General features: G+C 35.3%; 14 protein-coding genes and 2 pseudogenes across 21 annotated transcripts in view; 10 read left to right on the top strand and 6 right to left on the bottom strand.

Annotated features, from left to right (window-relative positions):
* Window positions 1–10,986: 10,986 nt before the first annotated feature.
* On the bottom strand, window positions 10,987–14,203 carry LOC142556206 (fatty acyl-CoA reductase 2, chloroplastic-like). Its single transcript, XM_075667537.1, has 9 exons — window positions 13,858–14,203; window positions 13,561–13,661; window positions 13,277–13,476; window positions 13,097–13,197; window positions 12,762–12,987; window positions 12,224–12,385; window positions 12,016–12,097; window positions 11,429–11,820; window positions 10,987–11,313 (listed from the first exon to the last, which is right to left on the bottom strand). The coding sequence occupies exons 1-9, from the start codon at window positions 14,129–14,131 to the stop codon at window positions 11,148–11,150; spliced, it is 1,704 nt and encodes a 567-aa protein (XP_075523652.1). The 5' UTR covers window positions 14,132–14,203; the 3' UTR covers window positions 10,987–11,147.
* Window positions 14,204–19,225: 5,022 nt separating this feature from the next.
* LOC142556205 (6,7-dimethyl-8-ribityllumazine synthase, chloroplastic-like) lies at window positions 19,226–23,125 on the top strand. 3 transcript variants are annotated; one of them, XM_075667534.1, is made up of 8 exons: window positions 19,226–19,430; window positions 19,681–19,793; window positions 19,897–19,992; window positions 20,902–20,997; window positions 21,190–21,268; window positions 22,243–22,289; window positions 22,395–22,454; window positions 22,827–23,125. In XM_075667534.1, exons 1-8 carry the CDS (start codon window positions 19,280–19,282, stop codon window positions 22,866–22,868), a joined length of 684 nt encoding a protein of 227 aa, XP_075523649.1. In that variant the 5' UTR covers window positions 19,226–19,279; the 3' UTR covers window positions 22,869–23,125. The 3 variants fall into 3 exon arrangements, with proteins under 3 accessions (XP_075523649.1, XP_075523650.1, XP_075523651.1); XM_075667535.1 differs by having other exon boundaries at window positions 22,395–22,470; XM_075667536.1 differs by lacking the exon at window positions 19,897–19,992.
* A 621-nt stretch (window positions 23,126–23,746) lies between these two features.
* Window positions 23,747–26,259, top strand: LOC142556204 (desiccation-related protein At2g46140-like). 3 transcript variants are annotated; one of them, XM_075667532.1, is made up of 3 exons: window positions 23,747–23,903; window positions 24,528–25,462; window positions 26,101–26,259. In XM_075667532.1, the coding sequence occupies exons 2-3, from the start codon at window positions 24,530–24,532 to the stop codon at window positions 26,104–26,106; spliced, it is 939 nt and encodes a 312-aa protein (XP_075523647.1). In that variant the 5' UTR covers window positions 23,747–23,903; window positions 24,528–24,529; the 3' UTR covers window positions 26,107–26,259. The 3 variants fall into 3 exon arrangements, with proteins under 3 accessions (XP_075523647.1, XP_075523644.1, XP_075523648.1); XM_075667529.1 differs by having other exon boundaries at window positions 23,751–23,903; window positions 24,516–25,462; XM_075667533.1 differs by having other exon boundaries at window positions 23,751–23,903; window positions 24,516–25,493.
* Window positions 26,260–26,994: 735 nt separating this feature from the next.
* Window positions 26,995–31,785, bottom strand: LOC142556203 (ankyrin repeat protein SKIP35-like). Of its 2 annotated transcripts, none has more exons than XM_075667527.1 (4): window positions 31,698–31,785; window positions 30,516–31,544; window positions 29,390–29,822; window positions 26,995–28,034 (listed from the first exon to the last, which is right to left on the bottom strand). In XM_075667527.1, exons 2-4 carry the CDS (start codon window positions 31,253–31,255, stop codon window positions 27,219–27,221), a joined length of 1,989 nt encoding a protein of 662 aa, XP_075523642.1. In that variant the 5' UTR covers window positions 31,256–31,544; window positions 31,698–31,785; the 3' UTR covers window positions 26,995–27,218. The 2 variants fall into 2 exon arrangements, with proteins under 2 accessions (XP_075523642.1, XP_075523643.1); XM_075667528.1 differs by having other exon boundaries at window positions 30,516–31,515; window positions 31,698–31,781.
* Window positions 31,786–46,850: 15,065 nt separating this feature from the next.
* Window positions 46,851–58,325, top strand: LOC142556202 (guanosine nucleotide diphosphate dissociation inhibitor 2-like). Its single transcript, XM_075667526.1, has 13 exons — window positions 46,851–47,142; window positions 48,585–48,647; window positions 48,768–48,851; window positions 48,948–49,055; window positions 49,168–49,340; window positions 50,288–50,399; window positions 50,494–50,574; window positions 50,768–50,830; window positions 51,672–51,773; window positions 55,435–55,559; window positions 57,035–57,245; window positions 57,330–57,404; window positions 58,114–58,325. The coding sequence occupies exons 1-13, from the start codon at window positions 47,056–47,058 to the stop codon at window positions 58,162–58,164; spliced, it is 1,335 nt and encodes a 444-aa protein (XP_075523641.1). The 5' UTR covers window positions 46,851–47,055; the 3' UTR covers window positions 58,165–58,325.
* Window positions 58,326–58,897: 572 nt separating this feature from the next.
* On the bottom strand, window positions 58,898–60,854 carry LOC142504513 (pollen receptor-like kinase 4; annotated as a pseudogene).
* Window positions 60,855–61,520: 666 nt separating this feature from the next.
* Window positions 61,521–63,018, top strand: LOC142556200 (transcription factor TCP7-like). Its single transcript, XM_075667525.1, has one exon. The coding sequence runs from the start codon at window positions 61,701–61,703 to the stop codon at window positions 62,553–62,555; it is 855 nt and encodes a 284-aa protein (XP_075523640.1). The 5' UTR covers window positions 61,521–61,700; the 3' UTR covers window positions 62,556–63,018.
* A 1,284-nt stretch (window positions 63,019–64,302) lies between these two features.
* LOC142556764 (abietadienol/abietadienal oxidase) lies at window positions 64,303–66,927 on the bottom strand. The gene is made up of 9 exons (XM_075668252.1): window positions 66,595–66,927; window positions 66,084–66,408; window positions 65,665–65,814; window positions 65,310–65,555; window positions 65,126–65,209; window positions 64,964–65,042; window positions 64,769–64,890; window positions 64,550–64,677; window positions 64,303–64,479 (listed from the first exon to the last, which is right to left on the bottom strand). The coding sequence occupies exons 1-9, from the start codon at window positions 66,861–66,863 to the stop codon at window positions 64,392–64,394; spliced, it is 1,491 nt and encodes a 496-aa protein (XP_075524367.1). The 5' UTR covers window positions 66,864–66,927; the 3' UTR covers window positions 64,303–64,391.
* Window positions 66,928–69,885: 2,958 nt separating this feature from the next.
* On the top strand, window positions 69,886–75,862 carry LOC142556198 (phytochrome-associated serine/threonine-protein phosphatase-like). Its single transcript, XM_075667524.1, has 10 exons — window positions 69,886–70,196; window positions 71,164–71,310; window positions 71,389–71,456; window positions 72,272–72,329; window positions 73,073–73,183; window positions 73,986–74,036; window positions 74,419–74,562; window positions 74,739–74,834; window positions 74,917–74,988; window positions 75,566–75,862. The coding sequence occupies exons 1-10, from the start codon at window positions 70,116–70,118 to the stop codon at window positions 75,647–75,649; spliced, it is 912 nt and encodes a 303-aa protein (XP_075523639.1). The 5' UTR covers window positions 69,886–70,115; the 3' UTR covers window positions 75,650–75,862.
* Window positions 75,863–76,698: 836 nt separating this feature from the next.
* Window positions 76,699–81,124, top strand: LOC142556199 (18S rRNA (guanine-N(7))-methyltransferase RID2-like; annotated as a pseudogene).
* A 424-nt stretch (window positions 81,125–81,548) lies between these two features.
* Window positions 81,549–89,068, top strand: LOC142556197 (plastid division protein CDP1, chloroplastic-like). Of its 2 annotated transcripts, none has more exons than XM_075667523.1 (12): window positions 81,549–82,058; window positions 82,540–82,653; window positions 82,815–82,949; window positions 83,136–83,240; window positions 83,950–84,072; window positions 84,437–84,805; window positions 85,553–85,645; window positions 85,740–85,859; window positions 86,507–86,572; window positions 86,690–87,487; window positions 87,974–88,164; window positions 88,718–89,068. In XM_075667523.1, exons 1-12 carry the CDS (start codon window positions 81,753–81,755, stop codon window positions 88,818–88,820), a joined length of 2,523 nt encoding a protein of 840 aa, XP_075523638.1. In that variant the 5' UTR covers window positions 81,549–81,752; the 3' UTR covers window positions 88,821–89,068. The 2 variants fall into 2 exon arrangements, with proteins under 2 accessions (XP_075523638.1, XP_075523637.1); XM_075667522.1 differs by having other exon boundaries at window positions 81,552–82,058; window positions 82,812–82,949.
* Window positions 89,069–90,789: 1,721 nt separating this feature from the next.
* On the top strand, window positions 90,790–97,797 carry LOC142556196 (dolichyl-diphosphooligosaccharide--protein glycosyltransferase subunit STT3B-like). Its single transcript, XM_075667521.1, is given in 8 exon segments — window positions 90,790–91,343; window positions 91,527–92,040; window positions 92,761–92,790; window positions 92,792–93,298; window positions 94,889–95,343; window positions 95,771–95,893; window positions 96,478–96,537; window positions 97,329–97,797. Coding segments are annotated over 8 exon segments (2,199 nt in total). The 5' UTR covers window positions 90,790–90,963; the 3' UTR covers window positions 97,459–97,797.
* A 628-nt stretch (window positions 97,798–98,425) lies between these two features.
* Window positions 98,426–102,152, top strand: LOC142556194 (dehydrogenase/reductase SDR family member FEY-like). The gene is given in 9 exon segments (XM_075667518.1): window positions 98,426–98,796; window positions 99,054–99,174; window positions 99,422–99,539; window positions 99,857–99,873; window positions 99,875–99,994; window positions 100,176–100,277; window positions 100,657–100,749; window positions 101,368–101,440; window positions 101,769–102,152. Coding segments are annotated over 9 exon segments (1,182 nt in total). The 5' UTR covers window positions 98,426–98,515; the 3' UTR covers window positions 102,026–102,152.
* A 300-nt stretch (window positions 102,153–102,452) lies between these two features.
* On the top strand, window positions 102,453–106,814 carry LOC142556195 (rhodanese-like domain-containing protein 8, chloroplastic). The gene is given in 8 exon segments (XM_075667520.1): window positions 102,453–103,493; window positions 103,638–103,691; window positions 103,914–104,063; window positions 104,343–104,490; window positions 105,339–105,430; window positions 105,613–105,720; window positions 105,926–106,191; window positions 106,537–106,814. Coding segments are annotated over 8 exon segments (1,314 nt in total). The 5' UTR covers window positions 102,453–103,142; the 3' UTR covers window positions 106,682–106,814.
* An 11,236-nt stretch (window positions 106,815–118,050) lies between these two features.
* LOC142556193 (organelle RRM domain-containing protein 6, chloroplastic-like) lies at window positions 118,051–120,451 on the bottom strand. Of its 2 annotated transcripts, none has more exons than XM_075667517.1 (4): window positions 120,170–120,451; window positions 119,042–119,110; window positions 118,623–118,715; window positions 118,051–118,422 (listed from the first exon to the last, which is right to left on the bottom strand). In XM_075667517.1, exons 1-4 carry the CDS (start codon window positions 120,405–120,407, stop codon window positions 118,394–118,396), a joined length of 429 nt encoding a protein of 142 aa, XP_075523632.1. In that variant the 5' UTR covers window positions 120,408–120,451; the 3' UTR covers window positions 118,051–118,393. The 2 variants fall into 2 exon arrangements, with proteins under 2 accessions (XP_075523632.1, XP_075523631.1); XM_075667516.1 differs by having other exon boundaries at window positions 118,609–118,715; window positions 120,170–120,449.
* Window positions 120,452–123,729: 3,278 nt separating this feature from the next.
* LOC142556192 (protein argonaute 1B-like) overlaps window positions 123,730–124,400 on the bottom strand; it is an 8,305-nt gene continuing 7,634 nt past the window's right edge. The window contains exons 20-22 of the mRNA XM_075667515.1: window positions 124,341–124,400; window positions 124,236–124,267; window positions 123,730–124,146 (exon numbers count right to left, since the gene is read on the bottom strand). The exon at window positions 124,341–124,400 is cut by the window's right edge and continues 35 nt beyond it. Coding sequence (XP_075523630.1) covers window positions 123,938–124,146; window positions 124,236–124,267; window positions 124,341–124,400 — 301 coding nt within the window. The 3' untranslated portion in view covers window positions 123,730–123,937. The remainder of the gene's footprint in view (window positions 124,147–124,235; window positions 124,268–124,340) is intronic.

Here is a 124,400-nt window from a genome sequence, read left to right as displayed (position 1 = left end):
AATCAAAATTATCAAAACTATTATTTTTTCATCTAAAAGATTACTCATGAACTTACCAACGAACATGTTCACGAGCTAACGAGTCGAATACTGTAAAGTTTGAGTTTGGTTTGTTTATCTTAACGAGCCTCATTAAACGAGTTTTTATCGAATCGAGCTTCGAATAGCTCACAAACGATTTGATTCGTTTACATCCCTAGTTTTGGGGGTTGAATAAAATGGAAATATTCATTATGATATTGTAACTTTCATAGTAATGTATAGGATTCTACAAGGGTAAGAGATATATCACAGTTTGTGATCTGTCGGAAATCACGGATTGCAAGAGTGGCGATGAGCAAGATTTGTGATATTAGTTTGAAATATCATGTATTATGGATCTACGTAATTATAATTTTACCAAATTTTCTCGAGTATCTTGCTGGGAATATTATTTTTAATCAGCTTCCAATTCATCCGAATTCAAACCCCATTAAATAGGTAAATTTTTAACTTTAATCTTGATTGAAAACCGATATTATTCAGGGTAATTTCGAAACTTCAAATTTACACGAACAAAATCAACCTTAAACTTTATTTTTATATATATATTACACTCATCCGGTAAACTTATCAGTCACATATTAAATCTTCTTTCTATATTTTATCACAGATGATTGTCATCTCATTAGTGCTCAAACAAGTCTGCAGATAAGTGTGTAGTATAATAAAATTATATATACACGAATCTCGGTTTTATTCCATTCATTATTATTGTTTATATTGAATATAAAAATTTAAGTTTTGGTAACTCAAGATGTAAAATTTCAAAAACAACTGAAAGTCGTAATAAAAATGAAAGTGGAAACAATGATTTTAAAAAATTAATAATTAATACACAGAACTTTTCTATCAACAAAAAACTATTCATTAGTGAAGTAGTAGATAATAATTTTCCCTACAAATTTACTCTCTTTAAAATAATTTATTTTATTGAATAAAAAGAGAACACCTCAACAAGTGATGTCTGCTCAAATAGGGATGGAAAAAAATATCGAAATACCGAAATACCGAAAAAAATACCGAACTTACCGAAAAAATCGGTATACCGTGACCGTACCGAAATTTTCGGTATCGATATCTGTATGAAATATTTTTTTTTCGGTATTTCGGTATATACCGAAAATAATTTTTTATTATTATTATTTTTAAAATTTAAGTTCAGTATACCAACGTATGGAAAAATTTCATACCGATATTTTCGGTACGATATACGGTACCGTAGTTCGGTACGGTATACCGTACTATACCCACCCCTATACTCAAGGACTAAAACAGTGACGCTGCACCAACCAAAAATTAATTTCAACTGTTTATTTTTTAAAATCTCCCAACCGTATTAAGTTAAAATAATTATTTTAAATTGTGGATGGTGATTTACATATATATTTCATTGAGTTCATGTTAAGGTTAACACATTTTAATTAATAATTAAACTTTTGGAAAGTGTGACTGGTTGAAATCCATTACAATAATTAATTAAGAATTTAAAAATTAAAATTATTCAACATTAGTAACGTTGCGTGTTTATCTTCTGTTAGGTAACCACATGGATTAATTTCAAATTAAGATGTCGAATAAATAATATATACCAATTTATATTATATATGTTGTGAAAAGTAAAAATTTATGGTAAAATTTAAAAATCTCAAACTCTCAAAATTTACCAAACTACACACTTTATAATATTTTTCTCTCTACTCAATTGTGAATTTCTTCACAAATGAGAGATCTATTTATAGGAAATCTTTACAAATAATCCAAAAATAAAATACATCATTACCTACATCATCACACACTAATTTTCAATATTTACAACTCTTATTTTCAACATTCAAATATTCAACATTCAAATATTCAATACACACATTTTAAATATTATTTTTCAACATTTAATATATTATTTTCAACACTCCCCCTTGTGATGATGATCATGATACGAAGATGTCTTCATTACGTGTTTTTGTACTGCCTCGTTAAAAACCTTACTAGGAAAAACCCATTGGGATAAAAACCATAGTAAGGGAAAAAGAGTGCAGTCACGTAAGCTCCCCCTCATGTTGACACGAACAATTCTTCACAAATTTCGTAGATTGCGCATCCCAATATTATATACGTGATTTCTGAATATTGACGTAGGAAGTGCCTTTGTGAAGAGATCTGATGAGTTTTCACTCGATTGAATGTGACGAACATCAATACATTTATTCTTCTCTAGCTCTTTGGTGAATGCGAAGAACTTAGAAGATGTATACCTCTTTCATTTGAGCAACACATGCAACATTATCTTCATATAGTATCACAGGCTTTTCGTCGAATGATAATCCGCATGAGATTTGGATATGTTGGGTCATTGATTTTAACCACACACATTCACGGCTTGCTTCATGTAGTGCAATAATCTCGGCATGATTTGATGAAGTTGTTACGAGCGTTTGTTTCTGTGAACGCCAAGAAATTGCAGTGCCTCCACGAGTAAATACATATCCAGTTTGGGAACGTGCCTTGTGTGGATCAGATAAGTATCCAGCATCGGCATAACCAATTATACTTGGATTAGCATCTTTTGAATACAAAAGTCCCAAGTCTGTCGTTCCTCGTAGATAACGGAATATATGTTTAATTCCGTTCCAGTGTCTCTTTGTTGGATATGTGCTAAATCTTGCCAACCGATAGCACTTAGATATGGTACTTCTGGACCAAGAATATCTTCATCATCTTCACATGGACGGAATGGATCCTTTTCTATGTTTAATGATCTAACAACCATTGGAGTACTTAAAGGATTTGATTTATCCATATTAAAACGTTTAAGGATCTTTTCTGTATAATTTGTCTGGTGAACAAACATTCCACATTCTTTTTGTTCAATTTGTAAACCCAGACAATACTTGGTTTTTCCAAGATCCTTCATTTCAAATTCTTCCTTCAAGTATGACACGACTTCTTGAATTTCCTTATTCGTTCCAATGATGTTTAAATCATGAACATATACAGCAATAATTACGCATCCGGATGTTGTTTTCTTAATGAAAACACAAGGGCATATTGAATTATTTACATATCCATTTTTCATCAAGTGATCACTCAGCCGATTATACCACATTTGCCGGATTGCTTTAAACCATATAACGATCTTTGTAATTTCACAGAATAACATTCTCTGGGTTTTGAACTTTGTGCTTCAGGCATTTTAAATCCTTCAGGGATTTTCATATATATATTACTATCAAGTGATGCATATAAGTAAGCTGTAACAACATCCATAAGATGCATTTCTAAATTTTCAGATACCGCCAAGCTAATCAAATACCGAAACGTAATTGCATCCATCACGGGAGAATACGTTTCTTCATAATCAATTCCAGGCCTTTGAGAAAAACCTTGCGCAACAAGTCGAGCTTTATATCTTACTATTTCATTTATCTCATTTCGTTTTCGAATAAAAACCCATTTGTATCCAACAGGTTTTACACCTTCAGGTGTAAGGACTATAGGTCCAAAAACATTACGTTTATTTAGCGAATCCAATTCAACCTAGATGGTTTCTTTCCATTTTATCCAATTCTGCCGATTTTTACATTCACCAAAAGATTTTGGTTCATAATCTTCATTATAATTTATGATGTCGATTGCCACATTATAAGAAAATATATAATCAATTTCTTCTATATCTTTTCGATTCCATATTTTTCTAGTATTAATATAATTGATAGAGATTTCATGATTCTCGTCAGTTTGTGGTTCTGACAGAACATTTTCATCATCATGTGTTTCTTCAGGAACATCATTCTCTATTTTGTGATCATTATGTGTTTATTCAGGAACATCATTCTTTATTTTGTGATCATCGTGTTTCTCTATGAATTTTCTTTTTCGAGGATTTTTATCCTTGGAACCGACTGGTCTTCCACGCTTCAGGCGTTTAATGACATCATGAGTATCTTCAATTTGTTTCTTCGGAATTTCAATTCGAGCATGGACATTTGCAGCATGTATATATGATTTAGTTACCCCTTTTGTGTCTGCAAATGCATCTGGTATTTGATTTGCTATTCTTTGCAAGTGCACAATTTGCTGTACATCTTTTTCACATTATTTTGTTCTTGGATCCATATGTAACAATGATGATACATACCATGTAATTTCTTTTTCGGTATGTTTCTGTTCTCCCCCTAACATTGGGAAGATTTCCTCATTAAAATGACAATCAGCAAAACGTGCTGTGAACACGTCGCCTGTCTGAGGTTCAAGATATCGAATGATTGATGGACTATCATAACCGATATAAATTCCAACCTTTCTTTGAGGTCCCATTTTCTTTCGTTGCGGTGGTGCAATAGGCACATACATCATACATCCAAAAATTCTCAGATGAGAAATGTCTGGTTCTTTACCAAATGCAAGCTGCAATGGGGAGTATTTATTATATGCACTTGGTCTGATGCGAATTAATGAAGCAGCATGTAAAATTGCATGTCCCCATATAGAAATAGGGAGCTTTGTTTTCATAATCATTGGTCTAGCAATCATTTGCAGACGTTTAATCAATGATTCAGCCAATCCATTCTGTGTATTACATGAGCAACAGGATGCTCAACAATGATTCCCACAGACATACAATAATCATTGAAAGTTTGGGAAGTAAATTCACCAGCATTATCAAGTCTAATTTTCTTGATTGTATAATCGGGAAATTGATTCCTCAATTTTATTATTTGAGCAAGTAATCTTGCAAATGCAACATTTCGAGTTGACAATAAACATACATGTGATCATCTGCTGGAGGCATCAATCAATACCATAAAGTATCTGAATGGTCCACATGGTGGATGAATTGGTCCACAAATATCACCCTGAATACGTTCAAGAAACATTGGTGATTCAGTTTGGATTTTGACTGGTGATGGGTCTTATAATAAGTTTTCCAAAAGAACATGCTTTACATTGAAACTTATTATTCTGAAAGATATTCTGGTCTTTCAGTGGATGACCATGTGTATTTTCTATGATTCTTCGCATCATTGTTGAACCAGGATATCCTAATCGATCATGCCAATTGGTTAATATTGAAGAATTATCTACTACCATGTTTGATTAAATGGGACTTATATGTGTATAATGCAATCCAGTAGGGAGCATTGGTAGTTTTTCAATCACATATTTCTTTCCTGATTTATATGTGATAAGACACATATATTTCTCATTCCCTTCATTCATTGTTTGAGTATCATACCCATGTGAATATATATCATTAAAACTCAACAAATTTTTTTTCGATTGTGGTGAATATAAAGCATCATTGATCAAAAATTTTGTACCATTAGGTAACAAAAATTGTGATTTACCACATCCTTCAATCAAGTCTACAGGACCTGATATTGTATTCACCGTTGTTTTTGTTGGTTTTAGTTCCAAGAAATATCTTTTATCTCGGAGGATAGTGTGTGTTGTACCATTATCGGGTATGCAAACTTCAGCTTTGCTCATAGCATTTTCCATATTTGAACTTCAAAAAAAATATGCAATGAAATAAGATTACTGACAATACATATGTAAATATAACACATATCATAATTGTACAATAAAACATTATTATATGAATACATGAAAAATAAATTATTGTACATTTATATTCTACCATTATATTGTTCATTCTCAGAGAAATCATTGAGAAAATCAGTAGCATCAATATTGTTCATTTCTATCACACCAACATATTGATCATTTCCAGAGAAATCATTCATAAAATCAGCAGCATCAAAATGAGTTGAATCACTCAAACGGTCACTGCGTTCAGTGAAGTTGGTCTCTTTTTCTTTCCCCTTTATCGATTCTTTATAGAGCTTGCAAAGGTGCTCAGGGGCTTCGACAAATACGAGACCAATGTCCTGGAGTGCCGCATCTGAAACAAGAACTTTCAAATCTTTTCGAGTGATTTTCATTAACACTCATGTTCTCATGATGCTTTTTCTGTGGGTGGTTCGTGACGCCCTTTTGAGATGAGTTATAAAAATAATTATCTCTATTGTTTTCAAAACCACAGCCTCGACCACGACCACGGCCAATTCCACGTCTACGACCACGACCACGTCCTTGACCTCGACCTCGACCAAAACCTTGTCTTTGAATTTGATTTTGGTTTCCAGGTTTAAATTCATTTTTACTCACAGCATTTACTTCTGGAAATGCTGTTGATCCAGTGGGTCGGGACTGATGATTTCTCATTAATAGCTCATTGTTCTTTTCCGCCACAAGAAGACAGGCGATGAGTTCAGAATATCTCGCAAATCCACGCACTCTATATTGTTGCTGTAAAGTTATATTTGATGCGTGAAACGTGGAAAATGTTTTTTCAAGCATTTCCGATTCTGTAACCTCATGTCCACAAAATTTTAGCTGCGAGATTATTCGATACATCGCTGAATTATAATCACTGACTTTCTTAAAATTTTGGAATCTTAACATATTCCATTCATCACGGGCGGTCGGAAGTATAACTTCCCTTATATGTTCAAATCTTTCTTTCAATCCTTTCCACAGAGCCATGGGATCTTTTTCGATGAGATATTCACATTTTAAACCTTCATCGAGATGTCGACGCAAAAATATTATAGCTTTTGCTTTTTCTTGTGATGAAGATATACCATTTTCTTTAATGGTCTCGCTTAAACCCAATGACTCAAGATGCATTTCTACATCGAGAGTCCATGGCATATAATTTTTTCCCGTGATGTCGAGCGCAACAAATTCGAGCTTTGTCAAATTTGACATGGTGGTACTAAAAAATTACGATGCATTTTATTAGTTAATTAATATTACAATACAAAGTAATGGATAAACAACAAGTACAAGCATTTGTAAAAATAAAGAAAACACACGAGGAGGATATTCTCCGATAAATAAAAGACTCGTGAGTATGATAACCAAAATAATTAAAAATAACCTTGAGAAAGCCATCTTCTTTTTTCTTCGAAAAATTTGATGAAGAATAATTTTTAGAGAATAGAAGAAAGTTGGAGTGATTGAAAGAGTTTGTGAGATCATATTTATAGGGCAAAAACTAGCCGTTTTGTTACCGTTTATGACCGTTGGTGTACAAAAAAATAAATGTATGTATTTGTATAATTTTATGGTAATAATATGGTGTATATAATATTAGTCATGTTTAAATAATTATGTATATCATATCACATTATTATAATGATGTATCATAAGTTATTTTGTTTAAAAATCTTATAGGCTTTTATACTTGTCGTATCCCTTACCGGGAGTGTGGGATGTCGTCTTAACGTCCTCCCAGGATTTATAACAAGTTTTTGAAAAATTTATTTTTATTATTTCTAATAATAACATTATATTATATATTAAATATATACACAATAAATAAATAACAGTAAAATAAATATTATTACTTATGTTACCTTTTTCTTCTGTTTGGAGCTTAGAAAAGTATGGAGGACTTTTAGAGTTTCGTGCTGATAACGTGTTGTGAAAAGTAAAAATTTATGGTAAAAAGTAAAAATCTCAAACTCTCAAAATTTACCAAACTACACACTTTATAATATTTTTCTCTCTACTCAATTGTGAATTTCTTCACAAATGAGAGATCTTTTATAGGAAATCTTTACAAATAATCCAAAAATAAAATACATCATCACCTACATCATCACACACTAATTTTTAATATTTACAACCTCTTATTTTCAACATTCAAATATTCAACATTCAAATATTCAATACACACATTTTAAATATTATTTTTCAACATTTAATATATTATTTTAAACAATATATAGCTAACATGCATGCGTTTCTTGATAATTGAAATAGTCTAAAAATACTTTATAATATTTTATTTGTTTTATTTAATGTCTTGACTGAGTTAATTTGATGTTGACTGGATCTTAATAAAAACTATACATATATATATATATATATATATATATAGGATAAGGTAATGAATATAAATAAATAATTAATTATCAGTCAAAGCTGCAGGGAAGGATAAAATTAATTTCCTAGTCATGCATACATCATCTTATATATTATTGGCATCTTTTTAAAGAAATGCTTATTTCAAATATATGTCTTCTACATGTTTGAAAAAAAAATTATGTTTTTTTCTGAATATACATATATCTACACAGTGAATGTTGAGAGGCCAAATTAAAAGTGGGGTGGGTGAACAAGAGAGACAGAGACATGAATCTGTGTGGCGTGTTTAATATCTATCTTATATTCCACACACTTAAGAATTAACGCAAACTTTTATAAAATTGTCTCATACATCAATTTTGTGAGACGAGTCTTTTACCCGACCTAATCAATGAAAAAAATTATTTTTTATGTCAAAAATATTATTTTTCATTGTAAATATAACCTTGATTAGCATTTCATTTCGTATCTTTGACTTAGGAATGGTAATTCTGCAACCTTTTTGTTCCATCAATGAAACATAATTTGAAAATTATCAATTATTTTGTAAGAAAAAACATCAAACTTTTGTTGGAATATAATATATTAATTCAGTAGTTATCTTTCTCGTAACAACCTAATATTTGGTACTCTTGGTGAGGCTGCTAAAAAAAATATACATATATATAAAATAAAATATAATATAATATAATATAATTAAATAAGCAGAGTGAAGAAAAGGTATTCCTTGAAAAAGACCGGCAAGACTTCCACTAGCCCCAGCCCCAACTTCTTTTTTGACCAAATTAAAATTGAAGTTGACAAATATTTTTAATGTTTTATAAGTAAAAAAAATTAAAATATGTTTTTGGATCAGATTTTTGTTAAATATTTTTTAAAAAATTGTTTTTTAATTATAGTTTTTGAAAAATAATTGAGAGATTTTTTTTATGTTTTTAGAAATAAAGACAATGATGAAAATCAAAACATATTATTTTTAACTGTAAAAATGTTTTTATGAAATAGTTTACAAAGACATATTTGTTTTTATAAAAATGTTCTATAAGTACTTGTCAAACAAAGCTTTAATATTGTTGTTAATATAGCTTTTATATTAGGGTTCAATAACTTGTCTAATTTTGTGTTTTTGAGTTTGTTTTTATTATATTATTTTTTAAAAAAAATTGGTTATTTTTTATCTAATTGATGACTTATGAAATCATTATTTTCATATATGATGTCAGAATTTGATAAAATAGGATTGGAACAAAAAAAATCAAAACTAATGCACTAAAACCTAAAATAAGAAAAAATTAATTGACCAAAAAATTATTTTCCTATTCATATTACAACGTAGAAAAACGGCCAAGCAAGTTAATCGTAGGATTTTTTAAGTTGAAACTAGTTTGGCAAAAATCTTGTGTGAGACTGTCTCACGAATCATATTTTGCGAGACGGATACCTTATTTGGGTCATCTATGAAAAAGTATTACTTTTTATGCTAAGAATATTACTTTTTATTGTGAATATTGGTAGGGTTGATCTGTTTCACAAATAAGATTCGTGAGATCGTCTCACAAAAGACCTACTCAACTATTTTATTTCCTTCTCAAGTTGATCAGTATATAAAACATTAGACATGAAAATATATTATAATATAATAAAAGAAATGGGCTTATATATTAGATATACATATGCATACCACTTAGAGAATAAAATATACTCCAATTTCTCAAAGAAAGCATCAAAATCGCTCAATTTGGTATGTTTTTTCGATTAAATAAAACAAGAAATTAACGCGTAATTTGCTTCCAAATTTTGCATTATTATTTAGATAGAAAAAGTCTTCCCAAATATCAACTAATAATAAAATAGTCACCGAACCCAAAGTCTACAAACAATTATCATTTTACTTGCCCTCAACTCCCATACCTACAAAAGATCAATTCAACAAATATATAAATATATATATATATATATATATATATATATAAAGAATACCATCACCAAAAACTACTTCATGGAGGGCTTTCTTCCGTTGGTGTATAAAACTTTAGGGAAGAATAAAATTCGACGAAGATACGAGTGTCTCTCTTCCGGGGCAGCAGAGTCTTATAACATATCTGATTTCTACCACTCAGAGGATGCTTATCGTCCTCGTGATGCGATGATATTGCGACCCGAGCCAGCGAAAGTACCGGGTTCGCGTGGTGCTCACCACCGGCGGTATAACTCAGTCCATGTGGATCATCATGTTAAGAGTAGTGCTTCTGCATCTCATGAACTCGAATATCTTGATCGTGGCTGTGATAAGCCTAAGCAACTCGTCAGGTTTAGAAGCCAAAGAATGTTTTCATGTATAAATGGTATTTGAACGTCTCATCAACTTATTTATTAATGTTTCCAAAACTTTAATTAAGATGTCAAATATTTCGATTTTTATGTTTTGTTCAGTATAATACGTACTGTCGTTCTGTGATTTGTGTTGTTTTGTTTTGTAAATATAAATATTATATCAGGGATTTGGTCAAGGATGGATATTGCTATCTAACTTTCTATCTTGTTCCGATCAATCATGTACATCACTTACTTTTCAATTCCACCAGACGGGGTCATCAAATTCTGTGGCCTATAAGCTTCAAAAAAAGGGCAAAAAAAATAATTTGTGTCTTAGCCATTCAAGACACGCAATCGATCTTGAAACGAAATTCATCAATAAGTATACAAAATATCGATCTATTTGCTAGTTGCTCCTTCTTCATCGTATTCAATCGTGATTGTCACATCAGCGGTTGGTAGGGTGGATAGACACGATAGATGGGCAACATATCAAAACTATATATATTGTGTATCATATCAAATTGAGAACTTAAACATACATTTAATTACAATTCGAGAGCTGTGATATTTATTTGCAAGTGCATGAGTCTAAAATTTATAATTTGGTTATTTAAATGGGTCTCGTTACTCACACTCTATTTTTTTTATATTTGAACTTCACTTATCAATAAATTTTACTCAAGTAAAAAATTCATTACACTATTTAAGTACTGTGATCATTAATGGAGATGGGGACACTTTACATTGTACATATATAAAAAAAATTACAAACCTCGATTTCCATAATTACAATTATCTATCGGCAGAATATGATTAGGACTAATCAACGGAAGATAAAATATAAAAATTATTTATAAACATATATTTTTGTGATCAAGTACATATTTTCTCAAACCGGGAATGTGAATTTCTTGAAAATACTTTGTCCAATCTATTTTTGTCACATCTATTTCAAAGCTTATTAGCTCTTCTTCGGACATTTCTTGTAATAATCTCTGAGTATTTCCCGTATGGAACCTGCGCACAACCACAATCAAAGCATTAAATAAAACGACGACTTATTTTTCAGCCGACCAACTCTAAGACAGAAACCATATACAGATGGTATAAAATTACCATTGATCGATCATACCTTCCTTTAATGAATCCTACAAACTCATACATCTTGCAAAGTTGTTCGGCATATGCAACCTTCGCTTTGCATTGTTTTATTACTACTTTTTCATCCGTCCCAACCGCACCGTTTGTCGACCTGTAACGCTCCCGTATTTCGCGTCGGGTGTGTTCAGAGAAGTCATTGAAATTGTCGAAATATTTCATTTTCTTCATCACATAGCTCTCACGTTTCGAATTCGGTAGCGGTGTCGAAGCAAAGTATTCGTAAATCATGTCGAAAAAGTCGCAAAATGGCAACGGGTTTCTAGCAGCGGATGCCACATGGTACACATTCAGTCCCGGTTTTGATAAAAGCCCATGCTTTGCAATAGCTGCAACGATGGTATTCGCCACCATATCCACCGGTATCTACGCACAGAAATTTAAAATAATCGATCAGATTAGATTTCAAATTCAAATGAAGTATTAGTTAGTACAACCTTATATATAATTATATTATTCAATATACTGCATAGTTCCCTGTCATTACACTTGTAACATGCAAAATAATAACGAGTACAAGTTAAAAAAGACCAAAAAGGGGAACAGTTTGATTGTACTTACAATGTCCATGCTAACTTGGGGATCAGCCAAATAAGCTGGAAGTTGGCCTTTTCCAAAAGAAAGGATCACGGGATCATACATCCTACCAACCATCGGTTCAAGCACAATTATAAGATAAAAAATCTTTTATTGGTATGGTCAAGCAGCATTATAATTTATACATAAAAGGAAAATAAGTTGAGGCGAGGCGGAGCGAGTCGAAACGAACCTATTTCCTTGTATCCATCCAGGAAAAGGACCTTGGTAACAACTTTCAATAACAGAGGGTCTAATAACGAGCACAGGTACCTCTCCTTTGATTTCATGGATAGCCATCTCCCCCATGGCTTTTGTCAAATGATAAGCATTATACCATCCGTAAAATTCTGATCTGTTAAATTGAGGGAAAAAAAAATCAAATTTTATCGTAATTTGGCTTTCTTTTCCAATTCTTTAATGATGCATGTATTAAATGTCATTACAATATTTATTTGCATCGTAACCTAATAAAACTCGCAAATTTTTTATGGGAATTCTCATACTCTATCTAATTCGTTGTAAAACACATGCTGGAGTATACTTAATTAAAACCATGTTTATGATCAAGTAGTAAAAAAATAACATTCAAGTATATATATATATATATATATATATATATATAATTGAAAGTATGAAACATGAGATGGAAAATAACCGTAGACAGAAAATCTAAAATAAAAAAGTTGGATGTAAAAATCAGATGATCATAATATAAACAAGTAAATAACCTTTCTTGTCCCAACTTTTTCAAATATTTGGTAGCATCGATAGTTAGATCTTGATCAGAGGAACTGGTGCACGATCTCCTCGACAGCCATGACTCGTCGCCTAAATCTAACCGAGGAAACGAACACGAACCATTCTCATTCTGATCATCCTCCTTATTTCTCACATTTTCTCCCATCGTCAATGGCTTTTCCAAGATCATCCCCTCCCTTTTTCCATTGACATACGCTACAGATCAATTAAACGCGGCATTATATATGCCATTAAAACGGGAACTAATTTCGACATGTCATGTGTTAATTTCATGTGTATCAGTATATATAACATAAGTACGTACCAGTGGATAAATGGACAAAAAGGTTGAGATTCTTGCACGATTTGGCAAACCTCATCAATCTTCGAGGTGCATTGGCATTCAAATCAATTAACAAGTCATACCTGAAAAAAAAAATTTAATTACTGTTACAAGACATGCAGAATACACACACAAACACATGACAAATTTTTAAATCATGACCTGTCATTCAGAGTTGTGCTAGCTGCAGATTGTATAATCACATTTACTTCCTTTGTAATCGCATTTGCGGAATCATTATCCATTCCGAGGTTGGGTTTGGTGATATCTCCGACGATGGGAATCAACTTGTCCCTTACAAACGAAACATATGATTTCCCATGTTTTTCTTGCAGACATTTGAATAGCTCGGAGTTTATAATCTACGTATATATACATTTTGTATAATTAGTATACATATGATCAAAATTTAATATATTAATTGCGAGCAAGACTTACAAAAATACCTCTTTTGTCAATCTGTCTAATGCATCTTCCTTATTCTTTGCCTTGACTAATGCATAAATCTTTCCCACTGGTGTCGATCTTAATATCTTCTCCACCAGAACTATCGATCGAGTTCGAGATCAAAGATATATTATATTCATACGGGAGAGGATAATTGACTAGAAATGGAGATAAAATTTACGTTTACGGGGAAAAATAATGATCTATTTATTAAAAATTATATGAATTTTTAATCTTACATGCATCGTTATAAAATGTTGTAAATAACGAGGGAAAAATGCAAGTAGGACTCGTACCTTTTCCAACGAGACCTGTCGCACCGGTGATAAATATGTTTTTCCCTTGGAAAAACTTATCGATCCCTACTCCGCCCTGGTTCTTGCCGTACTCTTCCATCAATGGAAGCTCCGATTCGAGAGGGTGGCGGAGGATTCGACATGGTATATCGAAGGCATTTATTTTCAAATTATTGTCTCGTGTACTACATAAAAAAGAAAGCTTGATTTTTTCATTGTTTATGGTAGGAAATTTGTTTGGACAGCAAAAGAACTGGCTCTGGATTCGTGACATGCTTTATATTTTTTTGTTGGCAGGAAAATAACTAACAATCCAATATCAATTAGCTAGAATTGAGCAGGTGTGTTATTTTGTGAGTGATTTTGCCTCGGCGCCGTGTTCCAATTTATAGGCAGAAATGTTGAGGATATCTGTACCATATTATTAAGTGTGAGACATTTAGAATAATTAATTTTTGATGTCATCGTCTGTTTTAATATTTATATATATTAATAAAGTATTCAAATTTTAATATAAGTCACATTTAGTTTAGCAGATAGAGCTTTTGTTTCTTAAGCATCTAGGTTCAATTATTACTTTGGTTTTTTTTTTTTTCTCTTTCTTTTTTCTATTTATTTTTTTATTCATGTATCGAAATTACAATATACTCTCTCACTATTTCTTATAATTACGTTTTGATTCTCATTTAAATATAAAATAAATGAATTATAAAAAATATTATACAAGACGTACTGTCGGTGCACTAGTATTCATTAACATAGTGCGGCGGAAACAGTTGGCATACATGAGTATTTTAATTATTTTATTATGCAGTAAAATTAATATTGTACTCATATTTATTTAATAAAATAAAAATAAAAATTTTATGAGACCATTTCACGAGTCAATTTTGTGATAAGATTTCTTACCCGACCAGATCCATGAAAATATATTACTTTTTATGTCAAAAATATTATTTTTATCTCGAAATATGAACGAAGTTGGTGAATTTTACTAATATAGTAAAATTTTGAATGTCGTTGACTTGCTAGTTTCGCGTTTTTTTTTTTTTGCTGAATAATTCTCCGGATTAACCAATATTTTTTTAAGATCGCTTATTAGTTCGTTACCCATATATGGCTAGCTCCCAAGCTAGACAACTTTATATTTATTTATATTATATGGTATCTGTTGAAAATAAGATATTAAGTGTTGAAAATATTGAAAAATTGGTGTGTGATATGTATGTAATGATGTATTTATTTTTGAATTATTTTCAAAGAAATTTTATAAATAATCTCTCAATTTGTGAAGAAAAACACAATTGAGTAGATAAAATTTTATAAAATGTGTAGTTTAAAATATTTTGAGATTTTTACTTTTTACTGTAAATTTAGAACCACAAATTTATTTCGTAGAAATCCATGAAATTGCAAAGATCTCACCCAAATAAAAAAATACAATTTACAATAAAGAAACAATGGAACGGAATTAAACATATATTCTGTTATCTACGAGGAACGACGGACTTGAAACTTTTGCATTCAAAAATGCCAATCAAAGCATAAATATTGGTTATGTCGATGCTGGGTATTTATCTGATCAACACAAAGCACGTTCCCAAACCAGATATGTATTTACTTGTGGAAGCACTACAATTTATTGGCGTTCACAGAAACATACAATCGTAACAACTTCATCAAATCACACCGAGATTATTGCACGACATGAAGCAAGTCGTGAATATGTGTGGTTAAAATCAATGACCGAACATATCCAAATCTCATGCGGATTATCACTCGACAAGAAGCATGTGACACTATATGAAGATAATGCTGCATGTGTTACTCAGATGAAAGAAGGATACATAAAAAGTGACAAAACTAAACTTCCCCTTAAGTTTTTCGCATTCACCCAAGAGCTTGAGAAGAATAAAGATATTGATATTTGTCACATTCAGTCAAGTGAAAACTCATCAGATCTCTTCACAAAGGCACTCGCTTCCTACGACAATATTCAGAAAACATATATATAATACTGAGATGCGCAATCTACGAAATTTGTGAATAATCGTTCGTGTTAACATGAAGGGGAGTTTACGTGACTGCACTATTTTTCCCTTACTATGGGTTTTATCCCAATAGGTTTTTCCTAGTGAGGCTTTTAACGATGCAATATAAAAATACGTGATGAAGACAATCATTGTATCATGATCATCATCATAAGAGGGAGTGTTGAAAATAAGAATTGTAAATATTGAAAATTAATGTGTGATGATGTATATAATGATATATTTATTTTTAGATTATTTCCAAAGAAATTCTATAAACAAGTCTCTCAATTTGTGAAGAAAAATTGAGTACATAATTTTTTTCAAAAGTGTGTAGTTTTATATATTTTGTGAGTTTGAGATTTTTACATTTTATTGTAAATTTTTACTTTTAACAATATCAGAGAATATAGTATATATTAAAATATCATGTTCATAAGTCGAAATCATATGTTAGATTATAAATGGACCATCTTTTTTAAATGAAAATTCGTTGAACTTGACTCGTGTTTTATTTTCACGAGTTAATTAAAGTTAAACCTGAGAGTAACTATTTTTAATATGTTGGTGAAAATTTATCAATAATTCTAAAAATATCATTTAATCACTGAGTCAGCTTCATATTTCGTGTTCCTCTTTCTATATTTTTTTCTATCCTATCATTTCAATTTTAAAAATTATCAAAATAAAATATTAATTTTTAGTTACGATTATGTGCTAGGATCGTGGATAAAATTGTTAGTGCGAAATTATCGAACGGTATTATTTATAACCTATAATTAATATATAGTTGATCATACTAACAATTTTCAAAGAAATCTAAACTGATATCATGCATGATTCGCTGTATGTTGCTAATCATTCACGAGTAGTGTTACAATTCATCTGTTTCTATCTCCATTAATTAGTTTTTAATACCATTTATTAAATATCAAGTGGACTATTTAAAGTGCACTAGTGACCATAAACCTTTAATTTTAGTAAAACAAATTTACAATTATCATACATAAATTAAACTATATATTAAATCGGGCAAACATTTTTCTCTAGGATTTGAAAAATAAGGAAATTATTGAAAATTTCATGATTTATTATACGTGTTTATTTGTTTTCTTAGGGCATGTTAATTTTATTTTCGTTCTTAGTATAATCTCTTTTTATACGAATTATTACCGCATTAATTCAAGAAGTTGTAATCCTAGGAGTTGTTCCATTAATCCTCTTTGCCCTCTTTCTCTTCTTTTGCCTTTTTTTTTGTAGATATTTTTTAAATCTGCTTTCACGTCGCAAGATAAGGACATGGTGATCGATATATTGGTCGAGATACATATATGTCGTTTGGTTTGGAATGGAAGTATGTAGCCATAGGACGTCGTATTATTTACGTAGAAATCTTGGTTATTATTGAATTTGAATATATGGTAAGAAGGTGTATAATTTAAAATCTAGATGTTGTTAACTAGAGTTTTTGAAAGTATTTTTTAAAATGAAAGTTGATCAGAATTGGCTTATATTAGTTAAATTTAAAAAAAAAAAATCGAAAGAAATTGTGAATAAGCACCGATGGTCAATATCTCTATTTTTAGTAAATTTAAAAAAAATGGTTTTGTTATTTTTTAGAGACAAAAACTTGTATGAGACGGTCTTACAGGTCGTATTTTGTGAGACGAGTCTCTTATTTGGGTCATTCATGAAAAATTATTACTTTTTGTTTTGAATATTGGTAGGGTTGACCCGTCTCACAGATAAAGATTCGTGAGACCGTCTCACAAGAAATCTACTCTTTTTTAGAATGTTACCATTCACAAAATTGTCAAAAACAATACTTTAAACAAAATTAATGGTACGTAAGACTTATTTCTTTCATTAACTCTTGATAGCGTTGATTTTTGAATGGAATGTGATAACAAACTTGTAGGTGGTTTGTCAAATATATTATTCAATTAATAAACCAAACTTTGAAATTTTTGTGGCATTTAACGAAGTAGTGCAAGTTCAAAATTATTTATACGCAATAATATATATTAATATATACTATTTTGCATCAATATCTATTATCAACTACTTTTTTTGAAAATTTTGACATTTTGCCATCTACTTTATTTGTACAAGTCATCACTCATTCCAATTCATGTTTTTATACGCAGAGAAGATATAGAAATTATAAAGAAAATTCGTATTTTGGTAATGTATTTATTTACAATTTTAGTTCTCGTTGGTATCAAGTTTTAGTGTTAGTTTTTTAAAATAATTTTTTCAATATTACGTCGATGTGACATCAATACAGAGTTCTCCACGTCAATACTCTAATTGAAAATTAAATAAAATTACCAAAAATATGAAGAAACATGCGTACATTCAAGACCAAAAATATAATTTTTCAAAAAAAAATCATATAATTCACAACATTTAAATGATCCTTATTTTTTAATTCATTGAAACTAAACACCCAAAAAAATCTTATTAAAAAGGTTTTCATCTCATTCTTATAAAATTAATCACAAATTCAAATTATCTTTATTTTATTTAAATTGCATGCAAAACACATCAATTTCAATTTTCAAATCCCCGCTTAGAATATGAGTGCAAATTTGAAATGAAATTTGATTTATTATATTTTTTTATTGAGGAAGGTACGAGCACATCCTACTGAAATATAATAAATTTGTCAGGTCATATCAATATAATTTTGAAAACGAGACCTACAAACAGTGACCAACCTGGTTTTCGAAATATTTAATAAATTTTGAAGCATAAATTTCATTGAAATTAATTAATTGGGTGATTTATTGGTTGATCGGTTATATGCACCCAGTGAAATTAAGGTTCCGCCGTCATACATGTGATATGAATCAACCGTGTTCATATCTACAACGAAAATATATATAAGATTTTTGACCAATTAATATAACGACCTGCTTTTATTGAAATTATTTGAATTCATGAATTTCAAATTCATTTAACGAGTGAATTTATTTTTATTTGTTAATTTATGTAGATATAATGATACAATTTTTTTTAGAAGAAGCACACTTTATTTTTCAAGATCATGTATAACAGCAAAAATTAAATAAATAAATAGTTCCATGTCATGATCACGTTACAATATTATTGTTATTAAAATAAAATAGTTGACGAAATAAAAGTAAAGTAATTTCAAAGTTTCGAAACGAAGTCTATTTTGGGCTAGTCAAGGCCCATTTTGGGTGCTTGATTTATCGACAGAGCCCATAATCACGAGGGTCATGGCCGGAATTGAACATTATTGAGCCCAATGTTCATCAAAGCCCAAATCAACTTTTCGACCCGGTTCCTAAGAATTAAGAACTAACCCACACACTGACAGTAGGAGAAACCAAGGAATCCATCTATTTGCTGCATTTTGATGAAGAATGGCATCGTTTGGTTATCTTCTTCCACCTACTTCTCGCATCAATTTCACAGATCTTCAGAAATCTCTCGCCCTTTGTTCCCCCTACTGCTGCTACTATAATAAGCTCACAAGTTTTACTGCTGCGCCTGCTGCTTATTCCCTTCGCCTAGGTTGGTAATTTTTATTTTGTTTTGGTTCTTTATGTGCTCCGATTGCGCTCAGTTCTGGTTAATTTTCATTTTAAAATTTAGATTCATTTGTTTGTTTTTTGAAATCGATGGAAAAGTTTGGTAGGAAAGTATTAATTCTGTGAAGCTGAGTTAGTCGCGTGGTGGTTGGTGTTTATTTTTACCCGGGACTCTGTTTTGTGCGCAAATGTATTTCTTTTTTTGTTGTTGATTGTATGAGCATCGTTTGCAGGTTTTGAATTCCCTATCGAGAAGCCGAGGAAGAAAGATTACATTTTGCATACATTGGCTGTTCGGCAGTTGACTGGATCACTTACCTCTGCCGAGGGTCTCCGTTTTGCTATCGTGTGTAAATTTTGTTCACTAGTTCTATGTTTTTTTCTAGGGTTATTTACGTTTCTATCATAATTGGTGTTTAGCTTTTGAATCTGATTTATTTGGTGTGAAGGTGGTGGCGCGGTTCAACGAGATCGTCACCAAGCCTCTTTTAGAGGGAGCCTTGAAAACTTTTGGGCAATATTCGGTTAAAGAAGAAGATATTGATGTTAGTGATAACTGATCTGACTGCTATTCATTTACCAATTAGATCGTAGTACATGAACACTACATAGATGCATGGAACTTCAAAGTGGCTATATATACACCAGGGGCGGAGCTACATAGCTCAAAGCCCGGGGTGGCCCAATTTTTTTTAAAAAATTTATATGTAAATTTTCTATAATTTTGAAATAATATGATATTAGTCCGGATAGATCAATTTAAAATATTAAAAAATTTTAGAGTTTAAAAACTTTCTGCATATTAATATTTGATCGCCATACATCTTTGTCATCCAATGCATAGGTAGTGTTTGTAAATGCTTTAAAAAGTGGTTATGGATTTTTCCTTTACAAAGTTTTGCAAATTTGTAAAGGAAAAATCAACAGTCACTTTTTTAAGTATTTGCAAACACTGCCTTATTATCATTTTTATCAAGCAGTGCTAGTGTCCCTTTCTCACTAGTTCAGTATTATGGTAGTAATTGTTTTCGTAAATCGACGACTTTATCCCAATACTGAAGACCTGATTTGCGTTTCTTCTCAATTAATGAACAAATTCAAGTAGGCTTTGATTTGAGATCAGAGAAGTTCACGAAAACCGACTTAAAGAAAGCTGGGGGACAACAGCTGTGCGATAAAGTGTAAATTGTATATTTGTTTCCTATCATGATTCTGTTATGCTGGTAAAATATTAGTGGAGACGTGCAAAATACAGCACCAATCTAGAAGCAAAAACATTATTGCATGCTACTGGTAGCAATAAATCCTGCTAGAGTGACTTTGATTTAGTCTTTGTGCTGTAGTATTATCTAATTATGTGGAAAATCTTCTGAGGAAAAAGTTGCATCCTTTATACGATTTGCTTTCGTGTACGTAAAGCTGAAAAACTGCATTGTTTTTCCATCTTACCTTAGGTTGTTTGGGTTCCTGGTAGTTTTGAAATTGGCGTGGTTGCTGAGAAACTTGGAAAATCACAAAAATACCAAGCAATCGTGTGTATTGGAGCTGTGGTAAGCTTTCTTGTCGTAGGTTCTAAGTTTCATGGTTCCCTCTCACCTCCTGCTCCGCCAATTGTGATGTCCTTTTTGTTTGCTCATATATTCCTACTATCTATGTGTTTTTATTCTTGTTATTGTTTGATGTATCTATTGTTGCCTTTTGTAAGTGATTGGCTTCTCTTTTGTATCCTTTTTGACCAGTAGATTAGAGGTGATACCTCCCACTATGACGCTGTGGCTAATTCTACTGCTTCTGGAGTATTATCAGCTGGTCTAAATTCAGGTGACTTGTGCATGGCAGAATAAAATAAAAAGTTGGTGCATTTGAAGTTCACCCCCCATTTCCAGGCATTTTGAGTTTACCGTTTGGGTTTCAATTACGGTTCTGTTTTGCTTGTTGGATTTATATGCAATGTACTACCAATATGGCATTCCTTCTTTTTAGCCGCAAATATTTTCTAGACATCTGTTCAAGAGTATGTTTTACTTTCGCATGGCCTGCTGATTTCTTAAATAAAAATGACGACGCAAAAAATTATTTATCGGTCATTTTTATGTACAATAAGGTATTATTGAGATAAATTCCTTCAATGGTGTTGCTTTGTCATTGTTTAACATTCTTGGCAATGATTTTCCTGTAAATTTTGGATTTATTGTTTAAGAAGCAGCTGAAGTTTGATATAGATGTATTGAATGAGTAATAGTCAGTCCATCTGGAATCTGAAAATGTAAAAGTATTACAAATAAATTCCTCTAGTCCTTTCTCGGGGTTGGAATGATCCTGTGTCCCAAGGGCGAAAGAGCTGATTGGTTTGTCGGATACCATAAATCTAGCATGGGTTTATAGATGTTTGTTCGTAACTTATTTTATCCTTGCTTTTCTTGCCTCAGCCTTTTTTTGTTCCTGTCTTGATGAGCTCTTCATTTTAATAAGAATTAACCTTTAAGAAAAGAAAAAGAAGAAAAAACAATGCGCAATGATTTATGATGCCTCATCTTTTTTCCTAGTCCCTATGCCCTGAGACAATTTTTTGCCATCCTTTACTTCATTGATTCCATTTATCCCAATTCCAAGCTGCAACAACAAGAGAGTTCTTGGATAGGACATTGCGGTTTTGGAAATTTTTTTATTTTTCGATTTATCATTCGGGCCGAACTGTTGTTGAATGGACTTCCATGCAAAGCGTATTATCATGTGTCTAATGATTGTTGTAGTCTTGATTGATTGATGTGTATCTGTATTCTATTGACTTGCAGGCGTGCCTTGCATATTTGGTGTTTTGACGTGTGAGAGCATGGAGCAGGTAAATTGGCAGAGAGAATATTTTCATGTCTGTGGGATCTATGCATATGTGAAATACGGGAAAAAATCTTATTCCAAAAAAAATTGCATTATAATTATTTTTCAGGCATTAAACCGCGCCGGTGGTAAATCGGGAAATAAAGGTGCTGAAGCAGCTTTAACAGCTGTAAGTTTACCACAAAGTAACATTCCTGTTCAACTTTTCACTTTCTGAATCAGTTGATTTCCTCAATTGTATTATCTTGTGGATGACTCAGCCCAGTATTACTACCTTGACTAGCCCCATTTTCACATCAAATCAATTCAAAACTGAACAGTTTGTATCGTCATTGAAATGAACTTGATAGCCAAGAGTAAAAAAGTTTGACATAAAGAACCGCAGGCTTCATGTCCTGTACTACTTCTTCACTAGGTTTCATGAAGCTTACAGCATGTAGCATGATCTGTCAAGAAATTTGATTTTACTTGGAATTTTTTCAAAAGTTATCCAAATATGTTGGTTATCGATTCTTGATTGTTGAGTGGTTTCGATTGGCAGATTGAGATGGCATCTTTATTCGAGCATCATCTCAAATTTTGACACGAACATAGCCTGCCATCCGAGGCTTTGCCGCATTGTGCTTTGCCTTTCGGAACAACCGAAAGTATCTGTCCATACCTGCAGTTGCGCATGAGTTTGTATCTCTTAGAAACTAAATTATCCCTTACCTGGTTTGAACATTGGGAGTGAATTTTGTTTATTTTTACTCTTATTTGATAATGAAAACAAGATTGTGGATCTTTTATTTACGTTCTCTTACTCCTACGAAATAAATTATTTTTTGTGGTATGCATTTATTCTTAGCATTTCCATTCGTCTTTAATCTCAAATTCACAATATACTTCCCTAACTTATATAAGTTGATTGATAAAAAATATTATTTTTCTTTATAAATGTGGATCGGATCAACTCAGCTCACGCCATGTCATTTGTAAAAACCAATATTACTTTTATCTCATAAAACAAAATATTTTTCAACAGACAATATTATCATCACTCAAAAACAAATCACATCATATTTTTATTTAAAAAAAATAGCAGATTATCTACACAATAATTTTACAGAATTATAACAAAATAATTTTCAAACATATATATTGTTCGTAATATTAATTTAATTTCAATAATAATTATTCACAAAAAATATACATGGGTGTACTGATGATATATATAATAAAAACGGTTTGATTTTTTTTAGGTTTGCTTTTTGGATAATCAATTGTTTATCCATGACCAGACAATGTTGTCACGTGGGACACATCTTATCCATCCTGATTTTCACAATGTCGGCAACTCACGATAATCGTGGTTGTTTACAGATTTTATTTCAATTTTTTTATTTTTGAAACGCATGTAAATTAATTAATTTAAGCAAATAGTTAATCGTGTTGAATTTTAGAAGGGTCGCTCACTCGTATGAGACTTTTAGATTAGAAATATATAAATAAATATAAATAACACCACTTTCTTGTTACGATTCATAGTACTTGTATTTGCTTGACAAATTCAAGAAAATCTTCGGGTTCATCTGTCTCGTTTGCTGTCGACTTCGCTTGTTTCCAACTCTTGTTGCAGGTTAAACATTTATCTTTTCGCGATTCGTGCTGAATATATCTTTAGAATGTGGAAAAATGCGTATCATTTCATGGTTACTAGATTTCTCTTTATCTTGCTGAGTCGATCACCAAATCTGGGAACCTGGGAACCCTGTGTTCCTTTCTCTAGATTTTTCAGAATTTGTTCCTGATCTATTTTTGCGTTTATGTTTATTTTGATTTTGGGTTCTAGATCTCAGGATTAACTCTCCAGATATGTGGAGTTTCTGAGCTTTTTGTACACAAATCTTGATCAAATGAAAAAGAACGCCGATAAATATGGGCTTTTATCGAGATCGAAAGTTATGTATTAAAATGACAGTTGAGAAAAGATCTAACCTTTTCAAATTTGTGTGCGCTTTCATCTTGATGTTGTTGCTTACTTGCTTTACAACTTTCATTTGCTCTGTATAATTTTCTGAAAGTGAGGTGGAATGATCTGCTACTTTGTGATGCATCTTGTTTCTTTAGAACTGAAATCCTGATCTTTTAAATCACTATTATCGAGAGATCAGCTTACCAGTTTGTGGCTCTACACTTTCAAGATTGTTTTTTTTTAATATCGTTTTATTTATTTTTTTTAAAAATAAAGTTTCTTGATTAGATATGGCGTCTTGTGATGAACCTGAGATTGTTGAGAGGGGAGACAAGAAAGACGAAGAGAAAGGTGGATTTATCGACAAGGTTAAGGATTTCATCCATGATATTGGTGAGAAAATTGAGGAAACTATAGGATTTGGGAAGCCAACGGCTGATGTTACTGCCATTCATATACCTCACATCAATCTTGAAAAGGCAGATTTAGTCGTCGATCTCCTCGTGAAGAATCCTAATCCCATCCCAATCCCTCTCATCGACATAAACTACTTGATCGAGAGTGATGGGAGGAAATTGATTTCCGGTTTGATTCCAGATGCTGGAACAATACATGCACATGGTTCAGAAACAGTTAAGATACCTGTTTGTTTAGTATATGGTGATATCAAAAGCACTTACAATGATATAAAGCCGGGAAGTATCATTCCTTATCGAATTAAGGTTGACCTCATAGTGGATGTGCCGGTTTTTGGAAGGCTTACATTGCCGCTAGAGAAGACTGGAGAGATCCCAATACCCTATAAACCAGATATTGATATTGAGAAGATCCATTTTGAGAAGTTTTCTTTTGAAGAAACCGTTGCAACTCTTCATTTGAAGTTGGAAAATAAGAACGATTTCGACTTGGGGCTTAATGATCTCGACTACGAGTTTTGGCTATGTGATGTGAGCATCGCAAGTGCTGACCTCGCAAAATCTGCTAATATCGAAAAGAATGGAATCACGTTCATCGATATTCCCATTACTTTTAGGCCAAAGGATTGCGGTTCTGCCGTTTGGGACATGATTCGGGGAAAAGGAACTGGATATTCCATGAAAGGAAGTATCAACGCGGACACTCCTTTTGGGCCAATGAAGTTACCAATTTCAAGGGAGGGTGGTACCACTCGTCTTAAGAAGAATAAGGAAGATGGGGGTGATGATGATGATGATGATGATGAGGTATAGTAAGAGCAGTACCTAGTTGTGCTGCGTGAGTCTCTTTCATTTTCTCATTTGGTAATAAATATCATTCACGTTTGAAGTCCATTACTGCCTTGGCATTCTTTACATGTATCTAACCTGCAGTGAACTGAAAGGTTGAGCTCCTTGTACTTCAACATATGCGAAAGAACCTAAAGAATGGATAATCTTTTATAGTGTCGGCCTACTCTTACTCTCCAACATTCTGTGGTATTACCGATTAGTTTGTGAGGTAGTAGACAGATCATGAAGGAAAATCATTTGATTCTGAGGCGAACTTTTGATATTTAGAAGTCTTAAATTATGACCATTCTCCGTTTTCTGCGCTTATTTTGAGACGTTTTGAGTGTGGCACGGGCATTCAAGCCTTCCGCTCCTCTCCCTTCCCAACTCACGTTTCAAATTACTACCATGGTTACCAAAAGTCTCTGTTCTAGATGGTATACTTTTCAGTTATCCTCTTGTTTTGTTCATGAGTAGGTTTTCCTTTTTCTTCTTTTCCCGTGTAGTTGCAGCATGATCTGAGATTGCACTATCTTTATTTTCATGGGCACACTCTCGGAAACATTATTTCTTCCTTTCATACTCTAATGTATTGATTTTTTTTTGTTTTGCAGGAATGAGGATAACCCTCACTGGTGCTGGTGGCTTTATCATCCTAGACTGAATGGTTGAGTTTCGAGAGGATGAATTTGGTTACTTTCTTTTCAATATATGCCTCACTTGTATGCATTATGACGACCACAGTTTCTTGAAATGCTTTTGATAATGATTTATTAATGTGTGCTGATTATGTTCTTTGCTTTGATTGACAAGCGTAGGTCCAAATTAACCGAACAAAAGTTAAATTTCCCATTGGTTTGGTTTATGGGTATCAGCATCTATAGAGTTAAACAACTGATTCAGCCCTTCACTAATAATTTGATCTGTTCGATTTTTCTGTAGTTCCTGGTTTATGACGCATATCTAATAACCCGACACGAAATTTGCCAAAACCTAGTTGTATGACAAACCCTCCGATGCTTCTATTCAAGGAAAATATGTAGTTCAAAAATATTTATGGCATGGAGAAAACTAGGGATGAGCAGAAATCAAATTAAACAATTAGATGGTTTGTATTTGTTTTTAGTCAATCAGGATTTGAATTATTTTAAAGTTAGTCAAACCAAAAAATTTGTTTTGTTCAAAGTTTAGATTAAGAACTCCAAGATTCATAATGTTATAATCATATTATGATGTGAATTTGTTTAATATAATCATGAATATTGATATTTATTTTTTTATAATAGCTAGTTGAAAATTTAAATTATACGTATATTTTACAAAAATTAAAATTGATTATCCATACCAAACTGAAACCAAAGTTTGGTTAACTTTGAATTGGTTTTTAACTATCAATGATTTGGTCTTGTTTGTAGTTTTCAAAACTTATAGGTAGCACTTGGTTGTTCGAGCTTTTATCAAACCAATCCGATTTTACCACCTCTAGAGAAAACATCGCAGAAATAAAATAAAGTAATCACCAGCAACATTGGATCAAGATATATACCGCCTGCTCCACGACACATCCCTAACCATTTCCATATAGTTTCTGCTGCAGAAAGTTTTCACTAATATTCAAGTTGGTTGCCATCTTCATTCAACACGGTTAATTTCGGATATTATTACATGAGAAGAAAAAATGAGTAGAGGGAGACGGAGAGAGATTTTCACAAGATAAGGAGTCCTTGTATTCTTAAGGAGCCACACGACTTGCAGCTAGGTGGAGCAAAAATGGAGGAAGATGATGCTCTAATATTGCCAGTAACTCTGTCCTTTGGCCAGGCTCGTCTAATACCACCCCTCCAAGCCTTCTTGCAGCTTCCACCAACTGCCCGCGATGCTTCTGTGATAATAGATGGCCTCCGGCCTTAATGCACTCCCTGTACAAAGGCAGGTATGCTATCGCCACCCTCAAGGGGCCAGGCAGATCACTTAAACATATTGGAGATTCGCCCCATTTCAAAATTTGAACCAAGTTTGAAAAATGTACTTCTCCTTGTCTCAGTCCATCCAAGAAAGCTGCCTCTGACCAGTACTCTTGAAGAAAATCACGGAGCTCTGGGGCAACAGTCTCATCTTCAGATCTAGCGATTGTGTCAGCGACAGCATAAGTAGCAGCAGGATCCCGTAAAAAGTCAGAATGGAGGAGAAATGCTACCCCGTCGAGAGACCCACCACTTCTTTCGCCTGCCGCCTTCAGAATTTCAATGCTGAGGGCAGCAAGAATGTGCTGGGGAACGTGGGGTAAAAGATATGCAGCGGCCTCAACTTGACTGCTTGATGTCGCAGCTGTGAGGGCGAGGCACAGTTCCATGTCTCGGCAACCCCTTTGAACAAACCACTCGACAACTGGTATGCAACCCCTCTCAGCAGCTCGCATCAGAGGACCCAAGAAAGCCACAGCATTACCCTCATCCACCAGACACTCCATTGTACTGATTTTACCATAATGTGAAGCGAAACCCAATGCCAGATCAACATCCACATCTAAGCTGTTTCTTTGAGCAATCTAGCACCCAAAGTGAACCAAAACACATTAACATAGTTTGTTAAACCAAACTATCCAGTTCAAAACTTACAACTGCAATTTTCCAGAAGAATATAAATCATGGGATTAGTCAATCATAGGCATGAATGTGCGAAGAGAGTTAAGTCAACACCAGTATCAGAATGCAAGAGCATGAGAAAACACAATTATCAAGTGAAAAAGGACAGTATTTGAAAAACATTCAGGATTGTCACTACTGTCCATGGAAACAAATACAACAGATAACATTGAATCAACACTATTTTATTCTACTGTGAAAGGCAGACTGTCAGAGAAATATAAAATTTAAAACACGTCCACCAAGAAACAAACTTCAGACTTCCGATAAAGCAGGAAGCATAACCAAACAAAGCCCAATTCCTTCAGAGAAAGGTCCTTTTTATTTTGCTAATTGTTCGGGTGTCTGATGGCATCTAAATTCTAACCTAAGCCATTGGTTTTTCCACATAATGTTTACGAGCTTAAAATTCATAGATATCATCAATATGTAATGGCCAGGATGACACCTTAAACAATGATGTGTAGTATGAACCCATCATTTACTTTAAAGAATCACACGAAAGTAAAGCAGGATAGTGTAAAGCATTGCCTAACACTAAATGTCTCTTCCTTCCTAGCAAGTGTCGTGATGCAATCCATCCCGGAAATTCAAAGCCAGAGTAAGTTTCACACTGATCTTGTATTGTTTATTGTATTTGGCCTGCTAGGAACATAATGTTTTTTTTAATTGTTTAATGCCACATATGGATTCTCACGTTGTCAAAATTAAGTTGCATTTATTTAGGGATATTTATTACTTATATCCTGGGTATGACCAATATGTTAGTACGTTGCTTTTGATCAATGAAATTAGTTTTACAGATCTATCCAGCCAGCTTCACAACGTTTGCAACAAACCAAGGACAATAGTTGACAAACAGAACGTAGGAACAGGTACTAGATAACGGATACAGGGTATGTGTATGATTGAGGGGGTTGGGGTGAAAAGAAGCATCACTGAAAGGATAAAAGATGCTAAAGGACTTTAAATACAAGCTTAAAAAAGGTGTCATACGAGCTACTGATTCCAGGACTTGCAAATGTTAATGGTTAAAGTAACAGCAATAATGAAATGGAGAAAGGAAAAAAGGTGGAAACGGAAGTCAAATAAGCAGAATTTATTGAAAGGGATAGGGCAGTCATCAAGCAGAGCTCCAAATTGACCAAAAAATTTGTAACGTGGCACTAGTGAAACAGCCAATGGCATGTCCACAAAATGAATCAAATATTATAATAGTTCACAAAATCATTGCTTAACAGCAATAAAATGTGATTACCTGCAATAAAATGCGAACAAGCTCTGTGCTTCCAAATCGTGAGGCCTCCAGAAAACATTGATTAACATTGTCTGCACCCCCCTCAACCAGCATGCCCAACAATCCTTGGATTGCTGTTGCTGATAAACCCGATGACCAACCAGGATCAAATGAACCAGAAAAGAGTGTAAGTGGGAAGCAAGCTGCATCAAATGCCTCTGTAAAATCTTTTCCGGTGAGATAGTTTCCAGTAATATCTAGAAAAGTCTTAAAAGCAGACAACTGGAGCTGGATTCCAACAACAGAGGGATTACCCACCCTGTCCCTATTACCCTGGCAACGCGCATGGAAGCTTATACATTTAAGAGCCCACTCAGTAAATTTTCGAACCTTAGCACCAGCTTCAGCCTTCAAAACTTCATCTCCATTGCATTCCTGAAGCCTTTCATGCAATCTAGTAGGACAGGACGTTAAAACTCTCAAAACATGTCTACGAACATGTTGAAAATTACAGGGAATGCAAAGAAAATGAAATATAATAACATTCATATTTTGCTTTCATCAATTGTACTACAAAAGCTCAATTGATTCTTCAAACACACATTTCAAATTGCAGATTTCAATCTCAGTGATACCCAATGCTAACAAAAGTAACAATTGTTCCCCTCTCATCACCGTTTGTTTCCCAAGAGAAAGTTAAAATCCATATGACACGATTAAGTTACTAGCACACTAGAGAGATCAACATCGAGAGAGAGGTCCCTGCCAATTGGTTTTCATCGTTTTACTATGGAGGGCCATATTTCATGCTTTCCTCGATCCGAACTCGCATTGAGTAAAAGAAATCTTAATTTAAATTGAAAACAAATGGGGGCACTTTAAAAGAGTTTCTCTCAAGGGAATTTCGCTTGGGAAGATCTCTGTAATCACTCCCAAATGCAAAATTCTTTTAGATATTCCGCCTTTAATTTTAACTTTCCAATTGTGAGATAGAGAAAATCCAGGGAGAATTCAACAAAGTCACCTAATATAGCATGAAAGAAAAACAAAAGAAACCCTCCAGCTGTGAAAAGAACAGTATTTCACTAGTTTGACAAGGGAAAAAACAAGTCATCTTGTTGAGCACGCAAAAGTAGTAGATCAGAACCTCTGTGCCATCACATTAACAGTGTCTGCCAGGCTCATTGTGCGACTCTGACAAGCAGATACACAGGAAGCAAGAAATGAAGTCCTAAGAACAGCTCGAGTGAAATCATAAGCCCCATTAGCAATGATCTTCTTGATTAATCCACTAATTCCATCCACTTCTTGGTGTGTGCTCAAGAACCAGATTGAATCCAAAGAAATGCACAGTGCATCATTAAGTGTCTGAAAATCTGCCAGAAAGATCAGACTTTCAGCAAGCTCCCAATCATGAGCACTCACAGCCCCCTGAAACAACCGGCCTAGCTCAATTCTATCTACGTGACTGAGTTTTCTCTCATTTTTCCCGTGCTCGCATTCAGAAGCAATTAGCCTGGATTTAAGTTTCTCAGCACCGAAAGTACAAGCACTTGTACTCAAATCTTCCTTCATTACGAGTGGCGCTTCTCTTGAGAAAACTACATTGTTGTGGCTGCCTCCCCCACTTTTCTCTGAGCTAAAATCGACAATATCATTACCACATTCATCCTCGTCACTCTGACTTGACTTTTCAGCATCAGCAGTTTCAATATCCATTTCCATCAAGTCATTCTCGAAACACTGGCGTTCTTCGATATTTACTTCACCCTCTATATCCAAGGATCGGCTGCCTATTTCACTTCCGATGTCACTTTCTCTACCCACTGCAAAAACCGTTTTTGCTTCCATTGTCAAGGTAACAGGGGAAACCTCAGTCCCAGACATTCTAACTTTATCAAACCCACTCAGACAAACAGATACCTCAGAAAATATTGGCCGAAATCCAAGATTCTTAATTTTCTTCCATGACGATTTCAGCCAATTTTACAAAACTCAAACACGTATGAATTTATTTATTTAAAAAAAAAAAACAGTTAATTACAATACAATTCAGAGATCAGAACTTCATCGTCATCAGAAGTTTCAATGGTGGCTAATTTCAGCGTTGCTCTGTTTTGAATCAAAAATCTCGAATAATTACAAACCTGCAATCGGCCCACCATCAACAAAAACCCTGCAATCAGTTTATCATCTCAATCGATAAAAAAATCCTCAATCAAAAAACTCATAATTCAATAGATATACAAAACCCGGAATAAAATTTCACATAAATAACAGTTTTTCATTTAAAAAAATGGAATGCAGAGAGAGAGAGAGAGAGACCTACCTGATTAATTATTAGGGTCTGTGTGCGAGTGGTTGCCTTTTCTTTTCTATTTGTGGAGAATGATGCTCTCGGATCTTTTCTTATATATCGATATTGATTTTTAGCTATCAAAAGTTCACATATATTTATGCACACGCGTACATGGATCACGATTCAATTTTTAATTATTATTGACATATAAATTATTATTTAGATAAAAAAAATAATAGTATACTTATGTTAAATGTGTGATTTGTAGAGATGACAAATGACTTTTAAATTTTTTAATGATCAATTATATAAAAAAAACATTATTTATTTAAATAAATAAGATATTTTCATAAATATTAATTTATGTCACAAAGTCGAATTTCTAAATACCTCAACATTTATATGGTATAGATGTAGATATATTGTTCCAAATAACCCCAAAAAAGTTTGTGTGTGTATATATATATCTACTCTATCTACTATATCTACTCTATTCTACTCTATTTTATTCTATTTTATTAAGTGTGAGGACATGATAGTAACCACATAGGGGACACCAAATTTTTCTTCCAACTTTACCCTTATATGATACTAATATTACACTTTTGTTTTTAAATTTCAACACACTTTTATTTTATTTTTTTTATTTCAACAATTCAAAAATCAATTTAGTCCCTCCACAATTTATCAAATTTCACTTAAGCCCATCGATAATACTAAAAAGACTGTACACACACGCATCGCGTGCACAAAATAACTAGTATATATAATAAAATGCGGTAATAAACATACAAATAATATGTCTCACTTGGGCTCATGCCCATACAAGCGTGATTATATAATTGGCTCGTGATATGATCGACTCTGGTAACAAATAATTTGTACTAGTGTTCCGACACACGCGTTGTATGCTTGTATAATATTTTTTATAATTCATTTGATTTATATTTAAATGAGGATCAAAATATAATTATAAGAAATAGTGAAAGACTACACTGTAATTTTGATATATAAATTAAAAAATAAATTGAAAAATAAAAGAATAAAAAAATTACATCGTTAAGAATTGAACCTATAACCTAAACCCCAAAAACAATGACTCTATCCGCTGAATTACATATAACTTACAATAAAATTTTAACATTTTATTAATATATCTAATTATTAAAATAGACCATGACACCAAAGTTAGTTATTCTAAGTGTTTCAAATTTAATAAAATAGTATAGATTGTATAGATTATTATCTCAAATTGATAAAGAATTCCATTAACATTACTTGTAATCATTCTAAATTTTAGTCAAAAAAACATAAAAAAAAAGAGTATCATGATTATCCTTATTTCAAAACGTGATGTTCTTATTCTGGACTCACCTCTTTTGAAACTTATAAATTATTTTAAATTTTTATTTTTAACTAATGTAAGATATTTCTCTCATAAATCATGACTGACTAATCAATAAATTCTAATAACACGGACACAAACCAAGATCCTGTTTTTTGCATCCCATAAAAGCTGAAGTGTCGTTGGCTTTGGTGCTCCGCAGGCTTCGCATATTACCGAATCATGTAGTTATTCTCTGATCTTGGGCACGACTGATTGTATATGTCTCTACGAGGGATCGTGGTTTACGTGATGTGGGTACGAAGAATTTAGATAATTTATTATTTTTTTGCCCCCCTCTAGTAATGCGATTCGGAACAAGGTTCAGGATTGGATTGGATTGGATTCGATTGGATTGCACTCAAGCGGTCGAGAAAGCCCACCGTGGTGCAACTCAATAATAGTTCGATGATATTGTTAAAGATAGTGGCAACATTGGGTTGGATACAAAAGTGGCTTGGAAATCGGGGGATGTCTATGCAAATTCTATAAAGTTTATTTAACGATAAAAAAAGTTACTTAGTGATACGTAATTTGTCCTCTTATCTTAATTGAAGGGAGGGAGGGAGCAAGAAAATAAGTTCTAATGTCATTAAATTAATCAATCACTGAATCAACCAAAATTTAAATTGCTGAGTTTCAACAGAAGCCAGAATAACCAACCGGTACTAATCAACTGAAAACTTTAATCACTAAAGAAAATGGTCACGAGAAAGAGAGATCATCTCTAGAGTATAAGCTGAATGTTTTAACTTTCTTTTAAATATATATAAAATTAAATACATTGGTAACTTTTCTTAAATCTTGTCTTTTGATATTATATTTTGATGTGATTATCTTATCCGCAGGAGCATAGCATTTAATGCACATGCATTTGTTGTAAAATGCATTTTCTGTACTAGCATTCAACAAGGCTGGCAGCAAAATTTGAAACGGAATAGGTACGCGTTTTAAACGCGATTTCACACTGACAATCATCCATTCTTCGAGTTTTCTCTCATCTTATAAGCATTTGAGTGCTTAGTTCTATAATATTTGTGAGTTGTTTTGTTCTCCTGTATTAAGAGAGTGTGCGATCTCTTTGAAAACACAGTGAGTGAGTTGTACACCACAAAATATTATAGTGAGATTCTTTTCATATTGCCCGTGGTTTTTACCCTAATAATTTTTAGGGGTTTTCCACGTAAATCTCGGTGTCCAGTTTATTATTTATTTTCGGGTTTTATTATCTCAAATTTCACACATGGGACCAACATATCTGGTTGGATATACCGGGATCATCAGTACAAAATGAGGATCTATTTGTTTTCTTGGAAATTCTTCTTTAAGCTTATACAGTTAAGTTGAAGCAATTTTTTCCTTGACCATATGTTGGGGATCTGAATTGTGGGTTTTAATTTTCCAGTTGTGTCCAGACTGTGACAAGAGAATTAGAAGACTCTTTCTAGTTCTTCGGATGATTGATATTATAGTAGATCTTTTGTAAGACGGTTTTACGAGTCTTTATATGTGATACGGGTCAACCCTACCGATATTCACAATAAAAAAAATACTCTTAGCATAAAAAATAATATTTTTTCATAGATGACCCAAATAAGAGATTCATCTCGCAAAATACGACATATTAAAAACAACATATTACGACGCTGAGACTTTTGACTCTATTATGAGAAAACTTAATAAAAGTAATAAATGTTTTAGATTCCACCCAAAAGATATCCCATCGAGTGATATTACAAAATATTTAAAAAATTATTTAAAAGTTTTAGTCACTGTTTTATTATTTGCTTTGAGAGATGTATTTTTTAACTAAAATTATTTCAATTCAATTTCCACGATATTTTCTATTCGTATAAAAAAACAAATGATGCATATAAATATAATATAAAACATAAAATTTATGTATCTTAAAATTTTAAAATAGAAGTCATATAGAAACCAACTCACTCGAAAACAACAGAAATTGAAAAGTAAAATTTCAAAAAAATTATAAGTAAATGGTAATTTATTTATTTTTAAAAAATTACAAGTCATGTGAACTCTCTCAATAAAAAGAGTATTCACTAATGAATAATATACCTTGTTATTTTTTTTTTAGATTGATACTCACGGGAAATTTAGGGTCCGATCCACGCAAGCGTCACTAATCCAGGCACGGGCTTCAAAATTACTCTGGGCCTGAAATCACAAATAAGACCGTTAGGAGGGGGCCAGGAGGGTGTCCTGGTGTAGCCCCTCCGACGCTCAAGTCAGAGACTGAGGATATATGGGGGAGAGCAGCTAAGGGCGCTGCTGAAAACGATATAATGAATTAACAATCAAACCTGGTATTTATAAGAGAATACCTGAGCCCTTGATGGGCCTGTCTTCCATTTCCAGACGCGGGTTCTGAAATTATCCTGAGCCTGAAATCACAAATAAGATCGTTAGGAGGGGGCCAGGAGGGTGTCCTGGCGTAGCCCCTCCGACGCTCAAGTCAAAGACTGAGGATATATGGGGGGAGCAGCTAAGGGTGCTGCTGAAAACGATATAATGAATTAATGAATTAACAATCAAACCTGGTATTTATAAGAGAATACATGAGCCCTTGATGGGCATGTCTTCCATTTGGGCTAGGGATGGGCCAGGGGTAATGGGCTCATCCATGGGGTATCACCAGTCTCCCCCTCCCGAGTCGAACTGAATCGCAGGTTCGAAGTCGTACTGTCCTCGGGTTACCAGATGCGAGTTTTGCATTATCTTCCAGCCGTTCGTCAGTCCCCAAAAATTTGGAAACAAATCAAATCGTAATCCTAGCACCGCGTCAATTTATTCACAAGCTCTTTCCCGTCTACGCTCTACCTGCGCGCCAACCCTAGCACCACTCCACCATCACCGCACCACCATCCGCGACCCTCACGCGTTCCCCACCACATCGCAGCGTCACGCCACACCCCTGCCCTGCGCGCGCCTCACCATCGTCCGAGCACCAAGGCTCGCCGGCCGAGCCCATCGCCTCGCGCCGCGCCACGCCCTCATCGAGCGTCACGCTCACCCAGCACCAGCTACGCTCGCCCAGCGCGCCTCGCCATCTGCCGCACCGCACGCTCGCCCTCTGCCGAGCGCCCTGCCGAGCTCGCCCCAACGCAACGCATACACGCTCGCCCACAGCGGGCAGCTCGCCCCTCGCCGAACGTCTCGCCATCTGCCGCGCTGCACGCTCGCCCTCTGCCGAGCGCCCTGCCGAGCTCGCCCCATCGCTGCGCATACACGCTCGTCCGGCGCGCCTCGCCTTCTGCCGCGCAGCATGCTCGCCCTCTGCCGAGCGCCCTGCCAAGCTCGCCCCATCGCTGCGCATACACGCTCGCTTGGCGCGCCTCGCCTTCTGCCACGCTGCACGCTCGCCCTCTGCCGAGCTCCCGTGCTCGCCCCTCGCCCGAGCTCGCCCCGCACCAGCCCATCGCCTCGCGCCGCACGTTCGCCCGAGCGCTTGTCCAGTACGTTGAGAATTTTGACACATTGCCTTGCGAATGGTTGTGTGATTTCTGAAAAAAAAATTTATGGGGGCGTTGCCCCCACACCCCCACGACCTGACCGGGCAGGTCGATCCCCGTAACTTTAGCAGCGGCAAACATTGTTCGTTAACGACAAGCGAAATAAATTTTTCTAACACAGTATGCCCTCGTCGCCCCCATCTTCAAGGTCCTCTACTAAGCTTTTGAAGGGAAATAGTTTCCACTTCCCCGTGCCCTTGACTCCTCTGCTAAAATAGTTCATAGCATGAAAATAAAATTCAACACCTCCACCCTCTAACTCCTCTGCTAGGCGATGTCTTAGCATGAAAATAAAATTCAACGCGTCCACCCTCTAACTCCTCTGCTAGGCGATGTCTTAGCAGGAAAATAAAATCAACACCTCCACCCTCTAACTCCTCTGCTAGGCGATGCCTTAGCAGGAAAATAAAATTAACACCTCCACCCTCTAACTCCTCTACTAAGCGATGCCTTAGCAGGAAAATAAAATTCAACGCGCCCACCCTCTAACTCCTCTGCTAGGCGATGCCTTAGCAGGAAAATAAATATTCTCCACCCTCACCCTCAAACTCCTCTGCTAGGCGACACCTTAGCAGGAAAATAAAATTTTTCTTCTCCCCAACTCTGCTAGGCGATGCCTTACCAGGAAAATAAATATTCTCCACCTCACCCTCTACTCCTCTGCTAGGCGATGCCTTAGCAGGAAAAATTTAACTTTTCTCCCCCCCACTCTTCTCCTCTACTAGGCGCAGCCTAAGTAGGTAAAACAAAATTCATATAATCCTCATAATACAAGAACAACCACGAACTTAATATAAGAATTTGGCTTTATTAAATATCAACTCTTTAGAGCCTTACCCAGCGCATTCTCCAACTTTCCTCGCAGCTCCCCTTGTACCTCCACATGACAAAGTTACCCATTTAGAAGCTTCTCCGAATGACTCTACAACTGCAAGAGTGAGCTCAAGCTTCCATGCGAATGCTCGTGACCTCTCTTTTCTTCTTCTTTCACGATTCTTTCATAACAACGACATGCGAATTTTTGGTCCCCGCACAGGACTCCAACTCCTTTTCCCACAGGAAACTTAAGCTTCTGATGATAACTGGAAGCTAGTGCTCTAAAATCCTTCAGGGCTGGTCGTCCTAGAATTCCACTATACGCTGACGGGGTATCTACTACAGTGAAGGTTATCATCTTTGTTACCCGCCGAGGATCAGTCCCCAAGGATAGGGGAAGAACAATCTGACCCAAAGGCAAGATGACATGTTCTGCAAACTCATACAGCAGGGTGGATACCGGCTCAAACTCAAATCCTCCCATCTTCATTTGATCCAACGTGCTCTTGAACAAGACGTTCATGGGGCTTCCATTATCAATAAATATTCTCGCCACATCATAATTGGCAATGGTGGTCGTTACCACCAGGGCATCGTTATGTGGAGGTACAACTGCCTCGGAGGTCTTCCGGCCCAAAGCTGATGACGGGGTCTTGTGGTAAGTCTGCACCCCTAGATATCTCAAAGTTCTCCAACCTTCTCCCATGTGCTTTCTGAGCTCGCCCAGAGTCTCCATCAGTAGCACCCCCCTGAGATCATATGAATCATTCCTCTCGTAGGGTGGTTATCCTCATTCATTCCCCTCCTCGGTTCCACGAGCTCCTGAGGGACACCTTGACATCGACCTTCCCCTCTCTGCTCACCCATCCTCTGATTTATCCATGGAGGGCCTTGACCACGCCTAGGGGGAGAGCGAGACCTTTGTCGACTCCTGAATGAGGATCCTTCTCGTCTATCCTGTGAAGGCAATCTAGCACTGCACCCAACCCTTCGCGACTTCTCCCACCTCCCCGCGGGCTCCCTCACCTCCATCACCTCGTCCCGACTCCTATCTAGGGGAACATGGGATGAGAATTGTCTTCTACTACTAGCTCTGTCTTCCTCTCTTTCCCCCGCACCCCTCTTCCTTTCCTCCTTTCTCCGCTCCCTCAACTCTACTTCCTCCGGGCCGACTCTCCATCCTTCTGTACCGTTGGGCATCTTTCCAAGTTTACATATTTCTCAGCTCGAGCCAACAGATCATCATAGCTCAACGGAGGCTTCTTGACCAGCGACTTGAAAAACTCCCCTCCCCTCAGTCCTTGTGTGAAGGCATTTATCATGATGTCAGGAGTGGCCGCTGGTATCTCTAACGCTGCGTTGTTGAAACGCTGAACAAACTCTCGCAAAGTTTCATCTTCTTGTTGTTTCACCACAAACAGGCTCAAATAGTTTTTTTGGTGTTTTTTGCTGCTAGCGAATCTGTGCAAGAAAGCAGTTGAAAAATCCTCAAAAGATCGTATAGAGTTGGGTTGCAAGGTGTTAAACCATTGCTGAGCTGACCTCACCAGCAGTGTCCAGAAACACCCTGCACCTGACCCCGTCTGAATATTGATGTAATAGGGCCGCATTTTCAAATCTCCCCAAGTGTTTTTCGGGGTCAGTATGTCCATCGTACTCTCCCACATTCGACTGTCGAAAATTTGGAGGAAGTCCTTCTTCTAAAATGGCTAGTGAAAAGAGACTTCCTCTCTTGGATGTCGGCGCTCTGCTTCCCAACTGCTGCCTCAACATCTGTATTTCCTTCCATATCTCTTCTATCTCACTAACTTCCCTACTTTGGTGGGGCTGTGTCTCTTCAACCCTGCTTTGGTGGCCCTCAACATGTTCCTCTTGCTCTTGGCGAGTGGCTTGCCTCTTCAGCAAACATAGATTCTTGGTTCCTCTTCATAGCCTCATCCACTGTCCGAGTGATAAAGTGGCACAACTGCTCCAGGGTCAAGTTCCCCACATTCTCATTGGGACGGGGTTGCTCGACCCTTGTCTCGTGAAGGGACTGCTCGGTTCTTGTCTCTTGACGAGATTGTTCTTGTCTCGTCTCAAGACGCAGTTGTTCTTGTCTTGTCTCAACATGAGATTGTTCGGGTCCCCTCTGAGGACGCGATGATGCCGAGGTAACTCTTCTACTTCCTTTCTTGCCTACCATCTCTACGTCTCAACTCAAGTGTTCCCACAGACGACGCCAAGTGATACTCACGGGAAATTTAGGGTTCGATTCCAGCAAGTGTCACTAGTCCAGACGCAGGTTCTGAAATTATCCTGAGCCTGAAATCACAAATAAGATCGTTAGGAGGGGGCCAGGAGGGTGTCCTGGCGTAGCCCCTCCGACGCTCAAGTCAAAGACTGAGGATATATGGGGGGAGCAGCTAAGGGTGCTGCCGAAAACGATATAATGAATTAATGAATTAACAATCAAACCTGGTATTTATAAGAGAATACCTGAGCCCTTGATGGGCCTGTCTTCCATTTGGGCTAGGGATGAGCCAGGGGTAATGGGCTCATCCATGGGGTATCACCATAGATTATATCATTTTAAGAAAATTAATATATTTTTACTAAAAAAACAAATATTTTTTTATTTATCACAATATCATAGTAAAGTGGGTGAACAATTATATATTTTTAAAATTTTTACACAGGTTTAAATCAATGCCAGTATAAAAAAATCAACGCCTCTTGCAGATATTTTTGACATTTTTTAGATGTGAATAAATTATAATTGAGTATCGGATCTAATCCGTGTCAAACACAAAAGCTTGATAAATGTCAATGGTTGAAAATGGTCGGAAGTGTTATAGGACACTGATACAAGCGTTGCATGATTGTATAATATATTTTATAATTCATTTGATTTATATTTAAATGAAAATAAAATGTAATTATAAGAAATAGTGAGTGACTACACTATAATTTTGATACATAAATTAAAAAATAGATAAGAAAAAAAAGATCCATGTATGAATAAACATATAACTTGATGTTTACAAAACAAAGACTCTATCCATCGTTGTATTAAAGTTTTAACAATTTATTAATATATATGATTATTAAAACACATCATGATATTAAAAACTAGTTAGTGTTGTGAAAAAGTAAAAATTTATGGTAAAAAGTAAAAATCTCAAACTCTCAAAATTTACCAAACTACACACTTTATAATATTTTTCTCTCTACTCAATTGTGAATTTCTTCACAAATGAGATATCTATTTATAGGAAATCTTTACAAATAATCCAAAAATAAAATACATCATTACCTACATCATCACACACAAATTTCTAATTTTACAACTCTTATTTTCAACATTCAAATATTCAACTATTACTTTTTCAACATTCAAATATTATTTTCAACACTCCCCCTTGTGATGATGATCATGATACGATGATGTCTTCATTACGTGTTTTTGTAATGCCTCGTTAAAAACATTACTAGGAAAAACTCATTGGATAAAAACCATAGTAAGGGAAAAAGAGTGCAGTCACGTAAGCTCCCCCTCATGTTGACACGAATTCTTCACAAATTTCGTAGATTGCGTATCCCAATATTATATATGTGCTTTCTGAATATTGATGTAGGAAGTGCCTTTGTGAAGAGATCTGATGAGTTTTCACTTGATTGAATGTGACGAACATCAATACATTTATTCTTCTCTAGCTCTTTGGTGAATGCGAAGAACTTATGAGTAATATGTTTAGTTCTGTCGCTTTTTATGTATCCCTCTTTCATTTGAGCAACACATGCAGCATTATCTTCATATAGTATCACATGCTTCTCGTCGAATGATAATTCGCATGAGATTTGGATATGTTGGGTCATTGATTTTAACCACACATATTCACGGCTTGCTTAATGTAGTGCAATAATGTCGGCATGGTTTGATGAAGTTGTTACGAGCGTTTGTTTCCGTGAACGCCAAGAAATTGCAGTGCCTCCACGAGTAAATACATATCCAGTTTGGGAACGTGCCTTGTGTGGATCAGATAAGTATCCAGCATCGGCATAACCAATTATACTTGGATTAGCATCTTATGAATACAAAAGTCCCAAGTCTGTCGTTCCTCGTAGATAACGAAATATATGTTTAATTCCGTTCCAGTGTCTCTTTGTTGGATATGTGCTAAATCTTGCCAACAAATTTACGGCAAAAGATATATCAGGCCTTGTACAATTTGTAAGATACATAAGGGCACCGATAGCACTTAGATATGGTACTTCTGGACCAAGAATATCTTCATCATCTTCACATGGACGGAATGGATCCTTTTCTATGTTTAATGATCTAACAACCATTGGAGTACTTAAAGGATTTGATTTATCCATATTAAAACGTTTAAGGATCTTTTCTGTATAATTTGTCTGGTGAACAAACATTCCACATTCTTTTTGTTCAATTTGTAAACCCACAGAATACTTGGTTTTTCCAAGATCCTTCATTTCAAATTCTTCCTTCAAGTATGACACAACTTCTTGAATTTCCTTATTCGTTCCAATGATGTTTAAATCATCAACATATACAGCAATAATTACGCATCCGGATGTTGTTTTCTTAATGAAAACACAAGGGCATATTGAATTATTTACATATCCCTTTTTCATCAAGTGATCACTTAGTCGATTATACCACATTCGACCGGATTGCTTTAACCCATATAATGATCTTTGTAATTTCACAGAATAACATTCTCTGGGTTTTGAACTTTGTACTTCAGGCATCTTAAATCCTTCATGGATTTTCATATATATATTACTATCAAGTGATCCATATAAGTAAGCTGTAACAACATCCATAAGACGCATTTCTAAATTTTCAGATACCGCCAAGCTAATCAAATACGGAAACATAATTGCATCCATCACGGGAGAATACGTTTCTTCATAATCAATTCCAGGCCTTCGAGAAAAACCTTGCGCAACAAGTCGAGCTTTATATCTTACTATTTCATTTTTCTCATTTCGCTTTCGAATAAAACTCATTTGTATCCAACAGGTTTTACACCTTCAGGTGTAAGGACTATAGGTCCAAAAACATTACGTTTATTTAGCGAATCCAATTCAACCTGGATGGCTTCTTTCCATTTTATCCAATCCTGCCGATTTTTACATTCACCAAAAGATTTTGGTTCATGATCTTCATTATTATTTATGATGTCGATTGCCACATTATAAGAAAATATATCATCAATTTCTTCTATATCTTTTCGGTTCCATATTTTTCCAGTATTAATATAATTGATAGAGATTTCATGATTCTCGTCAGTTTGTGGTTCTGACAGAATATTTTCATCATCATATGTTTCTTCAGGAACACCATTCTCTATTTTTTGATCATTGTGTGTTTCTTCAGGAACATAATTCTTTATTTTGTGATCATCGTGTTTCTCTATTAATTTTCTTTTTCGAGGAATTTTATCCTTGGAACCGACTGGCCTTCCACGCTTCAGGCGTTTAATGACATCATGAGTATCTTCAATTTGTTTCTTCGGAATTTCAATTCGAGCAGGGGCATTTGCAGCATGTATATATGATTTAGTTACCCTTTTGTGTCTGCAAATGCATCTGGTATTTGATTTGCTATTCTTTGCAAGTGCACAATTTGCTGTACATCTTTTTCACATTTTTTGTTCTTGGATCCATATGTAACAATGATGATACATACCATGTAATTTCTTTTTCGGTATGTTTCTGTTCTCCCCCTAACATTGGGAAGATTTCCTCATTAAAATGACAATCAGCAAAACGTGCTGTGAACACGTCGCCTGTCTGAGGTTCAAGATATCGAATGATTGATGGACTATCATAACCGATATAAATTCCAACCTTTCTTTGAGGTCCCATTTTCTTTCGTTGCGGTGGTGTAATAGGCACATACATCATACATCCAAAAATTCTCAGATGAGAAATGTCTGGTTCTTTACCAAATGCAAGCTGCAATGGGGAGTATTTATGATATGCACTTGGTCTGATGCGAATTAATGAAGCAGCATGTAAAATTGCATGTCCCCATATAGAAATAGGGAGCTTTGTTTTCATAATCATTGGTCTAGCAATCATTTGCAGACGTTTAATCAATGATTCAGCCAATCAATTATGTGTATGTACATGAGCAACATGATGCTCAACAATGATTCCACAGACATACAATAATCATTGAAAGTTTGGGAAGTAAATTCACCAGCATTATCAAGTCTAATTTGCTTGATTGTATAATCGGGAAATTGATTCCTCAATTTTATTATTTGAGCAAGTAATCTTGCAAATGCAACATTTCGAGTTGACAATAAACATACACGTGATCATTTGCTGGAGGCATCAATCAATACCATAAAGTATCTGAATGGTCCACATGGTGGATGAATTGGTCCACAAATATCACCCTGAATACGTTCAAGAAACATTGGTGATTCAGTTTGGATTTTGACTGGTGATGGTCTTATAATAAGTTTTCCAAGAGAACATGCTTTACATTGAAACTTATTATTCTGAAAGATCTTCTGGTCTTTCAGTGGATGACCATGTGTATTTTCTATGATTCTTCGCATCATTGTTGAACCAGGATGTCCTAATCGATCATGCCAATTGGTTAATATTGAAGAATTATCTACTACCATGTTTGATTCAATGGGACTTATATGTGTATAATGCAATACAGTAGGGAGCATTGGTAGTTTTTCAATCACATATTTCTTTCCTGATTTATATGTGATAAGACACATATATTTCTCATTCCCTTCATTAATTTTTTGAGTATCATACCCATGGGAATATATATCATTAAAACTCAACAAATTTCTTTTCGATTGTGGTGAATATAAAGCATCATTGATCAAAAATTTTGTACTATTAGGTAACAAAAATTGTGCTTTACCACATCCTTCAATCAAGTCTACAGGACCTGATATTGTATTCACCGTTGTTTTTGTTGGTTTTAGTTCCAAGAAATATCTTTTATCTCGGAGGATAGTGTGCGTTGTACCACTATCGGGTATGCAAACTTCAGCTTTGCTCATAGCATTTTCCATATTTGAACTTCAAAAAAAATATGCAATGAAATAAGATTACTGACAATATATATGTAAATATAACACATATCATAATTGTACAATAAAACATTATTATATGAATACATGAAAAATAAATTATTGTACATTTATATTCTACCATTATATTGTTCATTCTCAGAGAAATCATTGAGAAAATCAGTAGCATCAATATTGTTCATTTCTATCACACCAACATATTGATCATTTCCAGAGAAATCATTCATAAAATCAGCAGCATCAAAATGAGTTGAATCACTCAAACGGTCACTGCGTTCAGTGAAGATGGTCTTTTTTTCTTTCCCCTTTATCTATTCTTTATAGAGCTTGCAAAGGTGCTCAGAGGCTCGACAAATACGAGACCAATGTCCTCGAGTGCCGCATCTGAAATAAGAACTTTCAAATCTTTTCGAGTGATTTTCATTAACACTCATGTTCTCATGATGTCTTTTCTGTGGGTGGTTCGTGACGCTCTTTTGAGATGAATTATAAAAATAACTATCTCTATTGTTTTCAAAACCACGGCCTCGACCACGACCACGGCCAATTCCACGTCCACGACCACGACCACGACCACGTCCTCGACCTCGACCAAAACCTTGTCTTTGAATTTGATTTTGATTTTCAGGTTTAAATTCATTTTTACTCACAGCATTTACTTTTGGAAATGCTGTTGATCCAATGGGTCGGGATTGATGATTTCTCATTAATAGCTCATTGTTCTTTTCCGCCACAAGAAGACAGGCGATGAGTTCAGAATATCTCGCAAATCCACGCACTCTATATTGTTGCTGTAAAGTTATGTTTGATGCGTGAAACGTGGAAAATGTTTTTTCAAGCATTTTCGATTCTGTAACCTCATGTCCACAAAATTTTAGCTGCGAGATTATTCGATACATCGCTGAATTATAATCACTGACTTTCTTAAAATCTTGGAATCTTAACATATTCCATTCATCACGGGCGGTCGGAAGTATAACTTCCCTTATATGTTCAAATCTTTCTTTCAATCTTTTTCACAGAGTCATGAGATCTTTTTCGATGAGATATTCACATTTTAAACCTTCATCGAGACGTCGACGCAAAAATATTATAGCTTTTGCTTTTTCTTGTGATGAAGATATACCATTTTTTTTAATGGTCTCGCTTAGACCCAATGACTCAAGATGCATTTCTACATCGAGAGTCCATGGCATATAATTTTTTCCCGTGATGTCGAGCGCAACAAATTCGAGCTTTGTCAAATTTGACATGGTGGTACTAAAAAATTACGATGCATTTTATTAGTTAATGAATATTGCAATACAAAGTAATGGATAAACAACAAGTACAAGCATTTGTAAAAATAAAGAAAACACACGAGGAGGATATTCTCCGATAAATAAAAGACTCGTGAGTATGATAACCAAAATAATTAAAAATAACCTTGAGAAAGTCATCTTCTTTTTTCTTCGAAAAATTTGATGAAGAATAATTTTTAGAGAATAGGAGAAAATTGGAGTGATTGAAATAGTTTGTGAGATCATATTTATAGGGCAAAAACTAGCCGTTTTGTTACCGTTTATGACCGTTGGTGCACAAAAAAAATAAATGTATATATTTGTATAATTTTATGGTAATAATATGGTGTATATAATATTAGTCATGTTTAAATAATTATGTATATCATATCACATTATTATAATGATGTGTCATAAGTTATTTTGTTTAAAAATCTTATAGGCTTTTATACTTGTCGTATCCCTTACCGGGAGTGTGGGATGTCGTCTTAACATCATCCCAGGATTTATAACAAGTTTTTGAAATTTTTTTTATTATTTCTAATAATAACATTATATTATATATTAAATATATACACAATAAATAAATAACAGTAAAATAAATATTATTACTTTTGCTACCTTTTTCTTCTGTTTGGAGCTTGGAAAAGTATGGAGGACTTTTAGAGCTTCGTGCTGATAACGTGTTGTGAAAAAGTAAAAATTTATGGTAAAAAGTAAAAATCTCAAACTCTCAAAATTTACCAAACAACACACTTTATAATATTTTTCTCTCTACTCAATTGTGAATTTCTTCACAAATGAGAGATCTATTTATAGAAATCTTTACAAATAATCCAAAAATAAAATACATCATTACCTACATCATCACACACAAATTTCTAATTTTACAACTCTTATTTTCAACAATCAAATATTCAACTATTATTTTTCAACATTCAAATATTATTTTCAACAGATAGTTTAATATCTAAAATTTAATATCTAAAATTTAATAATATCGTATAAATAAGTGAAATACCACGTTAATTTTATTTTTATTTTTTTAAAAAAAGTGATAAATAATGTATATATATATATATATCAAATAGGCAGAGCACTTTCAAAACTCGCCATACTGCTAGTCATATGCCCTACGGCCTACGTCTAGATCCATCCACGCACGCAACAATTTCTCCATTCCTTCGACTGACAAAAATCCCTAGTTTTCACTTTTATCGGCGATCGATCGTCTTTCTGGCTGATTTTTTTGACGGCTGATTGAGATTATTGGATTTCGTTGAGAAATCAACTAAGATGGATGAAGAGTACGATGTGATTGTGTTGGGGACGGGTCTCAAGGAATGCATTCTCAGCGGTCTCTTGTCCGTCGATGGTGTTAAGGTTTCATTTATTGTAATTATTATTTCTGATTTAATTGAAGCTCCATTTTATCCATTTTTTTTGCCAACCCCCCCCCCCCCCCCCCCCCCATCATACGTACGAATCGTATTTATTCAGATTTATCTGATTTTTGTTCTGATGAGTGATTTTTTTATGGGAAATTTGGGAAATGGATCTAGGGTTAATTTCAAATGATCTGGCTGATTATGAATGCTGCCAATTTTTGGCCTATTACATATTTACATGCATTCGATTAAAATTTTTGCGGAAATAATTGGCATGAACCACACGATGCCGCCAGGAGTCAAATCCATTTCCTATATATTTACTCGGTCACGTTATTGGCAGTCGTTTGGTTGAATTTTTTTAATGCATTTATACTTTGGTTATATTCCTTCAAATGCGCACTAAGTTGATATTTTCATGCAAACAGTTGCAAAAATTTCCTGATAGAATAAGTGGACTCAAACTCCAAGGAATAGCTAGCAGGTGCGATAATTTTGACATTGATGGCACAAATCTGATAGGCTCTAGAAAATGAGGGGGGATTTGTTAATCACGTTCGGATTTGGATTGACATAGTATGTGAGTGGTATCTGAGAATTTGCTTAGTGAGTGCTTTATTTGGAAGCTTCTTCCCTTCATGCCACCATATATGGTACAGAAACTGTCGCTTTCACTTTCACCCTATATTCTTGTCACATGTGCTGGAAGTTCGAAATCTATGTTGAACAACTTAACCAAATTCTTAGTTTAATGACAAAAGGGAGCATTAATCCATAAAAACCCAATGATATTAGCTAGAACACCATGAAAATGGAAACCCCAACTGTGCTTGGTGAGTGCTTATTTTGCCTTGGCGGATAGGCAGATTATCTATATGTAAACTGTTTTGAAGAATATCAGGGTGTAAACTGATGCAATTTAGGGGTCAATACCTTACTTCACATGAGCCTGAAGGAACAAAGAATAGTATACTATACGCTCCTGTTAATATCAAATAGGTGTTACCAAATATATTGATGGGGTAGCTCATGATTATGTCAAAAACTTATTTGGCTCTAGAATGGCGAAGACATAATAATTGGTGTATTTTCCACGTTGCTTAACTGATGCCATGCATGATTTATTTTAAAATTTTCTCTTTGTAAAACTTATCTAGTTTCAAAAGTTGCCAGGGTCCAAATATATTGTGCATTTTTTGTATACAAGTAAAAGAATAAAAAGGTAAAAAAAAATTTAGTAATATGTTATAGATAGCATTAATAGACATTGACATGCATAAATTGCATACTTATGTATTCATAACTACTTATTAAATCTATATGTAATGCAGATTTAAGTTTCGTAGATTTCTCGCCAATTATTCATCATTACCACAGTGCCTTTGAAATTTTATTTCACTCTTATTGGGCTTGACATTGTTATGCCTTTCAAATTAGGTTCTACATATGGATCGGAACGATTATTATGGTGGAGAATCAAGCTCTCTCAATCTCATTCAGGTATTATTATATTTTGTTTTGGCTAGAGAACCGATGCCAACAAACATCTCCATTATGCATTCAAGAATTTGAATGGAATTCTCATTTTCAGTTATTATTATTATTGGCTTTTTTATGCAGCTATGGAAGAGGTTTAGAGGGAGTGATAAGCCACCAGCTCACCTGGGTCCTAGCAGAGATTATAATGTTGACATGGTCCCTAAGGTTTTTATTATTTGTGTCTTGTTTGACGTCATTTTGAAGATTTTGTTCCTTTAGCTTTCTAGCGATGATGCCACTAAGACTCATTCATTTTCTCAGTACATTATGGCAAACGGTGCACTTGTGCGGGTCTTAATTCATACTGATGTTACTAAATACTTGTATTTCAAAGCTGTTGATGGCAGTTTTGTGTACAATAAGGGGAAGGTAAAAACATAGGCTTTTTTCTTTGCTTAGTTATTTGTCACAAGTTTATGTTGTTTAGATTATCTAGAATTGTTGATTCTGGCTGGATTTTGCTGTAAATAAAATGTAACAGATTCACAAGGTGCCTGCAACTGACGTGGAGGCCCTCAAATCGCCACTTATGGGCATCTTTGAGAAACGACGTGCTCGAAAACTGTTCATCTATGCCCAATGTTACAAGGAAGATGATCCTAAAACACATGAAGGGATTGATTTGACTAGAGTTCCAACCAGGGAGTTTATTGCGTATGACCAATGACTTTACATATGCATTATTTGTTATCACTCTAGGAACTTTTATCTGAAGACAAACATATATATACGTGGGTGCGCGCGCGCGTGCAGTCTTAGTCCATCCTTATATTTCAAGGATCCTTTTGTGTGGTGTGTGATAAGATTCCCTATGGACCTGCGTGGAGTCTGGCAAGATACTTTCATCTTTTGAGCTCACTAGGTTGGCTCATGTAATTTGTGCACTTTAAATTTTTTTTTTAAATTGCAGTGGGAGTATCAATAAGTTTAGTATCAAAGGGTTAACAAAGATGAGGTGGATCGAGATGTGTACTTTACAGTGTTGTGCATTAGTGATTATTTTAGCTTACCCAAAGCAATAAATGAGGTTAAGTTTACTCTGAGGACTCTTTTGCAATGTATTTGAATTTGTCAAGATTCAAATATTAGAGTTTTTCCACTGTTATCTCATTGATGTTGAGTGTATTTCCACAAATTTTTTTATATCTTGTATTTGGTGGGATCTTTTTCCTCAAATGTTAATCTTTCTACGGGGATTTGTCCTTTAAGCATTATGCAGAACCTGTCTTTGTAGCATGATTAATATCTTTATCAGTTTGTCTTGATAAAGAAAAATATATTTTAGCCTATTCTTGAACTGCATATTTTCATTTTTTGAGACTATATACATGCAAGTTATTGGGGGTACAAAAAGAATCCTTTTTCTTTACAGTCAGCATATAAGTACTATAATGTGCTTCTCCATGGGTATCTGGTAACCATGTATGTAGGGGTATGATTGGCAATTTGACAGCAAAAGCAATAAAAAAAATCCATACATATTTCTTCAATCCATTATGTTTATTTAACCATTCTGGTTTCCAATGAATAATATACTCAGTTCTTTAAAACTTGTAATACCTTCAACTTGTTCTGAGATGAATATTGTACCCCTCCGACAGCAAGTATGGTCTTGATGACAACACTGTGGATGTCATCGGTCACGCGTTGGCTCTTCACAGAGATGATCGTTACTTGGATGAGCCAGCTTTGGATACTGTGAAAAGGATGAAGGTAATTCTCGCTTGGACCTCAAGAAAGTTCTCAGTTCCACTTTCTTTTTCTTGTGCTCTTGAGTCCCTTTCTGAAATATCTCTTTGTGTTAAAGCTTTATGAGGAGTCTTTGGCCCGCTTTGCGGGAGGATCACCGTACATCTATCCATTATATGGCCTAGGAGAGCTACCCCAGGTTTACCTCTTTATTCTGAACCAATCTTTTTTTAATATTAAAAGTGTAATTGGGGTTGGATGCATGAGATCATCACTTTGTCTTTTATCCTAAGAAAATATTATTCCCTTTTGCATTCTGCCTTGATCTTGTTTTCTTCTCTCAGATATTCTGTCTCATGCTAGCTTCTTTCTCTGCTACTTAATATTTCCAGGCATTTGCTCGCCTTAGTGCTGTATATGGTGGGACCTATATGCTGAATAAGCCCGAGTGCAAGGTAATTTACTTCATGTATTTCTCTCTTGTTCACTCCACTCGTTGTGGCACCAGCCTATTACCCCTCTCCAACAAAGTCAGCATACAAAGGAATCTATTGTGTACAGACTACAGATATGGAAATGTTGAAAGAAAATGATATTGAAATTAGGTTCTTCGATTGTTTCACTAAAGATTATCCGACTTGTAATTTTGCTCTCTAACTACCAATTTCTGCTGGCATGCAATTATCTTTCCCACCATTGTTATATTGATAGAAAATCTTCAAAACGAAGACATTTCTGGGTGAAAACTTTGACTTGGAAGCATACTAATATGAATTTGTTGTTTTGGGTTAGAATTATTGGAAGAAGGTAACTCTCCAAAAGGGGATGGAACCTAAACTACACTGAACTTAAACTTGTAATTTATCTATGGAATATTTTGATGGCATACCTCATAGAACAAGACTTTTGGTGTTTGACAGTTGAGTATATAACTTCTTTTGGTGAGAAATTCCGTTTAACGTACCATTCTAACGGGGTTTTCTAGAACTCGTGGTTGTCATAAAATGTGTTACAGTAGTTTCTTTTTTCTTTTTCACATTTTTTCCAATTGGTCATTCTTTTGTTTCTTTTATTATTTGTTATAATTGGTAGTCATATGTTTTCATAATTTCAGTTACAGTATACTTTTTTATTAGTATCCTGCTTTATCCTGCTTATCACTGAGCATGATATTGTCGCTCCAATTGTTATAACTTTAGTTATTGCTTGCTACATTTCTTCTTGGTTTTGTTGGTTTTTGGTTGTTTAGGGTGATTTAATGCTGTGACTGCTGACTTGGAATTGGTCAAATGTCAGGTAGAGTTTAATGATGAAGGCCAGGTGATTGGTGTTACATCCGAAGGGGAGACGGCCCAGTGCAAGAAGGTTGTATGCGATCCTTCCTACCTTCCTAATAAGGTAATCCTCTTTCTTAATTCAAAGTGTATCAGTTTCAATTTGTAGTGATCTTGTTCTGAACCTCTGCATGTAATTTTCTAACATTTTACCCTTTTGAAGTGCTCTGTTATTTATATAATCTCAGTGTGCCCTCGATACACTTTTTAACGCCCAAAAATAGTTTTTCCTAGAAAGCAATCATTTGGGAGTCCTAAAAGCAAGCGGGTTATGTCTTTCACTCCTCTAGAAATTATAAATAGGTAAAAAGTCTTGTTTGAAAGCTTATGTTTATGAATGAACAATAGATATAATAGAATAACTTTCAAAACATAAATAAGGACTCCATTTTGTTTTTGGTTGTCTCTATTTTTTGTTTTATCAAATTGCTCCCTACATGTTTCTTTATTTCATACACATGTTTTACTTATTTAATTATTTTAAAATAATTTAGTAATTCTTTATTGTCAAAATTAAGCTTCCCGTCAATTAATGTTTACCGTGGAAGCTTAAGGTTTTATAGACGAATATTAAGAAGTGGAATGAAGAGGTCTTTGGGAATTTATAAGTGCAGGGTGTGGAGATGGAAAAGAAGATCTGTGAGGTGGACGTATCGGTGAGTGAAGGCCAGGGATCAATCACTCTGGCGAATGAGAGAAGAGAAGCTAGATGCGCCTTAGAAGGCTTAATCTGTTAAAGAAATCAAATGATCAGTCAAAAGGCTAAGGTTAAATGGGTCAGAGAATGGGATTGCAGTACAAATTTTTTTCACTCGCTACTCAATACGCGAAGGAGCAAAACTATCATCAATAAATCAGTAAGGGTTGATGGATCAATTATTTGAGACAGAGAACATATTGAGATTCATCTTGTAGCATGGTTCGCCGGAACGATTGCGGTGCTTGGAACGACAACTATCATTCCAGTTCCAATGTTATGTCGCGGAACGGTTGTATAAAAAAATTTAATAAATTCAAAAAATTAGTAAAAAATTTGAAATATAAATTACATTATACTATAACGTGAAATATATAAAGTTATTACAAATTAATATATCAATACAAAATTATTTTACAATAATAGCACAATAAGAAATACACATTAAAAATTATTACTTACCAAAGTTAATACCATGAGGAGTGACGTGGAGGAGCAAAATCATTGTTATATTCTCCATGAGTATCCCGTTGATTAAATTGATTTCGAACATTTGGATATTGACGTAATTGTCCATAGGGATATTGCTTAGATTGAGATGACGAAAGATCATTAGAATGAGATGATTGATTTTGTAATAGTGTTTTGTCACGACGATTATAGTATCCGAATTCACGATACCCACTAGAATTATCAGCTGTACTTGAAGATCTATACTCGGGACCATGAAGTTCGACACCACGCCATATGGGTGATGAAGATTCATTGTATCTATCACCAATATATTGAGACGACCTATAATCAAATTCAGGATGTCTAATTCCATGTGTACCAGATGTTGAAAAATCAAATGATCTATTAAAAGAATCGTGTCTAGATTTATAATTACCCTGATATCCATATCCATCTTATTGATATCTAGTTGGATCATACCCAACATGTTGAGAGAACATGTTCCGCTCCGACCGCTACCGTTCCGTCCACCGTTAAAGCCCTGCTATAACGTCGAAGAACAGTGCTACAAAGCAATCACGGATTTGTCCTGGAATTTTGGAACGTCAGTGACCGTTCCCGTTCCGGAATCGGTGTTCTGCCCGGCGAAACATGTCTAGTAGGGGCTTCGATTGTTTTTTTTTTCCAAAACATAATATAAGACATCAGGGCTTTGATTGTCGGTCCCGGCGAAACATATCTAGTAGGGGCTTCAATTGTTTTTTTTTTGTTTTTTTTTTCAAAACAGAATATAAGATATCAGGGCTTTGATTGTCGGTCTTGCTTCTTATTTTTCAGGGCTTATGCTCTGGCTTTTTTTTCCCTAAACCAGCTTTGGCTTTTTTTTCCCTAAACCAGCTTTGGGCTTTTTTTTCCCTAAACCAGCTTTGGGCTCTAAGCTTTGAAGCCAATTTTTGTTAAAAATAGAGAAACTGATCCAGTGTAATATAGAAGCGTGCTTGTTGTCGTCTCAGGAAAGCCGCGCGCCTGGGCTCGCCTCCTGCAAGGTCAGCGCCTGGGTGGTTACCAGGTTCACACTTTTTACAACTATGTTATTAGGGACATGGTGGTGGAGATTTTCTAGTGAAGGGGAGTCGTCGTGAAAAAAGATTGTGATTGGCAAATATGAGACACAAATTAACGGGACGGACGGGGTCTTATCTTCAGAAGTTCATGAAAATTTATCTCCAGATTCTATCTGACTTTTCTTGAGTCAGTGAGATCAGTGGTCAAGGGTAGATAAAATTAGGTTTTGTGAAGATACATGGTGGGTTTTTTTTTTATTTTCAGGATCTTTACCCGTCTTTATTCCAGATTTTGATGGTCTAGAATCATCATATTTCTTACTTTGCACAATTCAATTCTTCATCCAACTCTTCTACTCTATCTTGACATTTTTATTTTAGGCGGGATCTCAAGGATGAAGAGACATTTGAGTTAGGTTCTTTGATCGAGTATTTAGATAGGGTCAAATTGATCGAAGCTGCAGAAGACAAGAGGGAGTGGGTTTGGGATTCTTCATGGTAGTTTTTAGTAAAATGTTTCTTCGAGTCTTTCTTTTTAGATTCGACTCATCCTTCTTTTTCTCTTTATCAAGCTATTTGGAAAGCGTCTATCCCATGGTGCAAGTATTCTTGTGGATTGCAGTGCTTGGAAAATTACCATCGCTGACATGTTGCAAAAAATGTTACTTCTTGTTTTCTGTTCAAATTGGTGTGTATAATGTCGGCAAGTGGTGGAGACTTGGGACCATTTGATCATCCATTGTCTTTTTTCACATTGTATTTGGTTTAGATCTTTGGCGGAATTCGACCTGATTTGGGTATCTCCAAGATCAATATGAGATTTATTTGAGACGGATCTCGGACGGGATTTGCGGAGTAGGGGCATACTTTTTTGGTATATGGTGGTTTACTATTTGAGTTGGCCCTTGTGGATGGAGAGGAATAGGTGTATCTTTGAAGATCAAGAAGACTCGATTGAGGATTGTTGGGACAAGATTAAATTATGGGTTTCATGCTGGTGTTCAAATCATTCTTGATCTCATATTTGTATAGGAATTGAGGTACATTATTATGTTACTTTTTTTTGAATATGGTTCTTACTATGTTTGTGGACCTCTGCTTCGTTTTTTGTGATTATTTTTATTCATCAATAATATCATTTCTTATCAAAAAAAAATTTATAATGTTTACCACTAATTATAAATTTTTTTATGATGTTATTGAACTTATTTTTTATATATTTCTTAATTAATATTCATTATTTTAGATCTAACCATTTAATTTATTAAATATATTTTATGTATTTTTATTTCATTATGATTAAACTTATCTAAAAAGTAATATTCTGCTTATTTTAACAGTTAAAAATTTTTCTTTATTTTTCCTCCTAAATAATCACTCGTTTCAGTTTGCAATTAAAAATACAATGTACCATTAAACATGTAGTCATAGGTTAGGAAAGCCAAATCTTGTTTCAAACATTATTTTCTACATGTACCATTATGATAAATAATACAATGAGGCTTTTACAGGTGAGGAAGGTTGGAAAAGTTGCCAGAGCTATAGCTATCATGAGTCACCCCATCCCAAATACCAATGATTCTCATTCGTCGCAGGTTATTCTCCCTCAGAAGCAGTTGGGCCGGAGATCAGATATGTAAGTAACTTTACTCACTTGTACATATTACTGTTTTGCTTTTTCTAGAGTAATTGTACCTGTGAGGTTATGTAATATGTTTCTTATTGTGGGAAATGTGATGATTTTGTGAGCTGAGTATTTTCTGTTGTCATTTTTGATTGATTGTACCAATAATCACATCATGTTAAGGCACTCTTAGACAGAATTTGCGGAATTTTCATTATAAGAAGAATGGAGTTCTGGTGTGTGTGTGTTTGTTTGTGGGTGGGCGGGTGGATTGGCCCTCAGTTCTTTGTGAATTAGGTCCGTGGAAGTTGCTGACACGAAGACTTTTCTTGGTCTCGAGGGCGAAGGTCTGGAGTAATTTTTCATGTGTAATGCGAGTAATAAATCAGTTGTCACAGTGTCTTACTGTTGTTGTATGTGTTTGATATGTTATTGTGGTCTTAGCTAATGGTAAGGAATTGAAGTAGTGATCCATTTGGAGGGAATCCTCAAGATTGCAAAAGATGTCTGTATTTTTTGCTGAAATAATGCATTTTTAATTAACTGTCATTCACAAAACCTGATTGTCGGTCTCATAGTTATTAAAGTGTCCAAAGGCGGAGGGGTTTGGCGAAGCCCAACCTGTACCTAGTTCCGACCTCTTTCTGAAATCTCTTAAAAGGGTAAAGACATTTTTCGCAATATTTTGTATAAATTTAAGTTATAAACGTGACATGATAATATTTGATATGAATTTACTAATTGATACTTGTCTCTCTTGTTGTTCAATTGTTTGAAAGTACAATCAAAAGTTGGATGATATAATCATCTTCACTAATTTATATTTTAAAATATTGTACCTAAGTGTAAACGCCTAGACTACAGGTCACTTGTGCACCTTGTGCTTTAGTAACGAGTGAAGTAGTTATTAAGGGATGGGTGCGATATGCATTTCTTTTTTCTGCTCAATGTTTCTATTAGGCACCACAATGAAAATGTTGTATGGGTTGGTAATTTATTGAACAACGTTTGATTTGTTCCCATTAAAGACTTAAAGAGAACTAGTTGGTCTAGAGCATTGCAATTATTTGACCATTGAAGTAGGAGTTATAAACTTCTAGCAAAGAAGTATGGTTGATGAACTTGGGAAGCTACTGTCTGCAATGACTGTCTGCAATGTATCTCCTATAATTTGCTGGGTCACCGAAAAGATAACTTTTTGAAAGCTAATGCCATTTGTAATATTTAATGGTTGCTCAAGTGTGCTAATTTTTTATGACTTAAATCCAACTTTCCTATTTTGTATTTTTTGGAATTTTGATTCCTGTGTTTTCTGCTTGTATTCTTGACCCATTTTTGAAAAGAAACCCGACACTTTGGGATAATTTGCAGCCTAGCTGTTTTACTTCTGACCAGTTTTCGGTTTTAATGTTTTACATTGGTTATTAATTTCCTATGCTTGGGTTATATTATCATTTACGATAAGATGTTACTTTTTTGTTCTACAGGTATTTGTTTTGTTGCTCTTACTCTCACAATGTTGCTCCAAAAGGGAAATATATCGCGATTGTGTCAACAGAAGCAGAAACCGATCACCCTGAGACTGAACTGAAGCCTGGTATTGATCTTCTTGGACCCGTGGATGAGATTTTCTTTGACACCTATGACAGATATGAACCAGTCAACGAGCCTTCTCTGGATAATTGTTTTATATCTACAGTAAGTTTCTAGCAAATTTTGTTCCTGTTCAAATGCTTGATAAAATATTTTTCTTGTTTATATACTCATTCAACTCTGTGACAGAGTTATGATGCCACAACTCATTTTGAGTCCACGGTGGTGGATGTCCTGAATATGTATACCTTGATCACTGGAAAGGTGAGACTTAAATTCTTTAGTTCAGTATTTAACTCTAATGTTACTTTTTCAGTGCAAATTTTAATTTACAAACACAGCCTCGTAGAAAATTTTACTCCCTCGTAAAGAAGTTTATACTTTATATTAATGCTCTAGTAGAAACGATGCTGCGCTAGTATACTGAAGCTGGTGCATGATGCCAATTCTCTTCTAGGATATCACATTACATTAAATCTATGAATATCCACTCCCTGTGTATGATTAAAAAGCATTAGAATCATTTTATCATCCTCTTGATGCAATGTTAGCGTGTCTGGTGGAACCCGTTCAAAATGTTAAATTTTTTTTATCATTATGACATTACTTCATAGATTCATTCTGCTCAACAGTTGTCTCCTTTCTGGGATGAGCGATGGGGAAAGTTTCTTCTGACAAAAATGATATCGCATCATAGTCCATAGATTTGCTTAATCAGTCATATGCTTAGGCTACTGGAATGTCTAAACACTTATGTTGTTGGGTGAAATTGATGTTGTAAAGATGGGAACCTTGTATTAAAATATGTATTATCTATGTTGTACTTTTGGGAGATTTAAACCGATTAATGGAACTAGATGTAAAATTGAATAACTTGGAGTGGAAGGATATTTTCCTGTTATCATTTTAAGACATCAGCTTGCCATATGAAACTCGAAAAATGGTAATTGATCTCTTTCATCTCCTGTTGCAGGTTCTTGATCTTAATGTGGACTTGAGTGCTGCAAGTGCTGCTGAAGAGTGAGAAAACTGTTGTTTGTACTTGCACTTAATTTGTTTGGATTCAAGTTCTTTGTGGCAAGTAGACTGCCCTGGTTTTAAGTTTACTGACTGACTCTGCGTATACTCTGGTCGCCCCTAAGTTTAGTATTTTGCAGATCTTAAAATCAATTAAAATTTTATACATGAGTAATCTTGAATTAGTTAGTTAATGAAAGAGCTGGAGCACTCTAAAAGTAGATGAATAAATTAATCAGAATAATTGACTCGCTTTTTTAGCAACTCTTAATAAAATTATATATAGTGAACATCACAAGTGTTCACTTGTCTAGACATGTGCTATACTTCGTAAATTTTTAGTATCTCTGGACTTCACAATCATAGTAAACGCACGTGTTACGTGTTCGTAACAGTTTATTTTTGTATATGTGTTTCTATAGTATGTTTCTTTAATTAAAAAAAGTGTAAACAATATTTGTTAAAAAATAAAACAGTAAAACTAAACACTGGTATAACCGACACAACCGTACCAACAATTTGTCGGTACCAACAATTAACCACCACTTGAGGGAATTGACATAAATCTAACAGAGGGAGAGACATGTGTTCACCAATGCTGTAATAAAAAAAATGATGGTCTGACCACCAACGCCATTCATGCGAATCTTGTATGGTGAACAAGTTGACACCAATACCATCATGATTAGTACTAACCGCGTAAAAGGCAGAACAAGTTACCGTCAGGAACTAACTAACAATCAATCAATCTCTCCTCTTTCCAGCAGCTGAGACGCAATAATCTCGACCAGGTTTTCGTGCTTCACATTTCCCAAGAAATGCAGCTGCTGCGCAAATTCTTTCTTGCTCAATGTACCCATTTCTTTGACTCTCTTCACAGCCACGACCAAGCCACATTAGAGGAATAACCTTGTCAGTGGTGCCCAGATTTCCTTGTCTTCTGATTACTTGAGCGCACCGCGTAACAGATCATCCAAGTCAAACAGTAGGGGTTTATGAAAGAAATATAATTCCATGTATGTGCTTTCTGGTTCATCTGTGAACTACGGCCAAAGCCTTCCTCCGTTGTAGCTCTCCAATATCTACAGGTTGTATGCATATACAAATTAATATTAATCGGAATATTGAATTAGGTAATGCTATTTTTCGAATTACATCGTTTGTATTTCTTTTTCTTCAATGAAAATCTATCGTGTCCATTCTTTTTGCAGCGGTTTCTATGTATTATGGCGTTTCTCTTCTGAATTAAAATCATTATCGTGTTTTGACTTTCATGTTTTTCAACTATCATAATACTATTATCCTTACCAATCAATCATGGTTACTTTAAAAACCATTATTCGACCACCAAATCCGAATCTAAAAGAAAATTCTCGAAAACTAAGATGATAGCTACCAATACATCGATCCCAGCAAGGCTGCTTCCTACCCACGTAGCTTATATATATACAAATATCTCCGATTAATGTCTCTCTGTTTTTTTTACCCTTTTAGAACGGTGAAATTGCTACATTACCCTTTTACGTGACCAGAAAACTGTGTAATTATTTATGAACTAGGTACTTGTATTTTTTTGATAAAATTGAAAAAATACATGACGCGCACATACGTACACAGATAGATATAACGCATGTGAAAATTTCATCAGTGAAAATTGAAACAAACAATTTCGTGTTTTGTTCCTGCTCATGCAGCATTCCTGCTGCAATAACATATGAAAATCAGACACATGCATAAAGGAATAAATGCTGCCGCCACTGCAATCACCACAATGCTCCATAATTTAAGGTGGCGACTGCCATGTTTGCCTTCCGATGGAGGCCATGGAGCCTCAGGAATAGGCTTGGGAGCAAAAGGAATAGGATTAGGACAAGGGTTCAATCCAATTATCATTCCTCCCCCACACAACCCCCCATTATTATCGAATAAACTCTTCGTAAATCTGCAGAACAGGAGTTTCAGGGACCTTTACTTGTAGACAATTGTGGGAGACATTGAAAGCCGCTAAAGATTGCTGATCAAAAGGAGGAATCAAACCCGAAAGGTCGTTTTTCTCGAAGCTCCAATCCTATTAAATCCGGATAACCGGACGGTATAGATCCCGAAAACCGATTTCTCGATTGAAAAACTTGCTCCAGACGCACTAGATTTGTGAGACTTGGAAGAGGCCATTCAGGTTATTGTTTCTGAAGCTGAGTTTGGTCGAGAACGTCAAATTCTGTAACAACGTAGTGGGATGAAGGGAACCTATCAAGTTTATCCCTTCAAGAACCAAATGCGTGACATGCCAGCCGGAGTATCCGACTCCGGCCCATCTGCTACTGTTCTTATTACATGGAGTTCCGGTTCAATTCCAATGCAGATTGAAGTACACGCATGCACATTATCTCACAGTTGAATCAATGCATCCCGCTCTTCCGGGGAGAAGTCGTGGATCTCAAGACCGCGGATGATGATGCTAAGATGGAAACAAAGAAGAAACATTCGTCTACCCGAGCTGCTCGTAAATGTGTTGTGAATACGAGCAGGTAACATACTGGAACTTCTTGATCAAGAAATAAAGGACGTTGCATCACATCTTCCGATACCTCGGTCTTCTTTATTGTATTATTATTACTACCAAGTTCAACGAAATAGGCTATTTGAAATAGTTGGCAAGTATTCCAACTTCTACCCCGGAAAGCGGACGCCACCACAGTCTTCCTCCTGTACATGAGGGTTTAATTTGAAGCACGGGTTTTGAATTATACTTGTAGAATAAATATTGCTCGCAGAGTTTCTTGATTCTGATAGGTCAGCTTAGCTAGTATTATACAGCTTGGAAAAAACAAAATAATTTATTAAGTGGAATTTTGAAAAAGGCTTCTTTTTTAAATATAATATAGAGTGACATTTACATATTTGAATGAGTTGGAGAAATTGAGCTACCAGTGACAACTGCTCTATGTTTGTAGCTTTGTTTTCTTCAATTCTTGACTACTTAAAGAAATCAATTTATGTACTAAAAAATTGCTGATGTGGAATAAATACATTAAAAAGATCATTACCCTGATGACATCATATGTTCGATCAAAAGATAATTTCGGATGATTGAATTGATTGATCGAAAATCGGAATTTAATCAGTACTTTTTTTAAAAAATATTACTAATTTGAATTATATATTTTTTAAAAAAACGTATCGAAAAGTATTAATAATCTTACGATGTGATTGATTTTATGATGAAAAGTGGAGTGAAAGCGAAAAGTTGAATAGGGCCTTTTTGTAAGGAAATAGATTTTAGGGGTTGGAAATGTAAAACTGGAGGCGAAGGGAGACGTATTTTTAAAGAGTACGTAGGAGAGTGGAGCCCACATCCCATGTGCCCCTCTTCTTGTCTCCACCAGCTACTGTCCCTCAATCATTATTCATCTCTCCCCTCTCCTCCGACACTAGTTCAATCTCTGCTGCTATTTCGCTCCTAAATTCCACCTCCCGTAAATTTTTCATCTGGAGCTGCCATTGAAGCACCACGGGAGCTCTCTGCTGCTGGATTATACGGCTATGTCAACAATATCCGCAGCTGAGGGCAACACTGGTGGTGGAACACTAGCCATTCTAGATCCTTCTCAGCGCCACCACCACCCCACTAGCAGCGCCGCCACCAACGCAGCCGCTTTGACGGTCAAGAAGAAGCCACCCGCCAAAGACAGACACAGCAAAGTGGACGGGCGCGGCCGTCGCATCCGCATGCCTATCATCTGCGCCGCCAGGGTGTTTCAGCTCACTCGGGAGCTCGGCCACAAGTCCGACGGGCAGACCATTGAATGGCTCCTCCGCCAGGCGGAGCCTTCCATTATCGCTGCCACGGGCACAGGGACTACCCCGGCTACGTTCTCCACTCTTTCTCCTTCTTCGTCCTCCGCCCTAGAACTCAAACACGGCCATTCGCAGCAGGTCCTCACACCGACCCCTTTCATCCTCGGAAAGCGCCTCCGTCCCGACGTTGATGACGACCACCAACACAACCATCTCACGAAGGAAGAATCCGCTTCCGCCGCCGTCTGTCCCAGTGTGCCTGCGGGAGGATTCTGGGCTCTACCCGCCAGGCCCGACTTCGGTCAAGTTTGGAGCTTTGCTGCCGCTCCTCCAGCTGAATTGTTTGCCGCGGCCGCCGCTAGCAATTCCCCGCACCACCACCACCACCAGCAGCAGCAGCAGCAACTACATTCCACAGCTTCTTTGAGGTTCTTACAGCAGCAGCAACCTCCGGGGCTCGGGGAAGCATCCGCTGCAAGGGTTGGTAATTATTTCCCAATAGCTCAAGTGCAGGGACACCATCTCAACTTGCTAGCTTCTTTATCCGGTCCGGCCTCACAATCCTCTGAACAAACAAGGGAAGACGATAATGTCAATTGAATCACAGTGTTCTAACCTGCTCAATAAACGTTAATCCACCATTAAAGACCTCATGAATAAGCTTGCTTGTGTTGTTTGGTCCGAGTGCCTCATATTGTGATCAATATATGTACCACAATCTGTATCTCTAAGACATTATCTTCGGTAGCTCCATGTGTGTTGCGTTTCTTGAATTAGACAAACAAGAAACAGAGAATCCCAAATCTCGTCTGCAGAGTTTTTAGATGTTGGGAATTCGATGATTGCTTTGTGATTTTTTTTTTTTTTTGGGGTTTTCTGTTGGTGATGGTGGGATGTCGAAAAATTCGATGTCCAGTGTGTTTAATTATTTAGATTCGAGAGCGAGTGGTATTCTTAGTTTATTTTATGTATATGTATATTTGCTTTTTGGTTGATTTCAAACACTGCGATTCGTGTAAGATTGTAAGACAGACAAATAAATGGCAAACTCCTTCTTCATTTCCATGTATGGTTTCCATCTATATATAATATATTGCTGAGTATAATAAACACTCCGATATATGCATGTGTAGTTAATGTGTGCATCATGCTTATTAGTATGAACAAGGACTCCATGAGCTAGATTTGCTCAAGCTCTAGGAAATTATGTTCGCGAAGATCCTGTTGCATTATATCAAAATGACCCATATCGATCTTAACTTCGATCAAATCAGAAAAAGAAGTGCCTAAGAGCTAACCCACGTACAACACCAGACTTAGAATATGTGAAATTGTAGCGATGATATCAGTGCATGTGTGAGTTTTATGTGTATTTTGACTGAAATTATTATTATTTAAAATACTAGGTGTAATGTAACTAGTGTTGAATGTATTATGGGTAAATGAAAAAGTGCATGTGGTTTGGCATTTATGATGTACGACTCTCAAAAGGCCCAAAAATATAATTGAAATTTGTGTTGAATTCCACAAAGAAATAACGTACTTGGGAAAATATTGTAGAGTGGGTGGTAGCTCTCCCTTTACGTTCTATTTTCTATTTTGTTTCCCTCAAGGGAAAGTACAGATGGTTGTTTCGTTTCGGTGCAAGCGAAACTAGCCAAAATGGGTCTTTCACTTCAGATTTCTTGGGAATTGTTCGGGTATGTTTGGTTTTTTATTTTCTTATAATATTCTTTAAAAACATTGTCCCTTTTGAAATATTCTTCTAGGAATTACATAAACTCGTTGTGTGTGTGTGTGTGGTTTTTTTTTTTTTTTTAAATCTATTGTGTTCTTACAGTATATACTGCATAATATATTTAGTTTTTGACACTCTCTCCAGATATGCATGTACAAGAAGAATATGAACGAATAAAAACATATTATGTTGCAAGTGGACTTGCTTTGGAGCTACTATAAAATAAAGAATATATATCTTTCAATTTCCAACCTCTTAAATACATCATTTTTTGAAAAAATTCTCAAAAAATATATTATATCGTCTCAAACATAGGTGTATTAGTAAAACCAAGAAAATATACAAACTAAATCAACCGAAAAAAGAGAAAAAACTTAAGATTTTGAAAAAAAATGTTTATTTTGGGAGACATACATACGAAATTCGGAATTCAATGAAAAGGATTCAACGTGAGATACATATTTATTAATTATTATTAGATCTTTCCTATCAAAAGAAGACTGATGCCATTTAATGAAAGAAGGTTAACAGATCCAAGATGGCTACTTTTAATGAAGAATAGATTAATATATATATATATATATATAGATATATAGATACATAGATGTATGTTAATTCATGGCAAAAATAATTTACAGATCGCAAGACATGGAAACAATAATAATTTTATACATCAAGTGGGTTTAATTCCAGCTAGCTCAAATCTCAGTCAGTCGAATTTGGAAGCCATTCACCATTCGAGCCGATGGAAAATAAGACATCCTGTCTTGTTTCAACTGTTTCCACCTGAATCAATATGAATAATATTCATCAAAATTTTGACTCATTAATCATCATACAGATGATTTATTTATACCTAAATGTGGTGACAAAGTAATGGAGGAAGAGCGCTATTTGAAGGCGGGCTAACTCTGCCCCTGGACAGAACCGAGCCCCTCCACCAAATGGAGTAAAATATGGACTACTCCTCCAGTTTCGCTTCTCCTACAAACAATCAAATTGCACATGATCAATCCATCTTTTCGTTTTCGTCGAAGAATATTTTATGATCATCACGACTTTTGATCGAGAAAACCTGATTTTCTGGAGCCATCCATCTCCACGGGTTGAACGTGAGACAATCCTCGTACACGCTTTCATTCAAGTGCACAGCGGAAAGGAATGGAACTACAAAGCACCCTTTAGGAATAATGTACTCTGCAAGTAGCAAAATGCATGGTGATGGATAAATTAACTAGCATTCATTTGTCATCAGCACACATATATATACCTTGGTATTCAACATCGATTTTGGCTTCTCTCATCAACCAAATCGCAATGCCGCCCAGTCGAAGAGTTTCATCGATTACCTGTATATGTTCCATGCTTGAGCCCAACGAGCGACAAGGTGCATAATAAGCAAACAAATGGATTAAATACAAACAAGACTCACGCATTGAGTGAATGGCATAGCTTTGTAATCTTGCCAAGTAAGCATCTCTCCATCCCTTTGAATTCTCAGGCTCTGCTGCTCATCCTATCCTTACAATTAATGGGGAAAGAAACATATTAGAAATTAACAAAAACTCTTGCACCGAGATTTAAAGATTGATTAATCAGCGACCACATGCACGTACTAGCAGTTGCTTCATGGCTTTGGGGCATTGAGTGAGGAAACAAACAGCAAAGAGCATGGTTTTCGCAGTCGTCTCATTACCCGCGAAGAGAAGGTTGATAATGAAGTCCGCAACAGCATCATCGGCCAAGCTTTCTTCCTCTAGCAACCTCCCCAGCACACCATATCCGAGCGCCGGACTAGAAGAAGAATTCCCTCGATGAATCTCTATGGTCCTATTGATTTTGTCTATTATACTTCCCCTCGCCTGTCAAAAACAATATATCTAAAACTACAGTAACAAATATTGAAAAGGTCATCATAACTAAATTTTGAATTTTTTTTTTTAATGTGAAAGTGAAGTTTGACGTAAGGACCTTCATAGCTTTGTAATACGCAAAGCCTGGGAAATTGATTGGTACGGAAAGGCAGCCATCGGCGAAATCAGAGAACAACTGAGCAATCTCATTCACTTCTGATTCGGAGGTCACGCCCAGGAGCTGATTAACCGTCAAATTTATGGCTATCTAAAAGATAACCAGACATATATATGTATGTATATATATAGAAATTTTTAATCAACCGAGACCGATCATGAAATCATTCCCTAAAACATAACTAATTAACACAAGAGCAAATTTATTTTACATGTATTTACAAATGCCGATCTACTAAAGATAAAAACATTTCAAGAAAACCAGTCTCCAATTCGACTTATCCAGTTCTGAACAAGTGTAATAATCAAAATAAATAGATGATTGCAACAAGTAATCTTGAATTTATAAGTAAAATTTACCTTCCTGCAGAAATCTTGGAGAAAAACATCTTGATTTTCATGTAGGTCTCCGAGGCATTGCTTCATAACCATCTGTATATCATGCAAGAAATGGAACTTGGGCTTGTCTAAGCGCATCATATTGGAGGCTATGCTATGAAGTTTCCTCTGCTGCTCTCCCTTTGCATTGATCACCCCATCCTTGCCCACCAAATCTCTGAAAGATTTCGGGTAGCTCGACTCGAATAGTTTCCCTTCATTCTGCATCACGAATCGGTTGAACCCCGGATCAGCAGATACCACTGCCCTTTTACCAAAAAGGTTGCATGAGAACGTCTTCCCATACCTATCATATTAGATGTTATACACGATAAATGGCATGAAAAATATTAATGAGAACATAGTACGGAGAATATATATGCTAATATATTAGTACATATATATATATATACACACATATATATATATATACACACACATATATACATACTCGCGACGACTTCTGTACGTTGTTCTGTGCGACAATACATACCTTTGAACCTGTTGCTCGACGAAGCGAGGAGGATGAGAGCTTGCGACAGCATTGTACCAGCTGAGGCTGTCCCCCAAAATCGGCCAACCTCTGCTTCCCGGAGGGAACCTGTTCCCTCTTGTTTCACAATTTTTCTTGTTAAGTTTGGCAAGGAAAATAATCACAAAAACAGAACTTATAATTATAAATATAATAACACTGCAAAAATTATCTTCTATTGCCATCTTCTTCGAAAGTCTTTTGAGAACGAGGCAGATGAAGATGAACATGGTGATATATATGGAGGATATAATAGGCCAACATCATGTACATATTTGGGGAATTGCGAGTACAATTGGGTGGCGAGCGAAGCGAGAAATGTGCAAGTGGCTTCGTTGACTCCTTTATATATATACATCATCACGTCTACAAGGTGTGGCAGCACAAGTTATTCTAGTATTTAAATAATAATCGAATTAAATAATATAATAAAAAACATAAAACAAAATTGTAAAACGATTTCACCGATCAATTTTATAAATTCTGTAAGATTTACTCATAAAAAACGACTATTTTTTAATATAAAAATATTATTTATTATTGTAAATATGAAAATAATTGAAAATTCGTGAGTCCGTGTTACAAAATAATCACTGACAAAGAAATTAAAACACCAATAGAATTGAAAGGGCTGATATTAATTCTCGAGTCTTTGCCTCAGTTTCAATTTCAATTGTTTAAATGTCTAATTGCCTAATTAATAAATATTTGGCACGTGTCTTATAGTAGTCCATGTATTTAGAATGATATAACATCATAAATATTTTTCAATATTATGATAAATCTATATAATATTTTATATATCTTATATATAAATCCCTCGTACGATAGAAACTTTTAAATGCACGATTGAAATTATTACAAGAGTCGCCATCATGCCACGGGGCGAGCACTATCTTGTCGTTGAAGCATCCATAATTCTTTTTTTACAGTACATATGAATTAATTTAATCAACCACAACTTTGACTAAAATGTTGTGAATATATTTTTAAAATTTTCCGGCTATGCCCACTTCTCAAGATCAACACTGGCATTCACTTTTGAGTTTGACCGCCTAAAATTATAGAATTTTTAAAAGCTCGAGGTTTATTATTATTATTATTATTATTATTATTATTATTATTATTAATTATACATCTTTAATTGTTTATCCAAATGCCTAGTTGCAACCTTGCTGCGTTTCACGTTACAAGTTGATCGGTTCGTTTCATATATCTTTTTTATGTTGCAATTTGATTGCATAATTTTTAATTTTTTAGTCTAACGTGAATAAGAATTTTTAAATCGTTATATATATTTTGTCATATTTGGGCTTTACTATGTATCATCTCTTTTAAATTCTAGCATATTTTATACTGTTATGTCTTCGTATAACAGTATAAATAAGATTTGTTATCTATATTTTTTTTAGCAAAGATATCGTTTGTACTTGTGCTAAGACAAACCTTCCTTTTTTTAAAAAAAAAAAAAAAAGATTTTTTCTGAAGATATAACTTCTAGATTTTTTATTTCTGCGTATATTTTAAAATAAAACAAAAGTATATTTCAACATTTATCTAAAAGCCAAAAGCGTTTTTTTGATAAAAACAATTGAACTTATCTAAGTGTTTTTTTTATAAACTACAATTTCTATATCCAAACTCGTTTTTAGTAGAGGAAAATATAAGACAACAATTGGGAGATATGTTGAAATTACCAACGAATCTATGGAATAAGAAAAATGGCTCACCAACGCCTTCAATATTTTGACGGGGGAAGTTTTTTGGTTGTGCTGGAATTCAAGAGTTGGAAGTTACTCAATTTCTGAAAAAATAATAACGATAATAATGATGCATGATATTTTTGACATGTTTATTTAAAAATAGTTAAAACAAATAAAACATTTTTGAATCTTGGAGTAATGATTCTATCAAATAGAATTATCAATTTTCTATCTTCTCGATATTTTATTTCGAAAAATTACGAGTAGTTTACATTACGAATGTTATATTCAGACTTAAATTTTACATGATAAATTACAAAAATTAAGTTCAGTTATATCTCTTTTTTTTTATTCTCTACTATGCTCAGAAAAAAATATCATGTGTATCTTTAAAACACTCGAGCATGACATTTTATTTCATGCATTGTTTTTTGAAATAAATTTTTACATTTTTTATTTTGAAATTCATACTTACATGATATTTTTAAAGCCCAATTTAACTGGGCTGGGCTGTAATTTTTTTACACTGGGCTAGAAATTTCTGTAGCAAGAAAATAAATTGTTTAAATAAATATACTGTGTGAATGTAAACTTTAGGAGGAAATTTTTTTAAATAATTTTTTAAATTATTTTTAAAAAATAGTCTGACATGTAAATTAGATGCGATTAAACTAAATGTTGTTGTATAATATTATTTCAATTTACGAGTTTTACTTATTATTTCATTTGATCAATATTTGAAGTTTTAAATATATTTTTTATAGACATTTAATCTCAATTGATATAGCATAAGGATTTTGGAAATTATCGTTCTATCACATTCTTTAATCCATATGTTCGTTTTGAAAATTCACATTTAAGATTTATGCTCTTTCTCTGTTTATGGTGGGAGATTTTATACATAAATATATTAATGTGCTGGATTCTACCTTCCAAATTAATAAACAAACATTTTTGGGAAGAAAAATAGATAAAATAATAATTTTTTTTTAATAATTATCATATACTGTTAAGAATGGAACTTGACCTAACTCAACCCCAAAAGCTAGCTCACAGTCTAACACATAACGGTGAAAACCTGGGCTCTGATACCATGTTAAGAATGGAACCTGGACCTAACTCAACCCCAAAAGCTAGCTCAAGGGGGGAGGATTGTTCAAGTCCATATATACAACTTCCAAGTTATTAAGCCAGCCGATGTGGGACAATTAACATATACTGTATAATAAATATTCATTTTTTAGAATGGCTATTTCGATATTTTTAATTGACTAAAAATGCTCTACATTGCATTTTCAATTAAAAAAATTATTATAAACATATTTTATGTAAATTGTTTTACAGACTTATAACTACCATCTATCATATTTTATTTTTTAAAATTCTGAAATTGAATTCTGAAATTGAATTAACTAATAAATTTTATCATATTTAATGAAATAAAGAAAATAACTGTTCTATAAATAATATAAATATAAATAAAACTAAATATACCGAGTAATTTAATTTAATTAAGCATTCAATAAAAACAAATTTAAAAATAAAAATGATTAGGCGAACCACGGGTGCAAATTTGACCCAGCCCGTGTCGCGAGCTATAGCGAAGCAAAAGGGGGTTGAGATTCTTGGGATCGTTGGTTCAACAGATTTTGTCCGCCCCTCCGCCGTACCTCGTGTCTCCGATCGCGCAATAGATCTCTGCATACATACGTGTCTTTTTCCAATACTGTTACGGATTCTTCGACCCAGTTATTCTTCGTTGATTGACAAGACAACGGTATGGATTTGGACAAGTGGATGGTGAACGTGAAAGAGGGTCAGCACTTGTCCGAAGACGAACTTCAGCTCCTCTGCGAATACGTATCCGATTCTTCTTCTTGCACCTTTTCTTGTAACTGTTCATTTTCTCTTACTCTGTGAATTGATCGGAGAAAATTATTTTGTGGTCTGGAAGGATAAATTTTCTCTGCCAATATCACCTGGGAGCTAGGTTTTTGTCCTGTACATTTGTTTCGTGGTGGAATATTGAGTAGAACTGTCAGTATATTGTAATTAGGGTTTCACAGGGGTCGTTGTTTTGTTTTTGTAATATATATCTTTTAATAAAAATTAGTTGTCTATCACATATGTGACCTTTTATTCCTTCTAGGATCCTTCTGTCAATTTCTTTACACGATTCTCTAATAGTTACTAGCATTACTGTCCACCGTAATTTTTTGCATTTCTTCTCTTGTCCAAACATGTTATCACTTTCCTGTAACTGTGTCAATTATGCCGGTCACACCAATTGAAACTATGTTATTTCAAGTTAGCATATTTGGCCCTGTCACCTATGCCCGTGACCTTTTATTTGTCGCTAGCCCAATGTGCACCAATCATCCTAGACCTGATAACCTAGAGATTTGAGTTTTACGTGCTTTGGTTCAAAGGAAACAATCTGGAGTCTAGACGTGGTACCTTCTTCAACCCAATAATGTTTGCACAGATGGTTGCCGAATGATGTGGACCTGGTTAACTATGCAAACTCTTAGATACTTGGGCAGTATACTTTTACTGAAACTTTTGCCTGACCTTTTCTCAGCTTGGTGCTGAACCATACACTGTTTTTTATAACTCGTGTTTGGCTTGTTTATGGTATCCACGACTTGATATAATTTGATTGTAAACATATGATGCCTAGATCTTAATGTGCTTGTGCACCTAAATGTTTTAGCAAATTTATGGCTGTCATTTAATTAGCTGCTACAATTTGCAGTATTTCTACTGTTTTCTTGTGATACTCTGTGGATCTGTTGTTCTTAAAATTAATTGCGTTCCTTTGTATTAGGTAAAAGAGATCTTGATCGAGGAGTCAAATGTTCAGCCCGTTAATAGTCCAGTCACTGTATGTGGGGACATCCATGGACAGTTTCACGATCTGATGAAACTTTTCCAGACTGGAGGTCACGTACCAGAGACCAATTACATATTTATGGTAATCATAATATATTTTTGTCTTATGCCTGGTTTATTTGTATTTTATTTCAGTTTGAAACTTCTTATTTCTTGGCAGGGAGATTTTGTTGATCGTGGTTATAACAGTCTAGAAGTTTTCACCATTCTTTTGCTTCTCAAAGCAAGGTGTGTGAAAAGCAGGAGAGTTTATTGTGTGTGGATTGAATTTGCACTTTTAAGTTGCTTGCAAGTCAGTTCGCCTTATTTTCTATTATATTCCTCAGCTGAGAGGTTCATGAAACAATTGCAATTTGAATCATCCAGTGTCATGCAGAACCTGCCAGGGATATATTTCTTAGCGACATTTTTCATGAAATCAATCTAGAATTTAAATTCAGAGTTCAGTTTGATTTCACTAATGGAGGTTAAAGGATGGTTGGTCTCAATGGTTTAGTTAGTTGCTAATATTACTGTTTTATGACTAAATGTTATGCAGTTTTTTGAATAAATAAATGAGTCATATTTCTCTTCATTTTTGTTTATTTAAGTGAATTAGTATCCACCCGTTGAGGATTGCAATCGTCAATATGAAAACGTTCAGTTTCACTTGTCACAAAAAATCATGACAGAATGACACGAAGTTCTACCCATTACCTATCTTTTTCATTATTTCCTTAAACATGCATCCAATTGAATTAAACCCTGGAGGCCTGGACCCTAGACTCGGGAGACTAATTGCCTTACCACTATGCTGATTTGTTGGCCATTACCCACAACACATTATTGTCCCTGAGAATATTAACTTTTCATTTGAAAATATTTAAGTTTCTATGATGAGGAAATGGATTTACTATGCTGTAAGCTTGGTTGGTTGATAAAAAGTTCCAAGACAAGGAACAACATTCAAACTATTTTTGAACTGAAGAAATATTTTAGATTATGTATATCTGATACTTGCCTTTCTTGCTGGCTAGTTATATTTTTTTGGTCTTTTCTTCCAGATACCCAGCTAACATTACTCTCCTACGTGGGAATCACGAAAGCAGACAATTAACACAGGTAATTGGTGTTACAAACTTAGTTAATTGTGGATATTTTTGATTAATTGCAGTAGTTAGACCATTCATTTATGCAGAAAATTTTTATTAGGCAGCTGCCATAGTTGTCTTGATATAGTCCCAATTACTGGTTGAAATTGATCTGGACGAGTGTGACTCTGAAGGGATTTTTTAGGCTAAATGCTGATATACTCAAAATTGATGCCTTATTGGCTAGGAAGTTACTGTAATGTAGCTTAGATTCTCGAGTCCATATGAAAGAAATTGAAATGAAGTTTTGTGTTGCCCAAAAAAAAAAACAATGAAATTAGATGTACTAAATTATTTGTACCAAAAAAAATAAAAGTACTAAATTAATGATAATTAGAAGGATAACAGTTTTTGAAAGAGGTTTAATGATAGATGGAGAACAAAGCATTAGGATTCATCTTTATATTTTTGTTTTAAGTTAATTCTCGATTATCTCTAAGTTTTGTATTCACTTTTTATACTCATGTCTGAATACATTTCATCTAGGAATGACAATAAAATTAAAGTCTTGGTTTTAGTCATGCATGATATGTGGAATTGACAATTTATTTTCTGGACGTGATTCAGTAACTATTGTCATCTATGAGAAACACCATGGTAATAACAATACCATAATCAACTTCAGATAAGAAAAATCTACTTAATTTAAATGAATTTGACAAATACAAGTTCCAAATAAAATCAATGAGTTTTTACAGGCGATGTCCTTGACAGGTTTATGGATTCTATGATGAATGCCAAAGGAAGTATGGGAATGCTAATGCTTGGCGATATTGCACAGATGTTTTTGACTATTTAACTCTATCAGCAATTATTGATGGGACGGTATGCATTATTCCATGTTAACCGAGTTCTCGAAATAATTTGAATTCTTCAAGGAAAAACCAGTGTTCTAAAAAGCGGTAGGCGGTAGGCAGGCGGTTACCTACTGCCTAGGCGACTAGGCGGGGCCTAGGCGGTTTTCTAGGCGGTTTTTTTTAAAGCTTAAATTCATTAAGTGATTCATGAGTATTATGTTTGTATATGAAATATATATTATTATAAAATTTAAAATTGTAATAATAAATATATATTAATAAATTTTTATATATGAATCATCCACGTCAGTTTACTACTTTACTACAACCGTTGTACAATGAAAATTAAATTTGTTCAACATTTTTTCCAACATAATATATTGATATTAAACCTAAACATCTAACTCTTCTAGTTCATCTCCATATTTTTCCAATACTTCTTATGTATCGGATTCAAACTCAAAATCCATGGCTTTTTTTTTTTAAAAGTAGAAATCCGGTTAGGCGGTGATATGCATATATACTATAATTAGGAATATCATAATTTTTTTTAAGTGTAAACCGCCTAGGCGGATTTTTAATTGTAAAATCGCCTAGGCGGCTTTCGCGCCAGGCGGACGATTAATATGGTGGCGCCTAGAAGTTTCGACTAGCCTAAAATCGGGGCGGTTTTGGACCGCCCAGCGCCTAGGCGCCGCGGGGATTTTTAGAACACCGGGAAAAACTAAGGTTTATAATTATCAGATTATCCCACTAGGGGTAGTTTTTTGTTTTTATTTCTGCTCTCTTTACTTCCTTCCTGCAATTACACTACGTTTTTTGAATGCAAGGTACTGTGCGTACATGGTGGCCTATCCCCAGATATTAGAAGCATCGACCAGGTCTAATCACTGTCATTTTTTTATCCCTTTTCACATTTTTTCTTTCAGACAACTGAAACTTCGATGAAATGTTGTGTTGTGAGATATTCAGTAAGTGCTAGCATACTTTTCTTAAGATTGAATATGTTATGCATGTTTTTTGGTGTCTGCATTCGCTCATTGTGTGAGGATAGTTTCATGTTTAACATGTGATTTTTTTCTGATTTATGGAGATTTATAACCTCTCACAATGAGTTTTATTTATATGACTGATATTTTATTCTACTTTGTTTCTGCATGTTTAAAGTATTGTCATGATAAGTTTGATGGTGGCGTAATACGCTGCTGTGTTTTGTTATCTTTTTTTTAAAATAAAAAATAAAAATTTTGGGTTTCCTTTCAGATTCGAGTTATTGAACGGAACTGTGAAATTCCGCATGAAGGGCCGTTCTGTGATTTAATGTGGAGTGACCCTGAAGATATTGAGACATGGGCAGTAAGTCCTCGAGGTGCAGGTTGGCTTTTCGGATCCAGGGTTACATCTGAGGTAAGAATGAGCCTTGGGTAAACTCCGCAAATATCGTGCACATGTCGTTTATGATGTAATGAACTTCCACTGTCTTCAAAATGAACGCTGGAAATCACAAAATTGGTTTATAAAAAATGGTATAGTTTAGCTTTAGTTTCAAGGTGTCCATGCTAACATTGTAATTGTTTTTGTAGTTTAATCACATCAACAAACTTGATCTGGTCTGCCGGGCACATCAACTTGTTCAAGAAGGTTTGAAGTATATGTTCCAAGATAAAGGACTTGTAACTGTAAGTAATTCTATATCAAGGATTACAACATAGTATCTCATCCTACATCGATTTGGTCATTGTTGCACTGTGGACTATGCAGGTATGGTCCGCACCAAATTATTGTTACCGCTGCGGAAATGTTGCCTCGATATTGAGTTTCAATGAGAATATGGTATTAGTGTGCAACCTCTTACCCCGCCCCCCTCTCTACAGCTGTATGTTTGTGTGGGTCATTTAATATTATAGTTGAAGTTTGCGGGTCATTTTAATGCTACTTAGTCAAAGTTTGAAAATATAATCAAGCAAACGAAACTTCTCCTCTTAACCGACATTTAGGGTCTGTTACACATCTGGACATTTACTACAATAAAAGAGCATCAGTCGTCAAAACAGTATCAATTAAAATGAACAAATACTCCTGTTGTTAGAGTGTCGGCTAAGGAATTTTTTTTATCCCTAAATCAAAATTGTATTACTCTAGAATATGAGATCACAATCCAACTATGGCTTTTGTGGGAATCTGTTCTATATGTTTCGGTTTATGCAACTAGTTTTCGCAATCTTAAAATTATTAAATGCGAGAATCTAGCTATTTGAAATATCTAGCACTAGAATCCTTGCCTGTTTATGTTTCTGTGTCATGTTTCATGGTTTAGCGCACTTATTTCTACACCATATTTAAATACTGTCTTTCACATAAGTTGCGTATCGACCTGATTAGAAATCATTTTTGCCTTACTTTTCATTAGGAGAGAGAAGTGAAGTTCTTCACTGAGACTGAGGAGAACAATCAGATGCGAGGACCCAGAAGTGGAGTACCTTATTTTTTGTAATTGCAAATTGTTTTATTGGCTTGTGCAATATGCATTTAGCATGTCAGTAGTTGATTGCTGCCTGGCAAGGTCTAATCAACGCGCGGCTTTCTGTGGTATCATGTGACGCGCTATTCGGAACGATAAAAGTTTTGATTTGTAGTATTGCTGATATTCTTGTCTTTGTATAATGCATTTGTTGTGATCGATTTAGGAAATGCATCGCTTTTTGAAGAGGGTGCTTGTCTAACTTTATCCCATACTTGTAATCTTTGTGACCCTATTTTTTTTTGTTTTTGGTTCTCTGTTGCCAATTTAAACGTTATATGAATTGTGGCCCTATGAAAATGTTCTCTTCATACAAATACATGGTCAAGTTGCTTTCTTTTTTAATCATTCACATGGTATTATACAACAAAAAATTTTGAACTTTCAGTTCCCATGTTAAAAATCGCCTTTGTTTACGTCGATCGAAGTTCAGGGGAGGCTTGAATCTTATGAATTCCTCGTCAACTCGCAAAATTCACGATCATTAACTGGTTATATTTTTAAAAGGTGTTTGTGGAATGCCAGGTGGTTGTGGGATGCCAAGTCCGACCTAAAATTAGCTAGATCACCTAGGTGTAGCAAGGTGTTGGATTTAAAATTATTTTTAAATTAAGACTCGAGACCGCTAACTATTTATTTTTTTGAACTCAAATAAGGAAGGTGAAGGGATTTTTCGTATCTCTTTTTCCAATTCCGAGTTTGATTGGGTCAAGAACGGGAAAAGACGGTAAGGAACTCGGCAAAATAGCCCCGTATTCTTATTAGGTACTAATATGTTTCTACAAGGAAAATAAGTGTACAATTTTTATGCACGTAATATCATTTGATTTGCAATTCTTTTTTGAGATATTTAATTTTCAAATTTTTTTAAGAATTAATTTTAAAGTGTACTTATATATAAATGGATTAATTCGCTCGATTCAAGCCCAAACGTGGAAATTCAGAACCTCTAGTTGGAAAAAAAAAAGAAAAAGAAAAAAATCAAATTTTGTTAAACCCTATATAGGGGATATATGCACTACAAGTATTTCGAAGCGACCACTTAAGCCGTCCAAGCAGCAGCCAACTCACACCGCGCGATCGCCGTCTACTTCTCCGCTTCCTCTAGCTTACGCCTCCACATACTCACCTCTCTCCGTCAATTCTCATCCTCGAGTCACCTTCAATCGCACAAACACTGGTCCCACTTCAAGCCAATCACCCAGGTAATACCCTAAGCTCAGTAATTTCCAAGTTTCTGTTTTGATGTTTTTTGCACAAAATATTGGTTGCTTGGGTAGACTCTCATGGCTTCGTTCTGATCCCATAAACACGGTATATCCTGCATTATATTCCGAAGAATTTTGTGTGAGTAAAATTCTTTTTTTTTTCTTTAGTGAAAATTTGTTTTCTTTCTTTCCTTTTTTATTTGGTGTATTTTTAACTGAGTGAAAGGAAATTTTTAAGTTCAGTTTCGAAGGGGGAGATTCAATGGGACCTCATCCCAAATTTTATTCGGCTAGGACCATACTTAAAAGTTAAAACTCCACTTTCTCGTACTTAAAAAGGTTTATTATCCAACTTTGAAACTGTCTAGTTGATGAGTGAATGACTTAGAGTTGGAGTCACAAAATTAAATATTACTATTAGCTTAACATTATTCTTTGGCAAGCTAAGGAAGAAGATGACATCTCGACCAGAGCTCCAAGCCCCACCAGAGATATTCTACAATGACGAGGAAGCTCGCAAGTACACATCTTCTTCTCGTATCATCGATATTCAGGTACTTTCTTTACTTGCATCTCCAATTTAATGGATGGATATATTAATGTTTTCTCGATGCTGTTGATCTCTTTAAAGGATAAACTTTCGGAGAGGGCGTTGGAGCTTCTTGCATTGCCTGATGACAACATACCCAGATTACTACTTGATATTGATAATTTTATATCCTTTATTTTTGGATTCAGTTCACATTAATTTCTCGTGAAGTTGGGTGTATATTAAAGTGTTTGTGATTGACTTGAACTCCATGAGTCCAGAATAATTAATTAGTTGATTGGTTTTGCTAGGGTAGAATTTAGATGGTTAATCGTGAGTTCAAGTTTCAAGTTGGTAAATCAACGCACATGGTGCATGATATGTCTGTAATTGTTCCATTTTTGAGGCCTCTGTATCAGTCCAATAAATCAAGCTACAAGAATAATGTTTGGATGCTAAATATTTCCCCCCAAAAATGTAGTGGTCAAGGAAGAGATACATAACGATTAGTTAAATATGAGTTGCCAAAAGAAATTGAAAAACCATAAAAGTAACATTTTATTTTTGTACCACTTTTTGTTGCTTCAACTTTTATCAATATATTTATGCAGTCCATAATTATGATAAAAGCGCTGGGTTGAGGGTTTTTGCAACTACTTGGGATTACGACTTGTGAATGTCTAATTTTCATGAAACACGACATACAAACAGTTTACCAAGGTTAATGCTTAACATATGTACTCAATTGTGATGGCTCACATAATTTCTAATGTGTATCTATACAAACTTATGTGAGTTTTCAAGATGCCAGGTTCTGCACTAGCCTTTTTAATTCTAATCGTTCACTTTTTCATTTTGATATTGCTGTAACCCTTTATTATTTCAATGGCTTTATTAGGTTGTGGATCAGGACTCAGCGGGGAGACATTAACTGAAAATGGTCACCAGTGGATTGGTTTAGATATATCACAAGCAATGTTAGGTATGTGGCTTTTCCTTTTTTATTATAGTCCGAATAACATACAACTTACTCATTCATGGTTCTATTTTAAAATTTGTTACTTTGTGACTAATCCAGACGTTGCATTGGAGCGTGAAGTTGAGGGTGACCTTGTGCTTAGTGACATGGGGCAGGTTGGCAGTTGGCACTAAAGTGTTTGGTTCATACCAATCACATTTCATTCTCAAAAGTTAATGGCATAAAAATTGTTTATTATTATTTTTATTTAATTCTTTATAGGCTTTGCATATATGCGGAATATAAATTTGAGAATCCAATGTCATCGTTTTACTTTGCCATTATTAAATAAATTTCTACATTTGCTCATAAATTGTGATTAAGATATCATAGTTGATCTTCAAGAAAAGGTTAGATCTTCTCCAGTAATCTTTAGAAATAAGAGATACATTCATTCAGAACTGGTGGATTTTTTTTTCCAAAACACACTTTTAGATGGGAAAACTTTATGGGTTCTGAATCAATCACCCTTCATCTCTTTTGTTGCTTTTGATTTGCTAAAGCTGGTTTGTAAATTGTGGTGGAAAAATGTAAATATTTGATCCCAAATCTCCACGCCCAGAATGATAATGATGATGAGAACCATAGGTAATACAATAAAATTAAATTAAGGTTTCTCAGATTTGTGGTAAAGTTGATTGGTTATATGTGAAGGAAATATTAGGTATAGGGATTCTTTATTTTCAACGAGTGAAAATATCATCCCACCAATCATTGCAACATTATTGTTTTAAAGCTTGCTGGTTTACCTTACCTATTTGAATTGAATGTCTAAAACTTGATCCATCATTTAGTTTGTGGCGTGTCATTTTTCTCTGTTTTGATTTGATGCATAATCATGTATGCACGTTAAACCATTGTAGGGTTTGGGGCTACGACCGGGGGTTCTTGATGGTGCCATTAGTATATCGGCTGTACAGGTTATTCTTCTGTACCTTTCTGATGATATGTGCTTTTATAGATATTAATTAATTAATATAGAGACCAATCCATGTAAGTGGTTTCAATTTTAAGAGTATAAAAGGTTTTTATAAATGGAAAACAATGATATTTTTGTGATGGTATATATCTGTACCTTGTGGCACCAGTAATTTCTTTAATTTGTGAAGTATTTTTCTGTACAAACTATTATGAAATTTAAATTATCGTGGACTTGATTCAGTTACCTGCAGTTGGGTTTAAATTTGCACTATCTATAACCATACACTTACATCTCTACGAAATAGGTTTCCGTAACCTATAGATCTCTTTCTTTTTTTCTCTTTTTTTGCAAATTATCCGTCTGATATCTTCATACTGTTCCATTCTCTCCTACCAGTGGTTGTGCAATGCAGACAAATCTTCTCACGATCCACGTTTGAGATTGAAGTATGTAATTTCTTCGGTCCTTTCATGTCTTGCATCGATACTGATAAATGGCACGTGTTGCTTTGTGATTGGCTGTTCGCTCATGCCTTCTGCAGTGAACATACAAATCTGAATTTTTAATAAATCATTGCAGGGCATTTTTTGGGTCATTGTACTGATGTTTAGCGCGTGGAGCAAGGGCCGTGTTGCAAGTGTATCCTGAAAATCTGGCTCAACGTGAGCTGATTCTAGGTTTTGCTATGCGAGCTGGCTTTTCTGGGGGTGTAGTTGTTGACTTCCCGCACAGGTATATAAAAGATTATGCATGAAATCTTGTTTTCAATAATTCCCACTATGTCCTGTCAGCTTCCTGGCATTTCTTCCCTCTAGTTTGTTTCTGTTAAGACTCCGAAATGATTTAGCAAAGAAATAACTAAGGAGACAAGCAAATAAGAAGGAATCAACATGATAAAGTTAATATATATGATATGCTATAATTTTTCTCAGAGTTGGCTCTGTACAAGGAATTTTACTTCCTTCAATTCCCTAGCAAAAGCTAATTAAATAAGAGTAAACAGAATAATCGACAACCCCAACTCTAACCAACTCCTTTCTTTTCATAACCCCTTTTCCCAGGCTGCTACTACTAAAATTCTCTTCATTAGTAGCCGCTGATTTTGGCCCATATCATTTAGGTCCGTAATAGTTTCATTTTTGAAGTGGATTCAAGACACAATATGTTGAAAATAAAAGAATGCTCCAGGTAAATAGTTGTCGCTCTAATCATAGGTTTTCTTCTTGTACAGTACCAAGAGTAGAAAAGAATACCTTGTACTCACTTGTGGGCCACCGTCTTTAAGAAGCGCCATTCCAAAAGGGAAAAATGAGGATGAGGAAAGTTGTGGTAATGAAGAGAGCAGCGGAGATGAAGAGAATGAATCCGTGAGTACATATTTTCTTGATCAGCAGATATATGTAGTGATAATCGAACACTTTATTGTTAATAACTTATCAAGTCTCTTTCCTGGAAACTTGGTACTTCAGTTTTCTTCTTTACGAAACAATACTTTCTCGATTGCAGGTTTGTGTATCTGACAGGCACGGACCTAGAAAAAAGCAGAAGTTAAATAAGAAGGTGAAAGGAAGAGTATGGGTTATGCGGAAGAAGGAACAAATGAGAAGAAAGGGCAACACCGTCCCTCCAGACACAAAGTACACTGCCCGGAAACGAAAAGCTCGATTTTAATCACCAAACATGTTTGGAATCCTCCTAACTGGTCTGGTTATTGAAATATGGCAAACATTTTATGGTGAATTTAGAAGCAGAATGTGACCTTGTGTTTGCCATATCAAATTTTGACCCTCGACGTTTTTTGTCTCCCTACCCTCAAAACACTATATTTTATGGTTTCATTTTCTTGTTTGTGGTTCCATAATGCATTGATATTTTTCAAATGAAAGTCGTATTTTGTCTTCTATATTTTTCACAAGGCTCCAAAAGCAAATGAGCCCGGAGATAATTGAATTACTAAACCAGTCATTCTGAAACTTAATTGTTGAATACATGTCTCTTTTACAAATATATTCCTTGCAAGTATTTTAATCATCTTCCTCCAAATTATGTCAAACATCTTCAAATATATTTTTATAATTCAGATAAAAAATTATAAATTTCAAATGTTTTTATTTTATATTTATATGATATTTTATGTTAATTAAATTTTTAAAACATTTGAAATCTACCATATTAACGTTTTATAATAATAAATTTCGATTTTTGTTGGGCTTCATTTACCTACCCTTTTCGGAACGCAAAAGCTGAAGTAACGGTTGAGTCATCTTCGCTCTCTCGATCTCCGAACATGGTTAAAATCGTTTTACTACTACGTTCAAGATCATGATCTTCGATTCTTCCTCTGTCGCCCGACGAATTTGTCCCAGAATATCGTTCAAATGAAGCTGCTCTAGAAATTTATGGCAAATATTCATGCATTGGTGACCAGTGTGAATGACATCTGCTGTTGTGGTCAGAACAGCGGCAGGTTTCATTGGAATGGCAGCTTTGTCTCTTTGAATAGGAGAAAAGGTTACCGTACGAAGAATAAATGTGGGAATTCTGGTTATCGCAACGGTGGCAGAGTTAGGGTTCCTGCGGTTGGTGGTCATCCATGGAGATTACGTGCTGCCACGGATCCTCGATTTGTTGAGGAAAGCACCAGCAGAAACAGCATTGTGAAGAATCAGGTCCCGTTTATCGAAATCCCCGTCACTTGCTACCAGGTTCTCACTATTTTTCTTTTTCTTTTATCTTTTGCTTTTTAATGAGAGTATGATTTTTCATCTTGATGATCTTATTTAGGGGTTCTTTTGATAGTTTATGCTTTTTTTCTCTCCTAATGATCTCGTGCCTTATGATACTCTTCAATGTGGTAGAATTTATGATGCAATGTATCAATATTGAGTCTACAAATGCAATCATAATGTTTTATGCGCTGCAAAATAGCTCAGTGTTTTAATAATTGGACATACTATGCTCCGATGCTATAGCAAAGCTTCTTTCACCTGGATTTCTTTTTAAGTCTTATTCTTGGTAGTGATCTGGATCCCTTTTCTGATTTTTCTCAGTAGGTGTACGTACCCTCAGAAGAGTTCGTTTTAATATCAGTCTCTAGCAAACTATAATTTTGGTAGTGATATCTTGTTTTATAATTTGATGCAAGGTTGTTTCTATTTGTTCACTTTTGATGTTGTATGCATGCAGATTCTTGGCCTTCATGATCAAGCGGAAAAAGATGAAATTGCTAAATCAGTAATACATCTGACAAATACAGAGATTGATGAGGGTTACACGGAAGATGTTGTTGTATCTCGCCCTGTATGGATTGAACTATATGGTTTTTTTGGTGCTGAATTTAATTATCTACATATGGATAGGATATTCTTTTGACTGGTTTTTTAAACCATTTTTACCTTTCCATAGCAGCTAACCTTCATAGTTATCTTATGAACGTATTTGCTGCTGATTTCCCGCAGAAGGTTCTGAAGGATGTGAGAGATAAACTTCTATTTGAACCAGAATATGCTGGAATTATCAAAGAAAATCAGCCTCCCAAATCTTCTCTTAAAATTCCATGGGATTGGTTGCCTGTGGTTCTTTGCCTTCTTCAGGAGGTATAGTTCAGTCAGTTAGTCGTATGAAGTTTCGATTGAAAAACTTTAGGCAGATTGCAAGTTTGCAAATCTTCTATTATAATCCAACTTTTGTATCGTTTCTGAGGTTATGCTATTCAACATTCGGGCTTTGAAAATGTATTCTGCCTATGTTGATTGTGATATTATTCAATTGAATCGATTTAGGCAGGAGAAGAGAAACTTGTGCTTGAAATTGGACGAAGAGCCATGCAGCATCCATGCTCAAAGCCATTTATTCATGATATGCTTCTTGCTATGGCCCTAGCAGAGGTAAGGAAAAAGTGGAGGTCAGAACCTTGAACAACTTTTTTCCTGGCAGTTTTCTGTTGTTTCCTTAGCTTACTACTAGGGATGGCAATAGGACGGAGCGGGGGCGGGTTTGCCATCCCCATCCCCGTCCCCTAATTATATCCCCGCTCCCATCCCCGCACCCATCCCCGTATCTACCTAATCGGGTAATCCCCGTCCCCGAACCCGCGGGGATAAAATCCCCGTCCCCGTCCCCGAACCCGTTTGAAACACCCGAATATATTATTGTATTTATATATATATAAGTATTATATTATATATATATATTACTGTATTTTTATATATATATATACATATTACTGTATATAATTTATATATATATTACTGTATTTTTATATATATATACATATTACTGTATATAATTTATATATATATATATATATTACTGTATATATTTCTTTTATATAATATATATATTACTGTATTTATAAATATATATAACTGTATATGTATATATATATGTTATCGGGGCGGGTTTGGGAGGGTTTGGTATGGGGATAGGATTCCCAAACCCGTCCCAATATATTTCGGGGATTTTTAAAAATTCCCGAACCCGAAACCAAACCCATTAACATATCCCCGAACCCGTCCCATTTCGGGTTTTCCCCGCGGAGCCCCGAAACCGCGGGGAAAATTGCCATCCCTACTTACTACATGTGATTTTTTGAAGTGTGTGATAGCTAATGTTGGTTTTGAGAAGCAAAATATTTCTCATGGATTTGAAGCCCTTGTTCACGCTCGATACCTTCTTGGAAGCAAGAGTTCGCTGGGCAAGTTGAAGCTGTTATCTCAGGTAACCTTCATTTAGTTTTATTTTTCCTTTAAATATGCTAAATTTGGCTGCCTCTTTTGTTTTGATGGATTATTACACCACCTGTTCAAAAAAAGTATTTTTTTCGCATCTCAATGAGGAATTTTTTTCGCGAGGTTATATATGGTACTGCAATTGAGTGGTGTTTGTGAACATTACATAGAAACACCACCTGTTATCTCTTTGAAGGAGACCAGGGATGGTTACAATTCACTTGTTGCTATGAAGATGTTTACTAAAATCATATATCTGAAATTTTCTAGCTTTTATTGGTCCCTATTGATTGTGGATATTTTTTATTTAGTTTAGATTGCTACTGTAGCTAGCCATTCGAAATTTCTTTCAGATTGAAGAATATTTAGAAAAGCTTGCTCCTGACTGTACATTGGAGCTATTGAGGATGCCTCATACGCCTGATAATACTGAACGAAGACGTGGAGCTATTTCAGCTTTGCAAGAGTTGCTCAGACAGGGCCTTGATGTTGAAACTTCTTGCCAAGTTCAAGACTGGCCATGCTTCTTGAATCAAGCACTAAAAGAACTCATGGCCTCTGAAATTGTCGATCTTATACCTTGGGATAATTTAGCTGTTACGAGGAAGAATAGGAAGTCGATCGAGTCGCAGAATCAAAGAACTGTTATTGATTCCGGTAGCTTCTATATGGTTATGTTAGCTCATATTGCTCTTGGTTTTTCAAGCAAACAAGTTGACTTGGTAAACTCTTAGATTTCTAAATTAGCTTCTTGTATATTCGTCTTAATCATAAAAATGTCGGTGCCTGCATATTTTAATTTTCCAACTCAGAAAAAACTGACTTGGATGTGATGTGATGGCTTATAATCTGTCTTGTGAGCTTTAGATTGATAAGGCAAGTGTTTGAGTTTTACTTATGAGTCAGAATCATATAGATTTCTAATCAGTAGCATGGCTAATTTTTTGGGCCTTAGAGCATCTGTCCTGGAGTTGTCAAACTCCAAACATTTTAAGACAAATTGTGGACTTGTGGGACATGCCCTCATTTGTTTTTAAAAGCTTTCTCAACTATGGGCATGTTGTGTATATGATAATGACACTCCTCTGGCACTTTGTGATCAAAATAGAATTTCTCCATTACCAAAAAGGTTGCTTTTTTAGTTTTTAGGTTCCTTGGAGAACAATTGAGTAACAGTGAATAACAGGAAAACAAAAGGAGTGGCCATGAAATGTCTATCGACCTCTGTCGTGTTAGGCCTTACTAATGGGCTTTCTGGATACTAATCTACTGTTTCAGTTATCATAATATGAAACTAAGAGACTACCCTTATATTCTATTTTCTGTTTTCTAATTACTTGGCAACTGTTGCAGTGTGGTCTATTATGTCTGATTTTGTGATATATGAGATACACATACCTGTGGGGCTAGAAAGAGTTTTAATAGTTTTCAGTTTTAAGAGATCATTGACTATATCTTTTCTTGTGTAGATAAACAAGGCAAAGTTAATTTGTGAATGTCTAACATCAGAAGGCTTTGATTTAAAATTTGAAGAAGCATTTTGTTCATTACTTCTTGGGCAGGTATACCTATTTGATTTTGCTTCTGTGGCATGAACTATTCTTTTCTTCTTGTCTTTTTTAACAAGAGTGAGTAATTTTGAGTCTCATAATCCAGAGCGATCAAGCAACAGCCGCTGAAAGATTAAGGCAACTAGAGGTGAACTCTAATCCCAGTTCCCAAAAGTCAACGCAAATGAAAAAAATTAAAGAAGTTTCAAGTGCAGACAAACCACTGGTACATGCTCAATTATTGATATATTCCATGCAGTTTGTGAAATTACAATACCCAATAGCGCGGGATATGAATCTAGTATTTATTTAATATTTGAATTTTAGTAATGCTAATGAAGTATTGGTCAATGTTAGATATGACTTAGAACTGATCATAGTTTTTTCATTGGAAAGTCTTCATACGATAGTTACGTATCCCCTTCCCATTTTCGTTTTCCAGGACAGCAAGAATCTTTTGTTACATCTTACATAAATGTCCTAATCCCTGGGATCAATTCATGTCAATGATAAATTTACAGCAAAAATTGTTGCCATCTTTTTCCTTAAAAAAATTATTTTTTTGCATTAAAATACGACGGAGACAGAAATTTGGGCTGTGGACTAATAATGAGTTAACTTCTTAATCACCTGGTGTTGGTTCCACAGGACAGTGATATATGTTGGAAGTAAAGAACAGAAATTTATTATATTGTTAGCTTTCTAAATATATTGTTGATGAAGAAAAAAGACTGGTAGAGGGGGAAATACACAGCAAGCAAAGGAGAGATGCATACAAAGGAGGGCGGCTTATGTTATAATTTAAAGCTCTTTTTTAAAGTTATAATATTCGGTAAAATATGATATTTATCAGTTTGTTCATTGAATTCGTAGGAAACATGGTTGATAGAAGCTGCACTTAGCTTGTTTCCAGATACCCGAGATTGTTCTCCATCTTTGGTAAAAGTTTTTTTTTTATCATGTGCTCCAAATTAATTAGTTCTCACTGAGGTGAAGATACTATAATTCAATCATGATTACAGACTGACTTCTTTTTTGTTATTATGGCATAAACAGGCTGACTTCTTTACCTGGGAAAAAAGAACTTCTGGAAAAAGGCATCATAAAAGAACAGCTCCAGCTGTATCGAACATCAGGCATAGACCACTGGCCATTGCTCTTCCATTAGATCGAAGGGATGAAGAACCAGTTTCGTCTGCAGTATCTTCGCTACATCTTGGAATAGCTGTGAAGCAACTTGCTCCTCCTGATCTCCAAATCCCGTTGACAGAAAGCATGGCCATTGATGGAGGCAGTGGTAACATACCATCTGCACAGCTGAAAAGAAGTTTAGGTTCAAAACAAGCTGATGTTTGGAAATTTTGGTTGAGCATAAGTCACGTGCTTGGAAAGATGATATATGCTGCAGCATTGGGCTTCATCTTGGTTGCTCTCCTTAAACTTAAAAACACACTATTCTGGAGGGCTGGAAATGGGGCTAGATGGAGGATGGACAAACAGAGTGCTGATACTAGCTCCCTTACTTGGAGTGCAGATTCTTCTACGGATTTAAGTCACCAATCTTTAGTAACAAAGAAAAATGGTATTGCTAGAAAATTTCAGAAGTTCCTTTCTGCACTTAAAGTGCACTTCGGTTATCACTCAGAAGCTGTTGATTTGAAAACGGCTTCCCTCTTCACTGGCATGTCATCGAACATGTCATCTTCGATGACATCAACTTATGGGCAGCAGTTGTCTGTCAAAGATGCTGAGATCCTTGTCAAGCGATGGCAAGCAATTAAAGCAGAAGCTCTGGGGCCTAACCATGATGTTCACGGCCTCCTGGAAGTCCTTGATGGTTCTATGCTAGTTCAGGTGACTACCTTATTAATTGTGGTTTAGTCATGCTCTACAAATATTTGAGCTCATAACTCTAAAATATGATATTGGATCAGTTTTATCCCATTTGTAATGTGTTTAATTTTTTAACAGACTCGGTGTTTTTTGGATCTACAGCAAGTATCCTGTAGAACTTGGATTGGAAAATCAGCCTGACTATTGTTTTAAATCTCTAATTAACAAATTACAATAAGGAGAATAAATGCTCTAAGTTTGGGACGAGTTCTCTGGTTTGAGATCCAATTGTAACAAAATACTCCCTCCTCCAACTGAAAAAAGAAAAAAAAAATAACGAAGAGAAAAGATGTTGAATGAGATTGGATTCTGTCTATATTTTCTGGGAAAATTCTGCTTAGCATTCAAAATAATAGACTTTAACCTTTCTGATTCTATTAAAACCTTATAGCATAATATCCTCAGGCTAACTGCTTGTTGTTTATTTCTGGTTTTCGATATTTCTAGTGGCAAAATTTGGCAGATGCTGCAAAAGGAAGATCCTGTTTTTGGAGATTTGTTTTATTGCAACTGGAAGTTACACGTGCTGACATTTTGAAAGATGGGGTTGGGAGGGAAATGGCCGAAATAGAGGTTTTCTTGGAAGAGGCAGCTGAGCTTGTGGACGAATCTCAGCCTAAGAATCCAACATACTACAGGTAATTTAACATTTTCTATCAAAACAAGTACTTGGAGCGGGGCGCTTGTAATTTTTATTTGTTTCTTTGATATTTGATCCATAAGAAAAGGTAGTTAAATGAGATAATCATGACCATATTAAAGGCAATCTATGAAAGCACGAGCCTATTATGTTATATTTGGTTGAAATTGTAGAGGTAGGCATCACTTACTATATCTGGTGATTAACATACAATTATTTCTGCCTTATTAAAAGTCATGAAGCTCTTTTTATCTTTCTTTTTTTTGAACTATCCTTGAAGAAAGACGAGAAGAATAATTAGTGCGACTGATTGCAAATCAAGAAGAACCAAGGACAAAATTTCTGAACTCCTGTGCATTTGACTATGTTTTTGAACTAGTAACAATCACTGTTATGCAGTTTCCATTCATGAGCATTCATACACTTTTTGTCTCCAAAGTAATGTTACAAACTTCCATTAACGACTGGCACGCTGAAAAGCTTGTTTCACAATCCTCTCTGGATATTCCTCTGGGATTAAAAGTTTCCTACATTCCAACCAATGTTTGCAGCCCCTATAAAATTCTTTATCTTCTGAAAAGGCAAGATGATGGATCGTGGAGGTTCTGTGAAGGAGATATTCTTACCACGTCGCAACCTTTGATCAATGACTAATTGCAGCAGAGTTTTAAAAAAACAGAGGATTCTCCACTCTCTTTTTACCTGTACACAAGAATCTGTAGCTTATCCTTACTAAGTAGACAGTTATTTCTGATTCCTTGATACTCTTTCTATCCATTTATTCAAGTTTATTATTTTTCAAATAAATTATTTGCCTGTCGTGTTTATGTAAATATGAAGTTATTGGATCTTGTAATGTATTTAGGTGACCAGCTGAGAATTTAAATTGCAAATAGGTTGTCATTCATATCTAACTCATTAAATCATTATATCGCATAAATTGATTGAATTTTGCAATTACGGAAAATGCGGGTTAACCTATCAATATCATTCCTTATTTTATTAAGTGAGAGAGGAATGTGAAAATTATCATTTGTTTTCCTACGTATTTTTATAAATTTACTGAATAATTATTATTATTTAATTATTTGTAGAACATTAAATTCTAAGCTTAACTTCATTAATTTATTGCATAAATAATGAATTATTCTTTTTTAATTATTGATAAAAACATATTAATTTTATAATTTTTAAAAGCACTATATCAAGTGTATATGCATTTAATATGAGTGTTTTTTTTTTTTTTGGGATAAATTAGCTACGAAGATGGACGTTATGGTGTGTGTGCGCGCATGTACTTGTACACCATATTGAAGGTGAGGGTCCTAGACCTTTGTTTTTGGTCAGTTGGTGTGGCATATATTGGGAAAAGCTGCAATTTATATTTTTTCCAATTTTGGTCACCGGAGTCCATCGTGATTGTCGGAAAAAATGATTGTCTACGTCTCTCACTTGCAGATAAAGATTATTAACTTCTATTCAGTTTCCTCTCCAATTCAATTCCAAAGATGGAAGAACTGCTTCATTTCGATGTTCGGCTCTTAGTGAAAAAAGAAAGAAAAAGAATGAAGATTTTGACAAAACAATAGGCAAACTCTGAATATTATATATGACCTTAAAATAACAGGGTGAGGAAGAATGAAGATTTTGAAAACAGAGAGACACAAAAGTTGGTAAAATCGATCGATTTCGACCCCCACCCCACAAGAAGCCGTTGAAGTTTCAGGGTTATTTGAATATACAGACTCCACCAAATAGCCAAATATGGGCCGGATTCTTACCAGCGCCGAGGAAAAAGAGAATCGTAAGCCTGTCACAAAGCTGCCACTGGCCATGATACCACAAGCGAAGCTTGCGGAAGAGCAGAAGGATTTATGAGAAAGTGGTAGGAGGGATTGAATCTATTAATTTTTTTTCTGATAAGAAAGAGCGGGATATTAATGACGAGGAAGAACCAGCAAGCATCGATGCATTGAAATTTGAGGGGATTGGCTATTTGGCTGCAAATAAATTGGGAGCAAGTTTGCTCGGGGAGTGTAAGAGGAAATGAATTGGCATGAGTTTTTTGGGATTCTTTCCTTTTTCATTTTGATGATTCCTTGAATTTTTCATGCAATGGTCGACTAAATTACAATTTTGAAATATGTATTTTGTTGTTTGATGTTCTATTGCATGTTATTTAGTACAGGATAAAGATGTTTTGTTGGTTGGATTCTAAGGAAAGATCGTCACTCTTAAATTATCTTTTTTTTTTTTACTATATTTATACAACTTAGAAGCATTTAATTGAAAAATATATTGTTTTTTGAAAAATGATATATCAGGCCATTAATTGTGATATATATATATATATATATATATGCAAATATTCTTCTTTTTTAAAAGGTCCGAGAGCATTCGATTGTACACGCACGCGAGCAACGGTATAAATATCTAAACCCCAATATAAGATGATGCATGTGTTCCTGATTTTCAAATTTAGATAATATTATTTTTTGATTTGAAATGGTATTATTTTGCTTAAAAAAAAAGAGAGAAAGAAAAGAAAAAGGTATTATAGAGGTAATTCTCATTTGGAAATGCGATATATCAAATGTTGACACGCTTCTTTTGTTTTTGGTGAACAAAGTCACTCCCACACACACTTGGCAAGAGTGATTGAAGAGTGGGTAGGGTTTAACGTTAATCCATACCGGAAATGGAGCCCAACCATTTTTAGCTCCAAGAAATTTCACAACCCTGATTAATCCAAGCACAGCGAAATTCTTGTTTTGATCGGCCGGATCGATCGATTACAATGGGCGCGGCGGCGAAAGTGGACAAGTTACCCATGGATCTACTCTCGTCCCAGGGAGTGAATTCAATGCTGAAATCCTTTAAACTGAAAACAAAGCAGCAGGAGCTCTTGATCCGTGTCACGATCCTTTTCTTGGTGTACGTTCTGGCCTTCATTACTCGTTTGTTCAGTGTGTTGCGTTACGAGAGCATGATCCACGAGTTTGACCCATACTTCAACTATCGGGTAACCCAGTACCTGACCCAAAAAGGGTATTACGAGTTCTGGAACTGGTTCGACTCAGAGAGCTGGTATCCGCTGGGTAGGATCATCGGTGGGACGCTCTATCCTGGTCTCATGGTTACGGCCGCCTTGATTTACTCGACCCTCCGCTTTCTTAGGTACATTCATTTTTTTTAATTGAATTACTGAAATTATACCTGGTATATATGGTTTTTAAAGTTTCCATGTCGTGTTGGGTAACAAGACCAAACTTTTAAGATATCATTGTTCTAAATCTTGCAAACTTAAGTTGCATGCATGTCATGCACACATCTCATATGAGTTTTTCCATCATTTTCTAGGTTTGCTGTGCACATCCGTGAAGTTTGTGTACTCACCGCTCCATTTTTTGCTTCCAACACAACTCTCGTTGCTTACTTCTTTGGAAAAGAGATATGGGACTCTGGTGCTGGACTTGTAGCAGCTGTATTAATTGCTGTCTGCCCAGGTTATATATCGAGGTCGGTGGCGGGCTCATATGATAACGAGGGTGTAGCCATATTTGCGTTACTGCTTACATTCTATCTGTTTGTTAAGGCTGTAAATACAGGCTCACTTGCTTGGGCCTTGGCCTCAGCTTTTGGGTATTTCTATATGGTTTCAGCATGGGGCGGTTATGTGTTCATTATCAATTTGATCCCACTATATGTGATGGTCCTTTTGGTTACTGGGAGATTCTCGATGAGATTATATGTGGCTTATAATTGCATGTATGTGCTGGGAATGTTACTGGCAATGCAAATTCGTTTTGTGGGATTTCAGCATGTCCAATCTGGAGAACACATGGCTGCAATGGGAGTGTTTTTCTTGATGCAGGTACAATTTATAATAATCAAATTTTTTATGGAACTCCCAGCCAAAAGTTATAGATATAAGCAGCTTGAGTAGCTGATTGACCCCTTTTGCTTTAATGTCCAAGTGGAATGAAACTTCGTCTTATGTCATGAAGTAGAGTTAATTCTAAGTTCCTGGAGTCGGACAGAAGTCATGACAAAAACAACTGGATGAAGATTATATTTAGATGCAATAACTTTGCTTTATTGTTTACTTAAATTGCAAAAGAATTATCATGACTGAAGCAATTGGAATTACTCACATCCTTTAGTCCGTAGAAACAACATTGACATGCAATCTAATATATCTGTTTACCAAGTGTTCGAAGATAGTAGATGCTTGCGGTAGGGGTTGACTACAGAATTTTCTGGATGCTATGTCTTGGGCAAGAGATTAGAGTTAGAAATATAATAGTATGCTTTAAAATTTCAATATTTCGGTCATTTACTTCTATTCCTTTTGGTTATTGCTGATTCACATAGTTTTAAACTTGACAATAATGATAACTGTGGGCAATGGCCACCAATTGCTGCATTTCTGAAATCTCATCCAAGTAGAGGTGGTAGCCTTCAGTTCACATATAGTTAATACCTATTGTTGGTTTGTTGTTTTATCTATTTCCCCCTTGTGTATACATATAGAATCCATTGGAGGGTTCACTGTCAATCATCTAATTGTCATTAATTTCAATTTTTTATGCAGGTTTTCTACTTTTTGGATTGGGTTAAGCACCTTACTAGATGATCCAAAGTTGTTTCAGGCATTCCTGAGGATCACAGTGACCTTTACAGTAGGTTTGGGAGCCATAGCTCTGGGAGTTGGAACTGCCTCTGGATATATTTCTCCATGGACTGGTCGATTTTATTCCCTCTTGGATCCAACATATGCAAAAGATCACATTCCGATCATTGCATCTGTCTCCGAACATCAGCCGACGGCATGGTCATCTTTCATGTTTGATTTTCACGTGTTGTTGCTACTTTTCCCTGCTGGTCTGTATTTCTGCTTCAAACGTTTGTCAGATGTGACGATATTCATAGTGATGTATGGTCTCACTAGCATGTACTTTGCTGGAGTCATGGTGCGGTTAATACTTGTTGCTACACCTGCAGTATGTCTCATCAGTGCCATTGCAGTCTCAGCCACCATAAAGAACTTAACTCAGCTGGTGAGATTAAAAAGCAAGCCCGCCATTGGCGGTATGAGTAAAGGAACAACTGGCTCCAAAACTTCTTCAAAGGTTGGCTCCTGGTGCTTACTTTTTCAAATAATCTTTTATTCAAGATATGAGGAATTTTATTGCAATACAGGATTATAATAAATGCTTGATTGATATGATGAGCAGTTCTCTGACTGATTGGATGGTAACCTATATTTTTCTAAGTCAAACAATATTATTTAAGAAAATTAGAAGCAACTTCTGGAACAATATGCTGTTGTACAGAAGATGTTATTGATTTGTTAAAAAAACGTTTTATTGTGTTTGAATTTCTATAAGAACTGTAGGGGAAGAATATTGGAGTATTAACGGCAAAAAATAGAGCATGGGCCAATAAATATTTAAGAGTGGTCTAAAAGTGCTCCAGATGAAAATTGATTATTTGATCTTTCAAAAAGTGAAAAAGAGAATAGATTATCAGGGAACCTATTGAGAGGCTTGGGAGCTTTGAAAGATGCCAGCCAGCATGGCAGCTAGATGCACCAGTGAAGAGGAAGTGATGGAATTTATCTGTTGAGGTGGTTAAGAAGGATCCTATAGTTTTGGTTAGAATTAGAAATGACCCGTCACAAAGTGGAGATAAAACTTTACCCAGTGTTGTTGAAACCTAAATATAAGTTCCGAGAGTTCTTTCTTCATGCATGTCTTTTCTGAGGCTTCTGATGGCATCAGTTTGTTGAAAACGCTGCTAGTTTTATTAGATGTTTTATTGTCTTTCCCTAGGAAACAGATTACAAACAGAAATTGTACAAAGAAAAGAGGTGACAGTAAAACTATCCATTTTCAACTTATAATTGCTCCAAAAATAGCAGCGGTCAAGAATCTGGTAAAACATCTAGCTTTCAGTAATTCTGTGATCACGTAGATTCTTTCTTTTCCTTTCTGAAATTCATCAAATAGATTCTACTTTGTGTTTTATTGACAACTGACATTAATGAAGTTCCTAACTCAGGCTTGTAACAATGAAAATCTCAAGCCAATGAGGTTGAAAAATTGTATGAACTCGAAACTTAATATTATAGTTAGTCTTGAACCTGCGCCATTCTCATGATCTTTAACGTAACAAAAAAATTCTAAAAATTATAGTTCTAGATAATGTGATTGTTGGATTAATAAACATTTGCTATTTCATAATTTTCCTCTCTTTTCTACATTTTACTTCTCAGGACTCTTGGTATTCTCCTTCATTAGGAGATTGATAAGTATGAGTATTGAAATTAGGCAGGAAGGAAAGTGACTATATATTTTACTGGTCGTTACATAATAAGTGCTATAATTCATCTCTATACAATGCCTATTATTCTCTTAGTTTGAAATATGATGAATAGATTAAGTAATCTGAAGGGTAGGCTAACTTTATATACAAAATGTTGTAGTTCATCCACAATGCCTTTTATGTAGTTTTGATTCGCTGAAGACAAAGACTATATCAAGTTAACATGTCAATTCCGAATAACACATCACGATGTTATTGTTTTAATATCAGGGCCACTTTGTATATGAAATTCAGTGCTCATACTCTTGTTCTAGCTTATCAAGGTATTTTTGACGTGATCTTTAAAAGCAGTTACAGGTGAGTGAATAATCTTACTTTTCTTTGTCTCACAACAGGCTTCGCTGGATCAATCTATGCCTTTTCAGAGAAATGGGGCTTTAGCATTGCTTTTTGGAGCATTTTACTTGCTCAGCAGATATGCGATCCACTGTACTTGGGTTACATCAGAGGCTTACTCTTCTCCATCAATTGTCTTAGCTGCCAGGGGTGCTCATGGGAATAGAGTAATTTTTGATGACTACCGTGAAGCATATTTTTGGCTGCGACAGAATACTCCTCAGGATGCCAAAGTGATGTCTTGGTGGGATTACGGCTACCAGATTACTGCCATGGCAAATAGAACAGTGATTGTTGACAATAACACTTGGAATAACACACATATTGCCACTGTTGGGCGTGCTATGTCATCCTATGAGAATGAGGCTTATGATATAATGAGATCACTCGATGTTGACTATGTACTAGTGGTGTTTGGTGGTGTTACTGGTTATTCATCTGATGATATTAACAAGTACATAACTTGAATCTCTAGCTTATAATTCTGATTTATTACTGCTGCTGTTTGCAAGATTGCTCAACACGGCTGCCTTTTTAGATGATAAAAATAGTAAAAAATTCCTATGAACTCGAAACTAGAAGGCATAATTAATCTTGAAAATTCCCATGGTTCATGGTCACATATTTTTCTCATCATTTTATTGTACTGCACCGCTGAGCCAAAAGGTCTAAACAGTAGGAATATAGTCCTGGTTCTCGTTTCTTTATGTATATCTGCTGCTGGATTTGGTTTTAAGCTTGCGATACATTACTAATATGTCTATTGATATGCATGTGAGCACGCAATACTGCTGTCTCAATGATTTATTGATTTTTTATTGCCTTGTGCTTTAGATACTTTCTGTGCAGCTCACAAATTCATATGATCCATTTTGTATCAGATTTTTATGGATGGTCAGAATTGGAGGTGGAGTTTTTCCTGTCATTAAGGAACCTGATTACCTTGTTAACGGAGAGTATCGTGTTGACAGAGGTGCAGCTCCGAAGATGTTAAATTGTCTGATGTAAGTATATTTTCATGTCTTACTATTGGTTTAAATTTTACATTTTTTCACTAGTGATTGTTATGGTTGTGGAAGATACGTGTTTTTGACAAAATTTACTTCAAAACAAGAACCTCTGACTAGGTCTTGAGGCCCATATTAAATTTTGTTGTTGCGGGATCTTGAAGTATTGTAGCATGTGCCAAAAATTGGATCTCTGATAATCCAAAAAATGAGTACGGCCTGCATTATGATAGGTTTCACCTCTTTGGCAGGCATACATTCCCGCATGAATTGTAACATAAATCTTGTGAAGCTTACTGTCCATGAATAGCTATAAAAATTACCTTAAAGTATCATATGATATTTTGTGTCCTTGGTATTATGATTCTGCTATGCTTGTCAAGGAAAATGCATGCTTGCATATATAGTATAGTGGAGTAACCACCTTTACAGCGACAGTTTTTGATTTATTATATTTTGGATGTGATTATTATTTTGTTGATTTTTCATGATCCTATGAGATTGTAGATAGTAAAAAGAACTCTGTATCTTATGTTTTTAGCATGATAAATGTCATTATATTTCACTTGAATCCACAACAGGTACAAGCTATCATATTATCGATTCGGTGAAATGACAACAGAATATGGAAAGCCTCCTGGGTGAGTTACTAGTTTAAATCTTTGCTTTTGTTTTTGCTGAAGCTTGAATCGTCCACATTTTGGCTGTTCACTTAATAGCAAACCAAGGATTTCCTGAATATGCTATCGAGGATGATGTTTTTTTAGTCATATCTACTTGTGAAGTGTGAATGTAGATAATGCCGAGCGTCCATTTTCTGTCCATGCAAAGCTTCCAGAGCTCGCAAGTGTTGTTTTATCTACTCACATTGAGTTGGACATGCTGTGCACCTTACACAGCAGATGGGAAAAAATGTTGAGAGAATAAGGCACATTTTCTCTATCCAGTTGTATTTTCTTTAGTATTTCACTTCTGAAACACATGGATCCAAGGTGCTTATAAAATTTTATATGGTTGCTGGATACCAATAACTGCACTGGGAACGTCTGTTCGAAAATTTTGAAATCTGTGGGTTACTCAAAGCCTGGATGCGAAAGTATCCTCTCTCAAATGGCAGCTAGAGATTGGGGGATTCATTTGTCTTTAGCTGGCTGTTTAAGTTTCTGCGAGATCTTGTATATGTACGATGGGATAACTAGTGAAAGTCGATAGGTGACCTCATATCTAAATGTGATCTATCGTTTATTTATAGCATAATATTATTGGAACAAGTCTACATTTCTGCGTATGCAACCTTGTATCATCATGAATTTGAATCCAAATTATCTGTGAGCCTATGAGTACAATCATGAATATCTCTGGACTGTGGGATACTCTATGACTTTATTTTGCTGCATGAGTTGCGTAGTAACTGGCCGTCTTCTCTGAACAGATACGACAGGGCTAGAGGAGTAGAAATAGGAAATAAAGACATAAAGCTGGAACATTTGGAAGAGGCATTCACCACATCAAACTGGATAGTCAGAATTTACAAGGTGAAACCCCCCAACAATAGGTGGTGATAAACTCCCCTCCTCCATGTTGCACGAATCCGGATGTTTAAGTAGTGCTGAGTCGAAGGGTATTTGAAGTATACCATTACATTAAAGTGCTGGCATTTGGGGAATTTTTTTATATATATATTTCAGATTTTTGTAGTTTTTTTTTACCTCCTAATATATTGCCACAAAGGGATGATTTCAGCTCACTATTTGTGTTGGGCATGGAGAGTTTGGGATGAGAGTTCAGGTTACAATTAGTTTTTCCTTTTGATGAAAATCTGCTTTTTTGGTCCAAATTTTTTACATTTTATAACACTTTCCCTTTTTATTAAACATAAAATAATTTGTTGGTTTTACCTATATATGTATATATTAGGTATTGCGTCAAATTTCCTCACTGTTTCCATCGCGTGAAATCAAATTAAATTTACTTATTAAGTCTTATATCATTTCAACTAAAATAATATAAATATTAACAAAAAAGATTGAAAAATTATTTAACGGTGGAAAAATGAGAACTTTTTCTCCAAAGAAACTGTTTTCCAAAAGCCAGAAGTACATAAATAAATAATCATTGATATATATAAATTATAAATATTCACTACCAAATATATAGTATATATTTTTAATCTTTAATGAATATTCCCTTCAGCCAATAAACACATACACACACATATTGTGATATAAAATTATCATTTTTTCCAAAAAAAAACATTTTTACCATAAAAATATGAATTTAAATACCTTTACCATAAAATAAATTAAACTTAAGCACATGTGATTCATTAGATAAATCAATAAATAAATTTAAGTAATTCATTATTTTAGATATTTATTACTATTATTATTATTATAAAATTAAGGAATATATTTTAGTCGAAATAATATTAGTTGGCTATATAGAGATACGTAAAATCGACAGCACAGATTTAAACAAACGGGGAATCGAATCTCTCTCTCTCTCTCTCTCTCACACACACCACACACACACACACACACACACACTATTAGATTAGAAAAATAATTCGAATCAACGGAAGCAAGCATATCTGAATCAATCTCCTCGTGTGAGAGAAAAATGGCGTCCCAATCTTCTTCAGCTGGCATGGGAAAGGATAAGGAGAAGGAAAATGGCAAGCCCTTGGCCTCGGATAAAGTTGAAATGCAGGCCACGAAGAAGAAGAAGGAAGGCCTGGGTTGGCTTAGTTGGCTAACTGGTTGGTTTTATCTGGTTTACGAGATGCTTTTCCAGAGGATTCTAGCCAGCCATTTGCAGAATCCAATGCCCCTTCCTCCTCTCAATGACCTCACCTTCATTGTTACAGGATCCACCTCCGGGATCGGCAAAGAAATCGCTAGGTTATTCTGCGTATACTTTCTGATACACGCATTTTTGCTGATATTCCAGCTTTTTTTTCCCTCAAAATGTTTCCTTTGATATGTATGCTTGCTTTAGCTGTAGTAAAACGATCACTTGATTTTTTATGGAATGTGAAGTTGATGCCGAAGGCAGATGATTCCTTGTGGGAATTTCAGGTCTTGAACTTGGAAAATTCATAATTACGAGTTTTTGGTTTATTTATATATAAAGGATCTGATATCTTAAGCTACAACAGGCAATTGGCGGAAGCAGGAGCGCATGTTGTGATGGCAGTAAGAAATTCAAAGGCTGCTAATGAGTTGATAAAGAAATGGCAGGAAGAGTGGTTAGGAAGGGGTCTTCCTCTTAATATGGAGGTACTTAATGTATGAAGTCAACTCATAAATTTGGTTAAACGGTTATGGTGAATCTACAAACATGTTATAAGGAACATCAATTTTTCCTGCATGTGGTCCAATTTATGCTCGTGCATTCCATTTGAGACTGTATTTTTCAATTAAATAAAATAATATCTTCACCCTCTTTTTTTCTTCTTATAAGATTATTGCTAGTAAAATTTGCAAAGTTTCATTGCGACAAACTTTAACACGTGCAATTTTAAAGGTCATGGAACTTGATCTTCTTTCTCTGGACTCGATTGTGAGATTCGCTGAAGCTTGGAATACACGTTCGGCACCTCTCCATGCTCTCATCAACAATGCTGGAATATTTTCCATTGGAGGTTCATATTTAATTTACTCTAAAAATTACTACTTGTGTGACAAGTCTTTCCCTTATGGTTGGCAGTAATAAGCTTATTTTGATTTTGCATTAATCCTTCATGAATGAAAGTTTGCACTGCCATTTGCGTATGCATCGAAGTTAGATTAATATTTTCGACTTTAACTCAAATGTGCTGTATCCAATTGTTTCCTGTGATTTTTTTGGTCCATAGGAATACATTTGTTGATTTGCTGATACATATCTTGTTACTTTTAAGCAAAGAAAATAGGTAATCTATTTGATTGCATCCTGGTTGCTCTATTTCTTTGGATTCAGAACCACAAAAATTTTCGAAAGGACGGTTATGAAGAGTACATGCAAGTGAACCATCTAGCTCCATCTCTGCTTTCAGTATTGCTTTTGCCTTCCCTCATTAGAGGCTCACCTAGCCGCATTATTAATGTGAATTCTATTGTAAGTTTTACAAGCACTGTGTGCATATTAATTGTTTCAGTGTCATTTAACTTGAATTTGCGACTTTTCTTGTTTGAACCTGAGAGGACTTACATGATCGCTCATTATGGATTGCCAAAATACTGTTTAAGAGAAACGTTGGCTGCTCAAACTGAGAGTAATTTGTTTTGGTTGTTTGTAGATGCATTATGTAGGATTTGTGGATACAGAAGATATGAATGTTGTATCTGGAAAAAGAAAATACACAAGTTTGGTGGGATACTCGAGCAGTAAACTAGCAGAGGTGTGCCCAACCACTTGCTTAAAACTTCAGCAATTACTTTTTGGCTTTCGATGACATGCAAATCTCTTATTGATCCTATTTTCAATAGTGAGTTGGCAATACTTTAATGTAAGAGTAGCTTCCATGTCTTAAACTCATAATTTTACATTTCCGAGGTTAATGCTATTGGTAGAGGTGAGTGGAGACAACTCTTTTTCTGTATTTGGGTTTAAAAAATTGTTGAGAACCTCAACTACCTCCTTGGCAGTCCATCGGGGGCCTTCTTTTCCATTATTCCCTTTTGTGGTTCCTGTGAAAAGAATAAGCTTCCAAATTTGATCATCACCTTAAAGTGCTGGTTCAAGTCTCGTTAATACTACCTTGATATTTGTGAATGCAGATCATGTTCAGCAGTATTCTTAATAAGCGGCTTCCAGCTGAAGCTGGCATAAATGTAGTGTGTGTTTCTCCTGGAATAGTGCACACCAACGTCGTAAGTAACCAATCTGTACTAGGATTTTGACCTATTAATCAGTATCTTAAATTCTTGTGTATTTATTCATTTAGAAGTGGTTGTATGGTTATTGTTTCTGAAACAAGAGTCGAATCATAGCATTTGGAGGAAATTGGATATTTTTGCTTACATCTTTTTCTGGTTTGTATTGTTGTTCTCTGGCATCACATGCTCCTCTGAAAATCATTGGGCCGAACAACTTTTCACAAAGTTAATGCTAGGTGGCTAATGCCAGATGCATCGAGCTACTTGTTGAGACATTTTATAAGGCACTTTCGTCCTTGGTAGTTAGTTTATGATAGGATTAATAACCAATCTTATGAAATTAATCTCTAAAATTATTCTGCACGTAAAAAACAAGCACTAGATTGGTTAGGATGTAGACTGGTAGGTTTGATGAATATATTTACTTATTTTTAGACCGTAGAGAGCCTTGTAAGGCTTTTAATACCTCAGCATTTCTTAGTATCATGGGAATGCTTTTTCTTGGTCCTCTATATTATATGCAAGTAGTTGTGTGATAAGATTTCGGTTCATTGTAATAATTGATAATTGTCTACTCATTGTACACATTAAAGTTTGAGTTGGTAAATGCAGGCTCGGGATCTTCCAAAGATTGTTCAAGCTGGGTATCATTTAATTCCCTATTTTATTTTCAGCGCAGAAGAAGGTACATCTTCTGAATTTTTCATCATTTTCCAATCAAGTTTTTTTTTTTTAATTTATATATAATACATGTCTACGAGAAATTATAGTCTACGCTACATGAAGCCTCATCACCCATTTTCTATTTTGCTTGACGAGCGATGTTCTCTCTTGATGTAAGATCACACAAACTATTGAAAATTCTTAGACTTGGCGTATATTCCTTGGGCATGCTGCTGTCCACTGCATACACAACACAATGCGTCAGTTTTTTTCCTCATTATTCTCTCTTTGCTCTCAACATCTACTAAACCAGCCAGTGAAAAACTAGTCATATTTTTTGGCAATTGCAGGCTCCAGAAGTGCACTTTTTGCTGCCACCGATCCCCAACTGCCAGAGTACTGTGAGTCGCTGAAAGCAGAAGATTGGCCAGTCTGTGCTTTCATCTCTCATGACTGTCGTCCCGCAAATCCATCTGAAGAAGCACACGACATTGAAACTTGTTATAAGGTTTGGGAGAAGACATTAAAGTTGGTTGGGTTACCGTCGGATGCAGTAGAGAGACTTATACAAGGGGAAGAAGTCGAGTGCAAATATGGAGCCTCCTAATAGGTTACAGACCTTTTAGTTTTGTCCTGTGTCCATCTAGTTCAGGCTATCTTGCACAGAACATGGGATTTCATCTTGTTCAATAGCTACGGAATGGCCGAATCTAATATCGAGCTTTTTCACGGTACTCTACTTTCTTGGATACCAGAAACATGGAATGCAGATTGTATGACGCATTTTAGCTTATATATCCTAAGGAAGAGGGTTATTTCCTTACTGAGAAACTATGGTATGATACAGGACATGATAACATGAGGTACTTCAATCCCAAGTAGCCAAATCTGCTTCAATATATGGTCTGTAACAGAGAAATTTAGATAAAAAGTAAACAATTCATCTGTTTTAAAGCTTGAGAAAATTGCAATAGCTTATCTAAGGTTGTTAAAAATCATAAGTATAGGATAAACTACAACGTACCGGCACTCCAGTATGAATAACCAAGAGTAAATGAATAAGGAACCACTTGAATTTCAAAGAGCTCCTTCAATTCATCAACTTTATGACCGTGGATTTCAGATAAATCTACGATTGAACTCAAAAGAAAATTCACATGACCAAGCAAGAATACTCTGTGATAGGTTTGATACGTGGCCTATCAAGCAAATACCTGATCAAGTGGAGAAAAAAACGAGAACTTGAATTATAGTAATGTACTTCAGTCCACACCCATTGAAGATTGAGTGGCGAGCTTCCATTTTTCCCTCGGAATTCGAAGGGCCAACAAATTGAAGTGCGCATCAAATTCACTGTAGTCTAACATCGCCTCCGCTGATTCTTCTGACAAAAAGCACAAAAAATATATAATCTTGTGTGTATGGTGTCAACCAACATGAACAGGTCCTGATTTCCGGTTTCGCATAAGATTTCTGGGCTCGCCTAGTACTTATAACAGGACGAGCATGGCCAAACGAAAGATTACAAATTGAGAAAATTATATGTCAAATTCAAACGGCATTTTGTTGTATATATATTTCCGGGGAAGATGGGTTAGGTTTTATTCGAGGTCAAGGGTAAATTTGTAATTTTGATTTGCAGGCTCGTGTCCCCACCATCCTAATCCAATTTACAACCAGGAACACTGAAGAGAAGCATCATTTTGGTTGCCATTAATTTAGCCATGGCCTGGTCCTGCACAATCGTCACATGGACGCCATTTCTCAAGCCCAGTACCTCCGACAAAAGAACTGAATACTCCTCATTCAGCAATGGAACCCAGTTTTTCAATTCCCCGCTTTATTCTCAATGCCTGATGAAATCTAAAAGTTATGTTTGGGGTAGATTTTGTTGCGATTTTAAAGAAAGATTCAGTCTTTCAGCGCTTGCGTCTACAAGTGGCAACTGGGTTGAGGTGGAGGCTGGTGCTCCCAGAGTGTACGAGGATGACGAGTTCGTGGTGGTTAATTTCTACCGCTTAGCGTTTGTTGAAGACCCAGAAATGGAAGTCTCTAAACATCTCTCTTTCATGCAGGTGATTTTATGCTTTGTTTCCTTTTGCTTTGTTTTGTGTGTTGCGTTTTTATAATCTCAGAATTTATTTTTAACATGTCTGTTGGTTTTTTGCTGCATATTTTGGTTGTTTTTTTTAGAATTTGCCTATTGATAATTAATCCAGGGTCGTGATATACGTGGCCGTATATATTTGAATGAGCAAGGAATTAATGCACAGGTATTCCTTTTTTCTTCTCTATTGATATTCTAATTGGTGGTCAGTTTCATACTTTGGCCAGTTCTAGCTGATAAACAGTTTGTTTTCGTTCGTTTTTTGATGTTATTATTGTGTCATGGTCACTGTCTTTAAATCTTCCAGCCAATCTATGTGTCTGATGTTTGGCTGAATCTTCGGTATGTAGCATTTTTACATTCTTACCTTACACTCCATCTTGTGCAGTACAGTGGTCCCGCAAAAGATGCCATGACATATGTTAATTGGGTGAGAGAAGATCATAGGTTTTCTGATATATTAGTTCAGCTCTCCCCTGGATATAATGGCCATGCTTTTCCGAAATTGAGATTGCGATATAAGCCATCCCTTGTACAGGCAAGATATATGGTTTATAACACCTACTGCCAACTGTTAATCGTTAATTTTCTTTCTTGCTTTTGGTGCTTATTTTCTACGATTTATGATACGTACTTTGTGAAACTCTGTACTTTTTACTGCTAGGACTAGAATCTTAGTAGCCTTCTAGACATATGATTAACTTTTTTGGCAGATTCTTTGTTTATCTGTACTGGGCAGCCCAGGAACCTATTATTTTCATTTCTGTTGAATTTTATTGATGTATTAATATATCTTGGGGTCCATTCTTTCTCCCAGTGGGAAGAGGGCATATCAGATCTCCCTTTGCTTGACCCGTCAATGCGAGCCACACCTCTTACACCATCTCAATGGAGGAGCAGACTGACAGCAGTTAATAAGATCGATAATTCATCAAACGCAGTTGTTCTTCTGGATGTGAGAAACGGTATTATCCTTTTTTTAGAAAAAAAAAATATTCTCGTTGCTGCTTTCTTCCTCTGGTTCATAGCATATTTCATGAATATAAAGTTTATTTACAACCAATGCACCAACTTAAATGGTAGAAAATTGGTTTCCCATGGTATGATCATTGGTTTAAGTAACATTGAGCGTGACATTTTAAAAATGGTTTGCTAGAGAACGTTACATTAGTGTCTTAATGCCAGAACCATTGCATGATTTTCAATGTTAAACTATTTGTAAATTTACCAGGAATGACTAGTTTTTCCATCGCATCTCGTTTGTCCTTTTTGTGTAACACATTATGATAATTTATTTTTCTATACATCTTCAATTCTACAATCCTCTGCCCCTGCGAACCATTTCATTACATTCCTTAATATATATATGAACTTCAAATTTATCTTACCCAATTCTGGTGTTACCTATTTTGTGTTGTTAAATTTAAGTTTTCTAACCCTAAGGATATATGGCTTCATGATTTGAACAAGGTGATCAACTCTATGGAATATCAACTATCCAAAGGTCATGCCTTTAGACTAATTAGCAAACATTAGATGAAATTGAGTGCAGCGACCATCCCTTTTTAAATGTTCCATTTCCTCACAAAGCCTAATATGCATGCAAACATGTAATTCATTGTGTTATTAGGCGGAAGCAAGTGTTTATTGAAATATAATTTACAAACAATAGTATGGCACTCCAATTTACATCTCATTGAGTCTCAAATTCCCTCTTGTTTTTGTTTTTGTTCAATCTAGAATGATATTCCGTTCCATTTGTTCAAATATTCTTTTAGTGTTTATGGGACATAATTAAGCCACATGTTTTAAGGTTATGAATGGGATGTTGGTCACTTCCAAGGGGCACAGCGTCCTGATGTAGATTGCTTCAGAAGCACGTCGTTTGGCCTACCGGAGTCGGAGGTAGTGCCTTCTTTTGATATTTTACTTGCTGAAAACCCCTAGGTCCTAATACATCCTTCAAGAAATTTCCTATATTATCCGTATGAAATTAATCGGAGTTGGCATAACACACACATACATTCAAGAAATTTGACCCACCCTTGACGGAACACAGCCTTATTTTGCACCGATTTTGTGTCCAGGTTCTGGCTTCAGATCCTTTGTCTGCTGTTGATAAAGAGAGAACAGATATATTGATGTATTGTACTGGAGGAATCCGCTGCGACATATACTCCACAATTCTCAGGTCAATCTTGTGAATATTGATGCTTTTCATGTCCTGTTCTTGTTAAAACAATTTCTATGGTGCATCGGATTGCTTGATTCTGAAATTTGAATCTTGGAAGGTGCAATATGCTATTTATATTTTTTATTTTTCAAGCTCTCAAAAACATGTAATCAAATAAAGAAATTGCTTTGTTATACTTTAAGTTTCTTGTTTGTGTGACAGGCAACGGGGCTTTTAAAAATTTGTATACTCTAAGTGGAGGAGTTTCTCATTACCTCGAGACTGAAGGTTCTGTTGGATGGGTTGGAAATTTGTTTGTTTTTGATGGCCGTCTTTCCCTCTCACCTTTTACCTACAAGCCCGAAATTTGTTCTGATCCAAGAAGAAAGCAAGAAGTGTACCATTCGTTTGCGAAATGCTACATATGTGCTGCTCAAGTTTCTGAGTTGAGGCATCGCAACTGCGCCAATCTTGACTGCAACCTGCTTTTTCTGTAAGTTTTCGTTCTCCTAGAATCAATAGTCAATTTTGTGAATGGTACGTCTAAAAAAATGTGTCCGGGAGAGAATAATACGATTGATATGCATAACTTCGAAGAGCCTTTTTTCCTTCTGTCTCAAGATATGGATATTATTTGATAGGATGTTACTTATTTAGTTAGGTTTAGGTAGTATTTGTAAATGTTTTTAAAATTTATTATGGATTTTTATTTATAAAATTTTGCGAATTTATAAAAGAAAAATCCAACCACTTTGTCACTTAGCTTTTGCATTTATATGATATTCCTTTTTTTTAGCAACCCTGTTATTGCTGAATGTGATCGGGTTCGCTTTTGCAGATGCTGCTTGAAGTGTGTGAATGACTTCAGAGGATGCTGTTGCATGAACTGCATGTCGGCCTCTCGGCTTAGACCTGTGCTACCAGGGCATCGGAGATACCAAAAGTGGCATAATTATCGAGATCTGTAGTTGCAAGACAGGTGAAAATGAATCCTCTATTGCAGGGTTTGTTTGATGCTTACCTTTGGGTTACCGGGTTGATCCTAATGATCATGAATGGATCACGTGTATTTTTTCACGTATTCCAAAACATTGTATCACATGAAAATAGATATGGTGCATTCATGGTCATTAGATCAGAATCTCTGTCATGCAGTGCTCATGAAACGCGTGTTGACAATGCATATATTTACAAAAAATAATATTTTTTTTAAATTGGTGATTCAAATAGAAGATATGTCTCACAAAATTGACATGAGTTTTTGTGTCAATGTAATTGAATAAAAATTAAAAAGAAACGATATAATGGCTTTGTTGTGTATTAAAATATAGCATAGTTTGTGTATTACTGTTTAATGAAGTATGAATACCCTAGAAAAAACTGTTCGTGGTACTTTTACGTGATCATTCAAATATATCCTTCTAATTATGTTTGAGTCGTATTAATTAATTATCTATTTAAACTTACAATTATATTAATGAAAACGGTTTCACATTTTCCACCACCAAATCTCATCCATGGTGAGAAAAGATCATTCCACTCATTAACCGTTCATCTCTCCTCGTTCTCATGGTTTCATGCTTCCTTCAAGAAGATTTATTATTCTAACAGTTAACATATGTATTGTGTGTGTCAGTTCTAGTTTTGAAATACTTACCTTATTACAAACTAAAAGTACGAACACTTAATTAATGCTGGCAACCATTTGAGAATATCATGGGTGAATTTAGCGCTGTGACTTTGAAAAGAAGTATTTTTCGTTGAGATATTTTCAAGTTTAACTATTAAAGTTTAGAGTAGGTTTTTGTAAGACGGTCTTATGAATCTTTATATGTAAGACAGATAACCCTACTGATATTCACAATAAAAAAATAATAGTTTTATACCTGGTGTTCGAACAGATTATTAAAGCTAGCATGGGCAATTTGGCATCAATCATTCAATCTAAGATAACTTTCTATAATTTCACAGTTTACGTAATCTTATATTTACTTACCTTTTTAACCTCAGGTAACCTGGGATTCAAGTATCGATGGCGAGAGACATTTCAATCCAAATGAGATTTGTGGGGTCCTTAGCTCCTAATCGTTATTACAATGCAATCTGATTAGGGTTAACTAATTACAGCGGAAAACGAGTTTAAAATTTCTTTACAATGAGCCCGAAATATTTCTTCTATAATATAAATACTAAAAATAGTATTTAATCTCACATCATAAAACACGCACACACGTAATCAAAGCCAATCACATACAAACAATTCATATCCTCGGGACATGCCCCGGTATATAGATACATATATACTGGGAACAAAATATAACCTCAACTCAAACTGTGACTCCCTCCAGAAGCACCCTCTCCGGTCTCCTGATATCCTGGAGTACCTGCCATTGTCCACACACAAAGACAACAACAGCCCTCCTTGGGGGTGAGCAAAGCTCCGTATGGAACAATCAATCATATATACCACAAGTATCTAAGCAATGATATATGGTATGCAATGCATGTATGTCGTGGAGGTATCGGGTCAAATGCCCATCCACCGAGCACATGTCAGAATCAATCGAATCGCTATCAAATCAATGCTCGAGCTGGCACACCGGCCAATATGGGATACTCGTATGATAGCGTCGGCAAAGCGCCATCAAATCCCAAATCTCATATCCAATCATATGGGACCACAATTGTCTATGCTTTACGGTTCATATAATACCGGCATAGCGATTGTGTTCACAAACCCCGGAATCCAATCCAATCATATCAAGGTATCCAAGGATCATAGCTCAACGTGCATGTCATGTATCGATGTATGCATAAAATGATGTGTGTTAACAAAACATTTATTTTATACATCGATATCTCAATCTCAATGTCATGTATGCCACATCAATCAACAATTAAGGCATATAGACACATAATCTCATTCCAATCAATCAAATCAATCCGACATATATCATATAATACAGATACCTGTCGTATGTTACCCGGTCGCAACATACCTCAATTCTTCGTTTCCAGTTGATGTAGCCTGAAGATATTGATATTACACTTTATCTACATCAATAATATACTCATTCCAATCAATAACATACTCCAAAATCATTAATATGAGTTTCAAATATCATTTGAAACTTCAAAACTTCACATCAAATCAAATTCATATCATAATTCAATTCCGACTTCGAATATAACTTTATTGTCGGTTATTCTACTACATACAGGAAATTCAACTTCAAATACATGCTATTCCAGCACTTTGATATTTAGAGCTGCTGGAACCAGAAGAAAATTACCTCAGTCAGAAGCCCTCAACGCGAAGATCACAAATATATCATTTGTTTCGCGTTTAGACAGCGTTTCGAAGTCGACTCGGACGAAAGAAATTTAAATTCCCTCGTATTCTCTCGAACTCTCGGTAGGTGAAATGAAGGAAGAAAGAACAAAATCTAATCTTTATCCTCACCGCCTACGCGCTCGGGCGGTAGAATTCTCGCGCCCGAGCGCGAGACATTCTGCCCCCGGCTTTCAAATGCACCGCGCTCGGGCGGTCAAAAACTAGCGCTCGGGCGCGGCATGTCCTGTTCGATTATCACTTGCATCGCGCTCGGGCGGTTGCAACATACCGCTCGGGCGCGAAGTGTTCTGCCCGAATACTCAAAATTTTTACCTTGGCGCTCGGGCGGTCATTTTCTACCGCCCGGGCGCCACTCGTTCTGTACAATTATTTATGTTTGTACTAAATTGGCGTCCGGCCTCTCCACTCGAGCTCTTACAGCGTCAATTCATATTCAATATTCATTTTCTCAATTTCATTGTCATAATATACATCAAATGTATAATCACATATCAAATTCCTGAATTATCGATAATCATATAAGATTTACGATAATACGATACACGGTCCTTACATTTCTCCCCCTCTTAAAAGATTTCGTCCTCGAAATCTCAAACATCTCTATATACATAACATTGGCAAACATACATATGTCACCAGTTATAGTACATATCAAAACTAAAATCAGAAAAAGGATCAGAATACATCGAATACAATGGAACAGATGTCATAGAATCAAACAAATGCGGATACGAATCTCGCATCTTGCTCTCCAATTCTCACGTTGATTCTTCAGCACCATGTCGTGTCCATTGCACTCGTACTAAAAGAATCGATTTATTTCTCAATATCTTTTCCTTTCGATCCATAATTCGAACAGGTTGTTCGACATAGGAAAGAGAAGGATCAAGTTTCACCTCATCAGGTGCAAGTACATGTGATGGATCCGGTTCATATTTCCTCAGCATAGAAACATGAAACACATCGTGAATAGCAGATAGAGCTGGTGGCAATGCCAATCGATATGCAAGATCACCAACTCGATCCAGAATTTCCTATGGACCAACATATCGAGGAGATAATTTCCCTCGCATGCCAAATCGAACAGTGCCTCTAAAGGGAGATATTTTCAAAAACACTCTGTCACCTTTCTGGAATTCCAAGGGTCGTCTTCGTTTATTCGCATAACTCGTTTGACGATCCTGAGCAGCTTTCATCCACTGCCGAATCAACTGAACCTTATCGTTCATTTCCTGTATCATTTCAGGTCCAGTCAATTGTCTCTCACCAATCTCATCCCAGAATAACGGTGATCTACATCGTCTCCCATATAGAGCTTCAAACGGTGCCATACCGATACTCGTCTGAAAGCTATTATTATAAGAAAATTCGACCAATGGTAAGACATCTTGCCATCCCATTCTGAAGTCCATCACAACAGCACGCAACATATCCTCTAACGTTTGAATCGTACGCTCGGTCTGGCCATCAGTTTGAGGATGATAAGCAGTACTCATAGCCAAACGCGTACCCATCGCTTCCTGAAAACTACCCCAGAATTTGGAAGCAAACCTGGGATCACGATCAGATACAATTGAGACTGGCACACCATGCAGTCTCACTACATTCTCGATGTATAAACGGGCCATTCTTTTATAGGGATAAGTCCGCTCATACGGAATAAAATGCGCAGATTTCGAAAGTCGATCAATAATAACCCAAATAGCATCACAGCCCTTGGGCGAACGAGGTAAATGAGTCACGAAGTCCATAGCAATATGTTCCCAATTCCACTTTGGGATTTCGAGACTATGGAGTAAACCTCCAGGTTTCATTCTTTCGGCTTTTACTTGCTGGCAGACAAGACATTTCGAAATAAACTCAGCAATGTTCTTCTTCATACGTTTCCACCAGAATTGAGGTCTCAATGTCAAATACATCTTTCGACCTCCAGGGTGAATACTATATTTACTACAATGTGCTTCTCGAAGAAGGGCAGATTTCAAATCAAAATCATCAGGAACTACCAGCCGACCATTAAGTCGTAAAGAACCATCAGAAGAAATCTGGAATCCAGATTGATGTCCTGGCGATACCAGTTCTTTCGACTTTTGGATCTGAGCATCGCTTCGTTGGGCCTTTCGTATCTTCGATATCAAATTCGGCTCAATTTGCAATGCTGAGACAGTGACAGAATTCCAATTCGAGTGAAAAGTCCAGCCAGAAGTACATATATCCTCATGTACCTTGGCGACACTGACAGAAGCTAAAACAGAATCATAAACTTTACGGCTCAAGGCATCCGCAGTAACATTCACCGATCCAGGGTGATATTGAATCTCACAATCAAAATCTTTCAGGAGATCCATCCACCTGCGTTGCCTCATATTCAGATCAGATTGAGAAAAGAGATATTTCAGACTTTTATGGTCCGAATAAATAACAAACTTTTCTCCGTACAAGTAATGGCGCCAAATCTTCAAAGCAAACACAATGGCAGCCAATTCGAGATCATGAACATGATAACGTGTTTCATGAGATTTCAATTGACGAGACGCATAAGCAACCACTTTGCCATGTTGCATCAGAACACAGCCCAAACCTTTACCAGACGCATCTGTACAAACCACAAATCCTCCGGTACCTGAAGGAATCGTAAGCACAGGTGCTGTGGTCAATCTGGTCTTCAATTCAAGAAAACTAGCTTCACATTCATCTGACCAAATGAATCGCTGATTCTTCTGTGTCAGTTGAGTAATAAGTTTAGCTATTTTCGAAAATCCTTCAATAAAACGTCGATAATATCCCGCTAAACCCATGAAGCTACGGATCTCAGGAACATTCGTAGGTCTTGGCCAATTCAATACAGCTTCGACCTTCGCAGGATCAACATATATGCCATGTCTCGAAATGACGTGGCCCAGAAATACCACTTTGTCCATCCAGAACTCGCATTTGGACAATTTAGCATACAAATGACTAGTACGAAGAGTTTGAAGTACCAGTCTCAAATGTTCAGTATGCTCCTTTTTCGATTTCGAATAGACAAGAATATCATCAATAAAAACAATAACGAATCGGTCTAGATAATTCCGAAAGACCCGATTCATTAAATTCATAAAGATAGCAGGAGCATTCGTAAGACCAAAAGGCATAACCAAGAATTCATAGTGGCCATACCTCGTACGAAAAGCAGTTTTGGGCACATCTTCGTCTCGAACTCGTACTTGATGATACCCAGAACGAAGATCAATCTTCGAGTATACAGAAGTACCTTGAAGCTGATCAAACAAATCATCAATACGAGGAAGTGGGTACTTGTTCTTCACAGTAGCCCGATTCAGTTGCCTATAATCAATACACATTCGCATAGTACCATCTTTCTTCCGAACAAATAAAACTGGAGCTCCCTAAGGCGATACACTCGGTCGAATATATCCCTTATCGAGAAGATCATGCAATTGTTCTTTCAATTCTTTCAATTCCAGAGGTGCCATGCGATAGGGAGCTTTAGAAATAGGCGCAGTCCCAGGCACAAGATCAATACTAAACTCAACTTCTCGATGAGGAGAAAAATCAGGAATCTCATCGGGAAATACATCTGGGAATTCTTTCGCAACGGGAATCTCAAATAAAGAAGACTCCTTCTTCGAAATATCAATAGCGTAGATAAGATAACCTTCATCACCGCTAGTCAACAATCGGGACATTTCCAAAGAAGATACCAATGGAATTTTGGCTTGGGAACCCTTGCCATAAAAATTCCACTTGGGTCCATCAATCGGTCGAAATCGAACCACTCCATGACAACAATCAACAGTAGCTCGATTTGTTGTCAAGATATCCATGCCAACAATACAATCAAAGTCGTGCATTGGGAGGACAATCAAATTCAGAAATACCACATTATCCTCATATATCAATACACAATTATGCACAACTTTCTCAGACAAAATAATCTTCCCTGCTGGCGTGGCTATCGACAAAGTATCATACAACGGGGTACACTCAATATCGTGAGATGCAACAAATGCATGAGATATGAATGAATGAGATGCTCCTGTATCAAATAAAACACGTGCAGGATAATCGCAAAGCGTGCAAATACCTGCAATCACGCCTCCAGGAGCTTCTCTCGCCTGATCCTCAGTCATGGCGTACACTCTCACTTGGGGAGGAACTTGGGCACTCTGACCACCCGGTCCTCGATATCGTGGGACACTTGACTGCTGAAACGATGGAACAGGAACAGTAGGTCTCGTCATACCAGGGCCACCTCTAAATCCTGGCTGGGGTTGAGCAGAAGTTGTACCCCTGTTCGGACATACTCGAGAGAAATGGTCTTCCTGCCCACATTGATAACAAGTACCAAACATACCTCGACACTGCTCGATAGTATGTTTACCCCCACAATGGCTACAATAGGGTGCAATCACAGGATCCCCTTTCTGTGATCCACTAGAGCTCGAAGAAGCGAAGAAACAGAACCAGTCTTCTTGAACTTCTTACCTCTCGGCCTCAAAGTAGGTTGCTGAGCTGACATCGGAGGTGGAGGGGTATACTGTGGACCTCCTCTCCTAAGTCCAGCCTCGGCTGCCTTGGCTCGTTCAACTGCCTCTGCGTAGCTGGTAGGCAATCCAGAAACAACATAAGTATATAAGACAGGATGTAATCCATTTACAAACCTGTTATATTTTGCCTTCGCATTCCCAGCTACGTGAGGTGCATACTTCAACAGAGTAGAAAATTTCGAAGCATACTCCGCAACAGACTTCGTTCCCTGCTGCAGATTATTGAATTCATTCTCCTGAGCAGTATAATAAGAATGAGGGGAATACTGCTCCAAAAACTGGGCCTTGAAGACATCCCAAGTGACTTCAATCCCGGCTTCTTTCAATCCAATCTCAGCGGCTTCCCACCAAGATTTAGCTCGGTCCTTCAACTGATAAAGAGCAAGTTTCAATCTCCGAGCCTTAGAATATTCCACAATATTAAACAAGTGCTCGATATCTTTTAGCCAGGCCTCAGCTCTTTCAGTACTCTCAGTGCCAAAGAACCTCGATGGTTCAAATCCTGGAATCGAGCCATCACCACATCCATGGACAATCCTTCAAATTGCCCAACAATCCTCTCAGTACTGCTACTCGCAGTCTCATTTGTGGGATCCATCTACAAATCAAAAGATGAATATCACAATTTCATAATCTCATCATCTCATATCGTCAGTCGCATCAAATACTTACTCAATTCAAATCAAATAAGAGCAAGTAATACAAATAAATCAAACACAAGCGCACAATTCATTTGTGCCTATTCAAGTGTACACAAGACTCAATCGAGCATTCCCAGCTATGCTCTGATACCACTCTGTGTGGGGCCCTTAGCTCCTAATCTTTATTACAATGCAATCTGATTAGGGTTAACTAATTACAGCGGAAAACGAGTTTAAAATTTCTTTACAATGAGCCCGAAATATTTCTTCTATAATATAAATTCTAAAAATAGTATTTAATCTCACATCATAAAACACGCCCACACGTAATCAAAGCCAATCACATACAAACAACTCATATCCTCGGGACATGCCCCGGTATATAGATACATATATACTGGGAACAAAATATAAACCTCAACTCAAACTGTGACTCCCTCCAGAAGCACCCTCTCCGGTCTCCTGATATCCTGGAGTACCTGCCATTGTCCACACACGAAGACAACAACAGCCCGCCTTGGGGTGAGCAAAGCTCCGTATGGAACAATCAATCATATATACCACAAATATCTAAACAATGATATATGGTATGCAATGCATGTATGTCGTGGAGGTATCGGGTCAAATGCCCATCCACCGAGCACATGTCAGAATCAATCGAATCGCTATCAAATCAATGCTCGAGCTGGCACACCGGCCAATATGGGATACTCGTATGATAGCGTCGGCAAAGCGCCATCAAATCCCAAATCTCATATCCAATCATATGGGACCACAATTGTCTATGCTTTACGGTTCATATAATACCGGCATAGCGATTGTGTTCACAAACCCCGGAATCCAATCCAATCATATCAAGGTATCCAAGGATCATAGCTCAACGTGCATGTCATGTATCGATGTATGCATAAAATGATGTGTGTTAACAAAACATTTATTTTATACATCGATATCTCAATCTCAATGTCATGTATGCCACATCAATCAACAATTAAGGCATATAGACACATAATCTCATTCCAATCAATCAAATCAATCCGACATATATCATATAATACAGATACATGTCGTATGTTACCCGGTCGCAACATACCTCAATTCTTCGTTTCCAGTTGATGTAGCCTGAAGATATTGATATTACACTTTATCTACATCAATAATATACTCATTCCAATCAATAACATACTCCAAAATCATTAATATGAGTTTCAAATATCATTTGAAACTTCAAAACTTCACATCAAATCAAATTCATATCATAATTCAATTCCGACTTCGAATATAACTTTATTGTCGGTTATTCTACTACATACAGGAAATTCAACTTCAAATACATGCTATTCCAGCACTTTGATATTTAGAGCTGCTGGAACCAGAAGAAAATTACCTCAGTCAGAAGCCCTCAACGCGAAGATCACAAATATATCATTTGTTTCGCGTTTAGACAGCGTTTCGAAGTCGACTCGGACGAAAGAAATTTAAATTCCCTCGTATTCTCTCGAACTCTCGGTAGGTGAAATGAAGGAAGAAAGAACAAAATCTAATCTTTATCCTCACCGCCTACGCGCTCGGGCGGTAGAATTCTCGCGCCCGAGCGCGAGACATTCTGCCCCCGGCTTTCAAATGCACCGCGCTCGGGCGGTCAAAAACTAGCGCTCGGGCGCGGCATGTCCTGTTCGATTATCACTTGCATCGCGCTCGGGCGGTTGCAACATACCGCTCGGGCGCGAAGTGTTCTGCCCGAATACTCAAAATTTTTACCTTGGCGCTCGGGCGGTCATTTTCTACCGCCCGGGCGCCACTCGTTCTGTACAATTATTTATGTTTGTACTAAATTGGCGTCCGGCCTCTCCACTCGAGCTCTTACAGCGTCAATTCATATTCAATATTCATTTTCTCAATTTCATTGTCATAATATACATCAAATGTATAATCACATATCAAATTCCTGAATTATCGATAATCATATAAGATTTACGATAATACAATACACGGTCCTTACAAGATCCCTCCTCCATGGCCCAAAAAGAAACCCCCTCCATCCTTGCCCCTCGTAAAGTTGATTCAGTTACTGCAGAATCCATGGTTTCACCTCAACCTGAAAGATCACCCTCTTCAGATGTTACTTTTGCCAACAGAGAGAATCTCTCGCCAACCTCGGGTTTTCAACAGTTTGTTCTGATCCTGAGATTCATAAAATTTGCGTTTCTCCAGCCGCTTCGTGTGCTACTGATTCGCAGAACGATAATGATATGTGACATCTGTCCTAACTTATAAAGAAGATATTTATTTTAATTACTCTCTGAAAGTATCTTCTGTTTCAGTCCCGGCCGATAACTCCACCACGCTATCTTACTTATTCATTTATGCTGCCACCAAATTCAGCTGAGAGCTCTTACAAGTTGAATTTGAGATTTTTTCTCCCTTTATGGGCATGCAGAAATTTGAGTTGACTTCTCAAACGACTTTTTCCATGGATCATACATCTACTGAAGAATCTTGTGCTAGTATTAAACTATTTGGAAAAACCGTTATTGTGAGAGATCTGTCAAAACAGTCTTTACAACTCATTGAGAACTCTAAATCTTTACCACTTGATCGCATGGATGGGACCCCAGAAAACAATAGCGAGAAGCTCTTTCAAAACTTGCATGCGCATAAGTCTTGAATTTGTCCCAAGTACGGTAACTCCCTTCAGTTTGCCAACTCATTTGTTGAAGAGCGTTCCTAGCCACATGGAGAACGTTTTTGGATTGTCTTGGTGGTATTGGTACCAAAGGCGGGTCTACAATCATCTCAATTTATGCAAGCTAAAGGCAGCAGAAAGGGTCGAAGATCTTCTACGTGCAGAAGCGGGCAAAGAAGATCTTCAAAAGAAAGTGTCTTTTGGCTGGCTCAAACAATGGATCAATCTGTGAAGAATACAATCATGAAAATCAGGATATTGAGTCCCACCAGTCAGAGCATACGGCGAATTCTGGTAAAAAATAATGGTGAAGGGTTTTGTTCCGTACAAGCGGTGTTTATCAGAGAGGGAAGACAAGTCAGCCATGTCATTTCTTCAAGTATGGGAGAGTCGACCAGCTCGTGTTTGCTCATAGCTCATCACAATTGATAACCCCGGGTCGAGGAATCTTTCTAACCATTGTTTATTTTATGTCGAAATTTATGATTTTATTAACTTTTGAGTTGCCAGCCATTCTTGTAAAGAAATCTGAACCATGTGTGTTAGCTAACGCCGATGGTGTCAACATCCTTGTGCAACAGAGCTGTCAATTGTGATATAATTTTCTTTGACCAAGTTACTACTCAATTCCTAGTCGATGTATGAACAGGAATTACGTACATTAATTGTTTCCTGAGTAACCAAAACATTTTCATTTCTGATTTTGGAACTTCAGACGCTGTTACAAAGGTAAGTTTGTACTGAAGTTTTGCTGCACATGCTGTTTCTTGGTGTGTGTATTTCTATTTCCTGCCTTCTATGGTTTCTTGCCACATCAACAATGACACTGCATGAGTCGCATGCCTCTTCACTTGATCGTATTGAGAGATTGTAGTCAGAGGTATGTTGATCGTATCGTGAATCCATTGATTATATTATAGATTTTATGATATATGTATGCTATTGTTTTTTGAAGAAAATATAATTGAATGTAGATTTCAATTATATACACAGACACGTTTACGTTGTGGGGATCTTCTTTTTAAATTTCAAGTGATTCGTACTAGGTTATAATATAGGAACATAAATAAAATAGTAATATTTGACTTTAATTTTGAAAATAGAAGAAATAAAGAGACTCTTATGCCTTATCATCACTACTGACTGGTAGCAACTGGTAAAAGATTCAGTACAATTTAGTGCATTTGTAATTGTATACCATTCAACACTTGCTGTTCAAAAAGGGTGAATTTAGTATGGTGGAGCGTACCGTGCTTGCAGTATGTCAATTTAGCTAGGTAACCAAAACAGATGACCAAAAACTTGGATGAAATATAGTTGATCGCCTAGCAGGCGTGAGGCAACCGGAGTAGCCTTCTTGCAGTATCTTTTTCTTCACATGCTATTGTGAAGGTCACTCCAGCTCTCTCTCTCCAGGTTTCTGCTTGAGCCCTTCACGAAGGTCACTTCTGGATTTTGCTACCTCAACAAAGATTACTCGGCCATCGAGAAACTGCAAGGACGTTGGGAAGCCAATTCAAAACGAGAGAAAAATTGTCGAAAGGGACAGAGATTACTCGTACATCTAAATTTCTACATTTGTATCCTGAAATATCAAGTGTTTTAAGAGAATCTTCCAATCTGCAATCTAGACTTTTTTACGTGCGTGTGCGCGTGTGTAGGCCACCTACAGACTTACCTTCCCATGCATACCTTCAATGGCTTTCTTAGACTCCTCTGCCATGGCATATCTTAAGAATGCAAATCCCCTCGGCCTGTTCGCAATCTTATCCATCACCAAATTCACTATAATAATGATAACACATGATCTCATTTTAGAATCTTGAAACCCATAATTCAACCATTTGTGTGGGTTGAAAAATAATTTATCAGATTTAATATCCATTTAAATCATATCCACGATTCTGATTTCTGAAACAACACAGCACTATTAACAATATTGTAAAGAGAAACACCGGGATTGATGATTTTTGGTTACTTCAAGGTATCATGCTCAAATTACCAATTGACAGATTTAAAATTTAACAAAAATAAAATCCTTGATACAAACCCAACAGAAAAGAGCTTTCAATAAAGAATCTGATACCCAAGTTTTGTGATGCAATTCTGACCTTCAACGAGCTCACCAAAGTTTTCGAATGCATTTCTTAGACTCTCCTCTGTGGTCCTAAAAGAGAGCCCTGATAAAACAAAAACAAAAAACCATCGAGACATTCAGAACATAGTTGGAAACACAATTCTCACACACAATCATGGGGGATTGCCCATCAGCATACAATAACGAAGTTCAGAATTCGTTGCCACAGCAAGTCATTCTAGATGCGCACAAGAAATTTAATGACCGATAATAGTTATTTTTATTACTACTACTACAACTACAATGGTTGTTGACTTGATCCAGGAAATCCATTCCTACATACCATAATTCAAGTGAAATATCATACCTAGGAGTGTAAGAGAGCCAATCCACTTGCATCAAAGTTCAACTCAACCAAGCCGACTAGTAGTATCTCGGTCGAGCTCCAAGTTACAATTTTTTTATTATTTAAATTACTATTCTATTAATACTTTTTCACAAAATTATTTTTACGTAACTAACTTTGTAAAGGTCATAAGATACTTTTGTTCTACCTCAACTCAAGATCGTGTGGGAAGATCATGTTTAGGTTGATGGCTAGCATTCTCTGAGGGAGTGGCAGATTGCCTTGAAATTTCGTAAAGGATGTGAAGAATGAGCTTTCCACTCTCCAGTGTTTTGCAAGAGTTTAATTTCTAAATTTACCTCCCTAATCAGACTTGTGACAGATTATGCGCATGAGAGCTAAACTTAAGCTCGAGCCACTTGGAAACGACTCGAGTCTAGATTAATAATCTAGAATAGGTTCAGGTAGAGATCGAACTCGAGCTAGAGCACATTTCATAGTCCCCGCGATTCAAACATCCTGCAAAGGTATACAGCTTATTGATGACTGATGACTCTTGTTTTAAATTTCAGAGTTTGAACTGTTCTAAGCTACATCGAATGGAAACTTTCCCTAACAAAATTCAGCAAATTACATATGAATATAATATTAAGTTTGCAACCACCAGTACATATCGCATAGAAACACTGTTGAAGAGGCACTAAAAATTTCCAGAAAACACAGTTACCAATACTTTAATTACCAAAAAAAAAAAAAGTTAAAGGGGGGGAGAGAGAGAGAGAGAGAGAGAGAGAGAGAGAGAGAGAGAGAGCTGACCGCTAACGAAGAGTTTGGTGGAAGGATTGAAATGCGTTCTCGACGCAGAAGAAGGCGGACGACTAGGTGGGAGATACGCCGCAATTAGGAGATTACATTCTCGAACTCCACTTACAAGCTTGTTGGGCTTAAGAGGTGCGGAGTAGAAGACTATTTCCGATATACTTCCCGGTGGCGGCAGCGGCGTCGCAAGGAGAGGGCGAGGTCGAATGTGCTGGTTGAAGGTTGCGGTGGCCATTACCGTCGTCTAATGATATCCCCACACGATTGACTGATTAAACTAATCTTTTACGCATTTTATACGAACCCCCTTCAAGTTTCTTAAAATAATATTTTGGTACCTCAGAAACTATCAAATAGCAATTCATAGCAGTCTAGTTTCGAATGGAAATTATTTCAAATTGACGAGATTAAAAAAAATCATGAAATGTTAAATGAATATTTAAAAAAAAACACAGTAATTCGTATTAAAAAGTTTTCTATGTATCATTTCTTCTATATATAAAAGCAGAGTTTTTGCAAAAAATAGTAATTTCCCGTCAAAAAGCCATTTTTAAAAAGGAAAGATTTACATGAATATTGACACATGTGTACTGCAATAAATGATCATTTCAATTATTGTTTGCATTGATTTTAATTCATTTAATTCAATTTTAAATTCAGTTAATTTTTATATTAATTCAAATGTAATTTATGTATTATATGTTTTTTATTTTTTTTACTCAAATTAAAACTAAACTCTATTAAAAACATAAACTACATTAAAAATTTTGCATTGATTATATCAGTCGATTTAATTAAAAACTGTATAAATAAATTTAAAATACAAATGATTGCAATGTTCAGTATCACTCATGAGATAAATCATTCAAAAATAAATTTTCTATTTTAAGTAATTTTGTGCCCAAATTACTTACTAAAAAAGAAATACAATATTTTATTAGTTTATTTAATTTTTCTAAAAATAAAATTGGTTGACCGTAGAAGTTATCACTACAACAAGGTTTTCCAATGAACATTAATTTACCATTTAATAATCATAAATTTTTTATCCCAAATACATATTATTTTGAAATTATCTTCATTTGAAAGAATTAATGCGTTGTAGTTTTTTTCCAAAACTATATGAATATTGTATATATTGAATTGTCTTTTTAAAAATTCAAATAAGAGAGTACAAAAAAATTAAAAGAGATATATTCAAAAGAGTTTCAAATGGACGTTAAATTACTCTCAATAAACATGTATATTACCATCAATAATCAGAAATGTTTGACACTCAATGGAGGCAATTCGAGATTTCCATAATTTGAAAGAGTTACGTTAATATATGGTATAATTTTTGTCCCTTGAGATGTCTTATTTGAATTTTAAATTATAAATAATGCAATATTGCATATTATATTAGAAGTCAATTTTACACTATTTATCTTACTAAATTTATCTAATCCAAAATTGAATTCTAAAATGACTCCTCTTTTCAGCACCATATATGAGTTGAATCATTTCAAAATGTAATGTTCGTTTAAATTTAGATTTATTCGTTGTTATGAACTACCTACATATGGAAACAACGATAACAACGAGACATTAAGTTTGAAATATGTCTTTCATGGTCAAGAAATAAAAATATTTTTCATCTATTTGTACAAAATTTTAATTACTGCGTATCACTAATGTGACAATTTTCTTCTATATTAAAAAGTTCACGGATTCATGATAATATAAAATTTCCCGTAATTGAAGTGATTAAACCAATTATAAAGAAAGTAAGCATCTTATTAGAAGACATGTTATAAAATTTATTGACATTGTTTTGGAATACATAATAAATGTGAATTAAATAACTTTTCTGATTTATGCATAATTTACTTAGGATCACATATTTCATTTTTTTTCAGAATAATAGGCTGTTGTGTATATTATGAATAAATTTTGTAAATAAAATCAGAACTCATTTGGATAAAGATATTGATGAAACAATTATTGTTATCATTCAAATGTGTCGAACATGTGTCATGTCATAAAATTGTTTGTGAATGTGGATTTAAACGAAATTACTGAATTTTTAAAAAATTATTTCTCATTAATTTTATTGAATGTGATTTAAAAATATTTTTTATCACATGTTAAAAAATAATAAAATATAACTTCTCGAAAATTAAAGAATTAAGGTTGGTGGCCAACATCAATACACTAAACACGATAAGCATCATGTCATTATCTTAGGCTAACACAATCATAAATTTTGATATATGATAGTGATTATTAGCCAAAAAAAATTAATCGACATACGTTGTATTTAAGAAATTTTTTAAATATAAGCGAAAAAATAGTTTTATTTTTATTTTTTTAATTATATTTTTTTAATTTAAATATCTATTCATTTTTCACTAATTTTTAATAATATCATCACGTGCATCGGAAGGGTTAAATACTAGTATATATATATTACAATATTCTAGGAAAAAATACTAATAATATATATCCACAAAAAATCATACGAGGTCGTCTCACGGATCATAAAAAATATTACTTTTAATCAAAAATAATATTTTTTACAATAATATGAAACAGATCAACTCGTCTCAAGAATAACGTCTCTATATCCATGACACTGTACCTACTCTTACCTATTTTAGAGACAAAATAATATTATTGTCATAAAAAGCAATATTTAGCAGTTAAAATACTACTAACAATCTAGAAAATTATATTGACAGTAAATTTTCTTCTTACAAGTTAATAAAATTACCATCTTTCTTTAAATTACTAGAACTTTAATTATATACACTATAAATAGGTAATTAAAATAAGTTACTAACTATAATCTTAAAATATAATCAAGTATCTTTCTCAAAATTAAAATTACAATATCCATCTAAAAATAATATTAATTTTCACTAAAAAAAATTAATAAAGTTTTGATTTTAGTTTACATCGTCTTCTATTTATTTGTATCGCAAACTAAAAAAATTATGTATTATTAAGATGATAAAAATAAAGATGATTTTAAAAATAAACACAAGAAAACTACAAATAAAACATATTGTATTTTTCAAACAAGTAAAATAACAAATACCACATTACAAAAATAGTTTGAAAACTCAATTTTATTTAAATATTAAATAACCGATACGTAGTTTATTATTTTTATCATGATTTTCCCTTTCCTTTTTATATTTTTGGCCGACTGAATCTCAAATTTTGTTTTTAAATAATTACGTTGTTAAAATAAAATTTCTCAAAAAATTGAAATACCATTACTATTTTAAGAACTAAAAAAGTAATTAAGGATGTTTTAATTCAAACTAAAAGTGAAACGCTATTAGTAAAATATGATATGTGAATATCATTATAACAAATGGTTTGATCATCCAAGATCATTTGATGCGAAAAAGAACATAATGCGGAAGAAATTTAACAGATCACCCAACTCCATAAGTTCTAAAAAAAAATTAATATTATTATTATTATTCACTAAAAAACATATTATATTTTGAAAAATATCGTATATGCATGCATATAAAAGACTTTATTGTTAGATTAGTAAAAGGAGATTGGCATAAATTTATAATAATAATAATAATAATAATAGTAATTTTTTATGCTCAGCGGACTGTCGAACAAAATACATGTTTCCACACCAAGGTTTCCCACTTAGCCACCAGAGCAGAAGGGCTTATAAATATCAGTCAAATCAGTAAAAGCACAACAAGTCTCAGAAACCTGTCTGATACCCATAATATTAATTTACCACACCAGCGGTCAACAATAGAACATTACCCTTTTCACATTGTCCCTAAGCTGCGGCAGGGGTCTCACAGCAGAACCCATAGGAACCCTGCTACTCCTAGTGGCTGCACCACCACGACTAGAGGCTACGCCACTAGTCATCGAGCCGCTGTCTGATGTTTCCGGCTCCATGTAGAAACGAGCACGAAAAGCAGCTAAATGAGCATAGTACGCAGGAGGCACTGCCACATATCACAAATACCTTAGTATCAAGCCGTGATTCTAAATAAATTATGGAATCTCAAGATTATGATGTTTCTGCAATACATACCAATGGAAACAGACCTGGTGCATCTGGCATATCTGCAAGGGGGCAAAACAAACAATTACGAACTGTACAGAAACAAGTCCTGAAGTAGGGGATATGGGTCCTTACGTGTAGCAAAGGTTGTTTGTAAGAGATTGAAGACCATCAGCAGTAAACTTGTTTTCATCC

Source organism: Primulina tabacum, chromosome 9, assembly GCF_025594145.1.
Source record: "Primulina tabacum isolate GXHZ01 chromosome 9, ASM2559414v2, whole genome shotgun sequence".
Lineage (NCBI taxonomy): Eukaryota > Viridiplantae > Streptophyta > Magnoliopsida > Lamiales > Gesneriaceae > Primulina > Primulina tabacum.
Note: the sequence above shows the minus strand (reverse complement) of the source record. Positions and strands in the feature narration are given on the sequence as shown.

What these genes read in the sequence shown, in the direction of transcription:
- LOC142556206 (XM_075667537.1), bottom strand. Translation starts at nt 14,131, where the DNA reads ATGTCACGAATCCAGAGCCAGTTCTTTTGCTGTCCAAACAAATTTCCT. An exon ending in AGCACAACTCTGAATGACAG is followed by an intron (nt 13,198 to 13,276) that starts GTCATGATTTAA and finishes TTTTTTTTTCAG; the next exon opens with GTATGACTTGTTAATTGATT. An exon ending in TTTTGTCCATTTATCCACTG is followed by an intron (nt 12,988 to 13,096) that starts GTACGTACTTAT and finishes ATTGATCTGTAG; the next exon opens with CGTATGTCAATGGAAAAAGG.
- LOC142556205 (XM_075667534.1), top strand. Translation starts at nt 19,280, where the DNA reads ATGGCATCGTTTGGTTATCTTCTTCCACCTACTTCTCGCATCAATTTC. An exon ending in ATCAGCTGGTCTAAATTCAG is followed by an intron (nt 21,269 to 22,242) that starts GTGACTTGTGCA and finishes ATTGACTTGCAG; the next exon opens with GCGTGCCTTGCATATTTGGT. An exon ending in CTGAAGCAGCTTTAACAGCT is followed by an intron (nt 22,455 to 22,826) that starts GTAAGTTTACCA and finishes TTCGATTGGCAG; the next exon opens with ATTGAGATGGCATCTTTATT.
- LOC142556204 (XM_075667532.1), top strand. Translation starts at nt 24,530, where the DNA reads ATGGCGTCTTGTGATGAACCTGAGATTGTTGAGAGGGGAGACAAGAAA.
- LOC142556203 (XM_075667527.1), bottom strand. Translation starts at nt 31,255, where the DNA reads ATGTCTGGGACTGAGGTTTCCCCTGTTACCTTGACAATGGAAGCAAAA. An exon ending in GTTAATGTGATGGCACAGAG is followed by an intron (nt 29,823 to 30,515) that starts GTTCTGATCTAC and finishes CTGTCCTACTAG; the next exon opens with ATTGCATGAAAGGCTTCAGG. An exon ending in TTGTTCGCATTTTATTGCAG is followed by an intron (nt 28,035 to 29,389) that starts GTAATCACATTT and finishes TTTGGGTGCTAG; the next exon opens with ATTGCTCAAAGAAACAGCTT.
- LOC142556202 (XM_075667526.1), top strand. Translation starts at nt 47,056, where the DNA reads ATGGATGAAGAGTACGATGTGATTGTGTTGGGGACGGGTCTCAAGGAA. An exon ending in TGTCCGTCGATGGTGTTAAG is followed by an intron (nt 47,143 to 48,584) that starts GTTTCATTTATT and finishes CTTTCAAATTAG; the next exon opens with GTTCTACATATGGATCGGAA. An exon ending in CTTCCTACCTTCCTAATAAG is followed by an intron (nt 51,774 to 55,434) that starts GTAATCCTCTTT and finishes AGGCTTTTACAG; the next exon opens with GTGAGGAAGGTTGGAAAAGT.
- LOC142556200 (XM_075667525.1), top strand. Translation starts at nt 61,701, where the DNA reads ATGTCAACAATATCCGCAGCTGAGGGCAACACTGGTGGTGGAACACTA.
- LOC142556764 (XM_075668252.1), bottom strand. Translation starts at nt 66,863, where the DNA reads ATGTTCATCTTCATCTGCCTCGTTCTCAAAAGACTTTCGAAGAAGATG. An exon ending in CGTATTACAAAGCTATGAAG is followed by an intron (nt 65,556 to 65,664) that starts GTCCTTACGTCA and finishes TGTTTTTGACAG; the next exon opens with GCGAGGGGAAGTATAATAGA. An exon ending in AAGCCATGAAGCAACTGCTA is followed by an intron (nt 65,210 to 65,309) that starts GTACGTGCATGT and finishes TTGTAAGGATAG; the next exon opens with GATGAGCAGCAGAGCCTGAG.
- LOC142556198 (XM_075667524.1), top strand. Translation starts at nt 70,116, where the DNA reads ATGGATTTGGACAAGTGGATGGTGAACGTGAAAGAGGGTCAGCACTTG. An exon ending in CAGCAATTATTGATGGGACG is followed by an intron (nt 73,184 to 73,985) that starts GTATGCATTATT and finishes TTTGAATGCAAG; the next exon opens with GTACTGTGCGTACATGGTGG. An exon ending in TGAGTTTCAATGAGAATATG is followed by an intron (nt 74,989 to 75,565) that starts GTATTAGTGTGC and finishes ACTTTTCATTAG; the next exon opens with GAGAGAGAAGTGAAGTTCTT.
- LOC142556197 (XM_075667522.1), top strand. Translation starts at nt 81,753, where the DNA reads ATGGCAAATATTCATGCATTGGTGACCAGTGTGAATGACATCTGCTGT. An exon ending in ATGTTGTTGTATCTCGCCCT is followed by an intron (nt 82,654 to 82,811) that starts GTATGGATTGAA and finishes GATTTCCCGCAG; the next exon opens with AAGGTTCTGAAGGATGTGAG. An exon ending in CAAGTGCAGACAAACCACTG is followed by an intron (nt 85,860 to 86,506) that starts GTACATGCTCAA and finishes TTGAATTCGTAG; the next exon opens with GAAACATGGTTGATAGAAGC.
- LOC142556193 (XM_075667516.1), bottom strand. Translation starts at nt 120,407, where the DNA reads ATGGCCACCGCAACCTTCAACCAGCACATTCGACCTCGCCCTCTCCTT. An exon ending in CTTTGGTGAGCTCGTTGAAG is followed by an intron (nt 118,716 to 119,041) that starts GTCAGAATTGCA and finishes TCATTATTATAG; the next exon opens with TGAATTTGGTGATGGATAAG. An exon ending in TTGAAGGTATGCATGGGAAG is followed by an intron (nt 118,423 to 118,608) that starts GTAAGTCTGTAG and finishes ACGTCCTTGCAG; the next exon opens with TTTCTCGATGGCCGAGTAAT.